This window comes from Stenella coeruleoalba (genome assembly GCF_951394435.1).
Source record: "Stenella coeruleoalba genome assembly, chromosome: 12".
Taxonomy (NCBI): domain Eukaryota; kingdom Metazoa; phylum Chordata; class Mammalia; order Artiodactyla; family Delphinidae; genus Stenella; species Stenella coeruleoalba.
The window spans coordinates 18,152,327-18,296,505 of NC_137158.1; the positions used below are offsets into that span (position 1 = coordinate 18,152,327).

Consider the following 144,179-nt stretch of genomic DNA (forward strand, 5'->3'; position numbering starts at 1 on the left):
TTATTGAAGTATAACTGACATAAACATTAGTTTCAGGTGTACCACAGAATGGTTCAGTATTCACATATACTGTGAAATGATCACCATAAACCTAGTTAACATCTGTCACTATACACAGTCACAAAAATTCTGTTTAACAGTGCTGTACATAACACCCCATGACTTATAACACTTATAACAGGAAGTTATACTTATTTTATAACAGGAAGCTAGTACCTTTTGAATCCCTTCAGCCATTTTGCTCACCCCTCACCTCCCACCTCTGGCAACCACCAATCTGCTCTCTGTCTCTATGAGCTTGGTTTTTTTCTTGTTGTTTTCTGTTTTTCCTAGATTACACGTAGTAAGATCATACAGTACTTGTCTTTCCTGTCTGACTTACTTCACTTAGTATAATGCCCTCAAGGTCCATCCATGATGTTGCAAATAGCAAGACTTCCTTCTTTTTATGGAATAATATTCCACTGTGTGTGTGTGTGTGTGTGTGTGTATCACATCTTCTTTATCCATTAATCCATCAGTGGACACTTAGGTTGTTTCCATATCTTCACTATTGTAAATAATGCTGCAATGAGCACGGGGCTGCATATATCTTTTTAAAAGAGTTAGTATTTTCATTTTCTTCAGATAAATACCCAGAAGTGGAGTTGCTGGATCATACAGTAGTTCTATTTTTAATTTTTTGAGGAACCTCCGTACTGTTTTCCATAGTGGCTGTACCAATTTCACTTATACCAACAGTGCACAAGGGTTCCTGTCTCCACATTCTCACCAAAACGTGTTATTTCTTGTTTATTTGATAATAGCCATTCTAACAGGTGTGTGATATCTCATTATGGTCTTGATTTGCATTTCCCTGATGATTAGTGATGTTGAGCATCTTTTCATGGCCATCTCTGTGTAGTCTTTGGAAAAATGTCTCTTCAGGTCCTCTGCCCATTTTTTAATCAATTTTTGTTGTTTTTTTGTTTTTTGCTACTGAGTTGTATGAGTTCTTTTTACGTTTTGGATTATTCCCTTATCAGAAATATAAGTTGGAAATATTTTCTCCAATCTAGTAGGTTGCCTTTCCATTTTGTTGACGGTTTACTTTGCTGTGCAGCTTTTTAGTTTGATGTAGTCCCACTTGTTTTTGCTTTTGTTGCCTTTGCTCTTGGTGACAAATCCAAAAAGCCATCGCCAAAACCGACGTCAAGGAGCTTACCCCCTTTTTTCCCCCCTAGTTTTATGGTTTCAGGTATTTCACTCAAATCTAATCCATTTTAATTTTTTATATGATGTAAGATAGTAGTCGTTTCATTCTTTTCCCTGCAGCTGTCCAGTTTTCCCAACACTGTTTATTGAAGACACTATCCCTTCCCCATTGTATAATCTTGGCTCCTTTGTCATAAATTGGCCATATATTTGTGGGTTTCTGTTCTGTTCCATTGATCTACGTGTCTATTTTTATGCCAATACCATTCTGTTTTAATTACTATAGGCTTAAAATCAGGAAGTGTGATGCCTCCAGCTTTGTTCTTTCTCAGTATTTCTTTGGCTATTTGAGTTCTTTGTGGTTCCATACAAATTTTAGGTCTGTTCTATTTTTGTGAAAAATGCCATGGGAATTTTGATAGGAATTGCATTGAATCCATAGATTGCTTCGAGTAATGTGAACATTTTAACAATATTAATTCTTCCTATCCATGTGCACAGAATATCTTCCCATTTATTTGTGTCTTCTTCAGTTTCTTTCATCAGTATTTTATAGTTTTAATAGGTCTTTCACCTCCTTGGTTATATTTATCCCGAAGTATTTTATTCCTTTTGATGCAATTATAAAAGGGATTTCCTTAATTCCTCTTTCTCATAGTTCTTTATTAAGGTATAGATTCACAACAGATTTTTACATGTTGATTTGTATACTGCAACTTTACTGAATTCATTTATTCTAAGTTTTTTGGTGGAGTCTTCAGGGTTTTCTGTAAATAATGTGTTACCTGCAAATAGTGAAGTTTTACTTTTTTCCTTTGCAATTTGGATGCCTTTTATATATTTATTTAGCCTAATTGCTCTAGGGCTTCCAATACTATGCTGAATAAAAGTGGTGAGAGTTGGCATTCTTGTTTTGTTCCTGATCTTGGAGGAAAAGCTCTTAGCTTTCAACCACTGAGTATGATGTTGGCTCTGAGCTTGTCATATGTGGCCTTTATTCCCTCTAAACCCACTTTGTTAAGAGTCATCACAAATGAATGTTGGATTTTGTCGAATGCTTTTTCTCCATCTATTGAGATGATATGATTTCTATCCTTCATTTTCATTTGCAGATATTGAATCACCCTTGCATTCCTGAAGTTAAATTCCACTTCATCATGGTGTATTAGCCTTTTAATGTATCGCTGAGTTCACTTTGATAATATTTTGTTGAGGATTTTTTGTTCATCGGGGATATTGGCCTGTAGTTTCTCTTTTTCTCTGGCATCTTTGCCTGGTTTTAGTATCAGAGTAACGTGGCATGCGTCAGAATCACCTGGAGGCCTTGCTAAAACTCTGATTGTGGGGATCCACTCTACACATTTTGGATTCCATAGAACTGGAGTGGAGCCCTGTAATTTGTATTTCTCTCAAGTTCCCAGTGATGTTGGTTGCTAATGTGGAGACCAAACTGAGAACCACTGATCAATGATTATCCTCAGTTTCTTCCCTGCAGTTTAGGAGAAACATGTAGTACTTCTCTCCTTTCCCACAAGTTTCACTTTGCACTCTTGATTCCATCTTCATCCCCATTCTGCAATTATTTACTCTATTCCCAGCACCTCCAATCTCTTTCTCTATGCATCGACTTCTCACCTTCTGCTTTCTTGATGCATAGACTTCCATTTTTAAAACACAAAACAAGTGACCCATCTATCATTTCTGTGTCTCGTGCATCTACCTGTTCACTGCCAAGTTTCTAAATGGAATATCTTTGAATCAAAACCTCTGCATTCTCTTACTTTTCTCCATTACTCGGATGATCTCTAATCAATTAGAGTCCTAGCAGGAAACAGCACTCTCAACTTGGGTAAATTACTGAAGGACTCTTTATAATGTGGGCAGGATATAGGGAAACTACAATGAATACTGCAGTAACCTGAGCTAGAAATAATGGGAGATCTTTTGCCATTCCTAGAACTGAATGGGTGAAGGGAAACAGAATCTGGAGAGAAAAGTGCTGTGTGGAGAGTGAGCTACCTGATAGGAGCCTGTGAGATGTGTGGCCCATAGCAACACCATGGAGGTAAAGGGCAGAAAAAAAAAAAAGCTTTATCTTTCCTCCCGTCAATATGCCAGTATTCTGCTAGTGTTCCAAACCGGCTAATGTAACCAGAAGCCAGAGGTTGCCTGACCCTGGCTGGTAAATAAGCTGACTGGTAAAGTCCTAGAGTTCAACTCCACAAGACATAGTAGAGGGGAGAAGAACAGAGAATGGATCTGAGGTGCAAACAGAATATATCCAGCACAGTCCACTCCTTTGCTTCTTCAGCATCTATTCTTGTCCTTTATTTAGACAACAAATTTATGTCTGCAACATAGTAAACAGAGTCCCGTAAGCTACCGTTTCATAAGAGGTTGATGTCAATTCAGTCATACTCTTCTCATGAATACAATGGAACTTTCATATGTTAGATGATAAGACATGTCTCAAATTTAAAGGACTGAAACAGTAAAAAATAAGTATTCCAAATTTAACAAAATTAAATTAGAAATCAACAACAAAAGGATATTGGGGGAAATTCACAAATATTTTGAAATTAAACAATATACTTTTTAGATAATCCATGGTTCAAAGAAGAAATCAAGAGGAAATTAGAAAGTATTTTGAACTGAATGAAAATGAAAACACAACATATACAAATTTATGTAATGCAGCTAAAGCAGTGCTTACCAGCAAATGTACAGCTTTAAATGCCTATGTTTTGGAAAGAAGAAAGACCTTAAATCAATAATCTAAGCTTAAACAGCTAGAAAAAGAACAGCAAATTAAAGCTAAAGCAAGCAGGAAAAAAGGAAATAATAGGGCTTCCCTGATGGCGCAGTGGTTGAGAGTCCGCCTGCCGATGCAGGGGACATGGGTTCGTGCCTCAATACGGGAGGATCCCACATGCCGCGGAGTGGCTGGGCCCGTGAGCCATGGCCGCTGAGCCTGCGTGTCCGGAGCCTGTGCTCCACAACAGGAGAGGCCACAACAGTGAGAGGCCCTCGTACCGCAAAAAAAAAAAAAAAAAAAAAAAAAAAAAGGAAATAATAAAGATCAGGGTTGAAACAAGGGAGATGCAGGCAAACTAGGGAAAGATCAGAAGGATCCACAACGTTGGTTCTTTGAACAGAATAAAATTGATATGATCAAAGAAAAAAAGAGAAATGGACTACCAATATCAAGAATGAAAGGGGGGACCTCACCACCAACTCTGCACGAATTAAAAGGATTAGAAGTAAATGCTATGAACAACTTTATGCCAACAAACTAGACAATTTAGAAGAACTGGAAAAATTCCTAGACACACAAATTACTGAAACTGACTCAAGAAGACAGAAAATCTCAATAGACTTACATATAACATGTAAAGAGAAAGAAACTGAATTAATAATTTAAAACCGTTCCACAAAGAAAAGTCCATAACCAGATGGCTTCACTGGTTCATTCTATCAAATATTTAAATAATACCAATCATTTATCAACATCCAGAACACAGAGGAAAAGGGACTACTTCTTAAATCACTCCATAAGGCCATTATTAAACTAATTCTAAAGCTAGAAAAAGAGAGCAAAAGAAAAACCACAGACCAATATCATGAATTATAGAAACAGAAATCCTCCATGAAATACCAGCGAATCAAATCCAGCACCTCTTTCCAAGAGGCTGTTAATGGTCCATAGCTTGACTTACTGGTAAATCACTGAAGTAAACCTTTTTGTCTTGTGTTACGGTTCAAGATTTTGAAGATTTAAACACAAGAAAGAAAAAAGTGCCTAGCCTATGCCTTCAAACTATAAGTAAAAGTAAAAGACAAACAGAAAAACAAAAATAATGGCAGAATTTGACAAGTTCCCTAAAAGATATAAAGTGTTGAGAGGAAATGGGAACATAATTGATCCATGTATACTAATACTTTATTTTGGTTTACTTCTGAGGAGGTATGAGAAGGAAAAAACGAAGTTTATAAGGAAAATAAAATTGGGGCTGCCTTTATCATGGATGGGTAGAATTTCAATAGGTGAAGAGAAAGAAAGATTTAGGTAGAGATCTACATGAGCAAAGCTTGAAGCCTATTTGGGAGACACATCAGGTCAGGTTTGGCTCCACCACTATGTGTATAGATTAAAAAAAAAGAAATCACTGGAAGCCCAAGCTGAGGAAATATGAACTTAAAGTGTAGAGGGAGTAACTTAAGTTTTCAGAGCAGGAAGATATGCTTTGGGGGTATTAGTTTGAGAGTTGAAGAATTTAATGTCTTGGACCAGGAAACAGAAAATGGGGTGGCAGTTAAGGGACTCAGCAATTAAGGGACTTAAGCAGTTAAGTAGACCACTTTCTCGACCTTTCAGGAGTTGGTGAGGTCAAAACTATTTTCATAACATGTTACCTGCCTTTTGCAATCTCAGTCTTTCAAGTTTCCAGACACTATGACATTTGTTTTCACAACAGACTAAATGTGGAAACAGATATGAGAATGTAGGAGTCCTCTATTAAACCAGACAGTAAAGGCCTAAACCTGAAATACTGAGTTACATATTTTCATATATATAAAAATATAAAACAAGCTCACTCTTCTAATTTTGTTTTGTAAAACAGTTACATTTTCATTAAAAATTTTGTTAGTATGTGTTGGCTTATTTTTAAATGAACTAAATTTTAAAGTTTATTCTAATCTGCAGTACATTATATATGATAGATATGTAATGAATATAAACAAAAGCTCTTTGGGGTCCTCAATAATTTTAATCAGTTAAAGGGATCCTGACACCAAAAAGTTTGAGAACTTTCAGAAAAACTTCAGGACCTAAAACAGTAGTCGTAATGTGAATGAAATGAAAAAAATTAGATAAAAGATATTGCAGAGACAGAACTGACAGGAGTTGGACAATAAATGTGGGGACAAAATGGGGAAAGAGACAAAGAAACCAAAAGTTTAACCTTAATGACTTAGGAGAATGACAGACTAAGAGATAAGGAAATAAAAAGATCAGAGAGTTTGGAAAAGGCAAGAATTCAGTTTTGACACAAATAGCCAAGCAGCCAAGTAGAGACATACAAGGAAATGAAATATATATAGGGTCTAAAATATAGTTTGATGGTCATGTGTATAGGAAAGACCAGGTTGTTTTGGCATCCTACACGATTGAACATCACCTCAAGCAAAAAAGATATACATCAACATTACCATGAATATCTTGGATCACTTGTCCCCAGTTCCCTGGTGGGAGGCTGCTGCAGTTTCTTCTGAAAATAGTTCTTAAATTGATAATTCTGGAAGCTTCTGGGTTATATGTATTTTTACTAAGTGCTTTTTAATATTTTCTTAGTCTTGGCTAAATGCTACAGACAATTAGTAATTTCTAAGAGGCAGTCTGGTGTAGTTGTAGGTGGACCAGACTGAAAAGACAGAAGATTTCAATCTCATTAGTCACTTTCTCTGGAGTTCATGCTCTTCAATTTATATAATAAAGTGAATATACAGGGTTAATCTACAAGGTTTCTTCAGATCTAAAATTTTATGAATCAGGACTTCCCTGCTGGTGCAGTCCTGATTCATAAGAATCTGCCAGCCAATGCAGGGGACATGGGTTCAATCCCTGGTCCGGGAAAATCCCACACTCAGCAGAGCAACTAAGCCTGTGCGCCACAACTACTGAGCCTGCGCTCTAGAGCCCACAAGCCACGACTACTGAGCCCACGTGCCACAACTACTGAAGCCTGTGCTCCATAACAAGAGAAGCCACCTCAATAAGAAGCCCGTGCACCACAATGAACAGTAGCCCCTGCTTGCCACAACTAGAGAAAGCCGGCGCACAGCAATGAAGACCCAACGCAGCCAAAAAAATAAAGTTTTATGAATCAGCTATCAACCCCCTCATCATGAACTAAAAAATACAACCCAGCCTCCAAAAGAGTACAGAACCAACCAAGATATTAACTAGCAATACCTTTTTCAACTGACTATCTGTTGTTGTTCCTCTATAAAGACTGTCTACAATTTATTTTAAAAGCCACCTGTTTAGACTTTACGAGAAGTCCTGAATCCTAGTATTTTGTCAACAAATACGACTTTACCTGACTGGTCTTGATTTTGCAAATGTTACGCATATTCTGCTCTGACACCTCTACCCCCAATCCCAATTCCCCATCCAATCAACACCTTTCTAGGCTAAGGAGTTCTATGCAATCTTAAAAACCTCTTCATCCCACTGATCCCTTAAATTGCCCATTTCTAGAGTCTTAAGACTTTCTTAAAGTCATGGGATTAAAGATGAGTTAATTATTGTAGGCAGAATAATGTTAAGGAAAAAACCCATCACTTTCCTGGGCTTTTTGGTCACAGTGTATCAGGTTGCTATCTTCATGTAGTTTATAGCAGTGCTTACCACCTTTCATTTTACTAGCAAAAGAACTTTTTTCTCCCAAACGAATACCCCACTATATAAAACAGGTCGTAAAGTGCAATTGCTCTGAATGAGGTTTGTGAAGACCTAAAACCCCAGAGACTGGTCAACCCTGGCCCCTCCTTCACATCCCACTCACCAAAGGCCCTTAGGGTGCTTCCGAGGCAGCATGGAGTACACGAAAATCATCACTTCATGGCATCTTTAAAGATGCCAAGAAGTATGGAAGAATCAAAGGTTCAAATGAAATAAATCAGTTACTTCAGAAAATCTCTTTACAGCAACATCCATAAAACATTATAAAATACATTGCTTCTCAATTTACTCAAACATACAGGTGCACTTTAGGAAAACTGCCCTTTTTTAAGTAGTTAAGGAATGGATACAGCATCAACTTCAACAAATACTGGCTACAATATATGATATTAGGAATCATTATTAATTCCTCCTATAATAGATGTCAATATAGTATAAGATATCAAACACACAGTAACAGTGACATGGATCAAGATTATTTTTTATTGCACATTTGCTTACAAGTTTGCTGCTCTGGGTGGAGCTAAAGCTCAAGTGTTGAGTTAATTTCAGCCATATTTTCATCAACCTAATTATAGCAGTGATTTGCCTGTATGTTCCCCTTGCCTTATTATTTCTCAGAAACATTAACTTTCCCAATTTGTCTAGGTGCTGAAGCACAGATTTAACTTTTTTTTTTTAATTTAACCACTCAAAAACAACCCAAACAGCATACTGTAAAGAAAACAATGTTTATGTCTATTCATATAATCCAGGCTCAGAGAATTTCTGATTATGTAACATTGTAAAGGTAACTGTAAACCAACCTTCTTCCAAACTATTCAATTCTTATATGTATAATAAGCATTTATTTTAGAAAACTGTAACACTTTCAGAAATGGATTCTGTCACAATAAGGCCTCCTCTCCCCATCCAAAAACAATCCCCACAATGACTCCAAATCTTGTAAGAAACTATTATTTTAGACTAAGCTGCTCAGAATAGTATTCTTATTTCCTTTCCACCATACTCCACAGTTCAATGCAAAATGGAGAATGTGCTGTTGAAACCGAAATAAAATGGCATTCAAGCAGCTCAGGCTTTAAAAATCAGGCCAGAACGTTCAAAGCCTGATGAAAAAGACACAAGAATGGAGGCATAACTACTATAGCAAACGCAAAATTTTGGCCATTAATGGATCAAAAGTAATGGCTGACACTCCTACTTAAAGCTCATCAATGTCACACTAAAAAAAAACATGATATTTGGCAAAAATCTTCTAAATTATTTATCCCAAATTCTCAAATGGAAAGTTATTTTTAATGCATCACTCTTAAATTTTACACTTCAATCACTCATGTTTTCCTTTTAAGACTATTCAGAAAAATAGTTCTATTTAAATAAGTTTTTCCTCTCACACATTTTTACACAAAAGGTTACTAAAATCACAATTCTGAGGGATTTCATTTTAATCATACAAACAGTATATGCTTAAAGTTCAGTAAAGAAATTAAATCCTTTCTTATTCTATCTAGAATGATCTGTTACCAAACTTGTAAGAACTCTTTTCCCATAGCATTTATTTATAACAGTCACAACTTATGAAAATCGTATCTCAACTCCATGGTGAACTAGCATCCATGCTTATTCCACATAGGTACTGCCAGTGGTCCCTGCGGTGTCCTTTCAACAATGACAAACTCATCAGGGTTGCCAAATGCTTCATAGAAAACCAATAAATCTTGTATCGCACGCTCCTCAATCTGAAAGGAGGAAGGAAGAAAGAGAAGTTGCTTTACTCCTTCAATTATAAACTGAGCAGGATCCTATTAGCTTTCCGATTTCCTTTTGTGGAACTACCACTTTCTGTGCATACAAAACAGTGGAATAGGTATCCTGTTATCCCCTTCGAAAGGAGAAGGGTTGAGGCCTGAGTTAGAATAATCAGATACCCACCTTCCCTTGATTTTAATCTAGAGCAAGGAAAAAGAAACTGAAGATGGCTGTTGGAATCCATTCATTCCAATTGCTCATCCTGTGAGATACTTTCTGTTGTTGTATAAGTCTAGTTCTTTAAGCTCTTTAGGACAACTGTGAGTCTTGTCTGTTTCCTAAGCCTGGCTATCTGGTTTTCAGCTAAGTCTGTGGAATCTCAGTGTCTCTCAAGAAAGTTCTCTTCTCCTTAAGTTAGCCTGACTTGGTGTCTGTGGCTTACAACCTAAGAACTCTTACTGATACAGAATCCAGGTGTAGAGCTAGATAATGCCAAGTTCTCTACTGGTCACTTTCAAAAACAGTCCAAAGCATCACCAGTGCTAAAAATATTAGCTTTAGCACAATTTATTAGTTGTAAATTAATTATCCTGAATACCTTCAATTAATACTTGCTGAATGCTTCAGTTTTGTTTTACATTGCACTCACATTTTAATGTGATAAATACATGCACCTCTGCAAAGCAAACAAAGAGAATTTTCTTAAGACCTAAGAATGAAATGTAGTATAGTTCTTACCCTAAATTAAACCCAAATAAGCATGTTATTTACCTGAATCAAAGCCAAGGGTTTTTCTCGACTTCTGATAAGAGCTGCTTCCTGCTGTAGCTCTTCTTCTACAATAGATGCAAAAGTGACTGGCGCTAGCACGGAAGGAGCAGGCAATGAAGAACACAGCCAGGGACTGAAAGAACAGGAATTATGAGTTTTCATTCATCTTGCCAAATTTTGCACACAAAATCTCCTCTGAAATACTCTTTAACAGTGTTACGTTTTTTCCTTGTGACCTATAATATAAGGGGACCTGGAAGCTTTTGCATTCAACTTACAGAATGACAAAGTGACAAACAGAAACAAGGAGAACTAATATTTTCTTTGGATTGGTGCTGTAGAGAAAACTTTGGAAACACCAAAAACTGGAATGGAGCTAAGCTATATAAGTAAACAGAAAGGTAGCTCAAACTGTGGAGCAGAAAGTATTCAGATAAGACATTCCACTATTCCCAATTTCTTAATATTCTCTCTCAGTGCTAAAAAGCAGTCTAGCTTTGAGGTCCCAAAGCTAATCAATTAACCTTACTTGGGACTATCTAGAAGTGGTACCCCTATGGTTACCTATCTAGAAGTGGTACACCTATTGTTGCCTTCTGGTCCTGGGGAACCGTGAGTAGAACATCTTCAAAACAAAAACTGAAGATTAAAGCTTCTAGTACCATTAGTAAAATTGCTTATTAATAGAAATACAGAGGAGGAATTGCAAGGCCCTGACTCAGAAGACAAATTAATATATGCAATCAGACTTACCTGTGAAATTGTAAGTAAAGAACAACAAAAAAATTTGTAGGTAGTTATAAAATCTTGTGTATAAAATACCATGGGGAAAGATCTTGCAAGAAATGGTCTGTTTTTCAGAAATAGAGACACAGATGTAGAAAACAGACTTACGGTTACCAAGGAGGAAACGGGGTGGCAGAGGAATAAATTGGGAGACTGGGATTGACATGTACACACTACTATATAGAAAATAGATAATTAATAAGGACCTACTGTATAGCACAGGGAACTCTACTCAGTACTCTGTAATGGCCTATATGGGAAAAGAATCTAAGAAAGAGTAGATATATGTATAACTGATTCACTTTGCTGTACACCTGAAACTAACACAACACTGTAAATCAACTATATTCCCCCCCAAAAAAATATGGTCTATTTTTTCTAATAATATTCATATAGCCAATTTACTGTAATCAAACATATGTTAGGAAATACAGACAACTTTGTGAAGAATGTTTTATATTGGTAACATTTATGAATAAGAGTGACAAATTAGCACTGAGCTTCAAAATATACAGAAACAAGATAATTAGCAGCCAAATTTTGTGACTATAATATATAGTCTAAATTTTGTAAGCAAGAAAAATACAGGGCTTCCCTGGTGGCGCAGTGGTTGAGAGTCCGCCTGCCGATGCAGGGGACACGGGTTCGTGCCCCGGTCCGGGAAGATCCCACCTACTGCGGAGCGGCTGGGCCCGTGAGCCATGGCCACTGAGCCTGCGCGTCCGGAGCCTGTGCTCCACAACGGGAGAGGCCACGGCAGTGAGAGACCCGCGTACCGCAAAAAAAAAAAAAAAAAGAAAAAAGAAAAATACAGTAAATACTCTGACACTCTAAGGATTATAGATAGGACAGAAAATTATTTTATTGAAGTATAGTTGATTTTCCTTTTTTTAAAATATTCTTTTCCATTATGGTTTATCATAGGACATTGAATATAGTTCCCTGGGCTATACTGTAGGAGCTTGTTGTTTATCCATTCCATATTACAATAGCTTACATCTGCTAAACCCAACCTCCCACTCCATCCTTTCCCCAACCCCCTCCCCCTTGGCAACCACCAGTCTGTTCTCTATGTCAGTGTCATAGATTTGTGTCATAATTTAGAGTCCACATATAAGTGATATCATACGGTATTTGTCTTTCGGGCTTACTTCACTTGGTATGATCATCTCTAGGTCCATCCATGTTGTTGTAAATGGCATTATTTCATTTTTTATGGCTAATTGTCCATTGTTTATGTATTCCACATCTTTATCCATTCATCTGTCAATGGACATTTAGGTTGCTGGCCATTGTGAACAGTAGTACTGCTATGAAACTAGAGGGTGCATGTATCTTTCTGAATTATAGTTTTGTCTGGATATATGCCCAGGAGTGGGATTGCTGGATCATATGTAATTCTATTTTTAGTTTTCTGAGGAACGTCCATACTGTTTTCCACAGTGGCTGCACCAGTTTACATTCCTACCCACAGTGTAGTAGGGTCCCTTTTTTTCCCCACATCCTCTCCAGCATTTATCTGTAGACCTTTTAATGATGGCCATTCTGACTGGTGTAGGGTGGTACCTCATTGTAGTTTTGATTTGCATATCCCTAATAATTAGTGATGTTGAGCATCTTTTCATGTACCGATTGGCCATCTGTATGTCTTTTTTGGAGAAATGTCTATTTAGGTCTTCTGCCCATTTTTGGATAGGTCGTTTTGTTGTTGAGTTGTATGAGCTGTTTGTATATTTTGGAAATTAAGCCCTGTCAGTCTCATAGTTTGCAAATATTTTTTCCCACTCTGTGGGCTGTCTTTTTTTTTTTTTTAATGGTTTCCTGTGCTATGCAAAAGCTTGTAAGTTTGATTAGGTCCCATTTGTTTATTTTTGTTTTTATTTCTATTGCCTTGGGAGACTGACCTAAGAAAACACTGGTACAATTTATGTCAGAGAATGTTTTGCCTATGTTCTCTTCTAGGAGGTTTTATTGTCATGTCTTAAAGTCTTTAAACCATTTTGAGTTTATTTTTGTATATGGTGAGAGGGTGTGTTCTAACTTCATGAGTTACATGTGGCTGATAGGACAGAAACTTAAGACACAATCTGCCTTCTAAGAACTCACAAACTAGATCAGGAAACAATAAAATGACATAACACAACAGAAAAGAATTTAAGAAAACAAACTTAAAGGTCTTCTGACTGACTATAAGAACTGTAAAAACCATGGAGAAGACAATAAAAGGGCTATAGAATGAGGGGGGGTAAGAAGCATTCCTGTAAGGAGAAAAATTAACAAAGGAGCTACAGAGCATGACCTAAATGTGGAATTCTATGCTTAGAAAGATACCTAGAAATTACTTAGATTAATCCAATGCCCTCTTTTCAGCAATAAGCAAATTTAGGTCTAGCTGGGTTTTAACAACAGAAAGTCAAACGGCAAGTGAACAAGCAGGGCCTAAAATACTGACTTCCTGATTCATTTATGCACATTTATTGGGTTTGTTTCAGCACTATGGTACTGAAAATCAGGCTGATTGAAACTCAGTCCCCTCCACTAAAAAAACTCCGGTAAAAGTGATTTTAAAAGGTATTTAACAGTAAAAGCGATTTTAAAAGGTATTTAAGAATGACAAAGCAATGTGAGAGTATATAATTAATATTTATACCAATATGTACCAAGTACTATGGATTCACAGGAGAAATTAACAATATGGAGGAGGGTATAAACTGTTGGCTTCACTGAGGAAATGACATTAAAGCTGAGAGGAGTGGCATTGAGATACGGTTTTGGTCATACAAATACATGGAACAGTAAAAGATTTTGTTGGCTTAAGTAAAGGTAGGTTGTTCTCTTCAATAAACTGAATGATTGGATTAAGAGATTAGGAGGGAAATAAGTTAAAATGAAATGATGTGAGTGGGCAAATTCACTGAGAGTATTTTCATATACATTATCTCATTTAATCTTTCTAATACTCCATGAAGAAAGCATGCATTATTTCCGTTATACTGATTAGGAAACTAATACTCAAAGAATATTCGACAATTTGCCTGACTCGCAAATTGGGAAAATGGTAAGGACAGAACTCAAATCCAGGCCTTTTTCACTCAGAATACAGTGTATTTTCTATACACTGTAGTGTAGAATACAGTCCATTAAAAATGTCTTCTCATTCTTTAAGGACTGGTTCAAATATCACCTTTCCTCTTTTCAAAGCACTTCAATTACTGTTCTAAAACTTCACACACACACGTCTGTCTTAACTGCTAGACTAGTCTCTCAAGGTACAGGACTCTGTTTCTTTCATCTTTGTATCTCAGTGTCCAGCAAAACACCTGGAACATAGTTGTTTGTAAAAAAAAAAAAAAGTAATTAGAGAATAAATAACTGAAGCAGAAAGCCAAAGGATTTTAAATATGGGACAGAATAAAAGCAGAGTTTCTCTTAAAAAAATTCTTTATTCTTTCGAATTACTAATAACTTCTTCCTTCCAGATGTGGGTACTGAAATACAAAATGAAATGAAAATGGGTACTTATTAGGTTCTTAGTTTTAATGAAGTTCTATGACTTGAATCCTGCTGGATACCTGACCTATGACATCCAAAAAAATAAGAGAATCTCCAGGATGAAGTAAAGGACTCCAGCCAGAAGAAAAATGAAGCCAAGGAGATAACTAGAAAGCTGTTGGGATAAACCTGTTAGGAGATGATGAGAATCTAAACTAAAATGACTATAAAATAAATGGGAAAAGTCTATGTTCTATGCAAATCCCCTTGGTTAAATTCCTTGAAAGGTCCTTCAGTCAGTCAGGGCTGGAGATTAGAGGCCTTCTAGGACAATAAATTATAGCATAACAGATAATGATAAACTGGTGCTCAAAAATCATCCTGGTGTCTAGGGATCAGCTAAAGTGTTTTGACACGTTCAAAGAAATGCAAAAATCATGTAGAACCAGTTATTTTTTAATTGTTAAGTAAGAAGCAGCAACTATAAGCCCTATCTTTGAAAATGATGTCACTGGCAAACAGAACTGAATATAAGGACTAAAGTATCTTGTATAGGCCTTGTTAAATCAAAGCCACACAATCAGAGCTTAAGCATAACAGCTTTATCTATGTAACATTCTATAATTCATAAAGTACTTTCACATACGATAGGCATTACTGTTCTCGTTTCAGAAAGGTTCACAGAGGGTTGCTGTAAGCATTAGACTTAAATCTGTTTTCATAAGATGTTAGAATTCTTTCCATTAATGATTTTCCTATGGATAATCTCATTAATTATAAATTTACTTAAACAGCTATAAGTCTGTCAAAATTTCATCTTACAATGAAGCAAAATTGCTAAATAAAACAGAGCTATGACTAAACAAATATAAAAACAGTATAAGCTTTCCAACAATAAATAACAGCATTATTAAGCCTTAGGTATTTGCAACACAAACAGACATCCCAATAGATAATCCATATAAAATTTAGCCTTCTGAAAATAAAACCATCATAAAAGGGCTGGCTAAAATCTTTCAAAGATTTTTGTTCAAACTGAAGAATATTAATCTTGCCAAATTTAGACTTCAAGAGAAAAACTAAATTACTTTTTGCTCCCATAGTTGACTATTTTTAAAAAGAATTTTGTATTATCCCACTTACAAAGATTTTATATTAAAATTAGAGTGATATAATGATTTTGTCTCACATATAGTTTTTCTTACTAATTAGAAACACAAGATCACATTTTCTGCCTAGAATTACATAAGGAGGTATTCAAGTGAAAGGAAAATGAAAGGAAACACATTAAAATGAAAAAGAATACAGAAGTAACGATAAACAGAAACTGCATTATCCTTCTTTTCACATCAATAAGTAACAATACTGCCATTCTTCTAGTTCCCTAGCCTTGGGGGGAAAAATATCACATTTCCTACAATTAAAACAAGAATTTATTATTTGTGGAATTTCCTAGGATGAGCCCTCCATCCCTGCCACCCTGATTCCCTAAAGAATCATAAGCATTCTTGTTTTCTTGCTTTAATTCCCACCATTTCCTGTTTATACTGCCCTTTCTCCTCTCTTCTTTTAAAAATCCCATCCTATGTTCAAAAGTTAGTAGCAATGAAATAGTTCGATATTTTTCTAACACTATTCATATGGCCATAAATATAACAATCAAATATTTGCGACTGAATAGGAAAAGTGTTTATGAACGTAATACTCAAGCCTTTCCTCCTCAATGAAGTTTTTCCAGACAACTCTAGCCCACTGTCATTTTTCCTTCTCTGAACCACTCATACAGCACTTAGTCATATATTGCTTTGGGACTTCTCTAACACTGTTATATTATACTGCAATTTTATTCTTGCTCTGTCAGTTAAATTCCGTGTGTGCATAGACTTGCCAACTTGATTTCAAACATATTTAAGGATGCGCCTGTGTATTATACTTTTATATATACCCAAGAGGCCAGTAGAATACTGTACGTATATCTAGTGTCCCATAATTTGCTGAGTTAATATTTTACTTTATCTGTTACGTTTTATTATTTCCTTTAAAAAAAGCTCTCCTATGATAACATATTTTCTATGATGAAATTAAAAATGAAACCCAAGCTGTTTTCTTTCTCAGTGATCAGATGATAACAAACAGCTATTTAAAACATTAACTTCCACTTGCCAAACACCCAAGCTATGGAGAGCATGATATATCAGAGAGCATGATACTATCACACACTCCTTTAACTAAAATTTGCAAAGCAGTCTAACAGCACATACCAGTTTTCACAATTAAGAGCCTGATGTTATAGCACACCCTAGCGATCAACTATGAAACCACATATCCTTAAAATTTTTAAAGTTCCACGACAAATAAAAATATCCAAAGAAAATAAATTTTAAAAAATACATTCAATATTTAAAATGTAAAAATATTACAAAAACAATCGTAACATTCATACCTTAACATTTATACATCTAAGGCATACAACATAACTCATTACATTAGAAGTAAACGGTACTTGAAACAGCTAAAATTTTGTTTCATTTATTCTTCTCATTCACCAGATGCTCACTGAGCACATGCTAGGAAACATTCTAATCGGTGATGAGCAAAGATCAATCTTCCTCGCTCTCACTGAACATACAGCTAAAAATAGAGACATTAAAATACTTGTATTTGAAAACATTAAACAAAGAATCACACCAATAGTAAGTTTACAGTAATTCCGCCCTTATCCACAGGAATACATTCCAAGTCTAGTGGATGCCTGAAACTGCGGATAGTACTGAACCCTATACATACCATGTTTTTCCTATACATACATACCTATGATAAAGTTTCATTTATAAATTAGGCACAGTAAGAAAGTTACAACAATAATAGAACAATTATAACATATTGTAATAAAAGTTATATGAATGTGGTCTCTCGCTCTTTCAAAATATCTTGTACAAATATGCCTTTTCCATCTTAACTAGGAACTTACGCACTGTGGCCGTAACTTCTGCATTCTGAGGTATGATAGTAAAACTGGCATGAATTTCTTTTTCCTCCTTCATAATGTCATGGATAGAAGATTCACTTGTATCATAGATCTTAGCAACCTAAGGATACAGTTTTTTTCCTCTCCTTATTAGGTGGAGAACTTTCAATTTTTTCACTTAAAGGAAGCACTTTATGGCTTCTCTTTGGCGTATCCGAATTGTCAACATCACTACTCTTGTGCTTTGGGGCCATTATTAAGTAAAGTACAGGTTACCTGAACAAGCACTGTGATACCCTGACAATCGATCTGATAACGCAGATGGCTACTAAGTGACTAACGGGCAGGATATGCTGCACAAAGGCATGATTCACGTCCCAGGTAAGATGGAGCAGGACGGCGAGAGATTTCATCACACTACTCAAGACAGCGTACAATTTAAAACTTAAAAATTGTTTATTTCTGGAATTTTCCATTTAATATTTTCAGACTACAGTTGACAACGGGTAACCAGAACCACGGAAAGGAAAACCGCAGATAAGGAGGGACTACTCTAACTGTGCTAAGTGTGATGAGTGAGAAGCGCTACGAAGACATATAACAGGAAACTGACCCAGTAAGAGAATAAGAGAAGTCAGACTTCTTCAAATATGACTGAACAGAGATTGGAGGAGAGTCGACTATTCAAAGGGTAAGTAAGTGGGAAGAAGTAACTGGTATTTGAGAAACTAAGAGGAGGCCAAGGTGGCTAAAATACAGAGATCTTATTTAAAAGATAAAGCTAAAGAGGCTGGCAGGGGCTAGACTATGTGGGCCTTGAAGGCCATATAAGACGCTAGCTTTTATCCTACGAGGTTAAGATTTGCATTAAAGAAAAAAAAAACACCACACACACTAGCTCAATATTATTGTAGAGAAGGAAGAAAGGCTATGGCAAGGCCAGTTAGGAGGCTTACTCAGATGGCCCAGGTGAAAGATCACAGTAGTCTGAGGGTGATGGCAGTGGAGATGAGGTTAATACATCGATCTGAGAAATACTTAAGAGATAAAACTGTCATGTCCTGTTGAAAGAATGGAAATTGCTGAAGAAGATGGACATGTCAAAGACTTGCAAATGACATTTACTGAGGAAGAGAAATCAAGAATAGGCTGGTTTTATGTTTTGTCTGTGTTTTTGTTCGATTTTGGTTTTATGATAAGGCTATGAGGAAAACATTAAGTTTGGTTTCGGACATAAAGTTGAAGGTATTTCTGAACATCCAAATAGGATGGCGACATCAAGAAGGCAGATGGAGAATTAAGTGTGAAGCTCAGGTAACAGAGGTGGACAGGCAGTTTAACTTTGAGTCTTTAGGGTATAGCTGATAACATAGAAGCTCAGGAATATTAGCATAGAAAGAATATAAGTGAAATGACAAGACGACCTATAAGTGAACTTCAAGTACTACGAGTCATGTAAAAAGTCCATGGTGTTGGCAATATGGAGGTCACTGCTGAACTTATTAGCCTGAACTGTTTCAGTTTAGTAATGGGATTGGAAGCCAGAATGGATTGAGAAGTGAGCGGGTGATTGAGAAGTGAGCGGATGCTGACAGCTCTTTTGAGAAATCTGGCTGTGAAGGAAACAGGAAATTGGTAACAATAGGACAATTGCTAGAAAACGTGTGGGGGATAAGTGGGGGATCGATTACCCCACCCATTCCACGTGTGAGAGACCTGTGCATGTTCAAAACCAGACGGGAAAAAATCTACTTAAATAGTTGAAGCCTTCAGAAGTGGAAAGGGGTTAAGATACAAGGTACAGGTATAAATCCTAGCCTTAGATGGGAAGGATAACTCTTCTACTGTAAAACAAGAAAGGAAGATAAGATGAATACAAATAGAGGCAGATTTGTGTGTCTTGAAGTAGAAAAAATAAAGAAGTTATGTCTTTCTATTTAAAAGCATGGTCTACAGGACAACACATCATATAACTTATCATATAACTTAACATTTTTTCTTCTATCAGAAGACTATTCATTTTTTTTAATATAATAGATGTAGGGTCATTACAGAGGATGATAAATAACCAATTAAAATATTTTTCTAATTAAAATTTTGAATAGAAAAACCTCATGAGATGTGTATACATATGTAATGCTATATTTAATGAAGTAAATATATATAAAATATATATGGATAAGTGTGTGTATGTATACAAGGAGCACTCGAATGTAGTTTGGACATGGAATGCCAAGGAGCTGATTTGTTCTCATTTATAATGACTTATTAAGAAAATCCTAATTGAAATAAATACTAGACAAAATTAGAAACAGATTGAACATTGAGGCTGATAAACTTGCTCTTCATAATGCCTTGTACTCTTGTAATTAATCATTTCTGTAATAAGGTTGCTCTTCTCTTTTGGACTAAGTTCTACATGAGCAGGGGCTATGTTACAGTTCACCACTGTAACTCTAGTACCTAGTGTGATGTCTGATACAGAGCAGCTAATAAATATTTGTCAACATTAAGACAGCGTCTTACATTGCATCCGATTTGTATTTATGAGCCTATCAAAAGAGCCTTAATATCCTAAGTAAACATTATGTAAAAAGGTTTATCTATCTGTTTTGTATGTTAGGGTTCCATTTAAGATTTTTATTTTAAAATAGCATTACACTGCTAAAAAGCATTACACTGCTCAAAAGTATTTGAAAAGTTAGGAAGATAGACCAGATGACTTCTTCAGGTCCTTTGTAATCTCTCTCTGATTTTCTGACTGTAAGTATGTGGCTCAAGAACTTTGTCTGTAAATGTACATAGAATAAAACTATGTTTAAACAGTTCATCTAAACCAGCAGTCCAAGGTTCTTGGAAGATTCTGACAGTTCCTCAGGAGCTGCTTACAGGACAGGTAGGTAAGGTGAGGTTAAATTAGTTTGATTCCCAGACCCCTCTCCTCACTTCAATCAGAGAAGTTTATATTACCTGTTTGATAAAATAATTGGACATGAGATTTGATTTTTAAAAAGCGTTTAGGGAGGAAAAAAAGAGGTTTGACAGTGAAAAATTATTATGAAAAACAAAATTATTAATCTGGTCACAACTAACATTTTTAATCATTTTGTAATTAAACAAACACTCCCTGAAACACTCTAGGGAGTATATTATTTGGGAGATGTCATATTAGCAGAAATAGGGAAAAAAACCCTCCATTTAGTTAACCAACTTGAAACATACGCCAATGTTGGAAGAAAAAACTATCTGATGCCCCAAGAATGTTTGGTTCCTTTTTGAATAATAATTAAGAGAATTTACGGATCATGGTGAAACTGTGTTTAGATTTTCATGGTTCATTTAGGCATTTATAATATGAAACATCTTTGTTGAAGTCCAATGTATTTTAAAATTAGTATCAAAAATAGCGAGAGAAAAAGCTGGAAATGCCCAAGTCACTCAACAGATGCAAATAAACAGGTGGGTTCATAGCCAAACAAAGAAATATACTATTCAGCAATAAAATGGAATGAACTACTGATACACATAACAACTTGGATGAATCTCAAAATGTATGCTAAGTAAAAGATTTTTATAAAAGCACATGCTAAATGATTCTATTGATATAAAACTACAGAATATCAGTGTTAGTCTATAATAACAGAAACAGGTTAGTAGCTGCAAGGAGACAGGACAGAGAAGGACTACAGAGGGGCATGAAGAAACTTCTGAGAATGATGGATCTATGCACTGACTTCAATAGCTGGTGATGATGATTGCACGAAGGTATGCGTATGACAGACTTCGTCAAACTGTATACTTTAAATATATACAATTTACTGCAAGCCAATTATACCAAAATTATCTATCTTAAAAAAAATACGTTAATTTTGAATGTAAAAGAATGTATAAAAAATCTACCTTTAAAGATTATTTAAGGATATAGAACCACCACAGCACATTTTAAGGTAGGAAAATGATTATTACCTTACAACTTTTGCAGCCTGGGAACTTTCAATTCCTTTAAAACAAACTTTTTTGACATTGTCTCCTGAGCTTTGGCCAGTAATAGATTTTTTTTCTTCTAGTAAGAAATCCCGGAATGACTTGGATGAAACTGAATGTAGAGAAGATGCCCTGTGAAAAAACAATAAAGATCATGTAAAAAACACTCATTTTTGCTGGAAGTGACAAGGGGATATGGAGAGAATATATACCAAAAATTTTACAATGATATAATTACAGTTTTCAATGTGATGTTGGATTCTTGCTGTCAATTGTAGACTAATCAAAACTGTGTGATAAGAAAAAACAAACAATGGAGACCAACACTGGTGATAACCCAGATGGTGAAGTAAAAACAGCTATTATAACTATGCCTCAGGTAACAACAAAAAATATGGTCAGAATAATAAGAAAATCTGTATAGACCTATACCTCTTTAAAAAATTTTATTAATCCCACCAGCTTTTTATTGTAGAAATTAACAAAACAAAAACCTAGATTAGCCAACATTGTTGTAAAAAAGAGATACAAAACTGGAAGAAGATAAAACAAGGTACAGTAATCAAGACAGTAGGGTATTAAGGATTAACTGATCAATGGAACAGATTAGAGAACCCAGTACTAGACCCTCATGTAGACAGTCATTTTACTTTCAATAACAGAACTGCCAAAGCAACCCGGTGGGAAGAATGTTTTCTATAATAAACAAATGGTTTATAGAAGGAAAAAAAACCTTGACCTTTACTTCACACCATACCCCAAAATTATTTCAAGATGAATTATAGAACTAACAAACATAAAAGCTAAATATCCTGGAAGAAAACAGAAGACTATCTTCATAACTCAGTGGTAAGCAAAGGGTTCTTAGGACATAAACAGCAATAACCGTCAAATCAAGAAATGATAAATTAGACATAATTAAAAACTTCTGTTCATCAGAAGATATCGTTAAGAAAACAGAAAATATTTGTAAAACATACATCTGGCAAAGGACTTCTACCCAGACTCTAAAAAGAAATCCTAAGGACTTCCCTGGTGGTGCAGTGGTTAGGAATCCACCTACCAACACAGGGGACATGGGTTCAAGCCCTGGTCTGGGCAGATCCCACGTGCCTCGGAGCAACTAAGCCCGTGCACCACAACTACTGAGCCTGTGCTCTGGAGCCCGTGAGCCACAACTCTGAGCCCGCTCACCACAACACTGAAGCCCGCATGCTCCAGGGAAGGTGTGCTGCAACTACTGAAGCCCACGCACCTAGAGGCCGTGCTCCACAACAACAGAAGCCACCGCAATGCGAAGCCCACGCACCACAACGAAGAGTAGGCCCTGCTCGCCACAACTAGATGAAGACCGAACGCAGCCAAAAAAAAAAAAAAAAACAGGAAATCCTAGAACTAAAAAAAAGACAAATACAGAAGACAAGGCAATTTCAAAAGGCATGCAGAAAGGATCTGAATAGACACTTCACAGAGGAAGAGATGTTAATTGGTCAATAAGCACGTGAAAAAGTGTGCTCATTACTCATGAGGGAAACACAAAACCGCAAGGAGAAACCACTACACGCCCACCCAAACAGGTAAAATTAATTGACAATACCAAATGTTGGCAAGGATGTGAAACAGCCAACAGTCTCAAAAATTTTGCTGGGAGGATAAAATGATACAAATGCTGTGGAAAGATCTGGCAGTTTTTATAAAAAAGTAAACATGCATTTTCTGTAAAATCCAGTAATTCTACTCCCTAGTGTTTACCCAAGAGAAGTTAAAATACATGTCTACAAAAAGGACTAGACAAGAATGGTCAGAGCACCTTTATTCTTAAGAGCCAAAAACTGGAAAGAGTCCAGGTGTCCATCAATCAACAGGAGTAAACACAAGTATATTCATACCTTGGAATACTACTGAGTAATAAAAAGGAATAAACTATTGGTATACACAATCCAAATAAATCTGAAAAACATGCTGAGTGAAAGAAGCCAGACACAAAAGTATATTATGTTTCATTCTAATTACATAAACTTCTAGAACAAGCAAACTCAACTATAGTCAAAAAAGAAAAACCACAACAATGGTTGACACTGGGGTGAGAGGGGGGCAAAGATAAAAAAGAATTGTTTTGAAGGAAATTTTCTGGGATAATGGTAATGCTCATCAATTTACTAAAAATGTAATATAAACAATGACCAAGTGGGCTTTATTTAATGCAAGGTTGTTCTAACAGCGTTCTAACACTCAAAAAAAAAATAATTAACATAATTCATCACATTAACAGGATAAAGGAGAAAAGTTCTATGATCCAGTCAATGGACACATCAAAAAAATTAAATAATTAGGGATACAATTAACAAAACATGGATGGACATGATACATATATTTAAAACTATAAAAGACTGCTGAGAGATTTTAAAGAGAATCTAAAGGATACCATGTTCATTCTTAGGGGACTCAATGACCCAATATTGGTAACCTGTCAATACTCTTCAATTTATCTACAGAGTCAAAGCAACACCCAACAAAATCCCAGTAGGCATTTTTTTTTTGACAAGCCAAATCTAAGATTTATTTAAACATGGTCAAAACTAAAAATAGAAAAAATAATTTTGAAAAAAACAAAATCAGAGAAATTATACTATCTGATTTCAACACTTATAAAAGCTATCATCAGAAGCACATACATATAGGTCAAACGGAACTGAGTAGAGTCCAGAATTAGACCCCCACACACATCATGGTCAACTGACTTTCAGCAAAAGTGCCAAGTAATAAAATGGAGCAAGAACAATCTTTTCAACAAATTGTGCTGGAACAACTAGATATCTGTATGAGACAAAAACCTTGATCTCTACCTTACCCACGTATAAAAAGAAAAATCACAAAAGCTAAACTTAGGAAACATCTAAATCAAAACAAAAAAATTTTGTAACCTTAGTCAAAGACATAAAAAGCCCTAACTTTCAATGAAAACAAACAAAAAAATGGATGCAATGGGTTTTACCAAAATTAAAAACTTCTGCTCCTACAAAGACAATGTTACTAAGAAATGAAAAACCAAAATACAGACTGGGAGATAATATCCACAAAACTTATCCAAAAACATCCTTATTTTCAGAATACAGACTCTCAGAATTCTAGATTAACAAAATAGCCCCAATAAAAGGCAAAAGATCTGAAAAGACATTTCAGAGATATGAAAATAGCCAATAAGCCCCTGAGAAAGACAAAATAAACCACACCTACTAGAAGACCTAAAATTAAAAAGATTAAATATACAAAGTGTTGGAAAGGATGTGGAATAATGGGAACTCTTACATGCTACTAGTAGGAATGTCCAATGGCATGACCATTTTGGAAAACTGTTTGGTACTTTTCCTAGGAAGTCAAACATTCACTTAACATACAAACCAGCAATTCCAATCCTAAGCATTTACTCAAGAGAAATAATATAAGATTTGTACATAAATAACTTTTTTCATAAAAATAAACTCAGTATTTCTCAACAATAAGAAAGGAAGAAATTTACTGATACATGGAACAACATGGATAAAGCTCCTTTATGTTGAATGAAGGAAGCCAGACACAAAAGAGAGCATACTGTACTTAGATGCCATTTATAAGAAGTTCCAGAACAGGCAAAAACTAAGCTACAGTGATAGAAATTTCATCAATGGTAGCCGGGGGCATGGGTAGAGGGTGAGGGTTGGTTGAGAAAAGATAGTGGGATGGTGGAAATATTTTTCTTAATTGGAGTGGTGATTACACAGGTGGTACATTTGTCAAAACTCCCACTATACACTTGAAATTACTGCATTTTACTTTATGTAAATTATACCTCGGTAAAGTTATTTCAAAAAAACAGAATACACAATGAAATCTGCACTCCTTCTGAATAAAACAATTTTTTATGGAAAGGAAGTGGAAAAAGGTCAACTCACATACCACTAGTGAGAGTGTTTAGTGGTATCTACTAGAAATGAATATATGCATATCCTACAACCCGGTAATTTTATTCCTAGTTATATAAGCAACAAAAATGCAAATATGTTCAACAAAGACGTGAACTAGAATATCTACAGCAGCACTAACCCTAACAACAGTAGAACAACAAAGCTACTAAAATGCCAGCAAGAACTGAATGAGTAAAATAAGTATATTTACACAATGGAATATTAGTACTCATCAAAATATGAATTTCATAAATATAATGTTGAGCAAAAGAAGCTAGAAACAATAATGATTCTGTGTGTGTGTGTGTGTGTGTGTGTGTGTGTGTGTGTGTGTGTATTAAAAAGGGGAGATTACTCTATGGAAGTAGAAGTCAGGATAGTGGACTGGGGGAGGGGACTTGCTGGTAGTGTTACTTCTTGATTTGAGTGCTGGTTGCACAAGACGTGTTCAGTTTGTGAAAATACAACAACCTACACACTTATGATAACTGCACTCCGAAGTGTATACATTATGTTTCAATAAAAAGTAATTTAAAATTTAAATCTAATTTTACATGGAGAACATAGAGGAAATAAAAATTAAGTTGATCTAAATAATCAAAAATACACAAAACTAATCACACCCAGTATAGGTGTAGTGCTTTGAGAATTAGTTGAGTGGAATGCACTTTAGAATATCTACCAGAAAACAGTATACAAATTAAAAATCACCTTTACAGATTAATTTAGCTTCCAAAGATTTCATGCTCAGATTCCTATGGTATTAGAATCTTTTTATTCAACAATGTTTTACTGCAATCCAAAATGTAAAAAGGATTTGCAGGGTAGTAGTCAGGGTCAGGCACACAGGCTCTGCGGCTGCTACTGTTGTAGGTTCAAATCTTGGCTCTGTCACATACCAGCTTTGACCTTGGGGAGATACTAACCTCTGAGCTTCAGTTTCCTCATCAGTAACATGGAGATACTGATACCATCTCCTTCCTTATAATGGTTGTTGTGAGGATCAAATGTTAACCTATGGTAAAATACTTAAACAGTACCTGATACATAGAAATGCTATGTCAAGTCTGTTACTGTCCACAATTTTCACAGCATTTAACAAAACTAACTTATTTTAAGAGAAAAAGAAGACAATGAGAACACAGAAATTCTGACATGAAGAAATATAGTCAGTTCATAGGCATAATGTCTTTCCTTCCTAAAGTCTAACTTAGAAAAACTGATTCAGAAATGTAACCTTTAGCTATGATTTTGTATACTAGAACTACACTGTAACCTTAGCATCATTTTCAGAAATCCTTAATAAGTCAAAATTATGAGTAACAACATAAGCAATTTCCTATTCTAATACTTCTTCCATTTTATTTACTCAGAAAACAAAGTGAACACAATGCTAACCAGTTAATTTCCCAAAAAGTTAAATTCATACTTTGAAGAAACCATAAAATCCAAACCCAGGTTAAATTCATAAACTATTTGGGGTTCCCCATAAAAAATTAGCAAGGCCTTCTAATAACTTATCTGAATTCACACTGCTACCAGGTTAACAGACTCACAATGTCAAGCTCAGGCAAGGCTCACTCCAGAACCCAGGAGATCACTATATTAAGATCACTATACTCGACTACTGTGTCCACATTTAAAAATCATTTACCCTATGTAAAATCTTAAATCATAGAAAGGAAATTTTCTTTACAGATTTATCAGCAACATGACCTACTAAAGTATTCACATAAAAGATATTTCTTCAAAAGGAGCTTACCTGACTTTACCACAAAATTTTCTCCAAAGCACATACATATGCAGAACACTGAAAAATTAAATACAAAGAACCACTCTCCGTTTCCTTACCAACTCCTTTCTGCTCCTGCCGAAAACACACATACCTGAAGGTTTCTACTGGCAAACAACGTATCTGTGGTGGAATGTACAGTGTCTCATCAGTCATTAGGGAACACTGCTGGCGAATACTCTGCCAAAAAAATCTGCTGAATGTCTTTTGTAAGTAATTCATGTCTCTAAATACAGAAGCTTCACAATGATCTGTGTAAGAACCACACGGTGTCAGATTCATCTTCGTGGTAATTTGGGAACTTCTAGATGTGGTAAATAATATACACACTAAAAATTTTTATTTCTTTAATGGCTACTTAGGATAACATCTCCTTAAGAATAAATATAGGTAACAATGCTTACAAGATATCTTAAACTCACATGTTCATTAACCGTGCATAGTGGCTACCTATAAAATGTCTTATGCAGACTTCTTTAAATGAGTTCTGTTATTCTTTCCACTGATCATGCCATACTTTGAAACAGTGTCTGATTTCCAACGATTTTACTTTCCTAACTCAAAGGTTCTGGCTCTTTTCCATTTTAGCAGCCAGAGAAACTTAATGAAGCAGCATCTGTAGCCACATAAAAAATTAATCAAGATTTTGTTCCTCAACTAAAGCAGCCATGAAATTTTTGCTTTAATGAATAAAATTTCTAGCTCTAAAAAGTTAAATAATTGAAATTAGTTTATAATTTATAGGTTAGCTCTAAATGGAATTTGGAGAATTTACATTCATACATCAAGCCAGGCCACAAAGATTGTGCATTCTTCCACTCAAGATGACTGGTGAGAAATGTATTATTTCTCCAAGTAAAATAAAGGATAATGAAAAGTGACCAACTCCCATGTACACTTGGCGTTTTCACATTAGATTTAAAAGTCAACTGGTTAGAACTTCATTGTAATGCAAAAACCAGTTATTGTGTGAACAAACTAAGTAAAATTCCTTACCACGACCAGGAGCAGACTTAGAGGGCTAATGTGTGATTTGCTAATGAACTGCGGCACATTAACCTCATTACTAAGATAAACACAGTATAAAAACACCTTCTAATAAATAAATAAAATCGCATTAGATGATTCATCAGGATGATGAAGATGTCCCTTTGAGAAGTATTTAAAAAAAGATAAATCACTACAGTAATGAATATATTCCATAAATACAATCTGTAAATCAGATTAAAATGCTAATTTCAGATTAATTTTCTACTTTTTTCAAAGCTGGGCAAAGTTTAAATTCTACCAATTTTCTATAAACCAATATTTACAAGAGATAGTCTCAGGAAAACAAATCTATTACTATTTTATTTCTTTAAGCATATACCACACGTATTTACAACCTATGCGTAATGGATTAAAAATGAAGTGATATACTAAACCTGCAGCCTTCTAAGAATTCAAGAAAGAAAATTCAACAACCTAAAAATGACTATTTCCATTTATACTAAATATACATCATAATTCAAGAATACCAAACATCAACCATTTTACATAAATATGTTCTTAAAAGTTATAACAAGGGACTTCCCTGGTGGTGCAGTGGTTAAGACTCCATGCTGCCAATGCAGGGAGCCCGGGTTCAATCCCTGGTCAGGGAACTAGATCCCACATGCATGCATGCCCACAACTAAGAGTTCGCATGCCACAACTAAGCAGCCCGCGAGCCACAACTAAGACCTGGCACAGCCAAATAAATAAATAAATAGAAATATTTTTTTAAAAAAACTTCTAACACATGTTTTCTGATCCCTGTCATTAATTTATATGCATATATTATATACATATATACTTATATATGTATAATTATGTACATTTATTGACATATATATCTTACATACATATATTCTTCTAACTCAGCCCACTATTTATTTAATAACTTAAGCAGTACATAAATTCAGAAGAATTTAGCAGAAATGAACTTTAAAAGATCCTTCAGATACCAAAAATTTGGTCTCATAAAGTCATAAAAGGTATAAATGATTGATTTTATGACAATTCAGATCTCTCTCACTTTCATAAAAATTCAGAATAAATTACCTATAATTGGTCAATTAGATAAATTTCTTTGGTTCCGTAAAATACATAAGATCCATTATTCATTTGTATTTAGATTTTCCAGTCGCATTTTCATCAACTAAATATATAATAAACATCACTTATAATTCAGTCACCAAATTACTTTTCAAAGAAAAATACCCTGATTATATTTTTGGCCAAATTTTATGGCATTCTTCCTCCCACATTCCTAGAATTCTCCTTAATATGCCATAATATATTTCTTTTGAAATTTAGACAGTCTCTTCAACGTAGGAGTCTGAGTTCATATTGCTAATAATGACTAGGGAAAATTTTTTCCTAAACCTGAAAATCAAAGTCTGAAGTTTCAGATAAATGATTAATCCTTTCCTCTAAAATCCCATGTTAAGTGAACTAGAGAATAATCAGAAAGGCATAAACCCACACAGGCAAAAGAATAAGGCATTAAGACAATGGCAGACTAAAAGTAATAATACTCTATTGGAGGACAGAACAGGGCCAGAATGAACCTTGATATAGTAGAAATAAAGAAAACCTGTCATCAAGTGGAGTGGGGGTAGAGTGTGAAGCTCGGAACCCTGAAAAGTCTCCTACGTTGGAGACATCTTAAGTATCAAATCCTGAAGTAGTCATGCAGATGAAAACAGGAATACTGGCTCAAGGTTTACTTGCGGAGTGGCAGAGAATGCCAGATGCCCTCCCCATCTCCACGTGATCAGATGACTGTACTTCCTTCACCTTGGTAGCAGGAGGATTTGATTGAAAATCACCAGTATACAGAGGCAGGTAGGACTAAACTGCTGTGTTTAAAATCTATATACTAAATGATGAGATACGTGAGAATCTAGACCAAATTGTGAGAACCTCAGTCCCAGGCCGAACTGCCTCACCCTGATCAGCTTCCAGAAGGCTGGCAACCAAATACAAAAATTAAAAGGCTTCTCCTTAGAGAAACTGACAGACCAAGGAGAAAAAACAAGGGGACAATGGTGCGGGGGTCCTCTAAGGGTACCGCTGGGTCACCCTACAGTCGCACCCATCAGTCAACCTGTCCCACACAGGCACACAGATTCCAACCAGAACTTAAAACAATCCACCAAATAAAACAAAACGTAACTAAAACATACATGAAAAAAGAGTGAATACACATCAATGTAAATCAATGACTATTTTTTAACTTTTATAAATGGAGTCATATAGGGTCTTTTTTTCTGATTGGCTTCTTTTGCTCAATATTACATTGATGAGATTCATTCACACAGTTATATTTAGTCATAATTCATTTTCATCATTGTGTAGTACTCTACTATACTAATAAACTATAATTTATCCATTTACTGCTATAGACGTTTAGGTTGTTTACAGTTTTTGGCTTTTACAAATAAGGATGATACAAACATTCTGATACGTGTTGCCTGGTGCACACGTACATATATTTCTGTTGGATATAAAAGAGTGAAAAAGTTTATAGAGTACAGGTATCTTTAACAGTTGAATATTGAACAGGATACTAATAAAAGGGCACTATCGGCAAATAAGAAAGCTCTTGGCAATTAAAGATTTTAATAGTTAAATTAAAACATTCAGTAGAAGGGTTGTAAGATAAAGTCTGGGAAATGTTCCAGAAAGTATTTAGAATAGGAAAATAATTATATGAACATTAGAAGAGCAAAAGTAAGAAAATTAGGGAAATCCAGGAAGAGCCATATCCAACTAATGTGATTTCTAGAGAAAACAGTACAGAAGAAAGTATCAAATAGAGTACAAGATGTTCCTAGAACTTAAAGACATGCTCTTCCCAATTAAAAGAGCCCATCAAGTACCCAGCATAATCTATAAAAAGAGAACCCACGTCAAGGCACATCACTCTGAAATTTTAGAATGCTAGAGATAAAGAAAAAGGGAAGCGGGGGGGACTTCCTTGGTGGTCCAATGGTTTAAGAGTCCTCCTTCCAATGCAGGGGACGCAGGTTGGATCCCTGGTTGGGTAACTAAGATTTCCACATGCCCCGGGGCAACTGAGCCCATGTGCTCTGGAGCCTGTGCCACAGCTAGAGAGCCCACGCGCCTCAAGGAGGAGCCTGCATGCTGCAACTAAGACACAATGCAGCCAAATTAATTAAAAAAAAAAAAAAGAAAAGAAGAAGGGAGGAGGGGGAGAGGGAGGAAACTGGTAAACATAGCAACAGTAAGGAATTGGAATGGCATTAGACTTCACAACAGCAATAAGAAAAAGGAGCTCTACAAATGATTTCCAACTCAGAATTCTGTTCCAATCTATCAGTCAAGAATGGTGAGAATAGAAACATTTTCAAAGATATAAGAGCTCCAAAAATGTATGTCCTATACATCTTTTCTCAGAAAACCACTGGTTTTGATGTAGATTGTGCTACATCAAAACAAAGAGTAAACCAAGAAATAGAAAAACAGGATTTAGGAAACTGGGGATCAAACACCGGAGGGAAGAAAAAGAAATTCCCAGGATGACAGTTAAGAGAAGTCTCAAGATCACAGATACTAAGCAGGCCTGGAAAAGGCCTAGTTCAGACCAGAGAAGTCAAGAGTTCTAATGAAGATGCCTCCAGGGCTTCCCTGGTGGCGCAGTGGTTGAGAGTCCGCCTGCCGATGCAAGGGACACGGGTTCGTGCCCCGGTCCGGGAGGATCGCACATGCCGCGGAGAGGCTGGGCCCATGAGCCATGGCCGCTGAGCCTGCGCGTCCGGAGCCTGTGCTCCGCAACAGGAGAGGCCACAACAGTGAGAGGCCCGCATACCGCAAAAAAAAAAAAAAAAAAAAGAGAGAGAGAGATGCCTTCAATAAAAAACAAAAGTAATAAATTACCTGGTATGTTTCATCATAATGGAGAGAGAGAGGTATGTTTTAGAGAGTTTTGGGGGGAAAATTAGTGATGAGTACATAGGCAGTACAGGAAAACTGACTGAATTAGTCTAGGGAAAAAATAGAATAGTGTAAAAAAAGGAAATAAAATCATCTTCACAATATGACTCTGTTGTGAATCTTAATTAACCAGTCATAAAAAAGAAAGTTTGGGGCAGGCCAGGCAACTGCTATCTTTCATGATAAGAAGCCTTGAAGTATTACCATACTATTAAATTTTTTAAACTATGTGTTTTGATTTAAAAAATTATTTTATTGGGGCTGGAAAGAACTCCTATGTTTGAAATAGATGCTAAACCAAGAGTATTTGTCCAGTAGTTGGATTTCCTAACTTGAGTGATCATTGTTTTGTTCCTTCTTTTGTTCATTTACTTTTTGTTTTTAAATAAGGAAACTGGTTGATGTCAGGGCTAAAACTGTATTTACTAATAAGCCCAAAGCTTCCTCATGTGCTTAGCTAATTCTCTCAAATTGAGATATATTTAGTATCTTGAGAGCTAGTCAAAGAACTTTTTTTTTTGTCTTTTCCATACTTTTGTTTAGGGAAAACATAACTCAGTATTGTAACAGGGGACTTCCCTGGTGGCGCAGTGGTTAAGAATCTGCCTGCCAAGGCAGGGGACACGGGTTCGAGCCCTGGTCCGGGAGGATCCCACATGCCGCGGAACAACTAAGCCCGTGCACCACAACTACTGAGCCTGCGCTCTAGAGCCCAAGAGGCACAACTACTGAGCCCGCACGCCACAACTACTGAAGCCCATGCACCTAGAGCCCGAGCTCCGCAACAAGAGAAGCCACTGCAATGAGAAGCCCACACACCGCAACAAAGAGTAGCCCCTGCTCACCACAACTAGAGAAAGCCCGGGCGCAGCGATGAGGACCCAACACAGCCAAAAAATTTTTTAAAGTAAATAAATAAAATAGATTTATATTAAAAAAATATATTATAACAGCTACTCCATAAACCCTACAGAGGCAGTGATTAAATCAGTTTTGTATATATTGCCTTATCATCAGAAACTAGAACAGTGCCTTGCATGTAGAAGGCACACAACAAATACCAATGAATTAAAACATTCTACTTGGGCTTCCCTGGTGGCGCTGTGGTTAAGACTCTGCCTGCCAATGCAGGGGACACGGGTTAGAGCCCTGGTCCAGGAAGATCCCACATGCTGCTGAGCAACTAAGCCCGTGAGCCACAACTACTGAGCCTGCGCGTCTGGAGCCTGTGCTCCGCAACGGGAGAGGCCGCGACAGTGAGAGGCCTGCGCACCGCGATGAAGAGTGGCCCCTGCTCGCTGCAACTGGAGGAAGCCCTCGCACAGAAACGAAGACCCAAAACAGCCAAAGATAAATAAATTAATTAAAAAAAAATTCTACTAAACCCAATCCCTCAAGTTTTACTCTCTTTTCTTTTTCACTTGGGTGTTCTCACCTCTTGTTTTCTTTTTCTGTGATCATGTTTTAGATTTACTAGTAGGTCTGATATTTAGTCCTATTGGTGGCAATCAAAATAAAATGAGTTGCCACTCTCTTCAAAACAATTTACATTTTAATGGGAAAAATATTCCCTCTTACAAATAGAAAAAAGTGGCATTAGAGTAATGAAGGAATTCCCCCAAACCAAGAGTAGTCTCTAATACCCTCTTCAATGCTTGTGAGAACAACAGGGTTCTACTGATCTTTCCTGCCCATCATACTATCCATGTGTTTTTCTTCTAAAATTGGTTTCCAATTATTATGATATTAGTTACCAAAAAAAGGGAGGATGGGAGGGGAGCAGAAGTACAACCTATTTTTCATATGTCAAAATTGCTATCTGACCTCTTTGGAGATTATTCCTATTAATGTTGCATTATGGGTAAATTCTAATTGAGAAAAGTTATATAACACAATGTTAAGTAAACAGCCCTGCTTAAAAGTGACAATGACAAGCTATGATTATAAAAATTTTAAGATATTCATGATGCATACAGGGAATATACAAAGAAATTAGGGTGCTAAAACTGTTTGCTTTTATCAAACTTCTCTATGATATACATTATTTTTTATAAAAAATGAAAAAATAAGAATATTCCCTTAAACTGCCTTAGCAATAAACATTAATTAAAATACCAAGAAGAAATTTTATCTACACATATGAAAAAAATTCAAAAATCATGATGTACTTCTCAAAACAAACAAGAAAATAAAGTATTTCCCAAGGTCCAATTTTTAACTTGAAAGCAAAGAGGGGAATGAAATATTTGAAAAGACAGGAAGGAAAAAAAAAAACCCCACCCAAAGCCAAGAAGTACCTTAAAAGCTAATGTACAAAGCTTATTTTAATAAAAATTAGAGCATACCATGCATTCGCTGGTTTGGGGGTTTTTGAAGGAGCACTTAATGCTGTTTCCATGCTATTCATTCCTGAATTATTATCTTTGGTAGTCATTGCAATCATTTTTCGTTGCTTCTGAGACAGTTTAACTCCATGAGAAATCATTTTTCTAGAAATTGTTAAATTAAACCAATCAGTTTCACCGCTTCTGAGAAAGTTTAATTCCATAAGAAATAATTTTGCTATAAATTAAACCAATTAACATTAATTTCTGCTCAACACAGGTTACTGGTAATTATATTGCTCTGTGTTTATTTGATGGGATTTTACTATTACTAGATCAAAATGACCACAAGTTTCAACAGTGGCAATATATATAATTAGTTTATACTATCAAAGATCAAGTAATAGCTACATGGGGGCCCTCCTAATACACTTGCATCACACTTGTAGCAGAAATAGATCATTTTAGAGGCAAATTTCCGGCATGTAATACTGTATTCCACAAGAGCTAGACCTATCAACCCAACTCAGTCTTCAGCATATATTTAAGAAATAATGTTATGGAGGCTAAATTACCTAGAAAAGAGCTTACAACTAACTTTAACATCAAATGCAGAAAAATAATAGGAAAGGTCCAGTAGGTCTTTCCAGTTGTTTAGGGCAGAACTATAACACAACATGGTCTTTCCTTTTCTTACGATTTTGTAACCAACCCCAAATTTGTCTTTGGTGTAGCTCCACATCTTTGTCTGCTTTCTTCTATTTGCATGATGGTTCTGAGATCCACGACAGGAGGGCTTACAGGACTAAAAGACATATAAAAGTTACTTTACAACCCATTCATTTATCCATGAAGTCCAACACCCAAACATTACTGAAACTGTAAATTATATATAACATCATTAATGAGAGGATAATTTAGGTCTATTTTGTCAGCTGCGGCCAACTTCAAAAAGGATATTTTGAATGAAAGCTACTTTTATATATACATACATAATAATAAAATGCATCAGAAGTCATAATGTTAAGAGATACATGTTTAATAAAATAGTCTAACATTAGTGATTAGAAGATGCTTCCAGGTGTTCCCACAAATATGTTTACTTAGGAAAAAAGGTGTCTACTTTCTGAACTATCTTTAGACCATGAAGCAGCATAAACCGGGACATCATCTTTATTCCAACTGTGCAAAATACAGCACATTTCAAAATAATTACACAAATGGCCCAGATGGCAATATAATTGGTAAGTCAATTAACAGTCTTAGCCTATTATAAACCATACTAGGTAATAAAGATGAAGCATGAGCTCAATTAGCTCTTTGAAAGAATACTGTATGTTATTTATACTTATTCCTTCAGTTTTAAAAACTGACTTTTATAAGTAAAAAAAAAATATGGATAGAATATAGGTTAAGTTAAAACTACAGCATAACATTAAATGAATAGCCTCTGAAAATTAACTGTAACAACACATTTTGTGAGATCTTAAATACACTTTAATGTGCAAAAAAAAAAGATAAAGTAAGCCTACAAATGGCAAAATGGTCGTCCTGAGTGGGAGTTTTTACTAATATACACTATCCATTAAAAAAGAAAAAGAAGCTGATATCAAGTCACTGTGTGTGTGTGTGTGTGTGTGTTATAGAGTATTTTACTAAGTATTCCCTGATGACACTGCAAAGGCAACTAAATTCTGTCTGGGAAAAAAAGCCTATTTTAGCCGGTTAGTAATTTGTATGCACTTTAGCTGCTTATTTGTATGCATTTAGGTAATTTTCTGTATATCAGAAATTTTTTTAAATGTGCTTCACTAAAAAGTTTCACTTGACCAAAAATAAATGATATTTCTCAGACTAACAAGTACAGAACAAAATAAAAATCCTACCTGAAAGAGCCAGAAACCCAACTGGAAGAGCTTGTAATATCAATTCTGTTACTGGGAATGGGCTGTGGAGCAGATATTTTAAGTACTGGTGATTTTTCCCATGGTTTTAAATCTTCCCTAAAATGTGTAGGAGGTGTACCATTAACATAGGATTTAATTTTCCCCTGGAGGTTAAAAAAAAAAAAAAAAAAAAATTGAAGCGTGAGTAATAGCAGGTACCCCTAGCACAGTAGCTAACACATAGTTGGTACTCGGTAAATACTGGTTAAACTATATTAAAGAGTAAAACCTTACAAGAATAATTATCTAGTATTTTCAATTCAGTGCTTCTACAGTTTAGTATCTTGATCAATTCTCAAACCATATCAGTGGCTATAACCCAATTATTAAAAGCTTTGGGAATAATTTTTAGGGACATAAGTTTGCATATCAAGTTCTTATTTACCTGAGTATTAAACAAATGTTAATAAATATAAGTTGTTCAAATAAGATATGAAGCAGTAACTTTAAAATTAACATCCATGACTTTAAAATGAAACAAAATGAAAGTCTGGTATAAATTTCATACAATTTACTCTGAATATAATTAAAGGACTCTGAATAAAATTAAAGCCAAATAATACTGACACTTCAAAAGGGACCCTAAAACTATTGCTATTACAATAGGTCAAGGAAGTTATTGAAATGGTATTTCCACTGCCAGGATAGATTCTCTACTATTGCCAAAAATTCAGTATGCCTTCAACCTTCTTTTAAACCTCAACTGTCTTCCAGGCCAACCTAAGTGTAATATGAATTTCCCCCAAACTTCTACCTTACATAAAAAAATTTTTATGATAAAAATTTGTTTTATATCAATCCTTGAGGCCTAGAAGACTCTTAATAAAGGGTAAATTTTCTATTGTCTCACAAATTTCTAGATGTTCTAATATATTTTGTGGATGTATAGAGGTTAGAAAAAAATTACTCTATCTGGTAAGTTTGACATTCTCCTTCCCTGTAGATTAACAACTATGGAATTAAATGTTAACAGATGTCTGAAACATGGCCTCCCCTAGAGCTGACCAGCCTAGGAATTCAGCAGCTTAGCGTCAATTATGCTAGACTAGGAGAAGAACTCCATTCCAGATTGCATTGCTCCAGTTCACACCGTGGCAGAAAGACACTAAACAGATTTTGGTATTAGGCTTACTTTCAAAATCACTTTCCTTTGACAATTTTTAGCTGGTGTTAACTGACATTTCACAAAATATATTTTAAGTAATTTAGCTATGAATATATATTTCAATATGCCTATATAGTATTGCTATACTTTACATCAACATTACTTTTATTGCAGAAATACAACATCATAAAGGGCTCAAAACTGCAATTAAAATCTTTAAAACTAGAAATATTAGGCAAATTTGAGAAAACTAACACTACATATATTATGTCATTAATTGTATTTTCTTATAAACCAGCCAGAAGAATGTTTTAAAGTTAGAGTAAAAATAATGAAAAACTAAACTGTCTATAGATTAAAATATGAAGAAAATAGTGCATTAATAAACGAAGACAAACCTCAATCTTATCTGAATGAAATCCTGTTGTGAAATCAGGAGACTGTAAATCTCTAGGACTACCCACTCCTGCATAGCTTCCTTCAGAGTCTGATGTCAACAGTTCTGGAAGAGATTCCACAGAATTGGTCTTACCAGACTTTAGTAATCCTAAAAGGTAAAAATTTTTTCATATTTAAACACATATACGTAAACATATATGTATTACATTTGATGAACCAAATAGAGCTAAAAGCGTCCATTTATCCAGATTTAGTAACATTTAAATTATAGTCACTGTACTAAAGTCTTAATAATTCAAGCTAACTGAAGAAAGAAATCAGTTGAAGTGAAAAACTGAAATGGAAAATTTTAAAACAACAGTTTTATTCATTTTAATTACACACCAATTAAGCAATAAACCTGAGGAAGATAGTTATTTGGTATCTGATTTAAAAAGTGACTCAGAACATTTTTTTCCCCATAAAGATAAGAGAGCAAGACAAAATTAATAAACTCTAGATCCCTCCCCTTTCCCTTTCTCATCTGTCTCTGCACCTATGCAAAGGGGGATTAGTCCTAGTCTGTGTGGGAGAAGCATTATAACCTTTCTGCCACTCATCTAAGCCAGCAGACTGGCCAGGTAGCAGAGGCTTTGCTGAAGCCTACTGTGGCCTGTTTGAGGGTTTTTCCCTTCTGCAAAATATCTGTGAATTGAGAGCTATTTTCAATTAGCTTATCACCTAAAGCATAAGTTGTTATGAAATGCATATACCATTTGTTCTCTTAGGCAAGCTCAATACCTCAATACCTGTCTCCCTGCTACATCTGGTATCCTGGCTCATTAGAAAATCAGTCATTTCAAGTACAGAGTAAAAAAAAAAAAAAAACTTTTGCTTAGGTTCATGTGTTTATTTCCACATATTTAAAATGCAGTACAATCTAAATGAAGTGGCAAAATAAATACATTATAAAACATATCTCATAAATTCAGTAAGTGTTGTTTTCTTTAAAAGTAAATCACCCTGGGCTTCCCTGGTGGCGCGCTGGTTAAGAATCCGCCTGCCAATGCAGGGGACACGAGTTCAATCCCTGGTCTGGGAAGATCCCACATGCCGCGGAGCAACTAAGCCCGTGCGCCACAACTACTGAGCCTGCGCTCTAGAGCCCGCGAGCCACAACTACTGAAGCCCAGGCGCCTAGAACCCGTGCTCCGCAACGAGAAGCCATCGCAGTGAGAAGCCAGCGCACTTCAAGGAAGAGTAGCCCCCGCTCACCGCAACTAGAGAAAGCCTGCATGCAGCAATGAAGACCCAACGCAGCCAAAAATAAATAAATTATATTAATTAATTAAAAAAAAAAAAAGTAAATCACCCTGACAAGATACGTGCCTTTTTTGTTGTTATTGCTAAAATACAATTTGGAAGAACATTCAAACTTTTCTCCCCCACAATGTTTTAAATATTTTTAAGAGTAGCAAATTTTTATATAAGAGAGTATATTTAATACTGGGATGCTCCCAAAAGTCAATTGGAAACAAATCTAATAAAGAAGACGATTAAAGTAGCCAACAATTATCTTTGATAAAAAAATATTTTCACAGAATGACTTCTAACTTTAAGGACCAACACAAACAAACGTTAAGCCTTCATATAACTGTCCTTGATGAAATTAGCTTCATACTCAGAATTTCTCCCAGAATAGGTTACTTTGGCCCCCAGTTAAATTTAACCTTTCAATCATTTTTGGCTTTGGCCACAGAAGGGAGTAGTATAGCAGGAAGAATACCGAACAGGAATCAAGAAAATAAATTCTACCTCTGGCTGCTACGACCTGAAATCACTTCAAAGTTTTCTGAGCTTGTTTCCTCAACTTTAAAGGAAGGGGTGTAAATTAATTCATTATTAAGGTCTCTTCCAGCTCTGAAATGCTAAGACTCTTAACACATGTGCTATCAATAACATCCTTTAAAACAAACCAAATATCTGCTTTTTCCATAAATCTTTTAGGTATTTGGAAAATCACTAGCTCCACGACTGTCTATCCATTTATTCATCCTGCCATCAATCCACCTATGCCTCCTTCTAAGTACTACGGGTAATTCATATAACACAGAGGATGCAAAATCACAGAATTTAAACTTTAGAAAGGTCCTAAAATAGGAATCAGGAGATGCAGCAAATGAGAAAGACCTATAGACCTATACTTCATCAATCAATTTAGGTATATTAGCTTTCTTTTTTAATATCTCGTGTGTTATCTAAAACGACTATTCGTCACGTTATTTATCAAACATGTCAAATACCTCATTTGTACTTTTCAAAGTTGCCTGTATAAGGCTGATTGACTGTGAAAACACTGATAGAAACTGCACCAGTTTGTCTTATGGCTATAGACACACCAACTATTTCTGAAAGCCATGCTGTGCTGCCATTCTTTTTTGGTTACACTTCAAATTTTTATCTAAAGAAACTGTTAAAATTTAGGTCATTTAATCTGGATCTAATCAGATGAATCCAGAATGTGGGGTAGTCTACAATACCACTGGCCTCAACTTCTGAAAACAAAACAAAACAAAACAGAAAGGTGTGGCGGTGCTGTTCTACTTAAGAGACTAAAAAGACATTAATAAGCAAAGACAATGTCAACCCTGATACGACATTAGATTTTTTTTTTTTCCCTTAATGTTAAAACAGAAAAGGCTATAAAAACATGTTTGGACAATTAGGGAAATATGGGCATAGACTACAGCACTACATAATATGAATTAATGTTAACTGTCTTTCAATGTGATAATGGTATTGTGGTTGTATAGGATAAGGGTTGTATCTCCCTTATGCTTAGGAGATTCATATTAACCTTGGGGGGAAAATGTCATGTCTACAGCTTAGTTCCAAGTGGATCAGGTTAAAAAAAAAAGTGTGTGTGTAGAATGTTTGTAGGATGAGGGAACAGAGCATGCAAGACAAAGCCTGCAAGAAAAAGCAAATGTGGTAAGAGGTGAACAATAGATCTGGATAATGGGTATACAGATGTTCATGGTATTTTTCTTTCGCCTTTTTAGTAACTTAAAGATTTTCAAAATTAAAAACTGGGAAAAAAAATTTTAGAAAAACTATATAACCTTACTTTCAAACAGGCTCACATAATGCCTAGGTATAAAACGTGTTGTATTTTACTACTGGATTATAACCTCCTTAACACGCATGAATGGAATCCCACGTGGCATCTCACTTGAAGCACTGATATATATGAACTGAATGCACGTGTTAATAGTATCTCTGTCATGTTTTGCCCACCTCTAACCCTCTATGCCACTAGACAGAGTGGTCTTTCTAAAAACATAAACCTTATCCAGTCACACCCTGCCTTAAAAAATCCATCAACAGCTACCTGCAGCCTTCAGATTAAAGTCCAAATTCCTTAGTTTGGCATATAACACCCTCCAAAATCTGACGCTCTCCAACCTATCTCCTATCTGCAGCTACCGGATATGGCCGAGCTATGCACAACAAACGTGCAGTCTTTCTACTGCCTCTAGGCTTGAAACACACTGCCCCATTCTCTTAGCACGTCAATCTGCCTCCTTTTCTTGGCTAAATTCTCTTCACTCTTCGAGATCCAGCTCAGGTATCACTTTCCTCTAACAGATGTGCCCCGATCTTCTCAGACTAGTTTGGGTGCCCCTTCTGTGATCACAGAGCAAATGTCAATCAGAGTACTTATCACAATACATTACCACTTTCTGTGGCCTCCCTAAGACAAGGACTATTTTCTATTTCTGTAGCCCCAGCAGATGGCATATAATAGTATTTAATACGTGTTAAATGAATTAGATAAGGAACAGAGACAAGAAAGATTAGATCAGAAAATATACCGTAAAATATTTTCCACTAACCTGTAGATGGTGGACTCTGAATAATATCTGAAAGGTTATAACCTCCAGAACTATCAGACCGCTTACGTGGCTTCTTTTTTGCTTTTGTTTTTGTCTTCTTGAACACACTTTCCCTAGGAAAAAAGCAAACATAAAAGTCATTTAAAAAAATTAAAGTTACAGGGCTTCCCTTGTGGCACAGTGGTTAAGAATCCGCCTGCCAATGCATGGGACACGGGTTCGATCCCTGGTCCAGGAAGATCCCACATGCCGCAGAGCAACTAAGCGCGTGCGCCACAACTACTGAGCCTGCGCTCTAGAGCCCGCGAGCCACAACTACTGAGCCTGTGCGCCTAGAGCCCATGCTCCGCAACAAGAGAAGCCACTGCAATGAGAAGCCCGAGCACTGCAACGAAGAGTAGCCCCCACTCACTGCAACTAGAGAAAGCCCACATGCAGCAACAAAGACCCAACGCAGCCAAAAATAAATAAATTAAAATATTTTTTTTTAAAATTACAGATGAAACAGGAGAAGAACTATGCATTTTGAGCAACGGAATACAGCATTTTGGTCAAACAGAAAACACAAAAGAATATATATGTTCTAGTCCCATTTATCTAAGTGGCCCAGAGCACATTAGTTAATTCCACCAAACTTCAGTGTGATACTATCACTTGTTCTAACCCTAGCACTTCTGTGAAAATTAGAAACAAGATGGTATATAAGAAAATACTTTGAAAAGTAAAATACTGTACATGTTCACACACAAGCTATTATAATCTATGATCTGGAACTAGAAATATTTGGTGATAATTTTTAAAGTATTTCAGGGGCTGCTTAATTCCTTGAATTATTATTAATCAGGAAAGAGAAAATAACATTATCTATAAGGACTACAACAGTCTTATTTCACCTAAAAATTATAGATCTCATTACATAATTCATCCACAGTAACACAGGTCAGCTGTGAATACTATTATTTTGTGAAGGATAATGTATTTATGTCAATGTTAATCATTTTATTATAATTTTTAATGTAATAACATGTCATACATCCAAGACAGATATTTATAAACCTCAAGTATTCCAGTGGCTACCACCAAACTCTAGAAAAGAGGTTAAAGAAGATTTCTGGAACCAAGAGCAGCTTTTCAGTGAGCTACAATTATACTCATACGTATATATACACTCACACATGTATGTAGTAAATGACTTGAACGTCCGAAGATTTTATTTTAACAGGTCATTTACCCAGCAGAAGGAAAGTAATTCTATAACCAGCTGATAAATTAGCCTAAAATGCCGACTGGAAATTCTAAGCAGGACTTATTAAATGGTCAACAGGGAGATTGTGTAGAACCTGGGATATTTTATTGAAGGACTCCCAAATGCCAGTCACTGTGGGTCATGTCTCTTGAATGAGTAGGGTTCTCTACAGAGAGGGATCTAGAAGACTGGCTGATGAACTCCCCTTGGTTCACCCTCTCCAGAAGGCAAATCTCTCGTCTTCTGCTAAGATGGAGGAGGGGCAATCAATCACTTGGTTCAGGAATACATCAATGCTCTTTGAAAAATTTTCAAAAAAAAAAAAGCTCTTTTCCAAATCCAACCACTTACACTGGTCTTCATAAACCTAGTACCTGTAATTCTTAAGCCTTTCCAGAATTCTGTTTTAGTTTTTTCTAAGTCATTACTGCTTGGCAACCACTTTCCAACTTCCAAAACTGTTAACATCTCCTGATTGCCATTTACTCCTTTCCTGTTCTCTCTGATCTAGTGCAATATGCCTTTTTTATTTCTTTACTATAATCTCAGCAGGGTTTGGAAAGGTAGTTAAGATAATTGCACTTATTCAACCCAACATATTTAACCAGAAGGCTACATTCCTTTTGTGTTTATACTTAACTTTGTTATATCTGCAAATATTAATTATGCATTTACTTTGTATTGTATCAGGCTAAAAATGAACATAAATACCTATTTTTTATGTTAGGTTTCTCAATTTTTCTTTCCATATTAATATAAAGGTGTCAACAGTGTCCAAGATTGGGGATGAGGGAAGGAGAAAAGGAAGGGGGAAAAAAAAAACAGAGCTTACGAATAATTTTGTTCCATATTTATTTCTTCTTTCAAAAAGATATCTCCATCTTCTACATCCAAATAGCTAATATCTGGTCCATCTTGATATGGTGTAATGACTCTTCTATCCATTGCTGGAATCTATAGAAAAAAAGATGTCACTTTTTAAATACAAAATTTGTAGAGCAAAGACATCAGCTACCTTTCTGTCTCCCCTTCAGTCTACAACCAGTAAAACATCCAGAGCTCAACAAAGTTGCCTCTGCCCAACACACTAGGTCACCAGAGAATTCCACACATTTGTACATCTAAAGGTGGGGAGGCTGGAACACATACAGGAGAGGAAGAACAGATGAAAGAGTGGAGTCTGTGCCTGCAATCCTGGGCCTCTAACCATGGAAGCTGAGCCCACAGCTTCAGGGAACCCAGTACCAGCATGTGAGGTGGTGCACTTACAACTATGGCATCCTGAATGGAGGGGTGCTCACAACCACAGGTAGCTTGGTAGCAACGGAAGTGGGCCCTGGAACCCAGCCGCCATCGCCCACCATCAACAGTGGCGGAAGCCCACGAACCTTATACAGTATCAGATACAGTACAGGCACCTGTGCAACCCTGGTTCCCAATACCCCCATGATCCTCCTCCCCCCATGCAAAGACTGTTACTCAAGGAACTTCACAAACTGGGGAAGAGCCCAACATTCCGATGATGACAGTAGCTCTGGCAGAAGAAAGGCAGTAAGGACCTGGGAGGCACAAGAAGCAATAATGAAGGCACAGAAGCACACCTCTTACAGAGCCGGTGGAGGCTGGAAAGTGTCAACTAGCAAATATAATCAGAGCCAGCTCAGGTAAGAGAAAACAAACCTGTGTTATAGGGCCACCTACTGGAAAGCAAAAGAAAGGACTCTAACTTCTAACCTGTCATTAACTTCAAATGCACCTGCAGAGGAACAATTTAATTCAAGTACCATATACAACCACAATAACACTCGACCACAAAAAGAAAATAACAGTTCTCCAGAAACCAAACTAAGTCACAGAATATTTCAATCTAACTGATAGAGAATTCAAAATAGCTGTCATGAAGGAACTCAATAAGCTGTAAGAAGTCAGAAAGGCGGTTTAATGAGCTCAGGAATAAAATTAATGAACAGACGAAATACTTTACCAAAGAGACTGAAACTCTAAAAAAGAACCAAACAAACGCTGGAGTTGAAGAACTCAATAAATGAGATGAAGAATGAATTAGAAAGAAATGGAAATAGAGCAGATCATATGAAAGAGAGAATTAGCAAGCTCAAAGGTAGAAATCTTGAAATGATACAAGTAGAAGAAGAGAAACAGAATATTAAAAAAGTGAGGAAATTTCACAAGACCTATCCAACTCATTTAGGAAGAAAAATATTAGGGTAATGAGTAACCCAGAAGGAGAAGAGAGGGAGAAGGCAAAAGAGAGTTTATTTAAAGAAATAATATCTGAGAACATCCCAAAGCTGGAAAAGGAACTGGATACACAAGTCCATGAAATTAAAAGAATACCTAATTACCTCAATGCAGAACAACCTTCTCCAAGATGTGTAATAAATATTAAAATTGTCAAAAGTCAATGACAAAGATTTTTAAAGGCAGCCAAGAAAAAGGATGGTAGCTGGGAATTCCCTGGTAGTTCAGCGGTTAGGACTCAGTGCTTTCACTGCCAGGGCCCAGGTTTGATTCCTGGTTGGGGAACTAAGATCCTGCAAGCCACGTGGCATGGCCAAAAAGTTAAAAAAAAAAAAAGGCTGGTGGCCTACAAAGGAACCTCCACTAGGCTAGCAGCAGATGTCTCAGCAGAAACCCAACAGGCCAGGAGAGAGTGAAATGACAATCTCAGAATACTAAAAGATAAAAACCGTCAGACTAGAATACTCTATCCAGCAAAGACATCGTTCAAATATGAAGGAGAGATAAAGACTTTCTCAAACAGAAGCTGAGAGAGTTCATCAACACAAGACCTGCCTAACAAGACATGCTGAAAGCAGCACTTCTACCAGAAACAAAAAAGACAAACGGATACAAAACTTTGAGCAAGATGATAAAACAGAACCAGAAAATTGCAACTCTATGAGAGCATAAAGGTTAAAAGGAGAAAAAAAGAAAGCAGGAAAATAACTATAAGCTATTTCTGTTTGGTAGCAAACTCACATCAAAAGGGATAATGTGAGGGCTTCCCTGGTGGTGCAGTGGTTGAGAGTCTGCCTGCCGATGCAGGGGACACGGGTTCGTACCCCGGTCCAGGAAGATCCCACATGCTGCGGAGCGGCTGGGCCCGTGAGCCATGGCTGCTGAGCCTGCGTGTCCAGAGCCTGTGCTCCGCAGCGGGAGAGGCCACAGCAGTGAGAGGCCCGCGTACCGAAAAAAAAACCCAAAAAAGATTCATTTTATATATGGAATTTAAGAAAAAAAAATGTCATGAAGAACCTAGGGGTAAGACAGGAATAAACACACAGACCTACTAGAGAACGGACTTGAGGATATGGGGAGGGGGAAGGGTGAGCTGTGACAAAGCGAGAGAGAGGCATGGACATATATACACTACCAAACGTAAGGTAGATAGCTAGTGGGAAGCAGCCGCATAGCACAGGGAGATCAGCTTGGTGCTTTGTGACCGCCTGGAGGGGTGGGATAGGGAGGGTGGGAGGGAGGGAGATGCAAGAGGGAAGAGATATGGGAACGTATGTACATGTATAACTGATTCACTTTGTTATAAAGCAGAAACTAACACACCATTGTAAAGCAATTATACCCCAATAAAGATGTTTAAAAAAAAAAAGTGGAAAAAAAAAGGAATAATGTGAAAAAACATAAAAGGGGATGAAAAAATTCATACAGGTAAATGAAGATAACATACTATCAGCAGAAAAGAGACTATTTTATCTGTGAGACGTTTTATACAAAGCTCGGGGCAACCGCAAAACTTTGTTACAGAGCAGAGACATGAAACATAATAAAAGAAGAAACTAAGAAACATACCAGAGTAAACCTCCAAACCAAAATAACAGACAGAAACACAGGAAAAAGAAACCACAGAGGTATCAAGCAACCAAAAAACAAAACACAAAATTTCAGGACTACATCCTCATCTGTCACTAATCCCCCTGAATGTAAATGGACTGAATTCATCAATCAAAAGACAGAGTGGCTGGATGCATTAAAACATAAGACTCAACCAAATGCTGCTCCAGGAGACACACCTCAGCTCTGAAGACAAACACAGGCTAAATGTGAAGAGATGGAAGATGATACTCTAAGCAAATGGCTGCCAAAAGAAAGCAAGTGTAGCCATCCTTATACCAGACAAATTAGACTTCAAGCCAAAAGATAACAAGAGACAAAAAATGGTCAGCATATAATTATAAAGAGGACAACTCAGCAAGAACACATAAAAGTGACTAATGTATATGTACCTAACATAAGAGCACCAAAATATATACAACAATTACTAACATTCCCAAAGCGAGAGAACTGACAGCAACAAAATAATTGTAGGGGACATTTAACACCCCACTTACATCAACAGATAGATTACCCAGACAGAAAGTCAACAAGGAAACAGTGGCCTTAACTGAAACGTTAGATCAGATATATTTAACAGATTTAAACAGAACAGTGCAGCAAAACACACATTCTTCTCAAATGCTCATGGAACATTCTCAAGGATAGGCCATAAATCGGGACACAAAAGAAGTCTCAATATAGATTTAAGAAGACTGAAATTCTATCAAACATCTTTTCCGATCACAATGGTATGAGAAACTAGAAATCAAGAACAAGAACACTAGAAAAATGACAGATATGTAAAGATGAACAATATGCTACAGAACAACAATTGGGTCACTGAAGAAATCAAAGGAGAAACAAAAAATTACCTGAAGACAAATGGAAATGAAAATACAATATACCAAAATCTATGGGAAACAGCAAAAGCAGTATTAAGAGTTTGTAGCAATAAAGGCTTACCTCAAGAAACAAGAAAAACTTACACCTAAAGGTACTAGAAAAAGAAGAACAAAGCCCGAAGTCAGTAGAAAGAAGGAAATATAAAGATCAGAGAAGACAGAAGAAAAGATGAATGAAACTAAGAATTGGTTTTTTGAAAAGACAAACTAAACTAAGAGTCAGTTCTTTGAAAAGATAAACAAAACTGACAAACCATTAGCTAGATTCACTAAGAAAAAAAAGAGAAGCCCTGATAAATAAAATAAAAAATGAAAGAGAAAAAAAAAATAGATACTTACAGAAATATAAAGGAGTATAAGAGAATACAAAAACTGGACAATCTAGAAGAAATGGACAAATTCTTAGAATCATACAACCTTCCAGGGCTGAATCATGAATAGAAAATCTGAATAGACCAATCACTAGTACAGAGATTGAAACAGTAATCAAAAAGCTCCCAAAAAACATAGGTCCAGGACCAGATTGCTTCACAGGTGAATTCTACCAATAGTCAAAGAAGATTTAATAACTATACTAAAACTATTCCAAAAAACTGAAAAGGAGGGAATGCTTCCTAACTCATTTTACAAGGCCAATATCACCCTGATACCAAAACCAGACAAAGACAACACAAAGAAAGAAAATCACAGGCCAATATCTCTGATGGCTGCCAGTTGCAAAAATCCTCAACAACATATTAGCAAAACAAATTAAAAAATACATCAAAAGGATCATACAACATGATCAAGTGGGATTTATACCAGGGATGTAAGGATGGTTCAACATCCTCAAATTGATCAACATGATACAACACATCCACAAAATGAACAAAAATCATGCGATCATCTCAAAAGATGCAGAAAAAACATTTGACAACATTCAACACCCATTTATGATAAAAACTCTCAAGAGAATGGTGTAGAAGGGATGATATGTGACAAACCCACAGCTAACATACTCAATGGTTAAGTAGTAAAAGCTATCCCTCTAAGATCAGGAATAAGACAAGGATGCTCAATCTCACCACTCTTATTCAACATAGTACTGGAAGTGTTAGCCAGAGCAATTAGTCAAGAAAAAATAAATAAAAGACATCCAAATTGGAAAAGAAGACATAAAACTGTCACTATCTGCAGATGGCATGATTTTTATATACATAGAAAACCCTAAAGATTCTACCAGAAATCTGACACAAATAAATGGAAAGATGTGCCAGGGTCAAGGATTAGAAGAATTAACATTATCAAAATGTCCATATTACCTAAAGCAATCTAATTCAATACAATCCCTATCAAAATCCCAACAACATTTTTCACAGAAATAGAACAAAAAATTCTAAAATTTATATGGAACCACAAATGACCCTGAATAGTCAAAGCGATGCTGAGAAAAAAGAACAAAGCTGGAGGTATCATATTTCCTGATTTCAAACTATATTACAAAGCCACTGTAGTCAAAACGGCATGATATTGGCAGAAAAACAGATGCAAAGATTTCTAAACAGAATTGAAAGCCCAGGAATAAACACTTGCACACACGGACAATTAATTTACAACAAAGGAGCAAAGAATACACAATGGAGAAGGGACAGTCTCTTCAATAAATAGTGCTGGGAAAACTGGACAGCCACATGCCAAATAATTAAATTAGACCATTATTTCACAATATACACAAAAATTAAGTCAAAGTAGATTAAAGGCTTGAGTGTAAGACCTGAAACCATAAAACTCCTGAAAGAAAACACAGGTGGTATACTCTTTGATATCAGTCATAGCAGTATCTTTTAAAATATGCCTCCTCAGTCAATGAAAACAAAAGCAAAAATAAATGGGATTACACCAAACTAAAAAGCTTCTGCACAGCACAGGAAACCATCAATAAAACAAAAAGACAACCTACCAAATGGGAGGAGATATTTGTAAATCATATGCCCTAAAATAACTCATACAACTCAACAACAACAACAAAATTACCTGATTAAAAAACGGACAGAGGAGTTGAATACATATTTTTTCAAAGAAGACATATAGATGGCAAACAGACAGATGAAAAGATGTTCAGCATCACTAATTATCAGGGAAATGCAAATCAAAACCACACTGAGATATCACTGTACACCTGTCAGAATGGCTAGGGTCAAAATGACAAGAAATACCATGTGTTGGCAAGGATGTGGAGAAAAGAGAACCCTCATACACTGTTGGTGAGACTGTGAATTGGTGCAGTCACTACACCAATGACAGTATGGAGATTCCTAAAAAAATTAAGAATAGACTACCATAAGATACCCAGCTATCCCATTTCTGGGTACTCATCCAAAGAATACAAAAACACTTATTTGAAAAGATATATGCTCCCCTATGTTCACTGCAGCATTATTTGCAATGCCAATATATGGAAACCACCTAAGTGCCCATCAAGGGATGAATGGATAAAGAAAATGTAGTATATGTGTATGTATATAAATGCACACACACACACACACACACACACACAATGGAATACTACTCAGCCATGAAAAAAGATGAAATCTTTTTTGCCATTTTCAACAACACAGATGGACCATGAGGATATTATGCTAAGTGAAGTAAGTCAGATGGAGAAAGACAAATACTGTATGATTTCACTCATAGATGGAACATAAAACACTAATAAACAAACAAAAACAAAATAAATTTACTGAACAAACAAAAAAAAACCCAAACACATGGATACAGAGAATAGAGTAGTAGTTACCAGAGGGAGAAGAGGAGTGGGGGAGTGAAATAGATAAAGGGGATCAACTATATGCTGACAGATGGAAGTTAAATTTTTGGTAGGGAGGAAGCTGTAGGGTATACAGAAGTAGAAACGTAACAATGTACACATGAAACTTACGTAGTGTTATAAATCAATGTTACCTCAATAAAAATAATAAAATCATTAAAATCCATATTTTTACACTGTCCTGATCTTTAGTAAATAAATAACGAAAGACCACAAAGCATTCAATAACTTTCATTTATAAAGAAATTTAAATAGATATTAATTTTATCATTAAATATCTTCAATTTTTATTATCGTGTTTCCCTGTAGAGCTTGTAAAGAAATCTTATGTCCTCATTTTTAAAAGATCCTAATGAATCAGAATTCATTAGGAAATTGTTCCATTGAGAAGTCTGACCAAATATACTGCTTTAGTTGATATTGTAATTGACAAAAACATAAACCTTACCATTTTTCGGTAAAACACAGAAAGATCCTTCAAAACACCGTCACTTAAAACATCAAGAGACCTAAATAATAAGATATAAAATTCTATCTTAACACTCAAGTTTAATACCTATTAAGACTTTCAAATATGCAGAGACATTTTATATTGTTGAGTAAGGAATATTTTTTTAAAGAATTAATATGCCAGCTGCAACAAATTCTTTTTGGAAGTACGTATAGTTATATATTTCACATAAATAGCAAACATGTTAGACAAACATACTGAATAAAACTCAAGTAACTCTTACAAATAGGTGATAGAAAAATATTTTCTATCATAATAGCAAGTATTCAACTTTCATTTTCCACAAATATAATCTTTACTACAGAAGGAGTACTATATTGACAGAACAATGGCCTATCAGGTACCTGAATTCTATCTAGGATTATCACTGCTCCCAATTACCTACATGACCTTGAGCAACTCACTTTCCCTCTCTAGTCCTTAATATCTTCATGTGTAAAATGACATTTGGGGACTTCCCTGGTGGCGCAGTGGTAAAGAATCCGCCTGCCAATGCAGGGGACACAGGTTCGATCCCTGATCTGGGAAGACCCCACATGCCACGGAGCAACTAAGCCTGTGCGCCACAACTACTGAGCCTGCGCTCTAGAGCCTGCGAGCCAAAACTACTGAAGCCCACACAGTCTAGGGCCCACGTGCTGCAACTTCTGAGCCCACACGCCACAACTACTGAAGCCCACAAACCTAGAGCCCATGCTCTGCAATGAGAAGCCCGCACACTGCAACGAGGAGTAGCCCCTGCTCGCTGCAACTAGAGAAAGCCTGCACACAGCAACAAAGACCCAACGCAGCCCAAAATAAAAATAAATTTAAAAATTAAAAAAATAAAACGACATTTGGACTAGTTCAATTGCAGTCAAAGGAGATTTTAAGGAACTCTCAGGTTCCAAAGAGGTACTTTGAGGCATCAGTAAAATTTAAATCAAAGTTTACATTCTAAAATGTACTTCAAACTATTTTTAAAACTAATACAAAGCAACCATATTCAAATCTGTACCATACTGGTTTTCTAACATTTTGAAGACAATTAACTTGTGATGCTACGTCAATTTTGATGCAGCTGTTTTCTTAACATCTCTGTGCATATTTATTTACACTTCTGGCAAACACATATTTGACTAGGAATGGTTACATTTAAACAAATCTTTGCTTTAATGCAAGTTATAATGTCTACTCATGTAAAATGATTCACCACAGCACATGTGCCTCCCTTAACAGTTCAGCTGACAAACTTGTCACAACATAATAATGGAACAATAGTAATGTGACACATCATCCTCCAATATCGTATTTTAGATAGATTTGGCTTGTTTCACACTGTGGTTGATTCTTTTCTGACAAATTAAATGAGTTAATTTGGCAATGCAAGGGGAAAAAATTACTATGATTTGAATGACTAATGTAATGTCAGCAAAAAAAATAAATGTATTCTGAAACCTCTGCCAGGTTCTGACAATGAAATACCAGAGGCATTTTGAAATGACACTGTCTAATATCCCATAATATTAATTTGCATTTGGAAAGCATTTTCCACAAAATAACAAAGCATTAAATAGCCAAAAGAATTTTCTCTAAATTGAACCCTAAATGGCAACTAAGGAATCTGTTAGTGATTCACCTTTTAAAAATGGTAGAAAACTTTTATTTCCAACATGTTTTGGAATTAGTTTCATTAAGCATCATCCTGACTTTGAAAGGTGAGTTATCAAAAAACTGTTACCATTTATAATTAATTATATGGATCAAAGTTTTCTTGATTATTTGCCAAAAAAAGTTTCACGGGTTTTCTCATCCTCATTTGAGGATATAAACAGAATCTACTTCGTAAGGATTTCATGAAAATTAAGTGAATCTGTACAACACTTTTAGAATGCCACCTGGCACATACCATTAATTATCATTATTACTATGTAACTATTATTGTAGTACTATTTTTAGTTATAACTATTAATTACTATTATTATGGCAGTGTTAGCTATTATTACAGTTAAAACAAAATACAGCATTACACTAGACATCGACTTTAAAAATGCAACTGACACCAAGAAATCTAATCTGAAATTCCCGTGCTGATCAAACCAGGGCAATCAAAAACAAACAAATAGGGCTTCCCTGGTGGCGCAATAAATGTTACAGATTTATTTTTTAGCATAAAGTCACAATTTTACTATAAAGTCAGTGGTTGAGAGTCTGCCTGCCGATGCAGGGGACACGGGTTCGTGCCCCGGTCCGGGAAGATCCCACATGCCGCGAAGCGGCTAGGCCCGTGAGCCACGGCTGCTGAGCCTGCGCGTCTGGAGCCGGTGCTCCGCAACAGGAGAGGCCACAACAGTGAGAGGCCCGCATACCACAAAAAAAAAAAAAAAAAAAATTCCACAGCTAAAATAGTTGAAAACAATGGGATTAAATTTCCCAAGATTCCTCTAATTCTAAAATGTCTATGACTCCTAAATCATTAGCATTTATCAAATTCTTTACATCCAGGTAAACATCAATATAGCATGAAATATTAGCTTATAAAACAGGATACATATACTTAGCTGATTTTTTTCACGTAAAGTGTGTCATTTTTCGTAAGAAAAATTTCATTACCATGAAAGCTTCAACACACAAATCAGCTTGCCATAAACTAGACCAACTAAATTTTTTCAGGCCATCTGCTGCAGCCTAAGTTTGACCAAAGAATCAATATGTAGTATAGGAAATATCTTAAAAGAGAATAAATACAAAAACAGAAATCAACCAATAACAAACTGTTTGCATGATATGTGAAGTAATTAAGTGCTGGCTTAATTAGTATTACAGATACTTTCTAAAAGCCAAGGTAAAAACTACATAGTTACAAATTAGCCTAAACAAGCAAAGAGATATGAAAACATATACAAATATACTTGTGATAATATTGTCCCACAACCTTCCAACCAGCATGTAAGCACCACTGAGGGCAAGGATATTGTCTTTATTTGTTCCCGGTAGTATCTTAGCAATGGCTGGCATATATTAAGCATCCAAATACTGATGGAATGATTAAATCCCCTTACATTTTCACTTTTTCTACAAAGCTGGGATTTATCGTTATTCACTTTTAAATTACTAATATATTTGTTATTATATATAAATAAGTGCTTTTGCAACAGTCTGTATATATTCTAACCTACCTTGCTTCAAGTAAAGCTGCCATATTCAGTCCTATAAATTGTAAACAAGATAGTTTCAACTGTTCAGCATTATACATTGCTGCGAATTCCAGTAGCATAGCAGCATTCTTAAGGGTAACTACAAAGGAAAAGATATGCGAAATGAGATGAAAGGCATGTTACTACAGCAAATGAAATATACTTATTTCTCAAGTTGTCAGGTTTGAACATTTAGAAGAAGGAAAATTGAAAGTAGTGTCTTGCCAAAAATAAGTTATACTAGGGCAAATATACAACTCATTTTCCATCCCAATATGCCAAAGTAATTTTAAATGACTTGTTCAGAGGAACTATAAGCACACGTAAAATTTTAAGCAAAAGAAAATACAGAAGGTGCATTATAGTGTCATCTAAAAAGCAAACATGTAAGAATTGACAATCTTCTACCTAACCTTTTCAGAATATTTTTAACTTTCACTGATAAACAACATTCCTTTTCATTTATATAGCACAGAATAGTCATTCTCCTATAAAACTAACAAAGTATACTTAGGAGTAGGAGAAATTGATGAAATCATTCTACAAAATATATTTATGTTGAGTCGTCTATCAGACTTTACGTGGGTATATTTACATGTATAAACACATACAAATACTATATATTTAGAAAATAAGTACATTTAAATCTTACCATATTATAGTTCATGCCAGTGCAGAATCTGGCATACTGTACACAACATGCTAGATTTTGTTACAATCCTTGTTAACTTTATATATGAAGTGTGTTTTGCTAGAGACTGTCCCAGAATATTCTATTTACCTAGCATGTAACTTTGGCTTCCCAAACCCCTCCATTCTTTTTCTTACTTACTCTGAGTCCCAGCCAACAGAGAAACACAACTATTTTCTACACCTGGCTTCCTCCACTTCTTTGTTCTTTCTCCCTTATAACTCAGTCAAAAGTTATATGCAGACAATATGCAGACAATAATGATCGCTGCCTCACTCTTGACTAACCTAATGTTTCAACTAATGATGAACCCAAATTCTCCCATTTCACAGAAATAAAACTGGATCATACAAAAACTTTAGAGTTGTTCAAGGAGAAGATAATCCACAGAGCTCAAGAAAAGTGAGTAAATAAGACTCTAGAGCTAAGACAAACTATTAGAAGTACAAATTAGAAAAATTTGACAGGAAATCCCTTCACACTTCCTGAAGAGGCAAAGAAAAAGAACAAAGATAAGATTAGAAAGCCAAGAAACTTTTATATCAGGGTGAGGAAATTTAACCTTTATCCCAGAGTAAGCAATTAAAAATATATGAACGAGGGAAGACATTAACTCCTTCCTACAGAAAGATTAAAGAAGAAGTTAGAAAAGAGAAACAGGACTTAAAAGACTACTATGACACTACACAGAAGGGATGGATAACAGTGATCTCAACTAGTATAGTGACAGTGAGAATAAAAAGGTAGTGGAGGGCTTCCCTGGTGGCGCAGTGGTTGAGAGTCCGCCTGCCGATGCAGGGGACACGGGTTCATGCCCCAGTCTGGGAAGATCCCACATGCTGTGGAGCAGTGGGGCCCGTGAGCCATGGCCGCTGAGCATGCATGTCCGGAGCCTGTGCTCCGCAACGGGAGAGGCCACAACCGTGAGAGGCCCACATACCGCAAAAAAAAAAAAAAAAGAAAAGTAGGGGAAATGTGATCAACACAGTTAAGATTAATCAATTTTGACAGCTGCAATTTGGGTATAAAAACAAAATAACAAAAACTAACTTTGGGTTCCAAAGTTGAGTGTTAGGATGACAGCCATGCAATTAACAGAAATAATGAACAGAAAGAGAAAAATAAGAGTTTGAGAGAAAAGAAGTTTTTGATAAATATATTAATGGGATGGTTACATAAAAATTCCAGCAAATAGCAGGGTAGCTAAGTGTAGACTTACAGACCAGGGCAAGGGTAAAAAATTTCTGCTTTCAAACTCTCATCTTTCAGATTCCAAAATAAGTTTCATGCCATCCTTATTATTCAAGCTTTTATGGCATTTCCAAAAAATTAACGTATTTCAATTCTAAGATGTTCATGTTTTCACATATTAACATCTCTAAAATAAGGATGTGTTTAATAGTTTAAATGTTTAAATGTCTTGAATTTTTAATAGTTTAAATAGTTTAAATATTTAAATAGTTTAAATGTCTTGAATTTTTAATGATACAAAAACATGTATTTTATCATAAACTACATCAGAAAGTCAATAAAATACAGTAAATCCTGGATCAACCTGAAAACACACTAAGATTCCAATTCAAAAACTCACGTTTTTCACTTAATGCCACTTCACAAATCTCTTTCAATCGAGATATGAGAAGCTGATCAGCCACCACAAGAACACTACAAACAAAATCCAAATTTTGAGATTCTAAAAAAAAAGAAAAGAAAAAGAAGCGTCACTCTTTATTATTATTTTGTAAACATTATACCTAAGGGGAAAAAGTTCAAGTAATTAAGACACTACAAACAAGAGAATTATGATGATTATTTTCTAAATGTTGAAATGGTAAGTATGATAAACAGTAGTAACATCAAAATATTTCTGTCTTTTCAGTAGAAAGCTGTAAAATAAAACACACCCAAAATGCCCTGGTTCACACTAGGACCATAAAATGGGCAACTTGAGTAGATCTTTTTTAGTCTAAAGAACCACTAGAATGCCTGACTTGTTTAAAATCTCCCATTGCTGTTGGACAAACATTTCTCAAACTAATAGAGGGGAAAGTCAAATCTCATCCTTAAAGGTAATATACAGGTATATGTTAAATAGATACACATATGTTAAAACATATATATACATACAGGGGGTAGAGGGGGCAGGGAAGGACGAAGGGAGAGGTGAATAATGCTCTTAGGCTTCCTTATTTAAAACAAAATTGGTCACCTAAGAGTACTTTTAAAAAAAATTATAGAAGTTCCTTAATTTAACATAAACTTGATCCAGTGTACTATTAATGACCTTAAGCAACGCTAGAATCACTGCCAGAATAGTAGTATAAATAGGAAAAAAAAAAAAAAAACAATCCCACCACCATAGGAAGAAAAAAAATGTTTAAAAAGAAAAAAATGAGGGACTTTCCTGGTGGTCCAGTGGGTAAGACGCTGTGCTCCCAATGCAGGGGGCCCAGGTTCAATCCCCAGTGGGGGAACTAGATCCCACATACGTGCCACAACTAAGAGTTCACACGCCACAACTAAAAGTCCACACACCGCAACTGAGAAGTCTGCATGCCGCAACTAAGAAGTCCACATGCCAACAACTAAAAGATCCTGCGTGCTGCAGCTAAGACCTGGCACAGCCAAAAATAAATAAATAAAAAGCAAAAAGCCCTCAAAATAGAGATGAAATATATGCATTTAAAAAAAAAAGAAAAAATGAAAGTAGAAAAAACATTCTAAAAGATGAGGGAGAGGTAAAGTCATTGCAAATGGCAGACTAAGAACTACTTCAAAAATTCTTCTCCACAAAAGCAATGAGAATATTACAAAAAATTATCAAAAATCAACTCTTTTAGAGTTCTAGAAATTAGCCAAAGGCTTGCAATAATCTAGGGAGCACTGACTCAAAGAACTTTGTGGAATCTTAAGAACAGTAAGCTTTGGGACACTAGCTGCTCCTGCTTAGATCCTCCTCTCCTCTCCTCGCCTCTCCTCCTCGCCTCTCCTCCTCAGTAGTCTTGAAAACCATCAATCCTGCAATCACAGGCAGGTACGAGAAGCTACATCCACTGGAGGAGACAGAACAGTTGTGGAGCAACATTATCAAGAGACTGTCATTATTTGACCTGTCTGGCAGTTTCCTGGAAACCCAGCTAGCAGGGGTTTATTTGACCTTAAAGCTTGCCCAGTGTGAACAGCCTCAGAAGAGGGCATTTATTCAAAACAATTAGCAACTATTTAACACTGAAGCTGCCCAAGACAATAAATAAGGGATAGCGCAAACAAGAAGCAGGTTAAAAAAACTTAAAAAGAAGAGCTAGGGAAAGAGATATTGTTGTGACTGAATGTTTATGTCCCCTGAAAATTCATATGTTGAAGGTATAATTTCCAGTGTGGTTTTATCTGGAGACAGGGCCTCTAAGGAACTAATTAAGGTTAAATGCAGTCATAAGGTAGGGCCCTGATCTGACAGGATTAGTGTCTTTCTAAGAAGAGACATCACAGATCCATCATCTCCCCCCACTAATCCCCTTCGCGCACCCGTGCGCGTGTGTGTACTCTCTCACTCTCTCTTTCTCCACTCACACTCACACTCACACACAAGCACTGAGGAAAGGTCAAGTAAGGACATAACAAGAAGGCAGCCATGTACAAGCCAGGAAGAGAATCCTCACCAGAAACCAACCCTGCTGGACCCTGACCTGAGACGTTAGCCTCCAGAACTGTGAATAACAAATTTCAGTCTCTGTTATTCTGTTATGGCAGTATGAGCTGTGTCCATAAGGGGTTTTGAAAAGTTTTAACATATTCCTATGAACCTAGAAGGTCATACATCTGTGGAGGGCTGTGCACATGCCCAGAAAAAATTTAAGAAGGTCCAAAACTCTTACTTCTGGATGACCTTGAGACCACAAAGGCAGGAAATGAATCTAAGGCACAGTTGTAAACTGCCCAGCTAAGAACTGAAGCCAGGCCGCCATACACACAAAGAGCCCCTAGGCACAGGCTGGGAGATTTACTGGCTTAGGCAATTAAGGAAAATTCTGTCTAATTAGTAGCTGACCACTAAGCTGACCAAGCAGAGACCTCAGTGGTCATAGATGACGAAGAATACCAATTTTACAGAATTAGTTCCAATAAGTCACTAAACAAACAGCAAACACAACAATCCCTGGGGAAGGAGGAAAATCTGATTTCAAGAGTTGCTACATGATATTATTTAGATATGTCCAGTTCTCAACAAAAAATTAGAAAAACTGAAAAGAGGGATGTAAATATATGGTCTATATACAGAAAAAAAGTGGCCAAGAGACTCTGTCCCTGAGAATGCTAAGGTGCTGAGCCATTACATATTACAGACTTTAAATCAATTATTTTGAATATGTTCAAAGAACTAAAAAAATCATGCTTAAAAATCTAAAAGAAAGTATAAGAATAGTATCTCATGAAATTAAGACTATCAATGAGGACAGAAACTGTACATCAATTGAGATTATCCAATCAGAGGAACAGAAAGAAAAACAAGAATGAATAAAAAATATACTGAGTATAAGAGACCTATGGAACACTATCCAGCCTAGATAGATATTTATGGGAGTCCCAGAAGGAAAAAAGAACAGACATAAAGAATATCTGAAGAAATAATGCAGAGGGGGAGAAAAGTAAAAGTGAAGAGGATTTGTATGGAATCAAAGTTCAGCTGTGAATAAAAACCAAGATAGGGAGCAACCCCAGTACCCATCAATAGACAAATGGATAAAGATGTGGGGGGTGTGTGTGTGTGTATATCTCACATACAGTGGAATATTACTCAGCCACAAAAAATGAATGAAATTCTGCCATGTGCATCAATGGACCTAGAGAGTATTGTGCTTAATGAAATAAGTCAGAGAGAGATAAATACTTCATGTTATTATATGTGGAATCCTGGAATCTAAAAAAAAAATAACACAGATGTATATAACAAAAACAGATGCACAGATATAGAGAACAAAAGCAGTTGTTACCAGTGGGGAGAGGGGAGGGGGAGGGGGCAAGATAGGTTTATGGGATTAAGAGTTAGAAACTACTATGTATAAAATAAATAAGCAACAAGGATATATGTAGTGTACAGCACACAGAAATACCGACATTATTTTGTAACAACTTTAAGTGGAGTATAATCAATAAAAATATTCAGCCACTATGCTATACACCTGAAACTAATATTGTAAATCAACCAAACATCAATTTAAAAAAAAAGAAAAAGAAAAAAAGTTGTGGTTAGTTTAAAACAGACTGTTGTAATTATAAAATATTATTACATGTAAGCCTCATGGTAACCAGAAAGCAAAAACCTACAGTAGAAACACAAACCTACAGTAGAAAACCTACAGTAGAAACACAAGCATACCGCTACCAAAAAATCATTAAATTACAAAGGAAGACAGCACACACAAGAGGAAGAAGGGAACAAAGAAACTGCAAAACAGTCAGAAGACAACTGACAAAATTCCAGAAGTACATCCTTACCTACCAATAATTACTTTAAATGTAAATGGATTAAATTCTCCAGTCAAAAGCAAAGTAGTTGAATAGATTAAAAAACAAGGTACAACTATATGCTGCCTACAAAAAAATTACTTTACCTTTAAGGACACACATAGGCTGAAAGTGACAGGATGAAAACATATACTCAATGCAAATGGTAATGGGGGGGATAGGCATACTTGTATCACACAAAATAGGCTTTAAGTCAAAAACAGTCACATGAGACAAAGAGGTCAGTATATAATGACAAAGGGGTCAATACATCAATAAGATATAACAATTGTTACAGGCATACAGTTGAAGCACCTAAATATACAAAGGAAACAGTAAAAGAGCTGAAGGCAGAAATAGACATCAGTAAAACAATAGAGGACTTCAATACTCCATATTCAATAGGAATAGATAATCCACACAGAAAATCAATAAGGAAATAGCAGACCTGCCCAACAATATACGCCAAATGGCCCTAACAGACATATAGAGAACATTCCATCCAACAACAGCAAAATACACATTCTTCTCAAGCGTACGCAAAACATTCTACAAAACAGACGATATGTGAGGCCACAGAACAAGTCTAACAATTTAAGAAGACTGAAATCACACCAAGTATCTTCTCTACCAACCACAATGGTATAAAATCAGAAAAACAGGAGGAAAACTGGAAAATTCACAAATATGTAGAAATTAAACAATACAGTCCTGAACAACCAATATGTCAAAGAAGAAATCAAAGAGAAAGCAAAAAAATATCTTGAGACAAAGGAAAATGGGAAACACAACGTATCAAAACTTATAGGATTAAACAAAAGAAGTTCTAAGAAACACGTTTATACTGATAAATGCCTTAAAAAGAAAGATTGCAAAAGAACAACCTTAAGGTTTTTACACAACAAAGAACTATAAAAAGAAAAACAGAGCCCAAAGTTAGGAGAAGAAAAGAAATAATATAGATAGAGCAGGAATCAATGAACCAGACACTACTAAAACAATAGAAAGGACCAATTAAACTAAGAGTTGGTTATTTGAAAAGATAAACAAAATTAACACACCCTTAAGTAGACTAAGAAAAAAGAAGACTCAAATAAATAATTGTAAACGAAAGAGGAAACATTACCAGTGATATCGCAGAAATACAAACGATCATAAGATACTACTATGAACTATATGCTAATGAACTGGATAATCTAGAAGAAATGGGTCAGTTCCTAGAAACATACCAAAACTGAATCATGAAGAGATAGAAAATGTGAACAGACCAATAACACAGTAAGGAGATTGAATCAATAATTAGAAGTCTCCAAAATAAGTAAAGCCCAAAACTAGAAAGCTTCACAGGTGAATTCTACCAAATATTTAAAGAAACATTCACGTCAATCCTTGTTAAACTCATACCAAAAATTGAATAGGAGGGAAAACTTCCAAACTCATTTTATGAGGCCAGCATTATCCTGATACCAAAGGCAGACAAGTTCACTACAATAAAAATTACAGAATATCCCTGATTAACATACATATAAATATCCTCAATAAAATACCAGTAAACCAAATTAAACAACATATTAAAAGGATCATACACCATGATCGAGTGGGATTTACACCTGTGATGCAAGGATAGTTCAACATGTGCAAATCAATAAACACGATACACGACGTTAACAGAACATAGGCTAAAAATCATACGATCATCTCAATAGCTGCAAAAAACGAATATGACAAAATTCAACATGCATTCATAATAAAAACTCTTAAGAAATTAGGTATATAAGGAATGTACCTCAACACAATAAAGGCCATATATGACAAGCCTAAAGCTAACATCATATTCAACAGTAAAAACCTGAAAGCTTTCACCTAAGATCAGGAACAAGACAAGGATGCACACCCTCGCCATGTTTATTCAACACAGTACTGGAAGTCCTAGCCACAGCAATGAGACAAGAAACAGAAGGAATCCAAATTGAATAAGAAGAAGTAAACTGCCATTGTTTGCAGATGACATGACAGTATACATAGAAAACCCTGAAGATGCCACCAAAATACTCTTAAAAATAAAGAAAGAATAAAGTTGCAGGGTACAAAATCAATACACAAAAACCTGTTGCATTTCTATGTGCTAACAATGAGCTAACAGAAAGAGAAATTAAGGAAACAATGCCATGCACAATCGCATCACAAAGAATAAAAGACTCAGGAATAAACTGAACCAAGGAGGTGAAAGATCTGCACACCAAAAGCTATGAAACACTGAGACAAGAAATTAAAGAAGGTACAAATAAATGGAAAGATATCCCATGTTCATGGACTGGAATAATTGATATTGTTAAAATGCCCATTCTACCCAAAGCAATCTACATATTCAATGAAATCCCATAAAAATTCCAATGGCATCTTTCACAGAAGTAGAAAAAGTAATCCTAAAATTCATACGGAACCATAAAGACCGTAAATAGCCAAAGCACTACTGAAAAAGTACAACAAAGCTGGAGGCATCACATTTCCTGATTTCCAAATTCTATTACAAAGCTACAGTAATCAACACTATAACGTACTGCCATTAAAACAGACATGTAGACCAATGAGACATAATACAGAGCCCAGAAATAAACCCTCATATATACAGCCAATTAATCTTTGACAAGGGTGTCAAGAATGTAAAATGGGGAAAGGACAGTCACTTCACTAAAGGGTATTAGAAAAACTTAATATCCACGTGCAAAACAATGAAACTGGACCCACATCTTACACCATAACATAAAAATCAACTCAAAGTGGATTAAAGACTTGAATCTAAGACCTGAAACTATAAAACTCCTAGAAGAAAAAAGGGGAAAAGCTCCCAAACATTGGTCTTGGCAATGATTTTTTAGATGTGACACCAAACCACATGAAACAAAAAGCAAAAATAAACAAGTGGTATTACATGAAACCAAAAGCACAGCAAAGCAGTCAACAAAATAAAAAGGCAACTTTGGAATGGTAGAAAATATTTGCAAACCATAACTGATAAGAGATTAACATCCAGAATATATAAGGAACTCCTAAAAATACAATAGCAAAAAAAAAAAAAAAAAAATTACAGACTTAGAAAACAAACTTATGGTTACCAAAGGGGAAAGGTGTGTGGAGGGATAAATTGGGAGTTTAGGATTAACATATACACACTACTATGTTTAACATAGATAACAAACAAGGACCTACATATAGCACAGGGAACTCTGCTCAATATTCTGTAATAACCTAAATGGGAAAAGAATTTGAAAAAGAATAGATACATGTATATGTATAACTGATTCACTTTGCTGTACACCTGAAACTATAGTCCAATACAAAACAAAAATTTTTTAAAAACATAAAAAAAATTTTTTTAATGGGCAAAAGACCTTAATAGACATTTGTCCAAATAAAACATACAAATGGCCAACAGGTAAATGAGAAGGTGCTCAATGTCATTATTTATCAAGGAAATGAAAATCAAAACCACAGTGAGATGTCACCTTATACCTGTTAGGAAGGCTATTATCAAAAAAAACCAAGATAACAGGTGTTGATGAAGATGGGGAGAAAAGGGAACCCTTGTGCAGTGTTGGTGGGAGTGTAAATTGGTGTAGCCACTATGGAGAACAGTATGCAGGCTCCTCAAAAAATTAAAAATAGGACTACCATATGATACAGCAATCCCACTTCTGAGTATTTAGCCAAAGGAACTGAAATCAGGATTTTGAAGATATACATGCATTTCCAAGTTCACTGCAGCATTATTCACAATAGTTAAAATATAGAAACAGCCTAAATGTCCATCGACAAATGGATAAAGAAAATGTGGTATCGACATACACAGAACACAAAAGCATACCACTCTATGACTAAAGACACCTGGTAAATAAAACATGGGTGTGTTGCCTGACAAAGTATACAAATGAACTGTCTTTATAAATTTCGGTTCAATTATTAGTCTATTTATTTTACTTCAGGTATGTTCACACAGGGGAAAAACAGGCAAGAAAGAACTTTTGTAGACTATCAAAACTCTACTCCCTGCTGTCAAGTCCTCATCTTAATCATATAAGTAGCTGGGTATGGAAATGTTAAATCTAATCTCAACCAATATTAATAAGTCTTATATATTCACATAGGTAATGAAAATTTTCTTTTCCATTCCTTTACTATTAGTAATCATCCCTATTTGCTTATTTTAAATTTAAGCCTCTGTTGATGGCTTATTTCAATTAGAGTAGAAATTAAGATTCACGTGACTTTATCATTTTTAACTATATCTTAAATATCTGAAATGTCTTAACTCTTATTAATACCTTTTATCACCACAGCTTCATCAGTATAGAGGTAGTCCAAAATAACTTTCAGTATGTCAGAATGTATTGGCATTTCCAGAGCTGCACAACTGGAAGCCTAAATAAAATAAAATAAAATAATTAAGCTACAAAATACTACTACAATCTGACTGAGGTTACTGGTATGAAAAACTTTTAACAGGAATCACATCAAATGCAAAACAACATAACATTTATAAAACGCAAAGCTAAAATGAGATACATTTAATTTTTAAATGCCTTGTAACATGAAAAAGAATCAAGAAAAATTGAGAAAAAAAGAAACAAACTGGTATTCCAAATGCAAGTCCAAATAATAGTGGAGAATTTAACTTAAGTAACTTTTTTGCAACAATTTTCATTTTGGAATGTTGCTATTTTCCAGCAGACTTATGCATAAATAAAGTCGAATACAAAGCAAAAACTGAGTTAAAATATTTTTTACTTTCTTTAGCATATAATTTCCCAAAAGTATAACTACCAGTCTATGTGTTCTATTTAAATCTTACCTCAATCCATGAGCTACTCAGCATACTATGAAAATATTCTGAAAGAAAAACAATTGAGTAAGAATAGTGAAACAATACCAAAACAAATAAATTAGCAACTAACAAAAGTGTACCTACCAAGTCTAGCACAAAGAACGCATTTATGACAAGGAAATTCCTTTCCATCCACTGATTTCATGGTCACATCACATAAATAAGAACTGGAAAAAAAAAAAAAAGTTTAATTGAAGAGCAATTTCTTTACATATTCAGCAAATAAGAAAATCCATTATAGGATTTAACATTTGATTTTCTCCTAATTAAAGGTGGCAGAGAATATACAACTTGAGGGTATACATATAAAGTACTTCATCTCCTTCCACTTTAGGGAAGATAATAAGGCCTTACAATAAAGATAATATTTGTAAAGGGAACTGAATACAGATAAATATTCAAAGAAGTCTTGCTTTTTATTTTCCTTTTTCAATACAGGCCCGGTGTAATAAGTAACATCATAGTCAAAGGACTTTAATTCACTTATTTGTACAACCTATTCTGTGCTAAGCACAGTCTAGATACCGCCACAGTTTTTTTTTCTCCAAGACTTTTCACCTACCAAGTACACATACCTAAAAACAAAAACTTTTAATAATAAACATATTTAGAATAGCATATCTATTACGGAAAAAGATTATACTAAAGGAAATAATCTTCATAATGCTGACGAGTCATAATTATACTGGTTTTTGGGTTAACATCATTACCTACTTATAAAAAACTACAAAATTCAGGCCAAAAAATTTTTTTAATTCCTTTCTTTATTAGAAAGTAATCAGAAAAAAATGAACTGTATCAGTGTCTTATTGAGCAGTTAATACTTTCATCCATTTGCCTCAACAGCTCTCTAACATTTCCAGAAATAAAGAAGACTAATAAAGGTAAGAGGGTATTCACATACACATTTTGCTTCACATATGAGTAAAAAGAGCTCTATTTCCACACTTAGGTCTCAAAATCTAGGGATGAAAAGTTTATCTTCATTTCCTAACTTACCATTTTCTCTGACTTAGCTTTGGTTTATTACCAGTTTTCTTGGCAATGACATTAATTTCTTCATTCTCAAATCGGACTCCATCTAACCTATCAAGGATAAAAATTAACAACTGGTGAATATATTCCCCTACCAAAACGAACAACAAAAATCCAACAAATTGGCCCACACCTGAACATAATTATATAATCTGTATCACCTGGAAGAGTGATACTCAATTAGTTGAGTGATACTCAATTAGTTGAGTGATACTCAACTAACCCCCATTCTGTGATAAAGAAATATCATACTTAATATTAAAAATATATTAAACATCAGTATGCATAAAGCCCTTCACTGTTTGCAATTAGAAAACATGATATACTACCCTCCCTTGCTCCTGCCCCACAACTAAGGTTATACTGCCACCGGCAATATAAATACCTTAAAAACAGAGAATTCCAAAAAATCTGGTATATAATATAAGACGACAAATACTGTATTAGGCACTTCATACATGCTATATGACCAAACTACACCAACAATATTAGGTCAATATTATCCGTCCCCTTTTATATACTGAGAAACTGAGGTTCAAGGAAATAAGAAACTTGCCCTACCTAGTCACAGTAGAGCTAAGAGGCATGTATAGTTCCTTATAACTCCAAAGACAGTACTCTTTCCAGAATACCACTCTGTCTGCCACTCCAGATCCCTGTTATACAAACACCATTGAGAGTTCAAACCGACTAACAGCCTTCCTATCCTTTAATGTTTTAATCCAGGGAATCCCAGAGATAGCTTTCACAGAAAATGGAGAAAGGGGTCCATGAAAAGAAAGATACAAATCCAAAAACTAAAGGGGAGGTGGAGAGAAAAGGAGATGGAGACGGAGACTGAGGGAAAGAGAAATAAGAGAAGGAAGATGAGGAGGGAATGGGGGGAAGGGAGGGGAGGAGGAGAAGCAGGTCCAAGAACAGAAGCAAGAGCAGTAGCAGCAGTAAATCAAAGCAAAAAAAACAAAAAAAAAAAAAACAAAAAAAACAACAAAGAATTTATAAAAGGAGGACATATGAGGTACATGAACAGATATTAAGGAGGAGTCATACCTACTACTCAAACTATTGAAACCAAGTTTCTTTGCAACATTTTGCAACATTTTTACAGGATCATCTTCTCCAACACTTTTTACTTTTTTGAAAGATTTGTTTTTGCTTTTCTGCTTTTCACTAATTGTATGAGCTTGATTACTTTTGTAAACTTCAAATGCTGACTTCTGATTATCTTCATGGGAATTCATTTTATTCAAATGACAATTCGGAGTGCTCTGATATTCTTCTGGTTTTTTGTTTGAATTTATTCTTGGTTTGAAGCCATGAGTTAAAAAGTCACAAGTATCTGTGTATATAAATTGTAAAAGGTATTCAAACAAGTCAGGATGAACCTTCTCTACCACAAAGAGATGGCACCCTGCAGAATCTTCATCTTTCCGGTAAACATCTATAAAGTCTAAAGTAGTACCGTCTGAAAGAAACAATTTCTGGAAAAAGTCAGAACGCACTGCCAAAATATATTTATGTGCAGGGAAGATTCTATTGCCAACTTGAAATGTCACATCATGGATGTTGTCCATTTCATCCGTTTCCCTCAACAGTTTGCCAAACTCTTCGAAAAAGGATGATGAGGACACAGATGGAATTTCATAAAGGCTAGAAATGAAACAAAAATTATTTTTACTTTCCAGAAAATGAAAAAAAGAAAGCATCCCTAGCCAACTCTCCTTTTAAAGTGTAATTTTTTATTTATTAAACTTAGAAAATTTTAAATTTAGCACTTCCAATAACATAAGAATATTGCTCACAGTCTTTGATACTGTATCACCCTTTAAGTATTTTCTATTCCTTTACGTATTTTTTCCCCTAAACTAAAATGACAAGAATTAAGTGTTCCTTTGAAAGCATTGTTTTCTTTCTACAAGGAAACACTAGAATATAAATTTGAACGACTGTTTCACAGAAATTTTTTAAATGATTAAAAGTATCACTAAAAACATTCAAAAAGAGTACAGTTTTCAACTTTTTCCTCTTTTATATCCTTTTATTTCACAAGTGGAGAAAACATATACAGAAACGAGTAAATACTTCAGGTCCCAGATCCCAGAATAGGTTAGAAACTTAAGGAAGTAAAGATAAATACACACACAGACATACATCAGTCCACAACCCTAGTTCTTTAGTACTGTAAACATGCAATCATACCTTCCCAATCTACATTTTGCCCTTCTAGGTAGGGTGACCAACCCCCCTGGTCAGCCTGGGACTGAGGGTGTTTCCCAGGAGAACAGACTTTCAGTGCTAAATATGGGACTGACCTGGGCAAAGCAAGAGGAATGTTAACCCTGTCTCTAGGACTTTTTCCCTCTTCAATAAGACCCTTGATATTTATCTTAACCTGTCATCTCTGTACTAATGTGACAGAAGATTTGCACTGAGATTCACAATGCCCTCCAGATGACTCTATACTACCTCTTCCTTTGTCATTTCTCATTGTATTCAAGGGTCAGAAATTTTTATGAACTACATAACAAATATTTATAATCTGTTTCTCAGAATCTGAGAACCTACAGTACATCACAAAGTACTAAAGATATGAATAAATTTTGTGTGTATATGTACATATTATCTTCAATATTTTCAATAAATATCAGTTTACAAACTAAAAGGAACATTCAACATTTCCAACGTAACAAATTCCACCCCTGAGTTAACCTGGTAACACGACTGTATCAATATGTCTGAAGTCTCTACAAGACTTGACAACAGCTCTTCGATTAAATTTGTTCCAAGAGCTATTGAAAACAGAAAGCCCAGTGATTGTTCCTTCTAAAAAAGAAAGTTAGTACATACAAGAGTACCTACCTTGTTTTAGGATCTGATTGCAAGATTGCAAAGTTGCATCCACTTGGATCTGTGCTGACACTAACAGCTCTATGGGCAAAAGTAAGTTTCTCAAGTCGAATTCTTTCATATGCACTATTTATATCAGAGACACAAGACACATCTGGTGAGGAATTATGAAGGTTTGATAAAATCTCTGCTAAAAAGAAAAAAATAAACTTCCATTAATCAAGGCTCTGTTGAAACTTAAAATGATTTAGGAGTAAATAATAGAAAAACAATTAGGAGAATATGGAAGTATCTTTTGTCTGTGTTAAGTCCTTCTGAAGAACTACATCTTCTCTCTCTTCAACATAATTTACACCCTATATATTGGTTGGCTTATATAAAGGAAATTTTGGGGGGTCAATTCTCAATTATTCATGATATTATCCTCCACATTGCAACTAAAGCTATCTAAAAGGCAAATACAATGTTATACTACCTTTTAAAATTCCTTAGCTTCCATTAAAAATTTTATTTGCTCCCTCCCTTCTTCTCCCCCTTCCTTCCATTTATTCAGCAAATATCTGAGTGACCACACTGTGCTACTGTGATAAAGTGCTTTTCAGTGTATCCCTAGTAATACAGTAGTGAACCTATAAGATAGGCATGTCCCTACCATCTTGAAGTACACAATGTAGCAGAGAAGGCAGACATTAAACAAATGATTTTTTCATTAAAAGTCAGATCAAGCCTATTTAAAAAAAATATGAAATGTGCATGCAAAGAAATGATTCTGACTGTAGTATGAAAAATGTTTAAAGTAAACAAAAATAAAGAAAGAGAGATCATTTAGGAAACTAAGAGTCCAGAAAAAGAATGAACACTATAGACTGAAGTTGTAGCAATGAAACTAGAGAACGTGAAGATTTCAAAAATATTTAAAATGGAAGTGACAAAACTTGGTGACCAATGGGATGTAGAGGGTGAGTGAACATGGGGTGTGAAAGATACCCATTTACTTAGAAACACTGAAAAGCAGATGCATGAGCATGAGATCAGAATTCAGTTTTAGACCACTAAATATGACTAAGACACAATTCTGAGGACTTCCAACACTTACAAGTCAAATGTGCATTCTAGTTACTCTCTCAAAAATTCACTCTTTTTCAGCCTCACAGGGCTTTCCTAATCTTCCCCTGACACTCAGTTACTCTAATTTCTATGCTCTCAAAAAACTTATTATGTGCACATTAGTATTTGTCTCCATGAACTGCAAATATTTATATACATGTCTATTGCCCCTACAAACTCGTAAGTGTCTGAGAACAGGGGCCTGTCATATATTTTTGTATTATTAAAACCTAGCCCTATATCCGGCACATAGTAAATATATCTTAAATGTTTACAGACTTGTGTAATCTATAAAGAAATAAAATATGACAACTCAATAAACTATCCAAAAATCATTCCTTTGTAGCTTTATAGTTTTGAAGAATATGTTTATAACTTCCTGAGTAATTATAAATGTTCTTTATATATCTTTTAGCATATAATAATTTGATTTATTTATTCAACAGATGACTTAATGAGGGACTATTATGTGTCAGGAAATATGCTGAATGCTAAGTAATATAGAGGAACCTTTGATTCCTCTATAAGGATATACAGACCTTATATCATGGTCCTTGCCATCTTATAATCTGATAGGAGACCAGCATTAAAAAAATTAATCACAAAGATAAATACATAAAAACAACTAAAATAAGTTGCATGATGAAAATACAAAGAGAGTATTAAAAGTAAAACAGGGTTACTAAGTTTAGATTAAGGAATCAGTGAAAACATCTCTGATGAAGTAAAAATTAAGCTGAGATGTGAAAAATTAGGAAAGGCCCTGGGACTAATCATAGCTGGACAAGACTGAATACCTGAAGGTCAGTGTGTCTGAAGAGTGGTAAGTGAGAGGGAGAGAATTCAAGAGGAGTTCAGAGATGCAGACAAGAGTCAGAGCAGGAGCCTTGTAGGCCATGTACAGGAAGTGAGGAAACCATCAGAGTTTTTAAACACAGGAATATTAGGATCAGAGCTTAGAAGCTCACTCTGGTAAGAGAATAAAAAGAAGCAAGAGTGGAAATAAGAAAACTTATTTTTTGCAGTCAGTCATGTGATGACTTGGGCTAGGGTGGGAGCAATGAGATGTAAAGAGATAAATGAATTCAAATTTTTCTGGAAGGAAAAAAAAAATCAACAGATTACTAGTTACGGATGAAAGAAAAAAGCTGCTAACCTAACTTAAAAACCAATGTTAAATAACCCACAAGTTTGTAAATTTATAATCAGATAATTAAGAATGAACTATATAATGTAATGAATGACTTCTATTTTCAATGGTAGCATTTAATTAAAGCTCTCCTTTACATTCATCAAGGAATGAATAAAACTTATCTCCATTTATTCAGCAACTGTTTAATAAAACCACCTGTACTTTTTAAAATTCTCAATGAACATAAAAACCTTATTCTTCCTGTAATTTTCCTCTAAGTCCTAAGATACTTTATAAAAGTTTAATTTTATATATTCAAACATGTAAAAAAACAAAAACAAAAAAACCCATAGCATAAGCCACTCAATTCTCAGTTTGGGGAGAGAAAAAAAAAGGAGCTTGGAAGATGGTTCAAATCCATCTGGGAAGTTTTTTTTTTTTTAAACTTTATATATCCCTGCCCCGAGAGCCAAGGCTAGAGACTAATGTGCCCCTGTTACTGATGGGAATGTACCATGACCTCAGGGCATACTAAAAGGTTGAAAACTCTGGATTTAAGTGAATTGAATTCCCTTTGTTTACCTGCAAACACACAACCAAAATCAAAAGAAGCGATATAGGGATAAAACCTAATAACACTTGTCAGTTAAACCTAATGATAAATACTTACAAAATTAAACGTTAGCTAAAGGTATGCCATTCACATATATGAACAAACCTTTCTTTTCAGAACTCTTTCTTTTTTCTTCAAACCATTTCCCTCTAAATCCCTCTCCATCTCTTGTGACAAAAAGAATTTCATTTCTACTTAAAGCAATATCAGAAATGAAGACTTGGCGTGGGTAGGCCCATCGACACTGCTTCAGAGAACTGTTGACTGATCTCCAGCAAAATACCTAAGATAAAACCAAATTTCAGTGGAATAGAAAGCAATATAGCATCTGAACAACCAAAAAACGAAATCAAGAGATATTATCTCTAAAAATAAAAGCTCTGATTAGTATTTTCAGTGTTCATTCTTTCAAAGTAAAAGATAAACACTACAAAAGTCAAGATGGTGTGTCTTTCAGAAAATACATCAAGCTAACATGAAGCATTAAAAATGCTTTAAAGACACTCCTCTTATGAAGTAATTTTCACTGTTACTTGTTTGGGGCAAACAGATACAATGGAAAGAAAAACAAAAATCTTAATGCTAAAACTCGGAATATTAGACTTGGTGTAGTATTTACAAGAATGTAAACCACCCTATGAAAATCCAAACTTTACTCTCAAGGGGGAGAAAAAAGAGATGTCTGCATAACTCAGGTAAAACAAAGTCTTAGAGACAAAATAAATCATAGAATTCAATGGCTTCCACGTGGTTCTGCAAACCTTAGTGTTCCTGAGAAATAGCTCAGGTTCTGCAAACCTTAGTGTTCCTGAGAAATAGCTCAGGGATGGAGAGCGATGAGGGCTTCCCAATCCAGCTCTATCCAGAGCAGCAACCCTTTTATCTGCTTCACAGATTGGTATTCCAAGTATGATTTCATTTGAGCAATTAATACTGCTGATCTTTAAAAGCTCAATCCCCTCATAATTAAGAAACCTGAAGCACAGAATGGTATCTGCCAAGGTCACTCAAAAGTTACGTACACAAAAAGTAGACTGTATTGATTAACTGATTCCGTCAGAGCTTGGTTGTCATTTTTACAGCAAAGTAATTAATTTTACAGGAAGTAAATATCCACGTGTATAAACAAGCTAGATCCTTATTAATGTAAATGAAATAAATCCGAAAGTCAAATTTTGTTTGTTTGTTTTTTTTGCAGTACACGGGCCTCTCACTGTTGTGGCCCCTCCCGTTGCGGAACACAGGCTCCGACGCGCAGGCTCAGCGGCCATGGCTCACAGGCCCAGCCGCTCCGCGGCATGTGGGATCTTCCCGGACCGGGGCACGAACCTGTGTCCCCTGCATTGGCAGGCGGACTCTCAACCACTACGCCACCAGGGAAGCCCCCAAAGTCAAGTGTTTACATATTCAACCTTTTAAATGCAATTCCATGCCTCTGCTTCCTGCTTTTAGTACAAATTAGATCTCTAATTCTTAAATATAGTTCCCTCAAATAAAATCATCAACCACAGTAGATTTATGCCTGTAATGTACCAGCAGGTGGAGCTTTATGATTAATTCTTCAATTTCTAAAATGCCAATTTGTATAGCACTTTATAAAACCTCAGAAAACACTTGCATGTTATTATTTTATAAACAAAAAGCAGAAAGCAATCTGTGTTTTTCCAGTCACAGTGTAAAATTTTTTCAGTGTTTCTAATGTATAATACATATTTTTAATTGACAATTTTATCAGAGGAATAAAAATTAGAACTCTATTTACTTAAAGGAAAAGAGGTAAGAGAGTCTTTTTTTTTTTTTTTTTTTTTTTGGCTGCACCACGCAGCATGCGGAATCTTAGTTTCATGACCAGGGATTGAACCCGTGCCCCCTGCACTGGGAGTGTGGAGTCTTAACCCCTGGACCGCCAGGGAAGTCCCAGAGATTCTTTATATAGTGATCTAGAAATACATTACATTTTCTATATGATAGTTATGCTCTCTGCATATATATTATGTGTACATTTGTTTAAAACCAAATTTGAGAGAAAATTTCCAATTATGTATTTTTAATATTGCCAGCTTAGCTTTTTATTTTTTAAGAATAGTTACATATCTCATATGTATGCAATTCAAAACCATTTTTCAGTACTCAGTGTATATATCAAATAAGCTATCAAAACCTCTTACTTCCATTTTAAGCACAATAAATGAAAATTTAAACTACAGTTTAACAAGGCAGTACTATGCAACATCAGTTAAATGTCATCATACTTTCTTTGAAATACCAGCTCCCAACTCTCAATAATTAGTACTGGACATCAAAAACAAGTAGGGAAGGCTTCCCTGGTGGTGCAGTGGTTGAGAGTCCGCCTGCCGATGCAGGGGACACGGGTTCGTGCCCCGGTCCGGGAAGATCCCACATGCTGCAGAGCGGCTAGGCCCGTGAGCCATGGCCGCTAGGCCTGCGCGTCTGGAGCCTGTGCTCTGCAAAGGGAGAGGCCACAAAGGTGAGAGGCCCGCATACCGCAAAAAAAACAAACAAACAAAAAAAAAACAAGTAGGGAAACAAAAGTCAACAGGAATCATCACTATCATAGCAATACAGTTTTACATTATCAGGTCTCCTACAGCTATCAACTGAGAACAAGATTACTATGCTTTTTTATAAATATATACTCACCCTTCCAGCTCCATCCATTGCAAGAATGCAAATTTTTTCACCCCCATTTTCTTTCAAATGTTCAGGATCAACTTTGTATTCCATATGCCCCCCAGATACAAGAACCTTTTTCACATTTAGTTGTCTGGGTGAAAAAAAAAATTCTAGATTAACATGTTCTCTAAAACATACAATCAATTTTAAAGAAATTACTGTTCAAACACTAATTTAGGGTGATTATTGTGAAAGGTGGAGTAAGATGATTTGACCTTTGTTATCCTTAGTTCCTCCTTTTATGAGTTTCCCCTACACAATGACCATTTCTTTCTATGGCAAGTCCTTCCCTCCCCAAAGGTCTCTACCTACCCAGATACACACATTAAATATCTAAAACCTCACTTGCTCATGTACACACATTCTCTCTAGATTAAATAACTGATAAGGCTAAAAGCTCCTAAATATATCTGCATTTTAACAGAAAAAATTTAAACCTCAAATCAAAACAAAAATCCTTAATTTCAAATATGGACAACTTTAGATATACCTACCAAAAAAATCATTAGTATTGCTAATTTAATAACTCATCCACTAGCCAATTCATTATACATTTCATTACATCTACACACGTGATGTGCCTATAGCATTGTGTGAAACCTGCCTGCTATTACTCCAATGATTATCCTCCCTTTCAGATATTTTACCCACGTTTTAAAATGTTTTTCTTTTTTTGTTTGTTTAATGTTTTTCTTCTCAAAATTACTACATTGTAACCAGCTGTAACAGAAGAATTTTCTTAGTGAAAACTTGGATGTAACTTATATTTATGTAATTTAATGTTATCAGGGCAGATTTTATAAATGTAAAGTAAAAACAAAACCTAACATTTCACAAATCATCTCATGCTCAGAAAGAAACCTACACAGTCAGTTCTAAGAAACATGTATGTTCACATTTTCATGTTTTTATAACTGAAATATGACCTACAATTGATAACCTTCCAGTTGTTACACACAAAAGATAAGTTGTATGTATTGATGGTTGACATCTGCTCATGAGCTAACCTCATAGTTGGTATCTGTTCATGAAGTTACCATCTCATTGACATTAGCAAAAGCACATTCTGTTGAATTTCAATTCAAATCCCTGATTACTTTAAAAGTTGGATAGCTACTCTCTAGAATTCCTACACACTCCTGCTTCTACTAACTGAGCTATTGTACCTGCTCAAAGATCTATTTCTCTACTTGTATTTATTACTACAGTTATAATATAATGAAACATCATGTAAACCAATGAAATATTAGTCTGAAAAGAACACTTTCTATAAAAGCTGAATACTTTAAAAAGACACAATAAATATGACAAGCAAAAAACGGCTGTCGGGCTTCCCTGGTGGCGCAGTGGTTGAGAGTCCGCCTGCCGATGCAGGGGACACGGGTTCGTGCCCCGGTCCGGGAAGATCCCACATGCCGTGGAGCGACTGGGCCCGTGAGCCATGGCCACTGAGCCTGCGTGTCCGGAGCCTGTGCTCCGCAACGGGAGAAGCCACAACAGTGAGAGGCCCGCGTACCGCAAGAAAAAAAAACAACAAAAAACAACGGCTGTCAAATCAGATATGGATTAACCAACTATATAAAATACTGAAAATGTATAAAAAATATAGGATTTTGCCTTTAACTTACTTCACACTTGTTTTTAAGCACTTGCTCCTTAAATCATTCAAAATGAAGTAACCGGTAACACATTATAAGTATTATAAGTATGGTTTATGCACAAAAGACAGAGAACTCCAGTTGGTAGACCCATCTAAGTTTTAGAATTCCCTGCTTAAACTGACTTTTTGATTAGACAGCCAACGGCTTGTTTACTGCATGTTACTAAAACAGGTAACAACTGCCTATACAGATACAAAGATAAGAAAATATACCACTTAGGTATAAATACAAGGACTGAGTAGAGGGTCCACAGAATATGATTTTTTTTTAAATAAATAAGTGTATAATATATAAAAGGCTACACGTGAACCAATGATAGTGTCACAAACCAAGAATTATGATTCATCTAGTTCTGTGCACTGAAGCATAAAAAAAGGGAAACTTATAGGTCATATTTAACCATATGTTATCGTAATTCAGAAATACTATTTTACAACCTACAAAGAACTTTTATATATATTTACTGGATGTTGGCCAAAAGACTAAGATTATCAAAGGCAAAAACTCCTGACTTTCCCACCGTTCAATTTTCTCCATTTGACATTTCAGAGAATGCATAAAGCTGATACTCAGATATTTGCTGGAAGAGCTGAATTATTATTAAAGTATGTTTCTTTCACAAAAATACACATACTTAGAAGCCATCTTCTTGCACTGATAGTCTGCAAGTAAGTAAATATCTCCCTTTGTGGTAACACAGACAGTTGCCCCATCACTAGCAGCAACCAAAGACACAGTGATATCCTTATGGTGAAGGGCAGAGACTTGACGAGGGGCAGTTACACACTTTTCTCCATTGGGATCTAGTAAATAACCTAAAAAATTACACAAATAAACAAATCACAAAATATCCGTTTTAAGAATACAATTTGTTTTTCAGATATTGTCATCATGGATTTCTTACCCAGCTGTCCACCATTTAGTCCCATGGTGTAAACAGCTTCTCTAGTCCATAGCACTGTATGAAACCTGCCTGCTGCTACTCCGGTGACTGTCCTCCCTTTAAGATATTTTGCTTGCATCTATTCAAAAGACAAACAAGACTTCAGTTTATTATGTACCTATGAACTAACAGAATTTTGCACAAGATCCAGTAGACCAGGGTAGCAAATATATGGCATATTTGCTGCCAGTACCCCCCTCAAGTGCTAATGGCATTCATCACTAATAGATCTCAGCACTAATACTGACACCCCAACTCTTCTCAGAATACAAGACATCTTGATGCAGCCACCTTAAGTCAGGAGTTTAAACATGTAAAAAAAAAAAAACTGACACAGTATAAAAACCAAATCATTAAACTTTTGTTAACAAGCAATATGCAAAACAGGCATTCTCATTCTTATTGAAAACTATGATACTTTTAAATTTGACATATCCAGAGTATCTCAACAGTGACACTACTGACAGTTTGAACCAGATCATTCTTCGTTGTGGGGATTGTGTTGTGCATCGTAGGAGGTTTAGCAGCATCCCTGGACTCTGCCCACTAGATGTCGGTAGCACTACTCCCACCCCTACACCCAGCTGTGACAACTAAAAATGTTTCTAGACATTGCCAAATGGCTCCTGGGGTACAAAACTGTCCGCACTTAATACTGGCTATGTCCATATCAACCCAGAGTTCCACGGTAGCCACACAATGAGAATAAAAATGGGAGTAAAATCTACCATTTCTAAAGTCTGCAAAATGATTAAATATCTACAAATTCCACAGTTGGTTGGGGAAAATGGGCCTAAGAAGTACCACAGATTGCAAACTACCTCTAATTATTTTGGAGAAATTCCTGTTGATTCATTAGCCATCCAGGATGGAAAAGCACTGGATTTTAAAGCTTATTACTAAAAATGTATATCTAATAATCATTTTAAATCCAGAGGATTAAACCAATGAAGAAGTCTAACACCCAAAATGCAAAATCTTATGAGTTGAAAACACATTTGCTATATGTGATGATTCTAGTAACATATTAATTTAAAGCACCAGTCCTGTCCTGCGTACTAGGTCCCTGAAGTTGAGGAAAGGCCACCTTCTGGTGGTGGTTGTACAAATGCGAAAGGGAAAACAGAACAAAAACAGTTGCTTTTAGACCTATGTTCCCTCACGTAAACTTGCCAGGTATGATTTCTGCGCAGAGACAGATCTACCATGAAGCCAATAAGCTTAAGTTTCTGGATGCCTCATTTACATGGCCCACTTTTTACTTATAAAATTTCTATTTTTTTCTTAAGAAGGGCCTCAAAATTATTTAAATTTCAAACCCAAAATATCTGGATTCCCTGATGCTTATGAACACTTACAAGTTGAATCTAAGGCAGTTTGCTGCCTAATGTCCCAAGTGCTCTTTCTCACTCCAAACAAATGTTAATCTGTACATTACTACGCTTAATTTCTCCTGTGAAAAATAAAAAATATACCACTGAAGAAACACACTGCTGAATACAAGTTAAATAAGTTGCTCTGTCAATGCCTTCCATTTTTTTGTCCATATAGGTTTTACACCAATGGTCACCTTATTATTTAAAAAAGAGAAGTTTGGGCTTCCCTGGTGGCGCAGTGGTTGAGAGTCCGCCTGCCGATGCAGGGGACACGGGTTTGTGCCCCGGTCCAGGAAGACCCCACATGCCGCGGAGCGGCTGGGCCCGTGAGCCATGGCTGCTGAGCCTGCGCATCCGGAGCCTGTGCTCCACAACGGGAGAGGCCACAACAGTGAGAGGCCCGCGTACCGCAAAAAAATAAAAAATAAAATAAATAAAATAAAAATAAAAAAGAGAAGTTTACCTGTCTAGGTACATTACAACTGGAAGGTGGAGGAATGATTCCTAATTGATGAAAAATATTTAGACCAAACGTATAAACACATCCATCTTCAGTTAATACAACAGTATGATCCTTAGCAGCTGCCACTTGAGAACAATTATGACCACTCAGTCCTTCCACAAGCCTAGGGACCTACAAAATAAAATTAACTTCAGTATATCACATTAACCGTTTATATAAAGTACAAAATACAAATAGAATCTTATGATACCACATCCCAAATGATACGACTGCTATACGGCTGTACCTATCATAGGCAAACTGTACAATTCAGCAAGGGGGAGATAAGTTTAATGGACATTGCTTTATAAGTAAAATACAAAATCCCAGTGAGACATTTCAATAAAACAATTTGATTCAATAAATGATTTTTGAGCCCTTATCATTTATCATACACCAAGTGCAAATGTGTCTGGTTTGAATAAAGGGAGCTCTTCAGCCAAAGTATTCATTGGTGTAGTGAAGAAATAAATAAGAATACAGGAATCAATGCAGCCCTTCAATGCATAACCAAACATACGATACCATATTCCTTTAAAGTCATTTGTTCTGGGTTCAAATCTTAATTCTGTCATTTACCAGCTATTTGATCTCAAACAAACCTCATCTTTTCTCATTTTCTTCATCTGAACACAAAATAATAATAGTATTTTGGATGATAAAAAATCAGCATATGGAGTAAATGAGTTAGTAAGTACAAAACACAATACTCTCTGGCTCAGAGTAAACAATTGATAAATGAGTGCTATTATTATTGTCATTGTGTATAAAATGAGGATAATAAGGCCTATAACCTCACAGTGCTGTTGTCAGGCTTAAATCAAGGCAATGATATTGCATGGAAAGCATGAACAATGCCTAGAACATAATATACCCTTGAAAAAAATGGAAGAGACTACCATAGCTCTCTCTCATTTTTAAAGACCTCTTAACTGATGAACATGCCAGCAGTCCCCTCAAAAAAAACTTACCTTAAAAGTAACCTAGTGAGGAAATAACTTTCCTGAATGTAATGATTATTAGGTTTCTTCCAATTAGCACTAAGTTTCAGTAGCATTAAGAGTCAATTTTGTGATTATACAATGAAAATATTGGCCCAATTTTCAGACCACAAATACCTTAATGAGAAGTTAAAAATGAATAAAAACTTAGACCCTGGACTACAGGAAAAGAGTTTTACAATTAGTCTGATTTTTTAAATTTCAACTATGGAAATATTTTAAAGCTTATTTATGTACTCTCCTGACTCGATGTTTGCTATACAATATAATTTTTCTTTGATGCTTTAGAATTTTGCATCATATCTAAATCCTTATTTTGAACACAATACGCTAGAAAAGTAACTGATCTTGTAAACTCTATTATCAGTCGGTATATTATTTTCTCCTTATAGTTGGTTAAAAAAATTTTTTAGTTAACTGAGGTTTCCAGTTTATACAATTTTACCAAAGTTACCTAAACTGTATAATGACATTTCAATTACCAAGCATGTCTGTTCATCTCCATGGCCTAATCGTCCTCCAGGACCATGACCACAGGTATAAACTTGCCCTTTCTGAGACAGAAACACTGAGTGAAATTTACAAAGCACCACCTACAGGAAAACAAGAGAATATTATTAAACTTCTGTGAATAAAACATCCTTTATTTTATAAAAAAGAAATAAGAGAATATTACTAATTGTTTAAGCTAGATAATGGGTACATTAGGATTCATTATACTGTTCTCTCTACTTTGTACATGTTTAAAGTTTTCTGTAATAAAAATTTATAATATATGGTGGTCTATTTTAAAACTACGTCTAAAAACACTGACATTGGGGGAAGAAAAATTTAGAAGGAATTAAGCAAGTGTTACCCACAAGAGACTAAACAAAGGAAAATGCAAATCTTAAGTATTCAACTACAAAAAGTAGTAGTCAGTTGTTTTCCAATTTCATAAAATCTCAAACAGCAAGAATTGAACAGAGTAAAATATGAAGCATAAAGATTACCAAATAGTGACTATTACTAAAGAACATAATAAAAGTGCCTTAAGAGTATTTCTTCCAACATCACCTTATAAACAGGGAGTGGGGGGGGTAAACAGTACATGCTTTTTATACCTCTGATTTTGTCTAATATACCTTTAATATAATTACATGGCTTTAAATAATTTTACACTAATTTTCAAGCTCTTCTCTTTTCCCCACTTCCTTCCCAGAACCCTCCTTGCCCTCTGACAAACAGTTCCATTTTCATACATTCTTACCAGAAAACAAGGTTACTATAAAAGGGTTGAACTGCATCAGCAGAAGGCAATAATAGGAAACCAAGAGCAGTTTTAAATATGCATGCACTTACATACGTAACCTGCAGGCCACACTTTGCTACTTTTCAATGCATCAGTATACTTATTTTACCTTAATACTATCTAAAAATCCTTTTTTACTTTTAAAAATAATCTGCATTTACATCTCTTATGCCACCCATAAATATTTCTAACTTAGGATATTAAAAAAAGGATTAAGAAATAAAAAATCCTAGAATTATTTTCCAGAAAGTCAGGGTCCTTTGGAAAAATAAGAAAATCATGGACTTCCCTGGTGGCGCAGGTTAAGAATCTGCCTGCCAATGCAAGGGACACGGGTTCAAGCTCTGGTCCAGGAAGATCCCACATGCCACAGAGCAACTAAGCCCGTGCACCACAACTACTGAGCCTGCACACCACAACTACTGAAGCCTGCACGCCTAGAGCCTGTGCTCTGCAACAAGAGAAGCCACCGCAGTGAGAAGCCCGAGCACCGCAGTGAAGAGTAGCCCCTGTTCACAGTAACTAGAGAAAGCCCGTGCGCAGCAACGAAGACCCAAAGCAGCCAAAAAAAAAAGTTACAAGCTGAATTGCAAGCTCTGTTTACACATATCCCTAAACCACTTGGCGAGTTCTGTAAATACATGTGCCTATGATAATGCAAAAATCACTATCTTATTTATTAGCTGTACCACAAATGCCTAAAAAGTCTAAAAATAAAACCCAAAATTGTATTCAAATGTGTAATACAAAGTTACAATCTGTAAGGGAAAAATTATTTCATGAAACCACAAGTAATACATTTTGTTCAATTCTATATTCAATATTAGGATGCCATTCTATAATCTCTTGACTTGTACAAAACAACCAATACCAGAGTGTAAGACCTCCAACTTTAAAACCTCTGAATTTTTTAAGGAGGTAACTGACATGCATTTTCATCTTAATTCTGAGGAATATATTATGCTAATAATAATCATCTCTGTTCCATGGCAGTTAATTCATCTGGTACTATACTACAGAATCAGCCCTTTTTCAGTGAGTAACAGGGCTCTCAATGGTGCTCAGTAAATATTCCCATTAACTTGCTTCCATTTTTCTTACTGAAATTTACACTGCTTTCCTTCCTCTCAAACCTATCCACTGTGCTTGTGTTTCAATCCTCCTTTTCGTAGTTAAAAAAAAAAAAAAAAAATCCCTTACATCCTTAATTTCTTCACAAAATACTCTCATATCCTTGCCGTAACTGAAATGTAGTTTTCTCTTTGGGTATACTGTTTCATCCTTAACCCTACCAAGTGGAATATGCTCAGTTCTTCTACAGCACATATATCTTAGGATCAGAAGGTACAATCAGCCCGTTTCCTAATGTCACTATATCATGTACTAAGTCAGAAAAGGAAAACAGGTATCTTTCTAAGTGCCTCAACTCTGATCAATCATTAGTGGCTGTTGATGGGTGAATTCTGAGGACCTGTTCAAGTTCAGTTTAAAACAGAGAGGGAAGAGAAGACGGAGGGAGGGAGGGAGGGACGAAGGGAGAACAAGAGTATGCTGTGACTGATTAGCGACGTCTACCTAAGGCTCTGAACTAGGTGAGGAAGAGCAGCCAGCCCTGCTCTAACAGCTTTCCTCACCCTCACTAGAAACTCTGACCCCAGGCTTATGACTCTGGTCCATCCCAAGTCCTTTCAATATCCTAAGTTCCCTCGAGGTCTATGTAGATGGCCAGTCAGAATCCTAGCTTTCAGGACACCACTCTACTCTCTACTTCTCTAGTCACTCTTCATTCCCATGTGGGCTCCTGTTCTTGGCCTCTCAAGTTTTAATATTCTCTTGAGTTTAACTCTTCTATTTCATTTTTTTTAAACTGCTAATTGTGATACATTAATTAATGACTTTTGGTGTGAAAACCAGTGTTCTACAGAACCCTAAATATGGTGGCCATATAATATATAATCCAAATATTTGGGGGAATAAAAGGGGAATGACATTAACTATTACATCAGGAAAAAAAATCACGCAGAGATGAACTCAAAAGACATATTCTGAGGTGTAATTTTCAGGATTCAGAAACTGAGATTTATAGCTTTAAAAATTAAGTAGAGAAAGTTTAGGAATGGCAAAATCAGCACTTCAGACAGTTAAATTTAAAAACTTTGAAAGAATGTCTGGAGTACAACTGAAATGAAACTCAAGAGGAAGAAAAGCTGAGGCTACAGATAAATTACACACATACACATACACACACACACACACACACACACACACAAAGAGAGTTACAGAGAAAGATGAGTATGCCAACAGTAGCAAAATCCACTGAAGTGGAATCATCCAGAATAATGATATAAGGCCAAAGACCAAACCTTTAGAATTATCAATTAAAATTTTACAATTACTTATATTTAAGAACTCAGGTTCACTTACCTAAAACTAATAACAAACTTCATTTGAGTATCAACAACAAATTCACTTGAGAAACAATCTGAAGAACTCTAATTAATTAAGTAGAAAGAAAAACTAGAAAATCAACACAAGCTCTACCTTTTAAAAATTAATATCTGTATAATGCCTTCTAACTTTAAACATGCCTTACACAAACATCTCATAGTTTTATGATATTTTACATAGTCTAAATATGATTAAGACTAACAAAATCTAAAAAGAATTAGTAAAGTTCTGTTGATCAATTTCTTCATTCAAATATGTTACTGCACCTTCACCAAAGTTAACATAATCCAAATGAAAAGATAAGCTATCAAATACAAAAGTTCTTTTTAATCTCTAAAAGTGCTCAGATTGTATTTCAACATACCTGCTTGATATAAACCCCACTCCTAGAGAACAGATCCACCAACTCGGGATGATGTTTGCTATTCTGGCTTCCATGACCCAGGGTGAAATTTGTATTATCTCCCCAAGTGTAGACATCTGTAGGATCTAAAATGAAAATTAGTTTTTATACTCTTTTACATTTTAAACAAGTATCAGTGTAGTTTAATTATAGATATACGCCACTAGTCAGTTTACCTCAAACATGATTCTTCACAAAAACTAATTTTATTACCATATTTAGAAAGATACTACCAACCCTCTCTTTTAAATTATGAATCTAATAATTTACTATATAACTCTAAGAATAGAAATCAGAAATTCCAATTCAGCACAGGCCTGTCCCAATGTAAGCAATCTAACACTTTACCCTTGTTTCTTTAGAAGTTTAACTGCCAAATGATTAAAATACCACCCGCCATATCCACCTAGTTTCCATGAAAATAATACATGTAATTATTTAAATGTAAAATGTTATTAAAACATTTAATATATAAATGTTCTAAATGAAGCAAACATGGTATTAGTTCCTATTTCTAGAGAAACATCATCTTCCAATAGTTTGCTCTTGATAGATGCAAAATCACACTAGAGGTTGGGCCAATATCCATTAAACTGGGATAAAACCTAATCACAGCTAATTATGATATAACTCTTCATTTTTATTTTGGAAGGCTTATAAAGTTCTTGAATGGAATTATAACTGTAACTTGCAATATAGTGTCCAAGACAGAAATAAAAATGAAGAACATGTCCTTACTTAGCTTGCTCACTAGTTAAAATGCAAATTAACTAGTGCCCCCATTTAGACCTCTCCTCCTTTTCAGTCAATTTCCATTACCAAAGCTCACAGGGCAAAAAAATTGGAGATAAGTGCAATGAGAAGAAGGAACATGTGGGTAGAAGAATCACTTCCTTTCCCCCTCTAGCTCAAATGCTGTTACTTTCTGAATGCACATCAATGGCTTTACAGTAGTTACAATTCTAGCTGCCTTCCCTTTTTAGGCTGTATTTTTACTCTTATACACAGAAATGAACATTGAATCTGAAAAATGTAAAATAAACCAAAGTGCTCTGAAAGAAAACCAAGGTTATCAACCAACATATACCAGAGTAAAAGTTCTTTGCAGATATCCACACAAATCTCCTCAGGTATTTCTATAACAATAAAATTTCAATACAATTTTCTAAGCTGTACCTTAATGGAATATATCTGTGGAATTTTCTTACCGGTATTTCTGAATACTACGTGAGCTGGTCTATCCTTCATTACAAGATCCAAAGCTGACAAGCCTTCTTTATCTTGAATATACAGACTAACACCACGCTAAAAAAAAAAGGAAAAAATATGTGTGTGTATATACAGATATATATGTATGTATTTTTAATCATTTACCTATAATCAGTCATTTATTTATCAAAAAGTCAGATGATCAAACCCATAAATACATTAAAAATAAACATTTAATAACAATTATCTCCTATGCTCATACACATTTATTTCTCACATAAAAGAAAACTAAGAGAAATCGAATATCCAATTCTTGGGTAAATAAAGAAGAACCAGAAAACGTGACAAATAAAATAACATTTAAAATCAAAATGAAAAACAAATCAAAATGAAATAGATATGAAAGTTTTCCGTGGTAAGTCAGGTCAGTTACTGAGAAGGCCCTAACTTTTGGTCTGGGTCTATGTGTGTATGTACACACACGTGCTTTTTTTTCCGTATTTAAAGAGCCAAACTCCACATCCAGCTAAGGGCTGTAAAGATTTCTACACAATGGCAAAGACTACTTCTTACTTTTTATATATATGTTTTTTAGGATTTACTGTATATAATGTGATCACCTATGCTCCACCTTTTTGCCTTGAATTCCATTTACGTCTATTACTGACATGAAGACAATTATATTCTTTTATTTCTACTTGTGTGATATATATTTTTATATTTTTCCACTTAAAATTTTCTACTTAAATTTTCAGAGCATTGTCTCTTACCACTTATAGTTAGATTGTATCGAAAAAAAACCCCTGAGAATGCACGTGTGTGTGTGTTTTAAAAATGAATTTAAAGTAATCTGTAGTTTTATATCTCCAGAATTCAAACATGAAACAGAACATTTTCTGTCCCATTTATTTAAGGCAGTTAGCACATCCTATCCCTAGCACCATTATTTACTGTTTTTAAAATATAACTGGAGGAGGGGAGAAATAGAGCAATGTTCAATTCATATTATTACTACATACAGTTTTTTAAACACAAAATGTACTCCTTCTCATAAATAACTTCTAATATTTGCTGATAGTTTAATATGGCATTCAACAATAATTTTAACTCGTGTGAGTGATCACTGCCTATCCATCTACACCCAGAGTTTACCTGGGCAGTTACAGGTTGAGATGAACCATGAAGTTTTTAAACTCTAACCACAACATGCTGGAATACTCTTTTTGGGTTACTTAAGAAAGAGCATCTCCTCTTACCTTGTAACAACGGATTTTAATAAATTAAAATCAAGATGGTTCCAGATGGTTATAACACTTGATTTCACAAGGGTTGTCAATGAACAAAAATACTCGTTAGTGAGCTAACAAATAAAACAAAATCCAGAAGTGATCTAAGATCTTAACAAATTTAAAAGTGTATGTTGCCTGCTACTTTCAAAGTTAGATATAATAAATCCATGTGGGAAGACCTGAGCTTGGCCTTCGTAAGGGTAAGAAGGGTACATTCCAGGGCAGAGTGCTCCAAGCTACGAATCTGACAAATAGGATCCCTGGACAGTTTACTTTATCAGTTTTATAAATCTGTCCTAAACTTTATTATATATATACCAACTGGACCCTAATAAGACTACATACAGTTACATCATCCTAAGCAGCCCCAACTGCATAAAGGACTAGCCACACTTTTTTGCCTTTACAGCTCCCTACATATGGTGGTCTCTGACACTTTCTAATATGCTCACCTTAAACTCTAAAGGTAGGAGCATCCGTGTGTAGTCTAGTCTATCCCATTTATTAAAAGATCAACTCTTTACATGTCCCCAAAATAGTAGGTAAATTCATTACCTTATTAAATAGCTCCTAAGTATAACCAAAAAACAAACCAACAAACAAGCAAAGGATTCTGTCTTTTTTTTTTCCCATTACAATATTCCTAGCACTTAGATCGTTGCCTAATACACATTAGGCACTAAAAAAAAAAAAAAATGTATTCCAAATACTTTACAAACAGTATTATCACTTAATCCACACAATCTCATGATTCAGTGAGTTTTTCCATTTACAAATGGGAAAAATTAAAGCAAGTTCTTCCAGGTTAGTAATATAAATAAACCACCAAAATTAAAGAAAACCAGTATAGAGGTAACAGACACAGCAGGACCCTACAAACATAAACATGCCTCCTGTCACGGAATCAAGAAGGTAATGAAAAGCTGCATAAGGTATGCTGTTTCTACTCTGGCTTTTGGCAGACAAGAAGTTTCTGCTGAGGTTTTTCATCTTTGGCAATCAGGAACTGATAGCATGGGTGTTTATTTATTGTCCTAATTTTAAAATTTCATACCTATAAAGTTTTTATCAAATGTAATTCATTTAAAATGTGTTTTTCTGTATAGTCTCTTCTTGCTAGTCTGTAACACCTTAAATGCTATAGAGCTATCACCAGAAGTGGAACTGACATGAACACCCCATCATTGCAGCCCTTCCAATTAAAGGAGTGTTAAAAGGGGAAAGAAGTCTGTGCTAAAAAAATGCAGATGGCTTACAGCAACATGCGAATACTAAATGGATGCAAGAGGTTTCTGTGGCAATATTTTTTTCAGCGGGAAGCATCCCCGTTAAGTGTCTATCACGGATCAGAAGGACTCTGATGATGATGACAGTCAAGCCAAGAGCAAGGTGGCCCAAGGCACCATTTCCTGGCTTCTCCTAGCCAAGGTGGCGAGGATGACTGAGGATTTCTAAAGGGAAATGAAACCCAAAGGGAGGGAAGGTCCAAAATTCAGACCAGAACCTATTTCAAACGGAAGCCCCCAATCCTAACACCAGAATGGCAACCCCTAGGATGGCAGAAAATCCAAGGACACTCTCAGGCTTGAAAGGATTGGCAGTCATCCAATTTTCCAGCAGAAACTGGTGGGAAAGGGTAGAAGTAGAGCTGATAGATGCTTTAACTCTTACTAACCTAGCTCTTCCTGTAAAAGAGATTACAATAGGCAAATTAAACTGATACCCAAAGGTTTTACATATAAGAGGAATTAACAGTACTATTAATAAACTTAAGAAAAGATTTTCTTCACTGAAACTCCCTGGGGGGGGAAAAATAAGGAAGGTACCACTATTATCCTCTTTTTATAGATGAAACTGAGGTTCAAGATTTAGTAACTCATCCAAGAGGACTCAGTAAGTAGTAAACCTAGATAGTTTAGCTCCAAAAAAGGATATTTTGCTATTAACACATACTGAAAATTATTTTGATCAGTAAATGTTACCACCTAAAGACCACCATGTAAACAATTTTTCTGAAGTCAAAAACAGACACCAGGACTTCCCTGGTGGCACAGTGGTTAAGAATCTGCCTGCCAATGCACGGGGCACGGGTTCGAGCCCTGGCCCGGGAAGATCCCACATGCCACGGGAGTAACTAGGCCCGTGCGCCACAGTTACTGAGCCTGCGCTCCTGGTCCGGGAAGATCCCACACGCCACGGAGCACTAGGCCCGTGCGCCACAGCTACTGAGCCTGCACTCTAGAGCCTGTGAGCCACAACTACTGAGCCCACGTGCCACAACTACTGAAGCCCACACACCTAGAGCCTGTGATCCACAACGAGAAGCCACCGCAATGAGAAGCCCGTGCACCGCAATGAAGAGTAGCCCCCGCTCACCGCAACTAGAGAAAGCCCGTGCACCCAACGCAGCCAATCAATCAATCAATCAACCAATAAATAAAATTTAAAACAAAAAACAGACACCAAAGATAAAGACACTGAAGATAAGCACCCTAATGCCCTAATGTGACCACAAGTGCCTTGAGGACAGGAACTGCTTTGTTCTTCTCTGGTCCTCCACAAACATGACTAAATGCCTATACACAAGCTAATTGTTCAATTTAAAACTCATGACTTCTAACAGTTTTTAATTTGCATTCATTAGTGAAATGACATCCATCAGGGTATATACCAAAACACTTCATATTATTTGGCTAAACAGTACAACAAACCTAGATTTAATCTTAATCTACTTGATGGGAAATTTAAAATAAACTGATTCGAATTATTTTTTTTAGAGGTAGTTTTTTTTTAATAAATTTATTTTATTTATTTTATTTTTGGCTGCGCTGGGTCTTCATTGCTGCGCGCGGGCATTCTCTAGTTGCGGCGAGCGGGGGCTACTCTTCGTTGCGGTGCGCTGGCTCTAGGTGTGTGGGCTTCAGTAGTTGTGGCATGTGGGCTCTAGGCGCGCGGGCTTCAGTAGTTGTGGCGCATGGGCCTAGATGCTCCGCGGCATGTGGGATCTTCCCAGACCAGGGATTGAACTTGTGTCCCCTGCATTGGCAGGCAGATTCTTAACCACTGTGCCACCAGGGAAGCCCTGATTCTAATTATTTTTTTAAAGAACTATAAAAACTTTATCCTAGCCAAACAAGAAATAAACACACAACTCAAAACATAGTCCCTAAGTGATTTAAATAACCAGTGCCCTTTTAAAGTAGATAATAACATAGTTATACAAAAGGAAACTGTATTTCTTAAAAATACTAAAAGATATATAGTACTGAGTAAATGACAAAGTGGGATTCACTTCAAAATAACAAGTCAGTGGAGACATACATAACACAAAATTGGCCAACAGTTCATGATACATTGTAAACTTTGGTATATGTTTAAAATTTTACATCATAAAAGGTTTAAATTAAAAGGATATATGAGATTTGAATTCTAAAGATGAGTTATAATAGTAAAAGATATCAAACAACTGATAAGAACTCAAATCTCTTTTGGAAAGTAAGTGGAATATATGAAAAAGATTAAGAAAAATACATGCCAGACCAAATAGTTTTAAATAAACAAATGACACTTACCTTCAATAGAGACCAAACACAATCAATATGTCCATAAAAAACGCTTCTATGCAAAGCTGTCCATCCTGACTCCTTGTCTTTCACCAATGGATCCACTCCTTTCTCAATAAGCCAATCTAACACTCCTTTCTTTCCACAGGAGGAAACAAGGTGGAGGGCATTTCTGCCAAAGGCATCCTTGATAGTTGCAGCATTGTAACAATGACTGGAGAGAAAGGCCTTAATCTGGTTTTCACTCCCCTTTGTTACCACAGAAAGGACATCCAAAGCATGCTTCAGGGATCGACATTTTGATGTGCAGTCAGGGATGGAAGAATTCATCCTAATTGTTTTAATGCAGCTTACTTCTTCTGAACAGTCAGATGATTTTAAAAAATGAAAAAGCCAGGACACAAAGGTGCTATTCAGAAAGATTTATAGAGAATAAATGGCCTGTTTAGGATTATAATTTAAATCCTCATGGCAACAGTATAAAACTATATAGATCTGTACAATGTATTTTGGCACTTAAATCCAAAAATTATAAATAGCCCTATCAAGTTTATATCAAACACAAGTTCTTTATTTAAAAAAAAGCTTTCCACAGTTTATAAATTATTCCTGGAGTCAAGCACCATGGGGAGGAGGAGGGGAGCTCCCCCTCCACACTGTCCACTCCTTTCAAATATCCATGATTGCAAGTGGGACCTAGAAGAGAAGGAGAAAGACAGAGTAAAAACTACACAATCTATCTCTTGCTCAAGTATTTTACAGTACAATTACCTCCATATTTAAGTGCCCCTAATTCCTATTTCAAAAACAAACAAGCAAACAAATGAGCCTACCAACTTCTCACGGATAGGACAGTCACTCCTCCTTCCTGTGATATTTTCTCCCTATGGAATGTGTGGCAAGGTTAGAGCTTCACTGACAAAAGCTCGACCTCCTCTCCCAGTTCTGATAAGGGAGGTTAGTTCTGCTCGGCCACAGCCTGACTGAAAGGTGGCTCCATCCACCTCCACCCAAGTAAGTTGAGGAAGAAAGGGAAGTGGATCCACTTGGCAGCAACCCTCGGCCTGTCTGCCCGGATTCTACAAATGTTACCATACAGGTAACTGGAAGGGTCAAAGGACTCTCACATCCGTGGTATGTCTAAGTTATTTGACTTCACTCATACTTTATTTCAGAATCCAGACATTACAAGTAGACATGTTCATGTGGAGTGATTAAGTTAATGCATTTAATCAGGACCCCCAAAATGGAGGCCACCCCAGTGGCCTCACCCACAGCACAAATCTAAACCTTTCAGTCTGCACCTACAGGACACACCTGTCAAGGAAACCTAACAACAATTAATCCTCCAACTCCGCTTTAGCGAGTTCACCTCACTCTAGAAAACAGGACCTGCACGCCTTATTAGGAAATCCCCAACCTCCTAGCCAAGCGCACCCTGCTTCAGAGTTGCCTCTTCTAACATTCTGTAAGTCTCTCTTGCCCAAAATCCCTTGGAAGATTGCTTCACCGCCAGTGAGCACTGACTCCCCCCCCACCCCCACCCCCCCCCCGCAATCCAGGCGTTGTTTTCCCTTGAACAAAGGACATCCAAGTCGTTACTAAATTGTTTTAATTTTGTCATTTGACAGGAGAGAGAGAGGGAGGAGTGGGGGAAGGGAGGAAAGGAGAGAGAGATTACTTTGTTCCTGTGTTTGAAGTGCTTTTCAAGCCCTGGAATTGTAGTCGCCTGTCCATTTCAAAGGTAACTTTTAAAAGAAATGCACTTCAAAGCCACCTTGATATTGTTTCTCAGATGGCCGCAGTTTTGCATTATCTGCTCTGTTATTGTTGCTAATATCAATAAATTTAACTAACCATGTTAAAAACAAACAAACTTTCCACCGATAGAAAAAATTTTCACATACTGAGATATGGGGAAGTCATTCTGGCTTATACATGATTTGGCTTGAACTTTATGCTAACTAAAACAGCCTGTCTTATGGCCTGTCAAACACACATTGTACATCTGCTTTAACCATTAAAGAAGAGTGTAGCTCATCATCCAGTAACACAAAAGGCTAAGTTGCAACCCACTGCAGACGCCCACTGACAGTACATCCTGAGGGAAATTCAGGATGGGAAAAGCAGGATGAAGCATTCTATGCTTTGGATCTACCGGCTCCTAGGTAGGTAAGAAGACCAGATTCTTGCACCTTCCCATACACAGGAAAACACTAAAATCATTAACATGAGATATCTGTTCTTTGTGATTAGCAGTAATCTTTTACCAAGATGTATGCTTGACTACATGTATTCAAACACTACAAGTATTTAAAACATACATAAAAAATTTTAAAGACAAAAAAGGAGAAAATTTTTCCTTAATATATCACCTCTACAAATCATTAAGAGACCAACAGAATAAAAGTCAAAGAATATGACATTTCTCAAAAAAAAAGGGGTGGTGGTGGATTTAAATGGATTTTTAAAAAGAGACTCACATCATTCAAAAGAAATGTAAATTAAAACTATAATGAGACACCATTTTTATCTATCAGAATGACAAAGATCAAAAAGGTTGATATTACTATGTATTGACAAGGTTGTGAAGAAATAGAAACTCTACTCCATTGCTGGTGAGTATAAATCAGTACAGTGTTAATGGACAGCAATTCAGTAATATTTACTAAAATGTAAAATGCACATTCCTTCTGACTCAGTTTTACTCCTAAGAATCTATCCTGTAAAACTATATCCATGTGTGAAGTGGCATAAGTACAAGAACATTCATTGCATCACTGCATGGAAAAAACCTAAATAGTTAAAAGATAGTTGTGGCAGGTCCATTCAACAGAAGATTATTCATGTATCAAAAAGAATAAAGTAGCTATATATTTTCTAACATGAAATAATCTGCAAGATATATTGTGAAATGTCTCTTAAAACTAGATGTATCTGTAATGCCACGTATGAGAAAATGTACATATAAATATATGTTTATGCTTGAATATGCATGAAAGATGTTTAGAAGAATACACAAGAAAATGGTTAACAGTGGTTGCTCTAGGGAAGACCACCAATGGTTGGAGACAGATATGGAAGGCAGACTTATTTTTTACTACTACTAACCTCTTCTGAATGCTTTACCATGTATATGTATACCTATTTTAAAATAAACATCTTAAAAATATAAATAAATGCTAATATATTGATTAGGGAGGCCACAGCAAAGTCTAGAAAACTCAACCATCATACATGAGCCTCTAGCTTTCTTCCAATATGCTAACGTGTCTGCTATGCCCATTCAGATCTGGAGAAATGAAATATCATTGTCAACTACCTGAAAAGCTACTAGCCTTCAGTTTCTTCACTTCCTGTTAGAAAACTAACCACCAATATAAAATATTAGAAATTTTATATCTAGAGTGGACTACTTTACTCTAAGCATTTCTCCATCATCTTTTTATTTATAATCTCCTAATTATCTTCTTCTTTCAATATTTTTGTGCTCTGGATTTTAAATTAGTAGTCAACCCATCTATAATGCCTAGATTTTAAAGCTTTTATAGTAGAAATTCTACATAAATTCTCTTCTCCAAGGTATCAAATTAAGTTCCACAAAATACTTCTTTTCATTTTAATTTATTAAAAAAACACAGTCGGTCCTCCATATCTGCACGTTCCACAACCATGAACTGAACCAAGCTTCAACTGAAAATATTTTAAAATTCCAGAAAGTTCCAAAAAGAAAAGCTTGAATTTGCCTCATGCTGGCCAACTATTTACACAGCATTTTCAACTATAGCTGACCCTTGAACAACACAATGACCCTCTTACAGCTGGCTTTCCCTATACTAGGTTCCTGGTATTCGCGGTTCAACGTGGGCAACTTCAACCAAAGGCAGATCCTGTAGTACTGCAGTACACATTTACTGATGAAAATCCGAGTATAAGTGGACCCATGCTGTTCAAGGTTCAACCATATTTACATAGCACTGACACTGTATTTAGATAGTCTAAGTAATCTAGAGATGATTTAAAGTATACTGGAGGATATATGTAGGTTATATACAAATACTATGCCATTTTATATAAGGGACTTGAGTATCTGTAGATTTTGGTATCCGTTGGGGTCCTAGAGCCAATGCCCTGGTGACACCAAGAGACTACTGTATTTATCTGAATGACAGAGGAAAAACGGTTATAAAACTATTTAGAGCGACACAAGTGAGTTTACATATATGTATAGGAAAAATTTCTGTGCACCAGCCATAAACATTCCAAATCTGTATTTTCCACTCCCATTTCAAACCACACTAAGTCAGAAATCCTAAACCTAACTAGTTCTTAACTATTCTGATTTCCCCATCTGGAAATGATAGCACAGACGCAGATAACTCCTAGCCCTTTCTAGCTCCAGTTCTGTTTCTACTAGACTATATAAAAATAAGCAAAGTGTTTGGTAGTTAGTTGACATGAAGAAAAAAGTACCAAAGCCTCAAGTAGTTTAAAATGTTTAAACTGGAAAACATGACAGATGGCAAAATAGTCACGTGTAGTTAATTTCATCCCTTTGAGGCTCTAAACTTTTGCCATCTTTGTGTTTTCAGTGTCTTCCTAATACCTGAAGGGAACTACTTATGCGAATAACTCGAACCCTACAGGATATAATTAAGATACAAGAGAAAAGAATTCCCCAATTTGTTACTATACATAATTTAAACACTTAAAAGGGAAAAAAGAATATTAAATATAAACAAAAGTGATACTATACTATAATATATAATGAGAGAGGCACAGAGTACTATGAACATAAATTAGGAAGGGACTAAGTGACTAAGAGCTAACATTTCTTAGAATCCTACATACTTGGATTCAAATATAGCAATGCCAGCTGTTACCAATTACATAACTCTACAAATTACATAATGTCTCCAAGGCTTCATTTCTTCTTCTGAAAATGGAGACAATGCCACCAACCTCAAAGGGTTACCGTAATGATAAATAAAGCTGCTTATCATGGTACCTGCTACCAAATGTACATTCAACAAATAGCAGTTCTGGGGCTTCCCTGGTGGCGCAGTGGTTGAGAGTCCGCCTGCCGATGCAGGGGACACGGGTTTGTGCCCCGGTCCAGGAAGATCCCACATGCCGCGGAGCAGCTGGGCCCGTGAGCCATGGCCACTGAGACTGTGTGTCCGGAGCCTATGCTCCGCAACGGGAAAGGCCACAACAGTGAGAGGCCCGCGTACCGCAAAAAAAAAAAAAAAAAAAAAAAAACAAATAGCAGCTTTTATTACTATCATTTCTTCAGTAACAAAAAGATAAGAAATTTTTATTCCGAAGTTCATGTTTGGGCTTCAATGTCTCTGCTACTAGTTTCCAAGCATTCTTCTCCTATGAAACCACACATACTAAGGTTACCAATGATCTCCAAACTGCCAAATACTTTTGGTAATGTTACTTGACTTCTCTGCTTTCGAGTCATGACCATGACATTCTCGTAAGGAATCTAGAAAGGAGTACTGAAAGCATAGGGAACCACTGAAGCATTTATGCATGGGATCTCTCTCCTACCACTTCTTCCAAGGGCATTTTCCCTTCCCCTGACCTTCAAATATTAGGCTTCTCTCAATGTTCCACCTTCAGTCTTCTTTTCCTCTCTAATTCATACGCACCCCGCGTAATTTCAATCTCTTCATGTTAACTTTAACCTGTGCTCATAATCCTCAAATCTGTCTCCTGCCCTCACATCTTTCCTAAATTCCTGGCCCAATTCCTAGCGTTAATCTTATTCATGCTTTCAACAAATGCTTATTGAAGGCAAAGAAAGCAAATACTTATTAAGCATGGGATATTTTACATGATGTGATATTTTACATCAAAGAGGTTAAGTAAGCCACCCAAATCACATTATCAGTAAAAGAGGAGTTAGAATTCAAACACAGATCTATCTCACAGTAAAGTCCAAGCTATTTCTACAACACTATGCTGCCTCTTCAGTGCATCTGCAGGTCACAAGGTACTGCGAAAACAAAAATACGTAGGACTTAAATATTCTAGATATTCTAGTACAGACTCATGGACAATATTTAAGTGAAAATATAGCTCATTTAACAACTGTATTGACTGAACGAGATTTATTATCTATTACGCAGTCTCCACCATCAGTGGGGCACAGTTTGGTAGAGGAGAATGATTTTTATTTAAGCAAGTACTAAAAATATATCATGATTAAAACCTATGATAAAGATATAACAAGTGACTCATAGGAATGGGGAGTCAACAAGAGGGATAAAGGGAAGATTCCTCAAAGGAGATGAGATGAGTATGTGTTTGCCTGATAAATTCAGGGCCAGTGGGCATTTGAGGCAGAAGTAACAGTAAATATAAAAGCACTAAAATCACCTTGGTCCATTCTGAAAATTCTAAGTAATTCAGAAGACAGAAATGCATATGGCCTAATATATACACAGGGATGAACTAGATTATAGACAGCCTTATGTGCCTTTCTTCAGGGATAATGAAAGTGAGCAATTCAGAAACATATTTAGGGCCTTGAGTTGACAAGATGTGGTCAACTCCTAGGCTTCTGGCTTGACTACAGGTAGAGCAGCCAAGAAGAAGAGTAAAGGGTAAATACTTCGTAAATTAGAAAAATAAAACAAACTGAAAACAAAAGGAACAAATAGAAATTAAAGGAGAAACTTTTTGCTTTATATGTGATGAATACAAAGTGTTGATGAGAAATTGAGGTGGAAGAGTGTAGCTAGCTACACAGGTGACTGTTAACCTTGCAGGCTGGTCCACCACAAAGGTGCCAGCCAGTAGAGGTTGAGCCCTCAACAATGGCTCACAATCCTATTTAACCTTGGTGAAGAGTTCAGTTATCTTCCGAAAACACAAATCTGATCATGCTATTCGCTCACATATCCAAGACCAAAATGGACCAATATCTATATTTCATGTGTTAATAGCCTTGTGATCTCAGGAAGAGGATGCCAGTTAGACTTGGCAACCACGTAGCACACACAGTTCAGACTGTGAATTCAAAACACTGAGCTAGTAACCACTAACTAAATGACCCTGGGCACATAACAGCTGCCTAAGCTTCAATTCTCTCACCTGTAAAAAGGGAATAAAAACTATTTATCTCCTGAGTTGTTCTGAAAAATAAATGAGACAATTCATGCACATGTAAGCACCCAAGAAATGTTACGAAGGAAAGGAACATAGTGATATAATATATTGATCAAAAAAACAGAATAACTATATCAAAGCCCTTTCTGCTTGGAATGTTTTTACCCAAACCTTTACAGGGCTGCCAACTTATCCATGGCTTACAAACATTACATCTACCATCTTTTGAACTTTCACATGGACAAGCGTAGTGCTGTACATAAATGAACTAATTTAATCCTCTTTCCACCCTGTATTGCCCTGTATGTATTAACTAGGAATTGGGTTCCTATTATCTAAAACCTTGGTCAAGTAGCTTAATCTTCCTAATCCTCAATTTCTTCATCTGCAAAGTGATGACAACATGCCTTGTAAAAGTGTGGACCTTGACTACACATAAAGCTCCTTAAGGCAGAGAAGAGAATGCCATACTTACTCACATTTGTCACTAAATATAATATGTATTCAACAAGTAGGCTTAAATTTTTAAAGAGCTCTCTAAAATCAAAATACCTTCCTTAAAAACTTGTATCTATATGAACTGTCACAAAGCTACAAATTATAGCGACTCATAATTGATGAATTAAAAAAATTTTTACTTCCTTCTGTAAGCCCTGAAAAGAGTTCACATAATTTTAAAACATCAAGACTTACTACTTTAGGAAATTAATAATTTAGCTTTATCAATACTGTATTTTATTTTATTCTGTTTTCTCAATTATTCTCTGGGTACAAAGGATAGAAACTTCAATATTTTATTAGTGCAAAACCCAGCTTCACAATTGAACAATTCCCCAAATTCTAGGGGGCAAGCACATCTCTGGAGGTGGCAAAGAATTACTGCCCTATTAATGATAATAAAGGGACTTCCCTGGCAGTCCAGTGGTTAAGACTCTGCACTTCCACGGCAGGGGGTGCGCGTTCGATCCCTGGTAAGGGAACTAAGATACCGCATGCCACATGGCACGGCCAAAAGACGATAAAAAAAAAAGAAAGAAAGAAAATAATAAACTAACTTTGACATCATTTATAATAATTAACCAAGTAACACTGAGCTCCTTATGCAATATGGTCTATTGAACTTTATGGTTCCGAAGCATAATGTAGAATTTAGCATACTGAAAGCCCTGGACAAAAGTTGTGTTTTTTTTAACATCTTTATTGGACTATAATTGCGTTACAATGTTGTGTTAGTTTCTGCTGTATAACAAAGTAAATCAGCTATATGCACACGTATGTGCATACGTATATCCCCATATGCCCTCCCTCTTGCATCTCCCTCCCACCCTCCTTATCCCATCCCTCTAGGTGGTCGCAAAGTACCGTGCTATGTGACTGCTTCCCACTAGCTAGCTATTTTACATTTGGTAGTGTATATATGTCCATGTCACTCTCTCACTTCGTCCCAGCTTACCTTTCCCCCTCCCCGTGTCCTCAAGTCCATTCTCTACGTCTGCCTGGACACAGGTTTTTTAAAAATTTTTAAATGGAAAACCATTCTTTAAATTCCTTGAAGTAAACCACTTTGACTAAATATCTGTACTTTCAGCAAATATCTATACTCTAATTCTTTTTAGAAAACATCTCTTTCTGCCCTTATCTACCCTATATCAGTTTCTAAAACCTATAAAAAAATTCAAGGAATTTAAAATAAAAAGGGCAGTGAAAAGATCAAGGAGCTATGGAAGGACGTGAATTCGCACAACATGGGCATAGAAACACTACCACTCATAAAAGTCACATTCTTTTAGTACTTCTGATAAATCTCGACTTTCAAACGCCCTACTTCCAGGCATGAGAAAAAAAAAAAAAAAAGATGCTACATCAATCTCTGCTTCCTGAAAAATATCCTGTCCGGCTAACACCTTTTAAGTTTTACTACCTACGTTGGAAATCCAGAGTCACGGATACCCTGGGTTACTTGTTTCGCTGATGAACTAAAACTTTTTAGAAATCGGCAACATGATACAAGAACAAAAGGCCTCTATCCTGTGTCCCCCCATCCCCCCAAGAAAGAACGGGTCCCTTTTCACATAACAGGTAGATTCACACTGAACTTCATCGTTAGCCTCCCCAGACTGAACTAAAACTTCTGTGACGCCACGAATGGGGTAAGAGGCGTGGGCGCCTCGAGGAATGGCTTCAAATTCAAGGCTCCAGGGGAAGTGACACGAAACAACTATCAGAAACTGGCAGCGCAACGTCGCTTGAGGGCTTGGCAGGCTGGACCGCAAGGTAGCGCGCCGCCCGCACAGACCATTCATTAGCTCCGGGCGGCAGCGGGGAGGCGGCCGCCGGAACCCGGGCCCCGCGGCCGGCCCCGCGCCGCCTCTCGCTGAGCCCGGCAGCCTCGGCGCCGCTGAGTCCCCTCCCCGCGGCCCACCCGGGACACCGGGGCCCGCGGTCACCCGCACCCTCCGGAAGGATAACACTGTCCCGTCGCCCCACGACTCAAGGGACGCCGTTGCCTCTGCCCGTTCCGCACGGTCGGGCCGCGCCGAGCCCTCCCTCACCAGTCGCTAGATGAAAATGCTCCGGTGGTCTCCGCGGAGTGGGCACATGGTCGCGCAGGGACTCATCCTCAGTGAAGGCAGCAGAAGAAAACGAAGGGCGCCAGTGGAGGCCGGTCCCCAGGCCCGGGTCAGCTCCAGAAGCGGCTGCAGCAACAGCCGCCGCGTCTACAGACGTCTAGAGAAGGGGCAGGGAGGAAGGGCCGGCACAGGCGGGACCCAGGAATAAGGCGGGCGCTGATTGGCTGCGGCTCGTGTATGCCTGTGGAGGATTGGCTGGTGTCTGCCCAAAAGGCCTTGCGTGGCAGCGCCTAAATTATGGTCTTTCCTTGGCACCCTAAAGGAACTTGACTCCTCCGGCCTTGGGGCAGCCAGCAGTAGCCGGGGGCAGGGAAAGGCCGCGGCCGAGGACTCTAGGCCAACGGGGCGGGGGTGGGGTGGGGGGGGGGGTGGAAATGTCCCTCCACCACGGGGTCAGCAGTCGCCCAAGGAGAAACCTCCCTCTCCCCGCAACTAGAGACTTGGAATCCTGGATAAACCCGGGTGGAGAGACTGAGTTCTGGGGACCTGGACGGATACCTTGGTCACCACGCAGCAGAAACCACAGGCGTAGGCATCTTGCACCTAAGAGAGTTTCCTCCCGTCGCCCTACCAGTGGGGTCAAAGGAAAGCCCAGGGCGTCGTCTCAAAGAGACTCAGCCTCGCCTCTCCCCGGCCGCTCCCACCCCCGGTTTTTCCGGGGTCATTCCCTGGGTCAGAAGGCGTCACTGCCTTCTTAGATCACTGTGCGGGGCCAGCCGCCGACCCGGGCCAAGCCACTCACCAGGTCACGCTACTCAGTGCCTGATGCCAGGCTCGTACTACGCTTTTTACCCCTTAACTCTGCCTCCAAGGACCGTTTTAAAAATGGTCGAGTGAAAAAAATTAGGGAGGACAGCAAGTAGCCAATAATCGATACTAGGATAGCGAAAAGGAAACATCCTGCCTGGTAATGCCTGAAACAGTAGGCTCCCAGTAAATGTTTGTTCAGGGAGGGTTACTGTAACTCAGAACAAACAACACTAGGAGTCAGGAGGTGTCTGTGCAGCTCTGCCACGTGGTCAATTATGCAAGTCACTTAGTCTCCACCTATAGAACGACGGAGTTGGCAATAAGACGTCGTCTTAAGGGCTGCCCATTCAGCTTCACTCTTTCTGGAGCCTGCCTTGCGGAAGCCCAAAGCCACACAGCTCGTTAGTGAAGGGGAAAGGAGAATAGCTCTGCTGCTGCCCCTCCCAGTACAGTGTTCTGTCTCTTTGGCCCTTATTCTAAGTGCCCTACTTCCTTCTTTGACGTGTAACAAAAACTATTTTGTAATGTTAAAATTGAGTGATTTTGAAAATAAGCTGTGTACGATGACTTTTATATTCGTGCACAAAGAAGCTAGCAATGGCAAAGTCAATAATGTAAATGAATGCATTGACCTAAGGTCAAATCTTTCTATCAGTGTCTGGACAAGTTAATTTGCTTTTTTGAAGCCTCAGTTTCCTCATTTGTAAAACAGGAGCAATAATGCATTTTATGGTTGTGAAAATGTAATTATATAGAGATATATCACACTTAGAGTGCCTAGCACATAGTAACACTTCCTAAATGGTAGATGTTACTTTTTATAAATAAGTATTTCCTTAGCAGCAGAATTATTCCAATTCCATTCCAATTATTCCATTCATTTTAACAATAGCCAGTGTCAGGCACTTGTGGTAAGCCATAGGGATCCAATAGTGAACAAAACACTTATACACCCAGATAATCCCCCACATAATAATTTTCGGGACTTCCCTGGTGGCGCAGTGGTTAAGAATCCGCCTGCCAATGCAGGGAACAAGGGTTCGAGCCCTAGTCTGGGAGGATCCCGCATGCCGCGGAGCAACTAAGTCCAGGCGCCACAACTGCTAAAGCCCACGCGCCTAGAGACCGCGAGCCATAACTACTGAAGCCCGCGCACCTAGAGCCCGTGCTCCGCAACAAGAGAAGCCACCGCAATGAAAAGCCCCCGCACCACAACGAAGAGTAGCCCCTGCTTGCCGCAACTAGAGAAAGCCTGCATGCAGCAACGAAGACCCAACGCAGCCAAAGATAAATAAAAATAAATAAATCTATAAAAAAGAAAAGAATTTGCAACTTTTACAAGAACTGCAAATAATACTATGATAAATTTAATCTAACTTCCCAAAGAAGTTGAACTAAGACTGGAAGAATGAGTAGGAGATAACCAGATGAAGTGGGAAAGAAAGAACGTTGTAAGCCAAGGGATGTGGAATTGCTCCCCATTTTCCTGGAAAATCAGGTGCCTTCAAAGACACTGGTAATTTGCAGGACAGAATATTGAAATGATTAGGAAATAGTACAAATGAAGTACAATTCAATTTCATTTGACGTATTGTAGATGTGTTTGGTGAAGGAAGAGATCAAAATTAGCCATTTATTTTTTTTATTTTTATTTTTTTTGGTGGTACGCGGGCCTCTCACTGTTGTAGCCTCTCCCGTTGCGGAGCACAGGCTCCGGACGCGCAGGCTCAGTGGCCATGGCTCACGGGCCCAGCCGCTCCGCAGCATGTGGGATCCTCCCGGACCGGGGCACAAACCCGTGTCCCCCTGCATCGGCAGGCAGACTCTCAACCACTGCACCACCAGGGAAGCCCCCAAATTAGCCATTTAAAAAATAATTCTGTTTGTGTTTACACATAGAAGAAAGAAGAGATAGAAATATACCAATAACAATGATTATCTCTGTGTGGTGGGTTATGGGTGATTTTTAATTTCTATAATTTTGAATTTGTCATTTTTATTTGCACTTTTCTTACTTGATTAATTAAAAAAAATCAAAGTTAAGAAAAAATAACTGACTGGAGTTTCTAAAGTAGGCTTAAAGCAAGAAATGAATCTAAGGACGGTTTTAGAAGACTGCAGTGATTTAGAGAAGAAGTAGGGGAATAGGCCAGGCATCAGGAATGGAGTTTGAGATAAGGCCAAGATAGAGCACTGCAGAAGTGTTTAAGCCACACCATTTCCAATACACTCCCCAAATGCCATTTTTTCCAAATAAATTAATCGTTCTGTCCTTCATAATGAAAATGTATTGTGCTACCACTGAAGTTGTTTAGAGATAAGGAATGCCAGTGCTGTGCCTGCTTCAGCTGGTGACAGAAGAAAGAATATCAGAACTTGTATGTTTGCAATGGCCCAAAGCCCAGACCTGTTCAGGTTCTGCAGGAATGGTTACCGATACAGGAAGATCAGCAGTGCGGCTGGCCTACAGATGACTAGAACCTTATTGTTTGGCCTAATTATCTTTTACTTCAAACTGTCTTCCATGTGAGAACACTTGGCTGGTAGCAGCTTTCTGACACACACCTCAGTGTGACCATTAGGGAAGATAGCACTGAGCCCTCTGCCTCAAGCGCAAAATTCCCAGGTGCCCCGATGTACCCTGATATTGGCTCAGATTAGGTGAGGACTCAAGGGTATCATGATTGACAACCCTCATTAGAGTCCTGTGGTTGAAGCACAGTGACAAGTAGTTTCCCAAAAGAAGACAGGGTACACAGCAGATGAAAAGTAGACAGCTAAAGGGTGTTTCCATGCTATTAGCTCCAGGGGCTATGGTCCCAGCTGCGTTCTTCCTATGTAATGATTATCCTTCCAATTCTCACTTAGAGGAGGCCACCTCCTCACAAATCTGTGACGCCTTCCTGGATGCCCTTTCCCAACAGTTATCCCGTCTTCTCTACTAGTTCTATAGCTTATTCATATTACTGTGTCTCACTGTGTTGTTTTTAGATTTATTCATTTCACATGTGGGTGCAGTAAAAGCAAAGGTTCTGAAGGCAAACTGCCTGAGTATAAAAGTTTACTCCCATTCTTACTAGCTGTGAGACCTAAGGCACGTTATATAACCCATCTAGGCCTCACCTCTAACATGGGATTAACGGTACTTCCTTCACAAAGGCCTTATGAAGTTTAATGATTTGATATATGTAGAGCTCTTAGTGCAGCTGTTAGCACCTAATAAAAGTTTACATCCCTGAACTCTTCTGGATGAATATATTTGCATGAGAGAGTTTTGAGGGGTGGGATTGGGAGACCCAAGGAATGACCCACAAGATGGCAGTGTTTGAATATAACTTTAGAACTATATAAGCTTGAAAGCAGAATCCACCAATAAATCTAAAAATTCTAGGCAAATACTGGAGAAATTCAAGACAAGTTCAAAGTCTACATGAGACAAGCAAAAATTGTGAGAAATCAAACCAATAAATCTGGCAAGCTTAGCACTCTTTTTATAATCAGAACAAACTCTATCTCCCCTTTACTATGAGAATTCGTAGGGCTCTTTTCCCAGCCCATCTTACTTAGAATTGATCGTGTTCCTTCTTTATCTAACTACATGATTAAATCAGGTCGTTGTCACCACTGCTTCCTTAAGAAGAAGAAGAGGGAGTTTGATTTAAAGATTTAAGGAGAAAAGCAAGTTTGATTTAAAATGGCAGACTGGACACATACTACAACGACATACTACAGGCCACATACTACATACCACAAATCCCTAGACCTGGCGGGAAAGACATCTTTACAAATGAATGTGTGTGTGTGTGTGTGTGTGTGTGTGTGTGTGTGTTATGCGGGCATCTCACTGCTGTGGCCTCTCCCGTCACGGAGCACAGGCTCCAGACGCGCAGGCCCAGCGGCCATGGCTCATGGGCCCAGCCGCTCTGCGGCACATGGAATCCCCCAGGACCGGGGCACGAACCCATGTCCCCTGCATCAGCAGGCGGACTCTCAACCACTGCGCCACCAGGGAAGCCCTACAACTGAATTTTAAAATTCATAAATAAGAGCACTGGAAAACAAAAGTTTAGCTATTGATGGTCCAGAACTTAGGAAGATTCCCTGAAAGATGGATAGGAGGCTGGATTGGACAGTAGAAAGTAGTAACCCATAAGATACCATAAGCGCACAACCTGCCAAGACTGAATCAGGAAGAAATAGAAAGTATGAACAGACCAATCACAAGCACTGAAATTGAAACTGTGATTAAAAATCTTCCAACAAACAAAAGCCCAGGACCAGATGGCTTCACAGGCGAATTCTATCAAACATTTAGAGAAGAGCTAACACCTATACTTCTCAAACTCTTCCAAAATATAGCAGAGGGAGGAACACTCCCAAATTCCTTCTACGAGGCCACCATCACCTTGATACCAAAAGCAGACAAGGATGTCACAAAGAAAGAAAACTACAGGCCAATATCACTGACGAACATAGATGCAAAAATCCTCAACAAAATACTAGCAAACAGAATCCAGCAGCACATTAAAAGGATCATACACCATAATCAAGTGGGGTTTATTCCAGTAATGCAAGGATTCTTTAATATATGCAAATCAATCAATGTGATAAACCACATTAACAAATTGAAGGAGAAAAACCATATGATCATCTCAATAGATGCAGAGAAAGCTTTTGACAAAATTCAACACCCATTTATGATAAAAACCCTCCAGAAAGTAGGCATAGAGGGAACTTTCCTCAACATAATAAAGGCCATATATGACAAGCCCACAGCCAACATCATCCTCAATGGTGAAAAACTGAAAGCATTTCCACTAAGATCAGGAACAAGACAAGGTTGCCCACTCTCACCACTCTTATTCAACATAGTTTTGGAAGTTTTAGCCACAGCAATCAGAGCAGAAAAGGAAATAAAAGGAATCCAAATCGGAAAAGAAGAAGTAAAGCTGTCACTGTTTGCAGATAACATGATACTATACATAGAGAATCCTAAAGATGCTACCAGAAAACTACTAGAGCTAATCAATGAATTTGGTAAAGTAGCAGGATACAAAATTAATGCACAGAAATCTCTGGCATTCCTATATACTAATGATGAAAAATCTGAAAGTGAAATCAAGAAAACACTCCCATTTACCATTGCAACAAAAAGAATAAAATATCTAGGAATAAACCTACCTAAGGAGACAAAAGACCTGTATGCAGAAAATTATAAGACACTGATGAAAGAAATTAAAGATGATACAAATAGATGGAGAGATATACCATGTTTTTGGATTGGAAGAATCAACATTGTGAAAATGACTCTACTCCCCAAAGCAATCTACAGATTCAACGCAATCCCTATCAAACTACCAATGGCATTTTTCACAGAACTAGAACAAAAAATTTCACAATTTGTATGGAAACATAAAAGACCCCGAATAGCCAAAGCAAGCTTGAGAACGAAAAACGGAGCTGGAGGAATCAGGCTCCCTGACTTCAGACTATACTACAAAGCTACAGTAATCAAGACAATATGGTACTGGCACAAAAACAGAAATATAGATCAATGGAACAGTATAGAAAGCCCAGAGATAAATCCACACACATATGGACACCTTATCTTTGATAAAGGTGGCAGGAATGTACAGTGGAGAAAGCACAGCCTCTTCAATAAGTGGTGCTGGGAAAACTGGACAGGTACATGTAAAAGTATGAGATTAGATCACTCCCTAACATCATACACAAAAATAAGCTCAAAATGGATTAAAAACCTAAATGTAAGGACAGAAACTATCAAACTTTTAGAGGAAAACATAGGCAGAACACTCTGTGACATAAATCACAGCAAGATCCTTTCTGACCCACCTCCTAGAGAAATGGAAATAAAAACAAAAATAAACAAATGGGACCTAATGAAACCTCAAAGCTTTTGCACAGCAAAGGAAACCATAAACAAGACCAAAAGACAACCCTCAGAATGGTAGAGAGTATTTGCAAATGAAGCAACTGACAAAGGATTAATCTCCAAAATTCACAAGCAGCTCATGCAGCTCAATAACAAAAAAACAAACAACCCAATCCAAAAATGGGCAGAAGACCTAAATAGACATTTCTCCAAAGAAGATATACAGACTGCCAACAAACACATGAAAGAATGCTCAACATCATTAATCATTAGAGAAATGCAAATCAAATCTACAATGAGATATCATCTCACACCAGTCCGAATGGCCGTCATCAAAATATCTAGAAGCAATAAATGCTGGAGAGGGTGTGGAGAAAAGGGAACACTCTTGCACTGTGGTGGGAATGTGAATTGGTTCAGCCACTATGGAGAACAGTATGGAGGTTCCTTAAAAAACTACAAATAGAACTACCATATGACCCAGCAATCCCACTACTGGGCATATACCCTGAGAAAACCAAAATTCAAAAAGAGTCATGTACCAAAATGTTCATTGCAGTTCTATTTACGATAGCCCGGAGATGGAAACAACCTAAGTGCCCATCATCGGATGAATGGATAAAGAAGATGTGGCACATATATACAATGGAATATTACTCAGCCATAAAAAGAAACGAAATTGAGCTATTTGTAATGAGGTGGATAGACCTAGAGTCTGTCATACAGAGTGAAGTAAGTCAGAAAGAAAAAGACAAATACCGTATGCTAACACATATATATGGATTTTAAGGGAAAAAAATTTCATGAAGAACCTAGGGGTAAGACAAGAATAAAGACACAGACCTACTGGAGAACGGACTTGAGGATATGGGGAGGGGGAAGGGTAAGCTGTGACAAAGCGAGAGAGAGTCATGGACATATATACACTAACAAACATAAGGTAGATAGGTAGTGGGAAGCAGCCGCATGGCACAGGGAGATCGGCTTGGTGCTTTGTGACCGCCTGGAGGGGTGGGATAGGGAGGGTGGGAGGGAGGGAGACACAAGAGGGAAGAGATATGGGAACATATGTATATGTATAACTGATTCACTTTGTTATAAAGCAGAAACTAACACACCATTGTAAAGCAATTATACCCCAATAAAGATATTAAAAAAAAAAAGATACCATAAGCATATCTTATGGATGGCTATTATAATAGCAGAAAAATAGACTTTGAGACAAAAAGTATTACCAGAGCTAAAGAGGGATATTTAATAATGATCAGAGGATCAATTTCTCTGGAAGAAATATGTGTGTGTACCTAACCATGAATGTGGATGTGCCTGATAACAGAACTTCAAAATATATGAAGCAAAAACTGACAGAACTAAAAGAATAGCTCCATAATTATAATCTCAGCGATAAAGACAACAATTGAACAAAAAAATCAGGAGATCCATAGATAATTTGAACAAGATTGTCAACCTCTGTAATGGTTGTGACCGCTACGATGGTTAACTTTATGTGTCAGCTTGACTGGGCCATGAGGTGCCAAGATATTTGGTCAAGTATTATTGTAGCTGTGTCTGTGAAGGTGTTTCTGGATGAGAATAACATCTGAAGTGGTAAACTGAGTAAAGCCGGTTGCCCTCCCTAATGTGGGTGGGCCTCGTCCAAACCTTTCAAGGCCTGAATAGAAGAAAAAGGGTGAAGAAAGATGGAGCTCCTCCTTCCTGGCTGCCTTAGAGCCGGGATATCCATTTTTCCCTTCCTTCGGATTTGAACTGAAACATCAGCTCTTCCTGTATCTCTGGCCTTCAGACTGGGACTGGAACTACACCATTGGCTCTCCTCGGTCTCCAGCTTGCCTGCCAATTGCAGATGTTGTGACTTGTCAGCCTCAATGATCACTTGACCCAATTCCATATACATAATCTGTTCTGTTGGTTCTGTTTCTCTAGAGAACACTGACTAATACAGCTTCCTTGATGTTTAGCTGTTCTCACATTCAATGACTGCAGAATACATATTCTTTTCAAGTGAACATGGTCCATTCAGCAAAATAGACCATATACTAGATCTTCAAAGAAGCCTTAATAGAGTTAAAACACTTGGAATCTAAAGAAAGTTGAATAGTATTTCATACTGAATAAAAAAAAAATACAACATAACATTTGTATGATGCAGCTAAAGTAGTGCGCACATACAGAAATTTATAGCTTTCAATATTATGTTAGTAAAGAAGAGCGATCAAAAATCAGTCACCTAAGGTTCCACATTAAGAAGCTAGAAAAAGAAAAGTGAATTCAAAGTGTGCAGAAGGAAGACAATAACGATAAGAGCAGAATTCAATTAAATCGAAGAGAAAAAAAATAGAGAAAATTAGCAAAACTGGAAGTTGTTCTTTGAAAAGATCAACAAAATTGATAAGCTCCTTGTCAGTTGTTAAGAAGAAATAAAAATTGAGAACTGTCAAGAATTTCAAGGGTTTGAGATCGTACCCTACTTGGAAAGCTAACCAGGTTAGCCTGCCACAGTTTCATGGCTGCTGGCGGACTAAATGAGATTCCTGGGCCAGAGATAGGACTTTATTGCTCATGGCACAGCAAGCAGAATGAGCTTTATGTTTGCATCACTTCCTTTAGGCCCCCAAATCCCTCAGGAATAATATAGTTGTTGCCCAAGTAGACGTTGCAAATGTAGTGAGTTGGCATCCCAGCTAAGGAATTCCAAGCTTAGGGAAACTTAATATTTTAAAATATACTGCAAGCAAACCTGCCTGTTTTTTGCCCCTGAAGTAGAAATTATCTTTATTGTACTGGACAGTAAATAAACCCGTCCTCTAGTCTGGAGGAAGCCACTATCACTATTTACCAAGGCTATTTGCTATACCAACAATATCCTTGAGAAGGTAAGTGCTCTCCTCACAAGACGTGCAGAAACATGAAGACATGTAAGCAGATAGGGTTGGGGGTGGGGGGGTTCCCTGGAGAAAGAGAACCGGGCATGGCTTTCTTGACACAGAGAAGCCATTTTGGACCTAAGCCATTTTGTGATCTAAGCCTGCACAATGCTTATCCCTAACAGATCTCAGTAATTGAGATTTTAAGGGAACAAAAGAATGCAGGAACAAACAACTGTTATCAGGCAAGACAAGTGAAAATAACGAAGATAATAAATCAGCTGTAAAGACTCCCAGTTCTGTTACAGTGATAAAGGTTAGCCTGAGGCACATTCTTGAGCTCTTTTGCAGAATTCAAACTCCCCCCACCCCCACCCCCACCCCCACGCTCAACCACCAGGTCAACTGGAACTAAAGGAATGAAGAGGTTGATGTTGACATTTTCTGATCCTTGTGACTTCAATCAACTAAAGCTTGGACTCTGTTAATATTTGCCCCAATTCTATGTTGAATTCTCCTCTGCTCAAGCCCCTTCATGAATATGAATACACTGCCCCACCCCCTTCATTGAATATGCATGTACCCTTAGCAATTTTGCTGTTTAGGGAGACAGTGCTTTGGGAAAGATCCCTGGTATTCTCCTTACTTGCTGCAAGCAATAAATCCTTCTTTCTCCCGTTCTTTGGCTTGGTTGTGTCTTTTGACTCAATAGCCACCAAGAGGCAAACCTAGTTTTCAGGTACCAGAAACCCATGGGTAATAGTCTCTCAATAAGAATCCCAATTACCAGTTCAGGAATGAAAGAGCAGTCGTCACTACAGATCCTACAGATGTTAGAAGGAAAAAATAAGAGACATCAGAAACAACATTACGTTAAAAAATCAGAAGAGTGGTTTGCCTTTGAGGAGTTGGGGATAGGGTATGAGAAAACTTTCTGAGGTGGTAGAAACGCTTTGTATCTTGACAGGGGTGTGGGTTACAAAGGTGCACGCATTGTCAAAACTCAACAAATATACACTTAAAATTTGTGAATTTCATTGTTTAAATTTTACTTCAAAAGAAAAAAAACACAGTAAACAATATGAACTTTAGCAATGATTTTTATGCTGAAACATTTAGGTGTAAATTGACACCTGCAATTTCCTATGTAATGCATCAAGAAATACAATTTGTATAAAAAGATGAATAGATGGTAGATATGTGATAAAACAAGTATGTTAAAAATGTTTACTGTATAATCTTGGTGGATATATAGTTGTTCACAATGAAATTCTTCCAAATTTGTGGTATGTTTAAAATTTTCAAAATAAAAAGTTGGAGGAAAACAGACTTAAAAATTATATAAATCAATTACAATGTATGGACTTTATTTGGATCATAATTTGGACACATAAGCTGTTAAAAAGAATGATGAGACACTAGGGGAAATGTGAATGCTGGCTGGTTACTTGTTAATTGTTTTCATGCCTGTGTAGGAGATGCTGTCAGTTCCCAGGTCCCATGGTCACACACCATGCTACCCAGAATTCAGCTGTCAGCATCTGCATCTCTTTGCTGAGGGCTTTCTCTGCCTGCTGAAACCTTTGCCTGCCCTTGGGTATCTGCAAATGCTGAGGAGTTAATGCCTGCCAGAGCAGCTTTCTGCCAATGTCTAACTTACAACCTTCCCTTTGTCTCACTTCCCCCTCTTCCCTCTTGGGTCCCCCTCTCAAATAGACTATTTGCATTCAAGTCTTTGTTTTGTTATTAGTTTCTGGAGGCACCCAAAGTATGACATTGGGATAATGGCATTTTAGTTATATTTTTTTTAATTCTTCATTTTTGGAGATATATATTGAAATATTCACAGATAAAATTATATTTTGGGGATCTGTTTCAAAATCAAGTGTTTGTAGGGAGAGCAGGTGGAGTTATGGATGAAAGAAATGGCAGAATCATGATACTGCTGAAGCTCAGTGATGGACGTGGGTGTTCATTATACACTTCTGTCTACCTTGTATATGTTAGAAATTGTACTAAATGACCAGTAGGGGCTAATGATGATAAAGGGAGGTCTGTTAAGAACCTTGGGCACAAACTCTGGCCTGGGCTCTATCAAGCAGACCCACCTGAGAAAGACATTGGTTTAAAAGTTGATCAGAGAACCTGCACATGAATATTCAGAGCAAATTTATTTGTAATACTTCCAAACTAGAAACAACCAGAATGCCTTTCAGTGGGTGAACACTTAAACAAGCTATGGGATATCTGTACCTTGGAACACTACTTGACAATGAAAAGTAACTAACTTTTCATTGTCAACTAACACAATAGTTACATCTGAAGATCTGAATAGTTAGATCTGAAGAGTTAGGATCTGAAGGGTAACATGCTAAGTGAAAAAAAGCCAATCTTAAAAGATCATTTATGACCGCATTTACATGACATTCTTGAAATGATAAAAGCATAGAGACAGAGACAGATGAATGGTTGCAGGGGTTAAGGACAATACACAGTAGGTACAGTAGCACAAACGAGATTTTTACAGTGATGGGCCAGTTTTGTATCTTGTTTTTGGTAGTGGGAATCTACATATCTGCGTAGATTTGTACACTCAAACTCACTCACACACATACACATAAATGAATTCATGTAAAAGGGACAAAATCCGAATAAGGTCTGTGGATGGTACCAATGTCAATCTCCTTGTTTTGCTTGTGTTGTAGTTATATAAAATGTAACTATTGGGGGAAACTGGGTGAAGTGTATAAGGGACCTCTCTTAACTACTTTTGCAGCTTCCTGGAAATCTATAATTATTGCAAGATAAAAAAGGTTTTCTAAAAAGTAAAGAAATGGAAATGAAGTTTTAAAAAAAGGGCATCCAGATTTCAAAGGTAGTTAGGGTGAAGGCCCTAGGACTTAAGTTCCATATCCAGTGTTGACAGTGCAAAAGAACAAGCTTCCATTCCTCTATCCAGAAGCAGAAGGGATACAGTCTTCACTGGAAAACCCAGTACCCTAGTTAGTACAGGCGCCGTAGCGTGTAAACCTGATTATAAGGCCCTCTCAGAAACTGTAAGGTGCCCAACATCTTAATACATTCCTTTTCTGCTTAACTAGACAATGCAGGCTCTGTTTTTTGCAGCTTTGAATGCTGGCTGGTTTTTATTCTGATGGTTTCAACTGCATATCTTAATTTTCTGAGGGATTTGAAGGGGTGATAAAGCTAAAGTGTATCTCTACACACTGAAGCCACTGAGAAATTGATATCATGCTAGAAAGTAATAAGGATATGCAATATTCCTCAAGAATTTCTTTGTTTTGACCCTGATTAGAGCTGCTTGGTTACCTCTAGAAGCAGAGAGAACTGGAGCTTAGGCTGCCCTGCAACGATTGGTGGCCCTCCCTTTCTGAGGTTTTTTGTTATTCTGAAATCCCTAAGAAGCCAGAATTCTTGCCTGTACTTCTGTGTCCAGAAAATAGATTTTTCTTCTGTAGCTTACTCATGATACGCAGCACCGCCCTCCCTAAACCCCCTGAGTGGCTCATCCTGGTTTCCAGATGAAAGGAAGACTATGCCTGGGAAACCTTCCTGCTTTTCAGTAGAGCTTAAGTGAGGGCTCTGAAAGGGGGATGCTGAACACAGCTGTACCATTGCCCTATACAGTAAGCAGATCGGGAGTGGAAAAGAGGACGGGCAAAGGCCCACGGAAGCAAGAGAACAGACTGAAACATGTAGTTCAGAAAAAAGGAATAAGACTTAGAGAAATTAGCTTGGCCTACGTCAAAGAAGGAAGAAGAGAGCCAGCATCTTTAAGGACCTCATTATTTCCCCTGTTACCTTTATGACTGCTTTGCATTCGATGTGTATGTGGTTTTGGATCCTTGCTGGTGTTGGTCGTTTCACCTAATTTACAAATTAGGTACAGATTTTTTTTTTGCTGTATGCGGGTCTCTCACTGTTGTGGCCTCTCCCGTCGCGGAGCACAGGCTCCGGACGCGCAGGCTCAGCGGCCATGGCTCATGGGCCCAGCCACTCCGCGGCATGTGGGATCTTCCCGGACCGGGGCACGAACCCACGTCCCCTGCATCGGCAGGCGAACTCTCAACCATTGCGCCACCAGGGAAGCCCAGGTACAGCTTTTAATGTGAAGAGATTCATTTACAAAGTTTACAAGAGCAGAACCAATGGACAACTGCATTTGAATGGAAGTTTTCTTTGGTCCCAAAACAGAAAAGGCCATTTTTATTATACATTTGTTTCTTGATCCCAGTTTTAGGTTTGGGGGTAAAATGTAGCTGAATAAGCACTTCCTAAAAATTTACTTAATTGCCCAATAGACCTGCCCCCAAATGGAGGTGACAAGAGAGGATCAACAGAGGTACGCGTTGTGATGTGTATAGCAGTTTCTTCTTCACAGTTTTGTTCCTTCTATATCTTCTAAAACTTCCACCATTAGATATTTAGATTTTTGACAAAAACCAAAACCAAAACAAAACAAAAAACAGGGAAGTTGGGGGTAGCTTTGGGTCAGCCAAGGTCCACCATTAATTATCAGTATCATTGCCTACTTTTCGTTGGTGCTTTCCAGTTTGGAAGTTACTTTAACACCCTTTGTTTCCGATTATGATTTTGCTTCTTAGCAACAATCTTGAGAAAGAAGTAGGGGCTTACATGATAATCAAAAGGTTTAAAATTTTAAAAAGGTGATGCCCAAAGGGGTTAAGTAGATTTTTCAAGGTCACAGAGCTAGTAAAACGATCCCTCATCACTCAGATCAGAAGCAGAGTAAGCCTGCTGCCCTCTCTCATGCTAACAGATTAAATGAGAGAAAAGAGCCCTGGGGAATTTCCTCTAATCACCCCACATTAGCTGAATAGCACAGATTACCTTCTACTTCTTCTCAAATCCCACTGCATTTACCATCTGTAAAATTCACCTGAGCTCTTCCTCATACTTTGCCTTGTCTTTCTTTTACGAGTTGAATCAGTGAATGGGTGAATGGTGTACGCGGATGCTTTAACCCCTTCGTTATATAGTACAAGTATTAGAAACAGGAACCTAGACTTCTGTATTCTCACAAAATTTAGCACAGTGCAATGCTTATAAATAATTTTTATTTGAATTTAACTAAATTAGATAATAGCATGGAAAATACGGACTTTGGCCCTGAGAAGATAAAATAGAGAAAAGGAAAATTTTAATAAAGGTATACCAGGTACTTTTGTGCCTATGGAGTCTATTACCACCATTTAAATCATTCTTTGGCTAAGATACTTAATTCCCTGACCTTCTTAGTGCACACGCCCACCTCAATTCAATCATAACACTGGATCAACCTACACGTACCCCGTCAGTCTTCTTCACCCCTTACCTTGGCTAGCCTAGAAACAAGATAACAAGCAACAGAAAGAGGAACACACACTTGCTTAAAGAATGAAAGGTATTTGGACTGAAAAGCTCGAAGGTAAAACTGCCTTCAAATGCGGCTTGATCTTACAGCTCAAATGATGGGAGCAACACCAAGCTTCTCTTTGTCTTTTCACTCTGCTCTCCTCAGGGTTGGCTCTATTCTCGGGCCAGGCATTGCTCCATGGCCTTCTAGTGTACAGCCGTGCTACTGAGAATTCTGAGGCCATTCTTGTTCCTGGTCCTTGGTATGTGACCTATTTTTCCCCGTTGGAAGCCTTAGGGTTCTAAAATTTCGAAATAATCTTTCTTCCTCATATCCAGCAGGGAAAAACAAATATGTGTCCCAGTATTCACAGCAAAAGTCCTAGGTCGAGTGCCCACCACTGAACCAGTCACTCTGGGCAGGTAATTCAGATAAACTGATCATTTTAAGCTCTCTTCTGTGTTTCCATATTGAAGCTAGAAACGGAATCAATTTCCCTAGAATCCCATGGGTCCCAAAAAGAAATCAGTAGCTACTGGAAAGGGAGAAATAGATACTAAAGAAATAACTAACACGCTCTCCACTTTCCTTTATCTTAACTGATGGGTGTTACTAGAAGAAATCCAACAGCTGTGTAATTCACAAATGAAAATTTGTGATCTCTAATGTCTGCAGGATTCTCGTGACATTAATCGTTCCCCCTCCTTCAGAGTTGGCTCTCTACTAAGTGCTCTTCCTGGGCTTAGTGATCAAGTATCTCTCTTCACAAAAACAAACAAAGCTTAACTGGAACCAGTGCCACTTAACTATTCCCTTGTTTATCTCCCCTCGCAGCCAAGCACTTGAAGTCTTCACACAGTGGAAATCATAATAAAGTGAGACAAAAGCAAGATCCCTGCTACCCATAAGATATCAATCATCCCACTTTCCCAGCTACCACGAGTGATTACTACTTCTTTACCAATCTTCCGTCTAGTCTGCCCTCCCTGCAGATAAGATTTATTGAGGTATCCAATCATAGAATTGCTCTCCCTTTTTGGTGGTCAGTAAACCCCTATTTCCTTATACTCTCTCCCAAGTTACCCAACTAATCCAGTAAAGCTCAAATCCAACAAATCGATTCTTTCTAAGGCCCCCTTAGAGAAACACCCCTTGGTTCCTCATGGTGAGTGTTCATTCCTCTTGCAGTGAGTAATAAAACCAGCTTGTTTAAATAAAGGTATGTACCTGGTGGTCTTTGGCTGGAGGGTGTTGGCAGCCCTTACCGTATCCATTGATGTAGTCACTGAAATCCATTAAGTACCCTTCAGTTCTCTTCTGAATTACTCCAACATCCTCAAAAAATGGTTTTCCCTGTTCTCAGTCGTATTTTCTCTAATCTATTCGGAAACTCAGATCTAATCATGTCACCTCCATGAAGGATGAAGTCTAAATATTTTAGCTTAGCCTGTGACACCCTCCTTACAATCACAGCTCCTGTCGTATTAGTCACCACCTGCCCAACTCCAATTCCACGCACCAGCCATGACGAATTTGCTCACAGCTCTTCCAAAGCATTTTTCTGAACTCTGGCATGGCCTTTGGACCTCTTCTGATGCCTAGAGAATCTAGCTAGTTTTCACTTAATTTTTACTTCTTAAAGACGTGGCTCAAGGACTTCCCTGGTGGCGCAGTGGTTAAGAATCCGCCTGCCGATGCATGGGACACGGGTTTGAGCCCTGGTCTGGGAAGATGCCACATGCTGCGGCGTAACTAAGCCCGTGCGCCACAACTACTGAAGCCCACACGCCTAGAGCCCATGGTCTGTAACAAGTGAAGTCACCGCAATGAGAAGCCCGCGCACCGCAACGAAGAGCAGCCCCTGCTCACCACAACTAGAGAAAGCCCATGCACAGCAACGAAGACCCAACACAGCCATAAATAAATAAATAAATAATATAGTAAATTTATTTTAAATAAAAGGACGTGGCTCAAGCATTTTGTCCTGAGAAGCCTTCTTGGATACCTCTGGGAGTCATTGGTTTGTGTGTATTTCTCTCATAGAATGTACTGTAATTACTCATCTCTTTTCCCTATGAGGCTGCCAACTTCCCAAGGCCCATCCCTTGTCTTATTCCTCCTGATACTCTCCCACAGGGGATCATACCCAGGGTTCTTCCGCAATGTTTGAAAATGAAAGTGGGGAATGGGGGTAGGGTGCTCAGGGATTGAGAACAGCTTTGTGGATGGGGCTCAGAGATGATAAACGTTTTGCAGCTTACGGGACAATCTGGCACAAAGAATTATCTCCCCCAAAATGCCAATAGCATCTCCATTATAGCACAGGGAACTCTACTCAATGCTCTGCGGTGACCTAAATGGGAAGGAAATCCAAAAAAGAGGGGATATATGTATACATACAGCTGATTCACTCTGCTGTACAGCAGAAACTAATACAAGATTGTAAGGCAACTATACTCCAATAAAATGTTTTTTAAAAAAGGAAGCAACACCCTAGGTTCTCAACAGGTATTTGTTTGTTGAAGGAATGACTAAATAAACATGAATGAATAAGTAAAGTAACGTAAAAATGAAAGAATAAATTAATGAATAAATGAAGAGGGAGAAAAGTAGGGGGCACTGTATTTGGAGATGCAAGTGTACCCCAAGGGGAGGTATCGATTGGCAAATTCATGCTTTGACAACTTAAAATTTTCCCCTGGTCATATTTGCTGTCTCTTTCCCCCTGGGATTGTGAGGGCAAGATGCAAAATTAATTGAAAGAACTAATTAAAGTGAATAGATTCATACGAAGATATCTGTTGGGGGAGATAAAACCAGGCTATCTTGGTGGGGGAGGGATCATTTATTTCGCCTCTGCCATTTACCTCACCTTTTTCAAGACAAGACATCTTAATTCTGATTTAAACTTTATACCCAACCATTTAACCTAAGACCCATTACTTGCAGCTTATTGTTGCTACAAACGAAAATCCCCAGGGAGCAGACACACGTTATGGTTTTATTACCAAGGTAAGTACTGTGTGACTCGCATCCTCCCTTGAGGGGAACCTCAGCTAGGTAAAACTTTTTCTGGAAAAACTTTGTCATTAAAGACATAGGCACTGAATCAAAAGCTAACTGAATCAAAACTGTGGATAGTTTATTCTGGGATTCTAGACCCATTTAGTGCATAAATAATTGGTACCAAGAGTCTTTTATGCAAGGATGCCAACTGGTTCTGGGTCCCAGGGCAATTATTTCTAGTTTTGAAGGCAGTATTTTAAAGTCCCTCGATTTATTCGCATACTCAATGACAAAAAAGATTTCATTGTAATACCAATCCATAAAACATTACCTGATGTTCATGATCTGACCTGTACCTCAAAAAATAAAAGGCATCCTTAAAAATCTTTTTTTGTTTTAAATCTTAAAAAAAATTTTGTATTCACACTTTTCATGGGAATACTTTTCTAAACTTCTTATTTCACTGGAGAAAATCACAGCAAAGTCTTCGCATAAGCATGACCAGGAAGGACTTCTATTCATTTAAATAAGTGTAGACCCCGCACTTTAAATGTTCAATTTCTTCATTTACTGGTGGTAAAATGAAATACTGCCATAGAAGAGAGACAAGGGAATTGTGGGGCTATAAGCAAGAGATCACAATCAGTTGAGAGGATCAGAGTAAACTTCTAAACTGAGTGATTTGTAAAGGAATGTAGGGATGAATAGGATTTGGGGGAGCATCTGAAAGCAATCTCTTATTTCCATGATTGCCAACATTGTGGAAAATTGTGAAAGACTTTGAAATGTACCCAAAAGATCCGGCTGACTTCAATGGAAAAACTAGGTGAACTGGCTCATAATATGGGGTTACTGGGCCTTTCATTGTCTGTGAGCTAGTTTACAAGTCTATTATTTGTACATAGGTGATAGCAATGCAGATAACTCCTGTTCATAGAAAGACAATCTGTCTGCGGGCAGCCTAGTGCCTCTCTACCACATACATTCGGTGCACGCACTTCAAGTAGACTCCTGGTGCCCGAGTCCTAGTGCCCAGGTTGTCAGAAGCACTTCTACTGCCTCTCACTGAGGTCTCTTGTTGCAGAACTTGATGTCCAAGCAGGCTTGGATGGCTTTTCGTGTGGAACACACAATATCTGTCCTTCCAAGTTCCTGCCCACACACCAACCTCTCACTCCTGTGTCCCTAACACACAGGAATCACCCTGTCCCTTTTCTGAATATACAAGTTAAACTGTCTCTTTAAGAAGATATAACCACAGACACTGGATTCTAGACCACGAAGATACAAATATCTCTTTATGTTCATCCCTATCCATCACCTTCTTTTAGTACCTGAAGCATAAAATTCCCTCTGAGGATGAGAACTCTTACACAGGGGTCATTGGTACCTTCAAGTTCTCGGAGTAGGAAGTTGTCTCACAAGATGAAATGTTCTTTTGCTTCCTAATTATGTCCATAAAACCCAGGAAATTTTAATAAGAAACCTAGATAATTTAGAAATATTTTTTGGAATCACAGACATGCTTTAAAAAATAATTAACCATTACTACACTGTTTCCAGTTCTATGAAAATGAAACAGCCTTATAGTTGCTGCCAGTCCTGAGTTCATTGTGATAAAAATGGCCCTAGTTCCTGGTTAAAGTCAGCAACCTGTCAGTCCACTCTCTTCAGTAGATGTCTTCTACTGCTGCAGGCAAGAATTTGTTTTAGGTGCTATTTTGTTCATTAATAAAATCATATACCAGAAACTGACCAGTGTCCCATAACTGTGTTGCAAACATCTTTCCATCAGCAGTGGGATCTGAAAAAGTTATTTCATAGTGAGGGCACAAAGCCCACGGCCCAGCATCTATGCCTCCTCTATTCACACATCATTGACAAGGGTGGAGCAGAAAGAGAGAGATTGTGAGAGGAGGGTCTTAACTATTGAGTCTCATGATTCTACTCTTAAGAGCAGCATAAAATAGTGTCTAATAGGTTACCAGAAAGTTCAAGCACTAAGAGAAACCAGAATGACATAGAAGGCAGGCTTTTTCGTACCGTATGCCCAGGAAAACTCTGAGTTAATGCCCACCCAGAGAGAAGAGAAAGAGATGCCAGCACAGGCTATGTATTACTTTAATTGAATCTCTGTATGTGACTTGATTAAGAATTTTGAAGCAGGGGTGGGGGGCTGGGGGATGGTGAGGCATATTTAGGGTTGCAATACAGTGCATTCATCACAACCTTGCATCATGCCATGTTCCGGTTATGTAATTATGAAATAATTGAACTGCCCTCATAAAATTATATAAACATTAAATGATTGCATTTGAGAAATGAACCGCTTGACCCTGCTCAGTTCCTAACCCATAATAAACTTGGCACCCCTGGAGAGGGTTGGAAGTGAGACAAAAAGTGAGCATGGCTTGGCATCCTTCCACTAAAATTCCTGCTGTGGAAGGGTGGCCCTTTCAAAGAACACCAGAGGGCTTCCCTGGTGGCGCAGTGGTTGAGAGTCCACCTGCTGATGCAGGGGACACGGGTTCGTGCCCCGGTTCGGGAAGATCCCACATGCCGCGGAGCGGCTGGGCCCGTGAGCCATGGCTGCTGCGCCTGCGCGTCCGGAGCCTGTGCTCCGCAGCGGGAGAGGCCGCGGCAGTGAGAGGCCCGCGTACCGCAAAAAGAAAAAGACCAAACTGGTATTGAATTTAAAGATCTTAAAAACAACTACTTCAACTTCACCGCATGTCAATTCTTTTATATTTTTCATGAAGATTGTTGACATTATTTTTATTTTCATAATGAAGAATTTAAGCCAAAGTTGTAACCATTTTCAAGCATTAAGAAAGGATAGAGAATAATACAACAATCATCAATATCATTCACCGGCCTGTTTCACCGCATGTCAATTCTAACTACCAATTATGACATTGCTGCTAATGCCATCAGCCAACCGGGAGGCTTTGAATTGGGGGAGTAGGGGGATTCGAAAACCACAGAGATCAAGAGACCACTATCCTGTTTCTGAAAAGGAAAATTCTATAGTTTAGCCGAAATTAAGCACAGAGGTTTTGAGCCCTTTTTAATTGAAACTGCTTTAGACAGGTGTACCTCATTCAGTTACTCATTGTAATTAACACAGTAAAAGGATAGTACTGGGCCCCAAAATCCGCTCTCCTGAAACGTTCATTTTCATCATATTCATTTTCACAGTTATGAATATCTTAAGAAGAAAAGATTAAGACCAAAGAAATCCTTTTGTAAGCACCAGGGAACCATGAGAGGAAGACCAAATTTATTTACGGACACATTTCCAGATGATGGGGTTGTATTGGGAAATTTGGGATTTCACCCTCTGACTCCACAGATACGTATCTCAGCTGACACTCTATGAGGTCTGAGAGTCATCTATTCAAGTAGCTCCTATTATTTGAAGCATTTTAGACTTGCCCAGCATGTTTTATATTTCAATTCACTTTCGTGTCTATCAGTTTATCCACAAGATCATGACAGAATGAAAGAACGCACAACTGGAAGAGGTCCTGAGAAATGCATTCGAGGTCTCTGAGGTAATAAGCATGGTTAAGGACTCACCTCTGTCACCAGTCAGGAAGCAGGTAATGACTGACACATGCAGATTTGATCAGCTTCTCAGTGCTGCTACCAGAGAAGAACCCGGCTATGAAAGGCAGAAGTACTTGCGAAACAGCAGCTTATACCTACAGATCGAGATGGATTCCTGGTCCTGGAAGTATCTCACAAAGCCAAGCCAGCCTCAGTTCCAAGTGAGAGATCAGTCTTTGAAAGGGCGCGCTGATCCTGGGAAATAACAAATAGATTAGACCACAGTTTCTGATTTGACTATCATTTTTCTCATTGTTGCTTTCTTTCTATATGTGTGTGGGGGGCAGCTGTTTACTGATTTTGAACTTTGCTAGCATGGGGCCAACTTCTAAAACTCTGGTGTTGTCCACATAGAAGTATATCTCTTTAATAAATATAACGGATGGAACTTTGTACATATTCATATATTAACATTTAAAACAGTAGATTTCAGTGAGAAGAGTTGGAAGAGGAGAGCGCCTTTGTACTTTAAGTGGCATGATTACTGCAGTTTTCTCAGATGATTAACATCTTTCTCTTCTGAGCAGAATCAGTGTTTTATTTTAGGGAGACAGAAGAGGAGTGGCAAGAAAGCGTGAAGTTAAAATAGCAAAAATGAAGCATCCATTACTCTGTATTTTCAGTTATGTTTTTTGGCTCTCCACAAAGCAGATTAAAACTTAAAATTCTCAGTGACACCAAAAAGGGCCCCCAGGATTGGATATCCTCATAGGAGGTACAACAAAAATAGAATTAAGCCTGGAGATTCCAAACCAGACCCTAAGAGTAGCAGTTGTTTTCCAGGTTCATTTAAACAATCCCTAGATTGAAACAGAGCTTTTAAACGTCTGTGCCACTAGATGGCACTATATAAGCACTTTTATTTTCACTTTTCCCATCTTCCCAAAGAAATAGGAAGGCGGCAAAACATTAGGTAAGGGAATCCATTCAGTCCTTGAAATTGCTATCGTTTATTAATTTAACTAAATCTTTAAATTACAAGCCTAAACACCTTGTAACCGACTTGCCAATACCTTAATTCTCTATCAGCAGGTACAGTTCCATTGATGAGAGACTGGCTCAAAGGCCACTTTAGATTTGTTATTTGGCAGACAGGAAAGTGAATAAGAAGGCAAGAAAATTGATAATATGCGAGAGGGCAGACAGGAAAAAGAAATACATTTATAAGAAAATGTCTGATGTTGAATTTTCTTTGGTTTCCATTAAAACTTCCAGTGCCTCAGAAGATTGTCAGTGTAATGTTCTATCAGTAGTACCATAATTTATTCTTTTGTTACACCATGGGGATTGGAGACGAAAAGGCCCGTGCTAGCAGGAGGCACAGGAGGAGATTATATATGCAAATCATCCCGCAGCTCTTTTACCAGGAGAGGGTTTGTCTTGTAATATTTCTTTTAAGTCACACAGAGAAATCTTTGGTTGGTTGCCAAAAAGCAAAATTGGGAGGTAAAAAGGGGACGAAAGGAAGAGACGATTTGAAAGGAGTATGCAAAGCTGTGATGAACAGTCAGAAGATGTGTGATAACTGCAGTGTCTGTGATTTTTTTTTTTTTAAGAACCGAGAATGGAGGGGATGCAGGGGTGGGTAAGGAATGCAAAGCAGTTTGGAGAAGCAAGGTTAAATGTATTCAGGCCTGGGGAATCGAGGACATCTGGTTATATCCAGACCAAATGTAATCTACGTGACTGGCGGTGGGTGGGCATAACCCAGGTCACCTGCCCTCCTAACCCAGGTTGGCTGTTTCTTGATTCTCCTTCCCAGGAGCAGTCAGCCACGTTCCACAGAGCGGAGGTGCCAGATGCTGCTTCCTTCCCTGAAAAAGTCAAGTGGACGCTGAGGGAGAATTTTAAAGACATCAAAGAGCCTGAATGGACAAACGCATCCCTGTAGCTGTCAGTTCTACTGGTCCAGTAAGGTCGGGGAGGATGGAGATGAAGGAGCTGGAAGACTCGGGTGGGGATGGGAGTGAGGGTGGTGGAGGGCTGCTTTGATGAGTTTTCTTCCTCTAGCACAGAGCCCGTAAACTTGGTTTTCTTCCTTTGTATACTTCAGCTTACAAACACTGGCTCCTCTCTGAAAAGGTCACCCTGCTATTCAGGCAGAATTTGTGACTCTCAGCAGCTGGGAAAACCTTGGAACCAAAGAGAACCTATTAGGAGAGAAAAAACCCCAAACTCATCGCTAAGCCAAGATACGGGGAAAAGATTAATCTCTAAAAAAAAAGTTTTATGACAACGAGAACACACAAAATTTCTCTTTGATTCATAACCTTAATAAATTCTGCTTATCGTTTGCAATAATTCTAAGGTATTCTAAAAACACTTTTATATTAGAAAAGAGTTTCATATTAGTTTAAATTATTTTAGGAAAGAGATGTCCTATTCCACCACTAAAAAGTTATGGAAAAATCAATAAGAAAACATTCTTTACTCTCACTAATGAAGAAAGAACCTAATAAGGATTGCTGAATTTTGGAGACTGGGGAGTTGTGTTTATACCCACAATAAAACATTAGGCTACTACATCAGAAAAGCCTTGGTTCATTTATTGTGACACAAGTATTCAAAATAATTTAGTTTCCTTGGTAAATGGTCTGTAGACTCTTCGAAGTGTTGCTAGCTAAAATATTATTAATGTGAATTCACTCAACACATCTCATAATTTTGCTGAGAAATGAGATGTGAACACTGCTTTTTATGGGAGCAAAAACTGGAGGAGGGGCGCAGAGAGAGGAACAAGGATAAACAAACAGTGGGTTTGAATTTAAGGAGTTCAGAGCACCAGCAACTGGGAAAAAGAAATTAGGAAACTTGGATTTTGCTATCAATTACTCAGATTCAGCTTAAAAAATAACCTCTGTGGTTAATGAACAGGCTGGGGATAGTTCCACATGAACTGTGGGCACATTGCTGGGATTTTCCTAAGCATTCAATGTCATCTAGTTCCCACGTGCTAAATTCATTCACTTCACAAATGTTCCCGATGTCTTCATCCATCAAGTATTTCATTAAGTTTATGCCGGACATCAATTCTAACATGACTATGATCCCAGCCCTACCTCAGGCTGCATTAGGGGGCCTATTCCGTGGCCAGGAGCTTGACCAGTTGTCCCAGTTCATGCAGGACTGAGTGGTTTCTTAGGATGTAGGACTTTCATTGTCAATATGGGGACAGTAGCAGGTAAACTGGGATAGTTGGTCACCCTACCATTGCTCCCCTCGTCCCCCTGAGTGAACTTCCTGTTAGAGCTCTTATAGACGGACTGTCATCTTGATTCTCTCATTTGTCTCTCTCACTAGACTAAGTTTCTTGTCTCTCTGTATCCCTAGCATCTAGCACAGTGCCTCGTACTTAACTGATACACACAAATGTCTGTTGCGTGCATAAAAGAATGGAGAAATATATGGGGGGAACGACAACAATGTTCCTTCTTTCCCCACGAAGGGGAGAAACGATCCTTTCTGTGTTTCAATCCTATTACAGAGGGTTTTCGGAGAAATAGGGCCATCAGAAGAAGGCAGGGTTTCATCTGTAGCCCAGAGATCTCTCTTCATAAGGAAGAGGCCCGAGGAGCCACCATGAGCTGCCCGCTCTCTCCTCTTTTGTGCAACTCAAGGGTTTTCTCTTTTTTTTTTTTTTTTTTTTTTGCGGTATGCGGGCCTCTCACCGTTGTGGCCTCTCCCGTTGCGGAGCACAGGCTCCGGACGCGCAGGCTCAGCGGCCATGGCTCACAGGCCCAGCCGCTCCGCGGCATCCTCCCGGACCGGGGCATGAACCCGTGTCCCCTGCATCGGCAGGCGGACTCTCAACCACTGCGCCACCAGGGAAGCCCCCATCTGACCTCCTTTTATGTAGGAATAGAGGTTTTTGATGTGGACAGTAATAGTACCACATCTGAAGAAAGGATGTGTTTGAAAAACTGGCTCCCAGTGTATATTAAAGATGGAGGAGGGGGTGGACAGGACATACTGAGAAGGGTATACATTGTGACTAAAAGAGTTTGTGGAACCAACCACCCCCCCAAAGCTCCCTTTGGATGAGATATTAGACATGACTTACTCAGAGCTCTCACTTCCTCAAATACTCTAGATTTCAAGATTTGCAGGGAGGACAAGCAACTATGCAGACCTGTGCCTGATTTTGTTTTTATGTCTATTAGTGAGATAGATATGAGTGAATATGATTATATGATCTTTAGGGACTTGGGAGAAAAAAAATCCAGTCTAGATCACACCTGGAACGCAAAACCCTGGAGAAATTCCACTTATGAAAAGAAGGACCTTTAAAAGAAAAGAAAGTTTGGGACTTCCCTGGCGGTCCAGTGGTTAAGACGCCGAGCTTCCACTGCAGGTGGCGTGGGTTCAATCCCTGGTCAGGGAACTATAATCCCACATGTTGCACAGCATGGCCAGAAAAAAATTTAAAAAAGAAAAAAAGGAAGGAAAATTTATACAATAAGGCACCACTTCACACCGGTCAGAGTGACCATCATTAAAAAGTCTACAAGTAACAAATGCTGGAGAGGGTGTGGAGAAAAGTGAACCTTCCTACACTGCTGGTGGGAATGTAAGTTGGTGCAGCCACTGTGGAAAACAGTATGGAGGTTCTTCAGAAAGCTAAAAATAGAATTACCATATCATCCACCAATCCCAATTCCTGGGCATATATCCAGACAAAACTGTAATTCGAAAAGATACCTGCATCCCACTGTTCATAGCAGCACTATTCACAACAGCCAAGACACGGAAACAACCTAAATGTCTATCGACAGATGAATGGATAGAGAAGATGTGGTACATATATACAATGGAATACTACTCAGCCACAAAAATGAATGAAATAATGCCATTTGCAGCAACATGGATGCAACTAGAGATTATCATACTCAGTGAAGGAAGAAGTCAGAAAAAGAAAGCCAAATACCATGACATCACTTACATGTGGAATCTAAAATATGGCACAAATGAACTTATCTACAAAACAGAAACAGACTCACAGACATAGAGAACAGACTGTGGTTACCAAGGGGGAGGGGAATAGGAGAGGGATGGATTGGGAGTTTGGGGTTAGTAGATGCAAACTATTATATAGAGAATGGATAAACAACAAGGTCCTACTGTATAGCACAGGGAACTATATTCGATATCCTGGGACAAAACATAATGGAAAAGAATATGAAAAATAATGTATATATGTGTATAACTTAGTCACTTTGCTGTAAAGCAGAAATTAACACAACATTGTAAATCAACTGTACTTCAATTAAAGAAAGAAATAAATAAAGGAAAATAAAAGAATGGAAAGTTTGGGAATTCCCTGGTGGTCCAGTGGTTAGGACACTGTGGTCTCACCGCAGAGGGCCCAGGTTTAATCCCTGGTTGGGAAGTAAGAGCCCACGAGCCCCACGGCGTGGCCAAATAAATTTTTTTTAAAAAGGAAAGTTTGAAAAACATTCTAGGACAGAAAGCCGTATGAATTTTAATAAAAAGTAATTATGTATGTATGCGTGTGGGGGGTTCAGGGTCAAATTTTAGTTGTATTATAATCATATATGCCAAGAAATAAAGCATCTTTACTTCCTATAACTGGCGTGGGAAGTAAATGAAGGAACAAGAGATAATGTTTTAATTTAATTTTTAAAAATTGTGTACAATTCTGTGGCAGAACAAGAGACTCTCTAACTTGCCCGTTAACATCACTTCTAGATTAAGCAGTTGTGTTCAGGTACATATTTTGTCAATTCAAAGGTTAGTTCCCTATTGGGGATGTTCCTCCCTCTTTGTTTTCCTATTCAAGATAGCGTCTGTAGGGGAAAGTACTCTTGGCAATAAGGGCACTTGGCATTTATATGATTTTCTATTGGTCTTTACTATCTGGTGGATAGTCTGAAGTAATCCCTGGACCAGTGTCCACTGAAGTATAACTGCAAAGTCCATTGTGCCTCTTCAGCAGTGCCCACCCCAAGAGTTGTTCATCCAACTTCTATCTTCTCCTAGGAGGGGAGAGACTTCTTTCTTTTTCTTTCTCTCTGGAAAAATCTTCCTCTACAGCATATCCTTCTTTTTTTCTCATAGCACTAAGCACAGTGGCTCAGCCTCAGTTGTGGGTGAGTTGCCCTCTACGCACCTTGGAAGAAACTCTGATTTGTGTCTGCCAAGTATAGCTCTCACTATGGGATCCTTGTCATAATGTAGAAACAGGAATTACTGAGAACCAAATAGCACCGAAACAGTGTCCTTATTACACATATGAATAAACTGGAAAATTGACAACCCTGGATCAATGACTGTAGGACATCTTTACTAGATCCCATCTAACTCTAATCTTAAATGAAAAAACAGAGTAGGAAACCATTTTTTTTTTAGAAAACAAATGGAAAGAAAACAATTCATTTATTTAAATATTTAATGAGTCTCTTCCATGTGACTGCCATGCATTTTGCTGGTTATATGTCCAAAAATTAGACTGAGCAAATGTGAGGAGGGGGGAATCCAAAAGTAAGTTATGATTTCACACACACACACACACACACACACACACACACAGAGATTTGATTTGAAATAACACGTGATCCTCCTACTTTTGACTTCAACCAGAGAAACAATAGAAGCCTATAATTAAGTCTGTATGTTTTGATTCAATACCATAGAATACACGTTCTTTATATCTATAAGAAAAACTTCTGAAAGGTGAAGAAAACATTGTATCTTGCTAGTCTCTAGAATAATTCTGGAAGTTTTACCCATTTCAACAACAATACTCAATTATATTTAGAGTCTTTTAAAGCTTCCAAGAAAGTCTCCTCTGACAATGCAATCATTACATTCCAAGGTTTTAAAAAAGTATTAACCTTCTAATATATTTGAAAATCACATACTGATATGTACTGTATTAAGTAAACATTAAGAAAAAGCTTTTCTTAACATCCACTTTTCTAATATCCACTTTTGACACTTTTGACTTCTGGGATGAAATAATGTGAACTAAAGATAGTTATCAAGTTAATTAAAACTGAGTTTTCTAATATTGAGATTAGTTGACATTGATATCAAAGGCATAGCTGGTTAATTTACATTAATATTGGGACAAGAAAAATTTTTCTAAACAACATTTATACCTCTGGTTTTTCAGAGATCTTTTAATATGGAAAGGGAAAGCGATCAGAAGATAATGGAAAGAACATTGGTTATAACAGCAAGAATTCATCTGAAAAGAACTGAAAGTACAGAGACCTGATTAACCCCAGCTGCACCAAACCACATGGGATGGAACAAATATTAACTCTCACCTTTACTTAGATGTATGCAATTTTCCGGGTTGCTCTGACTTATTCTGCTGCTAGCACGGTTAGTACACTCATTTTATTTAACATAAGTTTGTTCTAGCCATACTCACGCTGCACTTATCAGTGAGGTAAGGAATTGGTCAATGCAGCTTTCTAAAAACCAGGTAGAATTTTGTGGCAGCTGCCTGTCAATTTCAAACTAAGCTGAACTGAAGAGCTTTGGTTCTCTACCCCTCCCACCTGCGACCTCACCTCAGTCACTTCACGGTGGACACAGAAGACGGGGAAAAGTCTCTGATCCTTTTCAAACCTATTTTAGGCGCATGGATCAATACATACTGAACGCCAACTTTGAGAAACTACAGAGAACTTTACCTTCTTTTATATTTTTCCAATATTGATCTTTCTTTATTTCCTATATTCAGGGAAAGTGTGGGATGGGTGGAAGGCTGCAAGCAAACTGGTCTTATGGAATTAAGATAAAACAAACAATAAGCCCCCGAATGTTGGTGCATCAATGAAAGTGCACAGTAGGCATGAATAGTGTTGGTATCTAGAATTGAGGGAATTGCTATGCTCTGAAGATCCTTAGGGAGCTATAATTGTGTTGGATATGTCCTAGAAAAATTATGAGGGAGGCAAATTTAGGAGATAGTAATAGCTAAGATTTATTGAGTACTTTCTATGTATCAGGCATTTTCTTACAAGCCTTATTTTATTTAATTTTCACAATCCCATCCTGAGGGAGGTACTATTCATTATCCCCATTTTACAGATAAGGAAGTAAGGCACAGAAAGGTAAATCGTTGGACTTCCCTGGTGGCGCAGTGGTTGAGAATCCACCTGCCAATGCAGGGGACACGAGTTCGATCCCTGGTCCGGGAAGATCTCACATGCCACGGAGCAACTCAGCACGTGCGCCACAACTACTGAGCCTGCGCTCTAGAGCAGGCAAGCCACTCTACTGAGCCTTCGTGCCACAACTACTGAGCCTGCGCGCCTAGAGCCCGTGCTCCGCAACAAGAGGAGCCACTGCAATGAGAAGCCTGAGCACGACAATGAAGAGTAGCCCCCGCTCACCGCAACTAGGGAAAACCCGTGTGCAGCAGCGAAGACCCAACGCAGCCATACATAAATAAATAAATTTTTAAAAAAGAAAGGTAAATTGTCTAACATCACATAGTTAGTAAATGGTGGAGTACTTATACTCAGGGCAGACTGATACAAGAGGCCATGCATCTATTTAATCTCTATACAAAGAAGTTGCATAATCATGGTAGACCTCAGTTAACTAAAACACAAACTGCAGTGCAGGAATAAACCCTGGTTTATTAGCATGTGGTCAGATGATCTTCGACAAAGATATCAAGAACACTCAGTGAGAAACAGTCTCTTCAACAAATGGTGCTGGGAAAACTGGATATCCACATGCAAAAGAATGAAGCTGGACTTTTATCTTACACCATAAACAAAAATTAATTCAAAGTGGATTAACGACCTACATGCAATACCCCAAACTATAAAATTCCCAGAAGAAAATACAGGGGAAAGTCTTCATGAAAATGAATTTGACAATAATTTCTTGGATGTGATACCAAAAGTGTAAGCAACAAAAGCAAAACTAGACAAATGAGGCTGCGCCCGACTGTAACCTGCTGTGCATCACAGGGCACAGTCAACAGAGTGAAAGGCGATCTAGAGAATGGGGGAAAATATTTGCAAATAACGTATCTAATAAGGAGTTCATAGAAAGAACTCTGAGAACTCAACAACGACAACAACAACAAATAATTCTAAAAAAATAGGCAAAGGACTTGAAGAGACATTTTCACAAAGATAATATACAAATGACCCACAAGCATATAAAAGATGCTCAACATCACTAATCATTAGAGAAATGCAAATCAAAACCACAGTGAGGGGCTTCTCTGGTGGCGCAGTGGTTGAGAGTCCGCCTGCCGAGGCAGGGGACACGGGTTCGTGCCCCGGTCCGGGAAGATCCCACATGCCGCAGAGCGGCTGGGCCCGTGAGCCATGGCCGCTGAGCCTGCGCGTCCGGAACCTGTGCTCCGCGACGGGAGAGGCCACAACAGTGAGAGGCCCGCGTACCGCAAAAAAAAAAAAAAAAAAGTTAAGATGGTAAATTTTATGTTATTTATATATATATATTTATATATATATATATATATATTTTATCACAGTGAAAAAAACAAGTAAAGAAACTGGAGACACTGGCTAGCTGAAAGGCACATACTGACACTTTCCTTCTATGAGTTGTAAGATCTGTTCCTGCTCTGATATTATTTTAAAATATCTCGAATTGTGCACGAGAGCCCCTATCTCTTTGCAGAACCTTTCTCTGCAGTCGTCAGCGTCCACAGTCTCCAGAGAATTTTATGACCTACCAATCCTATCCCGTAGTATTATTCAGAGTCTCAATTCTTCTGAGTCCATAATCTAACAACTTTGCAAATAACAGGGAGTCTCGGATTTATCAGATAAACCAGTTCTGTTAACATACTATCTCACTGAAACAATACCGCATTCCTTAATCCAGGTATATATGTGTATCCATAAGGATACCCTCAGACAATAAAACTATATCTGATGAAAGAAATGTCCTATTGAAGGGAATGTTTTGTTGAGGAAGTGGGGCAGGAAGGAAGAGTGTTTTGCCCCTCAAATAACTGAGTGGCTTCTCAGTCAACCAAGAGGAATATTAGGCCAGAGAAACAAAACAGTGTGCCTGGAAGGGACAACACAATACTTGGGGATTCAGGGAAGACAGCAAAGACAGGAATGTTTCCAGGAGAGCTGAGAATAGAGTCTAGTTGTTGGTCAATTCATTTATGTCTCATTAATATTCAACATTGACTGGACTGTATTACTTTCTTTCCCCACTGATGTCAGGTCATTATTATTGGAGCTGGGTTTTCCCCTCCCATTTGTGCATGCCCCAGGACATCTCCCAAAATGAGACTGTCACGCAGGGATGTACTGCAAGGGAGCAGCATAAGAATGAGAAAGATAGTAAGGACGCTGGATGATGCAGTGTGGAGTGGACATTACTCTGCCCAGGGTGAAAAAGCTCTAACAGAGAGAGACAAGATGGTGGTCACTAGCAAAGATCTCTCCTTTAGCAACAGCGTAGAGAGGTCTCATATCTCTCCAGGTTCCACAGTCAACTTTTTCTCCTGTTCAGTGGCTTCCCAGAAGGTGATGAATTAATAGATTACAGCCAGAGAAATGGAGCAAGGGCTTCTAGAGAGGACAGATGATGATTCCACAGGCTCAGAGCCAAGAGGGAACTGAATCAGTATGATATTTCAGCAAGGGCTCTGCTAAACTTCAAAGTTCTTGCTTCTGTGTTAAATGAAGATCAATCTCTCTCCAGTGTTTTGTGTAATGCAAAGTCACATCATTCAATGACAGATTTTTTCTGGTAAACTTTTTTTCTTTTATCTCTGCCAGAATAGCAAGGTTGTATATTCTTAGCATAATAAATGGATATACATACACATATATGGAGACCATTTTTCATTTCTAAACAAATGAATTGGGTTCCAGAAGTTCACATTTGAATCAGTTGACTGGAACTTGGAATGACTGTATGTATAAAAATATTGTTAGAATTTAATGCTTTTAAAATGATGCTCTCATGAGATACAAGGAATTCTTAATACAAGAGTAATATACAAGAGTAATATTCTTTCCCCAGTTCTCAGGGTAATGTAATTATTGGATATCGTTTCCTTGGTTTTAAGAGTTTTCCCCATATATTCTCTCAATAATAAAAGAACATTTGAGAGCTTACTGCGAGTTAAGTGTTTTGAATACATCATCTTATTTAATCTTCACAAGGATGCTATTTCATAGACAGAGAAAGTCAAATGACTAATTTCCCCACAGGCTACTCCAATAAGTGGAAGAGCTAGGGTAGTGGGTTTAAACCTGTTCAGAAATTATTTCACATTTCTCCCACTGAGGGTTATGTCCCCTTCCCTAGAAACTGGGCTGGCCTTAGTGACTCACTTGTAACTCACAGATCCAGTGGAAGTGACAATGTGTGTGACTTCTGAGGCTAGGTCAGAACAGGTCATGCAGCTTCTACCTGGCTCTTCTGTGATGCTTGTTTTGGTAGAAGCTAACTGGCATGGGAGAAATATGACCATCCTGAGAGCTCCATGCTAGAGAGGCCACATATAGGCAACCTGGTCATCAGCCCAGCACATCAGGGAGCCATTTACATTTCCAGCACATGGAGAGGGTGTGGAGAAACAGGAACCCTCCTGCACTGTTGGTGGGAATGTAAATTGGTGCAGCCACTATGCAGAACAGTATGGAGGTTCCTTCAAAAGACTAAAAATAGAATTTCCATAGGACATTTTAATCCCACTCCTGGGCATATATATGGAAAAGATGAAAACTCCAATTCAAAAAGATACATGCACCCCAATGTTCATAGCAGCACTACTTACAATAACCAATACATGGAAGCAACCTAAATGTCCATCAACGGAGGAATGGATAAGGAAAATGTGGTACATATATGCAATGGAATAGTACTCAGCCATAAAAAAGAAAGAAAAAATGCCATATGCAGCAACATGGATGGACCTAAGTCAGAGAAAGACAAATATCATGGTAACACTTATATGTGGAATCCAAAAAAATGATACAAATGAACTTATTTACAAAACAGAAATAGATTCACAGACTTAGAAAACAAACTTATGCTTACCAAAGGGGGAAGCAGGGGGATAAATTAGGAGCCTGGGATTAACAGGTAAACACTACCATATACAAAATAGATAACAAACAAGGACCTAGTGTATAGCACATGGAGCTATACTTGATATCTTGTAATAACCCTAATGGAAAAGATCATGAAAAAGAATAGATACATTTATATATATATATATATAAATAACTGAATCACTTTGCTATACACTTGAAACTAATACAACATTGTAAATTAACTATACTTCATTAAAAAAAAAAATTTCTAGCATAGCCAAACTTTCAGTTGCCTGCAGCCCCAGTCTGACTGGAGATACATGAGAGACTCCAAGTGAGAACTACCTGGTTGCTGTGTTAAAGCTGGGGTGACTGTTAAGCAGTAATAACAAGCAGAACAGCCAGTAAAAGAATCCAGGTCTGCTGGGCCCTAACACTCATCTTAAGCTACACATCTCACTACCTTCCTTAAACCTTTGATACTGTTACTACTTTTCCATAAGAAAATCTAGTATGAGATTCTATGTAGTATATATAATTATATATTTAGGCTATTTATCAATAATTAAATTTACAATACCCATAGCTCTTTTAGTTCTGAAAAAATTTCCCTGAATTTTATTCTCTCCAGAAAATCACTACCTTACATATAACGGTAAAGCTCTCATTCACTCCAACCAACATTTACTAAGTACCTACTATATGTCAGGCAGTATAAAAACTGCCGTACGTACAAAAATGAATTAATATGAGTCTCATCCTCTTGTCAATGATGGGAGGCTGGCAGAAAATGGGGAAAGATGTACATATCAACAAACTGGACAACAAAATAAGAAGAGTTCTGTAATGGAGGAAAGCACAGAGGAGATGCTAGTTGAGTAGTCTGAAAGTTGAGCTTCCAAGGTGATTGGAAGAAGGAGAGGCGGAGAACAGAGAAGGGAAAGGACCCCTTGGTCTCCTTCATCTCCTAACCTCTAGTTCTCACTCCAAGACTCTCTGAGCACCAACCAGTCAGAGAAAGATGGTCTCCTGGTTAAGCAGCTCTGGAGGGATGTTGAGCTTGAGAGAACCCAGAGGTAGACATGGGATGCTATTCTGTCAGGAGAGTTTCTGAATTAAAGATTGACTATATTCAGTCTACCAGGCATTGACTTTGGATAAAGACATTTCTCTTTTTTTTCCTACAAAATAATCGTAATGTTCTTACTCTTAAACTGATTTTTTGTTTCAGAGTAACGGCTATGGAGATTCCTGATTTCCCTGCTGGGGGGAAAAAAAAACAAGGCTTCAAGGACAGAAGTTACCATTATTCTGGTAGTATAGTTCTACACATTAATAACAAGGAAAACGTCGGTCTGTCTTTGTTCAAGCAGTATGCTCTGCTCAAGGGAGCTATTTTTTAACACATTGTATCTCTTGCTTAATGGGGTAGCTAGCAACTTTTTCTCATATGCTTGTCTCACTCATTTAGCCTCCCACAGACAGAGACTACCCTGTTTAGTTAGTTAGTTAAGTTAGTCATTTTTGTGCCCATTTTTATTGTCTTACATTTTATTTGTCTGCCCAGCCTCCTTCTGTTTTGGGAACTGTCTCTTTTGGGAACAGTTGGCGCTGTCGATGATATGACCTCACCTGTCCTACTAGGAGTGAACCTATGACTCAGGCTGGCCAATAAGAGTATTACATTCCCCCTCAAACACTGTGATTGGTCCAAGGATGGGCATGTGATCCAAGCTGCGCCAGGGAGTCTTTCAAGAATTGATATGGATGGTCAGGGAGAGAGGCTTACTTACTTGGTTTGAGGCCATGCAGGAGTATGTAAATCTGGTGCTGTCAGGACTCATCTTCTCCATTATGTAGGCACAACCAGTGTGCAAATTAAAACCAACACACACACACACACACACATACACACACACACACAGAAAAATCAGTAAATGAATGAATGCAGAGAATGATTTCTGGAAACTTCATTTAAGCACTTGGTTCTGTGCAGGAAGCCACTAACCCTTGAACTTTTAGGTGAAATAAGTCAATTTTTATTTTCCTGACGTAAGCCAGAAATTGAATTGGGTTTCTGTCACTTCTAGCCATGAGTCCTGGATAATAAAATTTATCCTTGTATATAGATTCTCTTTTGGGGATCCTGGACCCAATTCCAACATGTGTGCTGGGGGGTGAGGGGCTTCCTGCACAATACCAAAAGCAATTCTCAGATCCCAGCAGGCTGTCTGAGAATTCAACTCAATTCTGATGTCTATTTACCTGGCGATGGCATCAGATTCCACAGGTTAAGGGTTCAGTCCCACCAGAAACCCCCTATCCCCCCAACCTCCTCCAACCAACACACACAGACACACTCACTCCAGATACCAGTCACAAGCTCAGGCTGATACCTGTGCTTCTGACTGACTAGCTATAGATCAGAGGTTCCCAAGGCTCCCTGCTTGGGTTCGATTAATTTGCTAGAGTGGCTCACAGAAATCAGAGAAATATTTTATTTACTAGATTACCGGTTTATTATCAAAGGATATAACTCAGGAACAGCCAGATGGAAGAGCTACAGAGGGCAAGGTATGGGGAAAGGGCATGGGCTTCCTTGCCCCTCCAGGATGACACTCTCCCAGCAAATCCATGTGTTGGTTCACCAACCCAGAAGCTCTCTGAACCCTGTCCTTTCGGGTTTTTTATGGAGGCTTCATTACATAGGCATGACTGACTAAATCACTGGCCACTGGCAACTGATTCAACCTCCAGGAAGTTGAACTAAGAGTCCCTATGCTCTTATCACGTGGTTGGTTCTCCTGGCAAACAGCCCCCATCCAAGGTGCTTCCCCAAATCACCTCATTTACACAACAAAAGACACCTTTAACACTTTCAACACTTAGGACAAGGGTTGCCAGAACTGTAAGCCACGAACGGTGGATGAAGACCAAATATAATGAGAAATACGTTTCAGTCATCTGAATGACCAAATACATATCTTATAAATCACAATATCACAGATTCATAACTCTGGAAACAACTTTAACCGTCCATACGATATACCACCTCACTACTCTCCTTCCAAATTCCCTGACATACTCAATCCATGTGGTGTGATTATTAGGTGCAAAGTTTTTGAACACAGACAAAACTGGGTTTTGATGTCAGCTCTACCACGTACAAGTTGTGTGTCTTTGAGCAAACCAATGATTTCCTCAAACCTGTTTTCTCTGTAAAATAGAGATATTTTAGCATGCATCTCCCGTATTTATTTTGAGGTGAATAATGTAAGGCACCCAGCTCAGGACTTCTTCCACAGGCTATCCTGGACACTAAAAATGTGAAGGAGGGGCTCGGGCAACATGTACGTCCAAGGGTACTTCTTTCCCTTATTCCTCAGGTCATGTCAAAGTTAACTTTACAGAGGACACTATTCTCTTGGACATTTCATCATGCTCTCTGACATCATAGCATACCCTGGGGACTTGCAGGTCAGAGCCATACCCTCACGCTATGATTGCGCCCAGGAGTCAAGGTGGTCACTGACCCAGCTAGGGAGTTGGATTGAAATGAAGCCTCTTCTAGAAATTCTTCCATCACTCTCTTGGCAGCTGCAGACAGAACGAGACGAAGGACCACTGGGCAGTGGGCCAAGCTGGCTGGAAGTCCCTAGGGCTTGATACTGTAGCCTCCAGTCTCTGAAAAGAACCAAGGACATCCCCTCAAATTAGTATTCAGCACCGAGGAAAGAATCAACACTGCATCCTTTTCTCCAGCTTTTGGTAATCTGTTTTTGCCTCACTGATTTCAAAGAAGAATGTAAACTCTTGTCATGGTTGGTTGAGAGCTTGAGTTTAGAGGCAATAAAAAAGAATTTAGAGTTGAAAAGTGTACATCCTCAATTGTGTTTGAATTCTCCCAGTGCTGGACTCAACTTCTGGATTGGTTGTTGCAGGTTAGTTTTATGCTTCAAAAACTGCTTTACTGTTTCTTATAACAGAGAGTGTTTCGAGCTAATCCGTGGTGCAAAGGAGGTAGGAATCTTGGCAACAAGACCAAGGTGAATACCACTCAGATACTTCCCTTACACCTTGCTCTGCCCATAACTCAAACCTTTCCCCAGGAATGGGGAAGGAGGAGAGGCCTAACCTCTGTCTCCACAACAGCCTCCCAGGGTATTAGGAGGGGACAATTTCAATGTGAAACTGTCTGACTGTAGTTGCTTCTATCTTCCAGGAAGTGGCCAGCAGTGGTCAAGCTGTCCTTCGTCCTCGCAGTTTCTGTTTTCAAAGTTACCCCAAATAAATATACAATCTATTTTGGTGATTCTCCATCAACCGACCCCACCCCATCTGTTCTGGGCCACAGGTGAGGAATCCTGCAGACTCCTTTGCCAGGGCTCCCTTGTCCTCTAGCTTCTTTTTTAAAAACAATTAATTACTTAATTTATTTTTGGCTGCGTTGGGTCTTCTCTGCTGTGTGCGGGCTTAGTTGAGGTGAGCGGGGGCTATTCTTTGTTGCGGTGCACAGGCTTCTCATCGCGGTGGCTTCTCTTGCTGTGGAGCACGGGCTCTAGGCGCCCAGGCTTCAGTAGTTGTGGCTCACGGGCTCAGTAGTTGTGGCTCGCGGGCTCCAGAGGGCAGGTTCAGTAGTTGTGGTGCACGGGCTTAGTTGCCCTGCGGTATGTGGGATCTTCCCGGATCAGGGATCGAACCCACGTACCCTGCATTGGCAAGCGGATTCTCAACCACTGCACCACCGGGGGAAGTCCTGCCCTCTAGCTTCTGGCTGGGTTCAGCCTCTGGGAAGTGTCTGCAGGAGTTCTGAGGGCAAGAGGAAGGCAAGATCAAGGTACGACTTCCTCTCCTTCCTCCCAGCATTGGGGCCTGTAACCCCTGAGATAACACCTCTTACTGAAACTGAGCAGGGCCCTGTGGGGCTCCTGGGCACAAAAGCCTTTCTGTGTCCCCCATTTCTTGATTACAGGAAATAGGCTTCATTCAGCCTCCCTGACCCTCCCTGAGTTGCAATGGGCAGGTTCAAACAGTTGCTTATCAGGGAAGGGAGGGGATCCGGAGACAAGGGAGGAGCAGTCAAGAAACAATAACGCAGGGCTTCCCTGATGGCGCAGTGGTTGAGAGTCCGCCTGCCGATGCAGGGGACGTGGGTTCGTGCCCCGGTCCGGGAGGATCCCACATGCCGCGGAGCGGCTGGGCCCGTGAGCCATGGCCGCTGAGCCTGCACGTCTGGAGCCTGTGCTCCGCAGCGGGAGAGGCCACAACAGTGAGAGGCCCGCGTACCGCAAAAAAAAAAAAAAAAAAAGAAACAATAGTGCAGCCTTGGGACGGGGTCCTGGTTCCCCCTCAAGGGATATATCAATACATAACAATATCTTTGAGCTGTTTTGCAGATACTGAAACCACCAGCAGGTGGGAGAAGTTAACAGTACGCTGCCCACCAGCACATAGACCCCAGACAGGTTGGAACCAGAAGGTTGACGACGCTGACTCCCACTTACCTCACCACCAACCAATCAGAAGAATGTCCATGAGTTGACCACGCCGCCTGTGAACCAGTACTATAAAACGCCTCACTACCCCCTCCAGGTCAGGACACACAGTGTTGAGGGCATGAGCCTACTGTGGCCCCCTTTGCCTGGCAAAGCAATAAAGCTGTTCTTTTCTACTTCACCCAAAACTCTGTCTCTGAGATTTAATTCAGTGTTGGGGTACAGAGGCTGGTTTTGGCATCATTACTGGCTCTTCCCCAGCTCTAACTGTCAGGAACACAGACACCTCCTCCCTCCCTCGCTCCTTCAGACCTGGGGGGGGGGGTGGTGATGGCTTCCTACTGTCCTTGTCCCAGGGGCCACAAGGTTCCTTGTTGGTTTCTCTAACCCACCCACACCTCTGGAAACAGTCCCTTAATTTCAAGCCCTTTGAGTGGAATTTTGATTTCTGCCAGGACTTTGATACACAACTAAGTTAAAAACAGTTTGTTTGCTGTGCAAGCACAATTTCAAGACGCATTTTCTCAATTCCCTTTCAATTAGACTAAATCTACAAAGTCCCTTCTACACAGAACTTCTGGAACTCCCATGAGTACTGTCGTAATTCAATCCTGGGGTAGATGGTTCTTTTCAGGAAAACATCGTAAGGCGTTTATCTCGGTTAAGGAAGGCCCCCTTGTCATTTGCCGGGGGGCAGGGGGAGAGAGACGGAGAGAGAGAGCTTATTTGTATTTCAGCAGGAAACCTTGAAGAGAGGAGTGAATAAATGAGTAAAGGGCCTGGGAAACAGGGAGAAAGGAAAGCAAGCAGGGTCATGGAAGAGAGGAAGGAACCTCAAGGTCTGACAGGAGACAGGCAGTGAGAAATTCTCAATGGTGGGAAATGGCCCAAAAGTGTCAGGAAGAGTGATGTCTGAAATTGTTTAAGGTTTTTTTGTGTTCTGTGTTGAAATGACTGCTGTTGTGTTCTCTTTACCCTCTCTTCTCCTACCACACCTTCCCTCCCTCAAAAGATCAATACAAGTCAGCTACAAGTAACAGCTTTGTGAAACTAATGCTCCGGGGGGCATGAAGAAGAGAGGAGGTCCAAGGTGGACCCCTTGAAAGAAAATGGAGCTTTGTTCATACTGAGAGGGATGTTAGGAGGAAGTAAGTGTGGAAAAGCAGGCAGCCAGGAACCCTAAGGAGAACTGAACTCCTCAGCGGTGTTGGGGGTAGAGATGGGACTTCTTTCATTTTGGATGTAAAATGATATAAAATGAAATAGCCCCGGAAGTTTGGAGAGTTTAAGGATATCTTGGCTGAAGCAGTTGGGTTACCCTTGAATACCATTATTTCATGAATACTGCAGCCCATTGGGATGTCTCCAGAAGGCAGAAGTTATGGGACTATGGCCACGGGAAGCTTATATGAGTCACTGAGAACAAATACGGACAATGAAATTTAGATTACCCATCCATGAAAGTGTGTTTCTGAGTTTGAAAATTTTAAATAGAATTTCTGAAGTAGCAAGTGAATGCATGGGTGTTTACACTGACATTCTAAGTGCTTAGACTGGTACCTGACACAAAGTAATTGCTATGTTAGTGTGCTTGGTGTCTTACTGTTTCAGATGAGAAACTTCCATTAACAAATAACTTCTTAATAGATAGGACTATACAATTACAGTAGGATAGACAGACAAAGAGATAGATGGGTAGATAGATGGATGGGTGGATAGATAGATTTAAAATATTAGGGCTTCCCTGGTGGCGCAGTGGTTAAGAATCTGCCTGCCAATGCAGGGGACACGGGTTCGAGCCCTGGTCCGGGAAGGTCACACATGCCACGGAGCAACTAAGCCCGTGTTCCACAACTACTGAGCCTGCGCTCTAGAGCCCACGAGCCACAACTACTGAGCCCACGTGCCACAGCTACTGAAGCCTGCACACCTAGGGCCTGTGCTCCGCAACAGAAGCCACCGCAACGAGAAGCCTGCACACCGCAAGGAAGAGTAGCCTCCACTCGCTGCAACTATAGAAAGCCCATGCACAGCAACAAAGACCCAATGCAGCCAAAAATAAAATTTTAAAAATAAGATAAAATATTAAACAAATAATACTTCTTATTTCATTGTTGTTGTGGTTGTGACATTGGCTTCACTGCTTAAAGAGTGGCCCTCCTTTTGTTCTTTGGACATAAGTTGTACCTTCTGATTCTCATAAAGGTCATGCAGCTACATATTTTAAGACATCCAGATTTAACTCAAGAACACGAGTGTAACTGTGTGTTTATGGTCTATTGAAAGCACCACTTATGGAAGAGATAACATGAGATTCACAGGAAAGCAACCACAGTAAGTGTTACTCTTGTCTACTGTGCGCAGGACCACATTTCAAACACTTTAGATACATTTGATACTTAGAGCTACCTTCCTATTATTACCCCATTTCACAGTGGAGGAAACTGAGGCACAGAGAAGTTAATTAACTTGTTGGAGATTTCACAGCTAGTAAGTAGCAGGGCCAGGATTCAAACCAAGATAGTTTGATTCCAGAGCTGAAGCTCTCAATGACTAAGTTATCTAATCTGAAAGCCAGAAATAACCAGCCAGGTAAACATTCCACCTTGGTCCATCTCCCTAAATACTTTATTGTCATTTTGGGGGGCACAATTCTAAAACTGCATAAAATATACTAATTCTATATCACTGAATATGGGAAGGATATCATCTAATAGGGGTCTATTCATTCTTTCCACAAGTATTTAGTGAGCACCTACTAAGCACCAGAAACTCTTCTAGGAAGTGGGGCAGTAGCTGTGAACATGTGGACAGAAATCCATCCTTCATGGAGTGTAGATTCTAATGAAGTGGATATGGACAAGAAACAAAATGAGCATCAATATTATGAAGAAAAATAAAGTGGAAAAGGATGAATAGACAGGGAAGGCCTCCGCAAGAGGGTTGTTCATTTGTTTAGGAGGCCATGGGGAAGGAAAGCATATCTATGTTCTCCTTTCCCCTTTACTTCCATTCTCCTTTCCACCAAGATGATGCTTGAGCTCGAGTGGGAGTGAGGTCACCCCAGGAGCCTGCTTACCATAAGTCTAGAAACATACTCTTCAGCCAATGCAAAGCCAGAATGTTGCTATTATTATTTAGGTCCTTTTAGGTTGCTGGGCCTTCCCAGGCAGCGCTACCCTGTGCTGGGGGGCATGCACTGTCTGTAGTTTTTGAAAGATCCTTCTAAGCCAGAGCAGCTCCTTCACCAGATCAACTCTCCACTCAAAGGATGTGGAGATTTGCACTTCGCCCAATGCTGGGCAAGTCAGGGTCCTCTCACACGGGATGTTTGGTTTATCAAGAGATGATTGGATTCCCTGAGCCTTGATCTCAAACTTGTCTGAAGTTGAGACACTGACTGATGAGATTTTCCCTTCTCTTTCTATTTTGTGTGTTTGTGCTAAAAAGGCAATATAGAACCTACAGAGACAAACCCATGGTAGGAGCTAACGCTGAACAAGCATGGGTTTTCCAGGGATTCACACAAATGATCTCACCTAAACACTCTGAATGACAGTTCCCACACCAGGATAAATAAAATTCGAGCAAAATCCCCAGCATGAAAAGAATATATTTTAATTCACCAAAGGGTTTATTTCCACTCTTGAAAAAATCTTCAGAAATCCTAAATGGTTACCATTTACCTTTTTTCTCTCTGCTTCTTGAGGAAGGCCATTTCCTCGTTCCTAAAACAGAACCCTGACCTACTTGCCTGGTTTTGAATATTACAAAGAACATAAGCTAGGGCTTCCCTGGCGGCGCAATGGTTGAGAGTCCGCCTGCTGACGCAGGGGACGTGGGTTCGTGCCCCGGTTGGGAAGATCCCACGTGCCGCGGAGCGGCTGGGCCCGTGAGCCATGGCCGCTGAGCCTGCGCGTCTGGAGCCTGTGTTTCGCAGCGGGAGAGGCCACAACAGTGAAAGGCCCGCGTACCGCAAAAAAACCAAAAACCAAAAAAAAACCCCATAAGCTAGAGACTCATTGTAACGAGTGATGTTGTGACCGAGGGGCATTTCTATGCAACAGTTCTCATAGTCAGTGCTTGACTTCAGTCTGTTCAAACACGAAACCAGGGTGACAATGTCAGCAGAGAGATGTATTCTCCAGGAGCACCCGGCTTGCACCCTTCTTCCCTCCACACCTGTTTCCTCCGCATCCAAAACTAGGTAGCGATGATCACTTTCCACTGTCACCCTTCCCTCCCCTCTTCTACGGTTTACTGCTGGCTTCTCAGTTGTTCTCAAGCTTTAGAGGAATTAGGGATCCCCATAGAGGCCACTGGTCACACTCCTGAATCCCTCCTCCCATTCTACAGATTTTAGGAATATTATTTTCCCCCAGCTTCACTGATATATAATTGGCATATAACACTGTGTAAGTTCAATGTGTACAAGGTGATGATTTAATATATGTATATCTTGTAAAATGATTACTGCAATCAGGAAGTTAACGTGCCCGATACCTCACAGTATTATCATTGTGTGTGTGCGTGTGTGGTGAGAATTTTACAGTACTGTTACCTATGGCCACCCTGCTGTACATTAGATCCCATCCTAAAGATTTTGATTTAAGAGGCTTGGGTCAAGGCTCAAGATAATGCTTTTTTCTTTTTTCCTCGGTTGTGCCACATGGCGTGCAGGACCTTAGTTCCCTGACCAGGGATTGAACCCCGGCCCTGGCAGTGAGAGCACCGAGTCCTAACCGCTGGACTGCGAGGGAATTCCCAAGATTCTGCATTTTATGTATTTTTTAAAAATAAATTTATTTATCTATTTATTTTTGGCTGTGTTGGGTCTTCGTTGCTGCACGTGGGCTTTCTCTAGTTGCAGTGAGCAGGGGCTACTCTTTGTTGTGGTGCATGGGCTTCTCATTGCGGTGGCTTCTC

General features: G+C 37.8%; 1 protein-coding gene across 1 annotated transcript; it reads right to left on the reverse strand.

Moving 5' to 3' along the window:
- Positions 1-2,162: 2,162 nt before the first annotated feature.
- Positions 2,163-90,802, reverse strand: IBTK (inhibitor of Bruton tyrosine kinase). Its single transcript, XM_079939201.1, has 28 exons — positions 90,473-90,802; positions 85,611-85,707; positions 84,364-84,488; positions 80,743-80,853; positions 79,221-79,391; positions 77,343-77,460; positions 77,073-77,253; positions 74,745-74,868; positions 72,189-72,366; positions 69,244-69,421; positions 67,435-68,034; positions 66,349-66,435; positions 65,434-65,516; positions 65,317-65,354; positions 64,790-64,886; positions 56,554-56,655; positions 54,254-54,371; positions 51,033-51,093; positions 43,857-43,978; positions 41,779-41,891; positions 37,903-38,051; positions 36,340-36,503; positions 35,166-35,258; positions 34,475-34,618; positions 21,396-21,545; positions 10,752-10,808; positions 10,184-10,316; positions 2,163-9,402 (listed from the first exon to the last, which is right to left on the reverse strand). The coding sequence occupies exons 1-28, from the start codon at positions 90,791-90,793 to the stop codon at positions 9,271-9,273; spliced, it is 4,047 nt and encodes a 1,348-aa protein (XP_079795327.1). The 5' UTR covers positions 90,794-90,802; the 3' UTR covers positions 2,163-9,270.
- Between the last annotated feature and the right edge of the window lie 53,377 nt (positions 90,803-144,179).

What these genes read in the sequence shown, in the direction of transcription:
- IBTK (XM_079939201.1), bottom strand. Translation starts at nt 90,793, where the DNA reads ATGAATTCTTCCATCCCTGACTGCACATCAAAATGTCGATCCCTGAAG. An exon ending in CAGGCTGCAAAAGTTGTAAG is followed by an intron (nt 10,809 to 21,395) that starts GTAATAATCATT and finishes TTTGTTTTGAAG; the next exon opens with ATGTTCTACTCACGGTTCCC. An exon ending in AATAGGTGTACCACTTCTAG is followed by an intron (nt 10,317 to 10,751) that starts ATAGGTAACCAT and finishes CTGTTCTTTCAG; the next exon opens with TCCCTGGCTGTGTTCTTCAT.